At 46.9% G+C, this 101,724-nt stretch overlaps 5 protein-coding genes across 5 annotated transcripts; 3 read left to right on the forward strand and 2 right to left on the reverse strand.

The window, feature by feature from the left end:
• The first annotated feature begins 5,529 nt into the window (after window positions 1-5,529).
• Window positions 5,530-26,256, forward strand: SLC36A3 (solute carrier family 36 member 3). The gene is made up of 10 exons (XM_036423370.2): window positions 5,530-5,666; window positions 7,953-8,043; window positions 10,519-10,607; window positions 13,508-13,603; window positions 17,890-17,974; window positions 18,781-18,999; window positions 19,911-20,009; window positions 20,420-20,586; window positions 22,711-22,880; window positions 25,764-26,256. The coding sequence occupies exons 1-10, from the start codon at window positions 5,530-5,532 to the stop codon at window positions 26,051-26,053; spliced, it is 1,443 nt and encodes a 480-aa protein (XP_036279263.1). The 3' UTR covers window positions 26,054-26,256.
• A 1,484-nt stretch (window positions 26,257-27,740) lies between these two features.
• GM2A (GM2 ganglioside activator) lies at window positions 27,741-37,285 on the reverse strand. The gene is made up of 4 exons (XM_036423383.2): window positions 36,919-37,285; window positions 31,132-31,293; window positions 28,647-28,829; window positions 27,741-28,296 (listed from the first exon to the last, which is right to left on the reverse strand). The coding sequence occupies exons 1-4, from the start codon at window positions 37,003-37,005 to the stop codon at window positions 28,117-28,119; spliced, it is 612 nt and encodes a 203-aa protein (XP_036279276.1). The 5' UTR covers window positions 37,006-37,285; the 3' UTR covers window positions 27,741-28,116.
• On the forward strand, window positions 35,558-35,928 carry LOC118710735 (60S ribosomal protein L39-like). The gene has a single exon (XM_036423386.2). It carries the CDS (start codon window positions 35,595-35,597, stop codon window positions 35,748-35,750), a length of 156 nt encoding a protein of 51 aa, XP_036279279.1. The 5' UTR covers window positions 35,558-35,594; the 3' UTR covers window positions 35,751-35,928.
• Window positions 37,286-47,992: 10,707 nt separating the features above from the next.
• CCDC69 (coiled-coil domain containing 69) lies at window positions 47,993-86,048 on the forward strand. The gene is made up of 11 exons (XM_045576681.1): window positions 47,993-48,009; window positions 50,320-50,424; window positions 53,782-54,118; window positions 68,597-68,666; window positions 71,398-71,504; window positions 72,018-72,105; window positions 79,858-79,931; window positions 81,078-81,179; window positions 81,655-81,774; window positions 82,936-83,033; window positions 83,956-86,048. The coding sequence occupies exons 1-11, from the start codon at window positions 47,993-47,995 to the stop codon at window positions 84,131-84,133; spliced, it is 1,296 nt and encodes a 431-aa protein (XP_045432637.1). The 3' UTR covers window positions 84,134-86,048.
• Window positions 86,049-86,447: 399 nt separating this feature from the next.
• On the reverse strand, window positions 86,448-91,516 carry LOC118711247 (platelet-derived growth factor receptor-like protein). Its single transcript, XM_036424281.1, has 6 exons — window positions 91,480-91,516; window positions 90,932-91,259; window positions 89,868-90,019; window positions 88,124-88,417; window positions 87,498-87,637; window positions 86,448-86,663 (listed from the first exon to the last, which is right to left on the reverse strand). Exons 1-6 carry the CDS (start codon window positions 91,514-91,516, stop codon window positions 86,448-86,450), a joined length of 1,167 nt encoding a protein of 388 aa, XP_036280174.1.
• Between the last annotated feature and the right edge of the window lie 10,208 nt (window positions 91,517-101,724).

Raw genomic sequence — 101,724 nt, forward strand, 5'->3', positions numbered from 1 at the left:
ATACCTGAATTCAGATAGACAGACAGACAAAGCCAAATACCCACTCCTACCCCTTCATAATCCCTAGTAGAAAAATAGGCAAATGCACAAGCAGGGAATTCATAAGAGAACAAATACAAATGTCCAAATTATATAAGATGTTCACCTTCAATAGTAACCAAAGAAATAGAGATTACTGGTAAAGTAACAATGAGTCAGTTTTACTTATCACATTTCTAAACATTTTAAAGTTTAATGAAAAGTTGGCATTAGCAGAGTGTGGGAAAATTGGCACTCTTTTTTTTTTGTGGTAGTGCATTTGGCACAACTTTTCTGGCGGACAATATGAATCAAAATTGAAAATAAGAATATTATTTGTCCTCCTAGGGCAACAATCAAATGTTCAAAGGTATATTTATAAAGCTGCTCATCACTGAAAAATTGGGTATGTCCTATATATCAAATAGTAAGGGTTTTATTAATTAAAATAAGGCACAAGAAAAAAACTAGACAAGGAAGCAACTGGAACTCTCAAAAATTGCTGGTGGGAATGAAAACTGTTACAGCCACTTTGCAAAATCGTTTGCTGATTTCTTACAAACTTAAAAATACACAAGCAATCCTACTCCAAAATCTTCATCAGATTAATAAAAACACTTGACCACAAAGTCCTGTGCATGAATGTTTCTTCATTCAGCAGCTTTATTCATAATCACCAAAAATTACAAGTAATCCGGATGTCCATCACCAGGTGAATGAAGAAGCACATTTTAGTATGTCCATGCAGTGGAATACTACTCAACCATAAAAAGGATTAAACTGTTGCATTCAACCACATGGATGAACTTCAAAAGCATCCATGCTGAGTGAAAGATGCCAGATTTAAAAGCTTACATAATTCAGAGATGGAAGATGCTGACGACGCCTCAGCATACCAGCAGACAGCAGCTGCGGGTTGCTGAAGGATGCCCAGAACCAAACCAGAGATGGGCGGACCTGGATTACCACCATTTGTCCACCAACCAGATCTGAAATATCATGGCTGGCATGTACACATAAGAAACTATCTGGCATTAAAATTGGGACTCAAAAGAACTGTTGGCCCAGAAAGGAACTCACTATAGACTGATTCATTTGCCTCTCAGCATAACCATTATGGCTTGTTGCAGTTTAGGTTCTTACAGGGGTATTTCTTGGATCACATGATCTCACACATCTAGAGGAAATAATGAACAACATAAATAGACCCAGAGAAAGAGAAGCAGCGGCCAGACTCTCAAACCTCAGAGGGAAAGTAAGGGAGGATGGGGGTAAGGGGATGAGATCAACCAAAGGACTTGTGTGCATACATATGGGCCTAGCCAGTGGCTATTGTCAATGGGGGTTGGGGGTGTGTGTGTGGGGCATATCGAGGGAGGGGTTTGGGATGGGAATTGGGGAATAAGGACAATTATGTGAGACCATAATCAATAAAATAAAATTTTTTAAAAAGCTTACATATTATCTGATTGTATTTATATAACATTGTCTAAGATGCTCAACTGAATATATGGATATTGGAGGAGAAGATTCACTACAGAGGGGCCTGTGGGAACTTTTTGGCGTGATGGAAATGTTATATAGATTGGTGTTAGTTATGAGACTATGCATCTGTCAAAAATTGTTGAACTGTATACTTTATAAGGGTGACTTTTTCTGGATGTAAGTTATACCTCAATAAACCCTACTTTAAAAATCAAATGTTCTCCAATCGTTAAAATTTATTTCTTCATCTGTTTGGTGAAGTGAAAATATAGATAGCACATATTAAGTGAAAAAGTTGTATTAGCATTTCAAATAAGATAGTTGCATACCCATATTCAGAGCAGCATGATTCACAATAACCAAAAGGTGGAAGCAACCCAAATGTTCATTGACAGATGAATGGATAAACAAAATGTGGTCTATATATTACAATGGAATATTACTCAGCCTTAAAAAGGAAGGAAATTTGACACATGTCACAACACAGATACTGGTAAACCTCGAGGATATTATACTAAGTGAAATAAGCCAGTCAGAAAAAAAGACAATGCATCATTCCAGTTCTATGAGATACATACAGTAGTCAGAGTCATGAAAAAAAAAATAAAGTAGAATTGGGGGGCATATATTAGGGGAGAGGGAAAAGGAAGTTTAATTGGTATACAGGTTCAGATTTGTAAAATGAAGAGTTCTGAAAATTGGTTGTACACATTGTGTATGTATTTAACACTACTGAACTGCACACTTAAAAATGGCTAACATAGCTGCCCTGCCAGTGTGCTCAGTGGTTGAACATTGACCATGAACCAGACGTCACCAGTTTGATTCTCCATCAGGACACATACCCAGGTTTTGGGCTTGATCCCCAATACGGGTGTGCAGGAGACAGCCAATCAATGTTTCTATTGCTCTGCCCCTCTCTCTAAAATCAATTTTTAAAAAAATGGTTAAGATGATAAGTTTTTTTTTAAATATATTTTATTGATTTTGTACAGAGAGGAAGGGAGAGAGATAAAGAGTTAGAAACATCGATGAGAGAGAGTCATCGATCAGTTGCCTCTTGCACACCCCCTACTGGGGATATGCCCGCAACCAAGGTACATGCCCTTGACCGGAATCGAACCTGGGTCCCTTCAATCCCCAAGCCGATGCTCTATCCATTGAGCTAAACCGGTCCCGGCAAGATGATAAGTTTTATGTTACATGTATTTTATCACTATTTTTTATAAATCTGTATTACACATCAAGTTAGTGGTGGGACATGTGCATGAATGAAGCATATTAAATTGGTCACAGCTGTTCTCTCTGGATGAGGGTGACTCTCACTTCTTGTAGTTTTGCTTTGTTTTAAAATGAGTATGGCATTTCATATAATCTATCACTGTCTCGTTGTTTACTTGTTGGTCCTCTTCCTACTTCCCTCTAAAGTACAGACTCCTTAAAAGTGTTCATTGCTGAGTCTATGGCGCCTGCCTGATTCAGAGCAGGCATTCACTTGTGAGTATTAAAGCAAGGAATAAATATAATGAGGAGATGAAGTTATTCCCAACTTGGGAAATAGCCTTTCAGGCATCAGAGGAGGGAGAGATCTCACTTGATATTCAGGAGAGGGTAGAGGCTCATAGAATTGATTTCACAGCATTACTAAGAGTTGCCATGGGGAACACGTTGCCCTCCTCCACACCCTGCCCCCCCCCCCCAATAATCTTCATAAGTAACATCTCCAGACCATCCCAAATAGATATACAGTCAAAGTACAGTGAGCTAGGGTTTGCCCTGCAAAAGTATCTTCAAGATTAGACTTTGTTCATGCTGAGCCCATCCTTCCTGTTACCCCCAAAACAGTGAAGTCATCTTCGAGTCCTTTCTTTCCTTAACACCCCACAGTAAGTCCGCCAGCACGTCCTCTTGGCTTTCGCTTTAAAGATGTCCAGCCTTTGGTCACTTCTCACCATCTTTAGCTGCCACCTGGTCAAAACCCCTGTTGCCCGTGGGCCATTGCAGTAGCCTCTGAGTTTACTGCAACAGCCTCCTCGTCACATCTTTGCTTTTGCTCTCGCCCCCATTCAATCTGTTGCCAACAAAATGGCCAGAGAGATCCTATTCAAACCCAAGTCATGTCACTCCTCTGCTCAAAACCCTGAGTAAAATCCAAAGGCTTTCCAGTGGCCTGCAGGATCCTGCCCATCCCAAGCCACACATTTTTTCGTTACTTCCACTGACATTCACTGCATCTCAAGTGTGATCCTGTAATTTATCATTCGAGCCAGGACACTCTTGATAGTGAAAAGAGGCAATGTTGATAATTATTCATTGTGCCAGGGCAACAAGCACAAACCAGCACAGTCCTGGGCAAACCAGACATATGCCCCTCTACTCCTTTCCCCTCCGTTGTGCACTCTGAGTTAGCCACCTGGCCTTAGCATTGCAGTAATTCCCCAGGCATTCTCCTGCCTCTTGGCCTTTGCACTTATTCCTCCCTCTGCTTTACGTTTCTTACCCAATTTACACACAGTGCATGCTCCTTCACCTCATCAGCCCTTTCCCCAGTGTCACTTCCTCAGTGAGGCCCACTGTCACCTCCAGTCTAAAACTGCAATCCTGCCGAAACCGGTTTGGCTCAATGGATAGAGCGTCGGCTTGAGAACTGAAGGGTCCCAGGTTTGATTCCGGTCAGGGGCATGTACATTGGTTGCGGGCATATCCCCAGTGGGGGGTGTGCAAGAGGCAGCTGATAGATGGCTCTCATCCATGTTTCTGACTCTCTATCTCTCTCCCTTCCTCTCTCTAAAATAAATCAATAAAATATATATTTTTTTAAATAAAAAAATAAAATTGCAATCCTCCCTCCAGCCCCACCAGCACTACCTGTTCCCTTTTCTGCATTATTTTTCTTTCCAGTACTTAATATGAACATATACTCAACATTTTTTTTTATCAGTCTCTTTACTAGCTCATAAGTTCCACGAGGGCAGAAGTTGTACTACTTTTTTTTTTAATATATATTTTATTGATATTTTACAGAGAGGAAAGGAGAAGGATAGCTAGAAACATCAATGAGAGAGAAACACTGATCAGCTGCCTTCCACACACCCTGCACTGGGGATTTGCCCGCAACCAAGGTACATGCCCTTGACCAGAATTGAACCTGGGACCTTTCAGTCTGCAGGCCAACGCTCTATCCACTGAGCCAAACTGGTTTTGGCTATAGTACTTTTCTACCCTAATATTTTTCCCATGTGGAGAACAGTGCTTCGTATACAAGGGCAGGCAAAAGTAGGTTAATAATAACAAAAACTGCAATAATAAATAATTTGAGAATAAACTCTGTGTTTCATGTACTCATAATTGTAAGACTACTTTTGCTTACTTCTATATTAATGCTTGATAAATGTTTTTTGAATAATTTTTAAAGTTTACCCGAACTCCTTTTTAAATAGGTGGCAGGCCTCTTGTACAGAAATTCTGAGCAGGTGGCATTTGAACTGGGCCACAAAAGCCACACCTCACCCCTTAGCCAGATTACCCTCTGTTGGACCACACCTGCATCCTGGGATTCTGCAGCACTTTATTGGACGGGCAGCCTCCATTGTGAGGTAGTTCTGGTTTCCCCTTTGCCAGGGATAGTGAAGCACTGGGCCTGGCCCCACATCCAGGCACGGGACCTCCAGTCCAATGGTGCCTTCTTCCTCCCAGTCACACTGTTCCTTTTGGGGCTAAAGTGGGAGGGGCTGAATGTCCAGGCAAATCCTGGCGTGTGGCCAATCAAATGCAAGGGGCACTGAGGGTCGTCCTGAGATGAGACTCTCATAAGTTCCCCAAAAGTCAGGTGAGGCCTAATCAGCATCAGCTTCCCCTGCCACCGGTGCTTCACTGATTCACAAGCTCAGGCTTCACCCAGGGCAGGCACGCTCAAGAATTAGGAGCTAGCGTCTTAAGCCAGCAGCCCTGGTTTCTCTGGAGAAAAACCCATGGAAGGCTGGTTCGAGGCAGTTACAGGACTTCACCCTGAGCCACCTCCCCACCATGTCGAAGACTCCATTGCTTAGAAGGGATGGCCGTGAGTCCAACTTCCTGGATGACGGATCCAAGTCAGTCTCCGAGAGTAGCAGTAACACCAGTTCAGAGAGTGTTCGTCCTGCTGAGGAAGCCAATAGATTGTCGTAAGTGGCTGCTCTGCCCTTCCAGGTCTGAGGTCAAGCGCTGCTGCCTTCAGCTCTGGGCCACTCTTCCTACTTCTCTCTTCTTTACACACTATCCCCAGTGTACAGGGGACGAATGGATGAAAGACAGCACCTTCAGAATCTGAGAAGGTTGATTCGTGTGGCTCTGAGTATTATACCTGTCGCCCAGTTTTTGCAAAGAACCCAGATAGAGTAGCCATCCAGCATGAGTTTCTGGATTCTGTGTCTTAGGCAGCTACTCTTTCTGCCACAGTTTCAAGCTGCTCTCCTCTCTTGCAGCTACTAGTCTTCATTTTCTCTGTTTCTTCTTCTCTCTCCCCGCCTCCCTCCCAACAACAAACCCATCCAGGAAACAAAAGGTCACATCCTAGTCTTATGTCCCTATTTTAACTGCCATAGACTCAGATACATGGAAATTTTTCTTAGCATTTATTTTCCAAGCAGACTGTTACCTAATAATCAGATCACATAATTGCCGTGGTATAATGAGATTATAAATGACAATACCCAGTGTTAATAGGGTGTCAAGAAAGATCCTCCTCTCTCATGTCCTTTTGGTATCATTGTAGATGACACTGTTATAATGTATTAAAAATCCTATTGTATATTTATATAAAACACACAAATACTATTTTGCATATGCTTTCTTTGAAAATACACACATACACACAGAACTGGCAGTCGTGACTGCTCTGGGGAAATAAATGGGAGACAGAGAAGGGAGAGTTAGGTATGCATGATTATTTTATTGAAACACTGATTATAAGGTTGACAAAACAACAAGAGATCATTTAAATAAAGTATGTACACACATAATAGAGTAAATACAGCCATTACAAGTGATGAAGGAAATATATGGTTATGAAAAATGTATAGGACATACTATTCATAATGACAATTAATTTAATATATAGTATTATAATGCTTCTCCTTGTGTAAATGTTGTGTGTTTAAAAGCAAATAAGGATGCCCAGGAGAATGTCAATCAAAATATTAAGGGTGATTATTCCCATTTGGTGAAATATTGGCATTTTCTTTTATAACATCAATGTAATATTTTTCAAGAAAAAAAATAAAATTATATATATATAATTTTATATATATAATTCCCAGGAATTCCTTACATGTTTTATTCTCCAAGGCCCTGATCTATAATGCTGTTAGCTAACAGTTTCTCCAAAAACTTGTCTCACCTTTCCCAGGAGACCTGATTCAAGTAAGACTAGACACCACTCTAGAAAAGAAGTGAGGGAAGGAGGGAGAAAGAGCAAATCTTTTGGAAAAATTATTTACCAAAGAATTGACAAAACATTCTTTAATGTTTTTGCTTTGGCATATTTTTCAATAATTCCAGTTACTAAGAAATAAATGTCACCTCTTAGAAGTGAAGGGACAATGGGTGTCCCTATCCTTAGATATATAGACTTAACTAACCCCTGCCAGACATAGTAAGCATTCTACATGCACAGTGGCAATGTTATTAAATTTTACATAGCTTGGAATAAGTTCAAAATGTATACTGGTTGGGTAAATAAATAAAAGAGTGAATAAGAACCAGTAAATACTCCATATATTGGTGGGAGGTTATGTTTTTTCTAGGGAGCTAATTAATCAAAGACCTGGCACCAATAATTACTCCCCAAATTGAGAAAATTGTTAATTTTTTTTCACTGTCTACCTAAATGCTACATCTATCTAGTAGGTCTTCATAAATATTGAGTGAATAAATCATGAAAGAAAGCACTGGGTGAGTTAATGAATAAACTGGTACTAGGGAGTTATCCAGATGGTAGCAATTGTTAGAAACGTTTTCTTTAACGCTTAGTACATGCTAAATATTTGTTGAGCTCCCCTAGCCAGTGTGGCTCAGTTGGTTGGACATTGTCCCATGCATTGAAAGGACTGCCAATTTGATTCTTGGTCAGGGCACAGGCCTGGGTTGTGGGCTTGGTCAGAGGTAGGAGGCATGCAGGAGGTAGCCAGTCAATGTTTCACTTTCACATTGATGTTTCCATCTCTGTCTCCCCCTCTCTCTTCCTCTCTTTCGCTAAAAATAAATAAATTAATTAAAAAACATATTTGTTGAGCTATCTGAACTAGCCCACCAGGATAAGCTACTCCAGGACAGATCCTGGGACCTAAACCAGAGTCCACTTTATCGGGTTTTGTCCCTCTTCCCTACAGAGGGTGCTGGAAGGAGGCTGAGTTGGACCACCCTTCCCTTCCACTAACATGCCCTCTTGTCTCCCTGCTCTTCCCACACAGGATGATGCAAACCTTGATCCACTTATTGAAATGCAATATTGGCACTGGGCTCCTGGGACTTCCCGTGGCCATGAAAAATGCCGGCATCTTGGTAAGAGGAATCTGGTGATAAAAAACTAGGTTTACCCATTTCGGGGAATGGGGTGGTAGGTTCCTGAGGCCTTTGCTCTGTTTATCAATAGACAGTTTGGGGGTATCTGCTATAAGAGCAAATGTGAATGCAAGCATCAATCCACAGGAGCCAACCTGGAGCCCGGAGGTGACAGGACATTATTCTTTTCCCAGTTTTATTGAGGTGTAATTGACATGCAGCTCTGTATGAGTTTAATGTGTACCACATAATGACTTGATATAGAGATATTGCAAAATGGTTATTACAATAAGTTTAGCTAATATTCATCATCCTGTTACAAAAAAAAATGTTTTTCCCTTGAGGTGAGAACATTTAGGATCTACTCTCTTTGCAACTTTCAAATATACCCACAGCAGTGTTAACTACAGTCCTCATGGTGTACATACATCCCCAGTACCTATTTATCTCATAACCGGAAGTTTGACCATCTCCATTCCATTCCCCCACCGCCCTGCCCTTATTCTTCACAGACTGATACATAGTCAGCTTTGCCACAGTCCTCCCCATGCCCCAGGATCACCCACCCCATTTCACTCGTTCACAGTGGCAGCCCGGCCCCTGAAGTTAGTGTGAACATGTGGCTTGTTTTCAGCCCATTTGATCAACTTGGAGAGAGTGTCTTGAAACGTAAGGATAACATCTTCTCCAGTCCCCCACTCTCCCTGCCACCCACCTCTGTCTCTTCGTAGGCCATTCCCTTCTCCCTCCTCTGTAAAACTTGACTGATTGATTCCTTTTGACATTAATGTCACTGTCACCTTCAGGTTTTCTAGAATTCATACCTACCTCACCTGGAATTCTTACAGCACTTATAAAAGTAAGACACACTTCTTTTCTAATATTTCTGTCTTCCTCACTTACCTGAAAGTTCTGAGGGCAGGAACTTTGATTTATCTTAACACCTCTCCACCGTACCTACTGTAGTGACTGGCACACAGGAAGTCTCAATTCATGTGTACTGAATTAATGCCAAACAGACGATTTCCATTTAATCGAAGTCAATCTCTCCCCCACCCAGGCCTGGTAAGTGGCCCCGTGTCTAAAGAAGGCATATTGAGATGCTGGCTTCTGTTATAACTTCCAACCTGTGTCAGTTCTAACCCAGAAATGGGACTCTCCCCTTTGGAATTCTCAGGGTTCTAGAATTTCTGAGAGTATTATTACCCCATTGCCACTATCTTTGCCCATTGGGATTTTTCTGTTTAAGATAATTCTTTTGTACTTTGATTTTGCTTCCTAATCTCACACCAGAACCTTTGACCATAATTCACTTGAGAACTATGTATATTGAATAACCATTATGTGCATTTTTAGGGCCTGGGAATATAGAAGTAAATAAGGCAGAATCTCTGAGGAGGTTACATTCTAGTGGAATCTAGTGGTACTCTTGGTCTCTCATTTGTTTCTTTGTGAGAGATAATATTATCTCAGGTCACATCTCTAAAGTATGAGTGTCCAGAACAAAGGTGAGACAGACCCTCTTTATTCTATGCCAAGTGCACTGCATGGGAGATTATGTTTAATAATGAGCCCTGTTTTGTTTTGTTTTTTTAATATATTTTATTGATTTTTTTACAGAGAGGAAGGGAGAGGGATAGTTAGAAACATCGATGAGAAAGAAACATCAATCAGCTGCCTCCTGCACACTCCCTACTGGGGATGTGCCCGCAACCAACATATGTGCCCTTGACCGAAATCGAACCTGAGACTCTTGAGTCTGCAGGCCGACGCTCTCTCCACTGAGCCAAACCAGTTCCGGCGAGCCCTGATTTTTAATCTCTTCCCACATACAAAGAAAAAATGGAAACTATGTGAGAAGATATGTTCATTAGCTTGATTACAGTAATCATTGTACTATCTATATGTATATCAAATCATCATATTGTACACCTTAAATGTATACAATTCTTAGTTAAAAATGAAAGAAGTATTGACAAATTAGACACACTAAAGCAGTGACTCTCAACTGCGGACAATTTTTCACACGTGTCCCCAAAGATATTGACAATGTCTAGAGACATTCCTGGTTGTCACAACTTGTTTGGAAAGAGAGCATGCCACTGATACCTGGTGAGTAGAAGCCAAGGAATGCTGTTGAACATCCTAAAACACACAGGACAGCCCCCACAACCAAGAATCGTCAGGCCCAAAATGTCACCAGTGCCTGTGTTGACAATCTGTGCTAGAGGAAAAAGTCCCAAGTCTAGGAAAGTAGTGAGTGCTCTGTCACTGGAAGTGTCCTAGTGGAGGTTGGGCAGCCACTTTATAGTGACGCTAAGAAGAGCATGTAGACCAGAACATCTGGAGGGATCAGGACATTCAGGCAGCTGCTCTCATCCCAGAGGCAGCTTTATTGTCAGAGCCTGGGAGAGGCCCGGGTTGTGGGAGCGATCCGTGTGTGGCTAACCATCCCCACCTCTCTCTGCCCTCCAGGTCGGTCCCCTCAGCCTGCTGGTCATCGGGATCATCACAGTGCACTGCATGGTCATCCTGGTGAACTGCGCGAATCACCTCAGTCACAGGTGAGGGTCCTGCTTCTCTCTCAAACCGTGCCAGGCCCTGTCTGAGGGTGTGTTGAGTTTCCTTTGACATTAACCCAATTACCTGGTCATTTCTTCAAGCCACCACCGCCCCTGCTGTTCTAGATTCTACAGAGGCGGTGATAAAGAACCTCCACTGGAAACTCCTACGTTCAGGCCCAACTCAACTGCTAACTAGCTGGATGATACTAGTCAAGTTCCAGCTCCCCCTGAACCTAGAGAGATCACATTGATACAAGATGCAAACATGCTCTGTAAACCGCCATGTATATGTGAGATACTTAGAGATGTTTTTCTTCCTCTACTCTTCCCACCCTCAACCTCTCCCACCTCCCATATGTGCATTTTGTATGAGTAATTTGTTCCAGGTAAACTTTTTGGGAGACAATTTAGTAAAAGTAAAAAAGTTAGCAATGAAATGACTAATTTGCAGTTACATCAGTTATTAATAAAGCCCACATCTGATACTCAGTATTTATATTTTTTAAACTTTAATACAAAGAAAAGACAAATGCAGTGAAAACAAGTAATGCTGAGAATTTCCTATTTAAAAACTTACCTTTTGCCCTAGCTGGTTTGGCTCAGTGGACAAAGCATCAGCCTGTGGACTGAAGGGTCCTAGGTCCGATCAAGGGCACATGCCCGGGTTGTGGGCTCGATCTCCAGTAGGGGGCGTGCAGGAGGCAGCTGATCAATGATCCTCTTATCATTGATGTTTCTATCTCTCCCTCTCCCTTACTCTCTGAAATCAATAAAAAATAAATAAATAAAAATAAAAAACTACCATTCATGAATGATTGGTAATTCCTTAAATCCCACCACCTGGTGGCTCTCTATCCATAACTCTGAGCTGTTACGGAGGTGTGTAAGGCTAACCGCGTCATCAGACTCGTGCAGAAAGACTTCCAAAGTCAAAGTTGATGAAACTCCTCATAAAGCCAATTTATCAAACCCAAATAGGTGTATCTGGAAATTATATCAGTCACACCTAATTTGTAAGCACTTTCCAGCTCACAAAACACTGTTAAGAGAACTTACTCATTCTTCAATTATATTTATTGCCCAATTACACTGTGGCGGGTACACGGCAGGAGCTTTGCAAGACTTCTTCCATTTACTCCTCACAGTAAACTTTCATAGCACCATTATTCCCATTTTACAGATGAGCAAACTGAGAATTAGATCTGAGTTAGATGCCTTGCTCAGGGTCACAAAGCTAGGGAGTGGCAGACGTGGTACTCCAAGACCTTTCTGACTTCACTCTAACGCTTTGCAAATTTCCTTTTCCCTCAAGCCTACTGGGGCCATTATATCACCAAGTAGGCTTCTAATATCTATGCCATTCATGATAGCCTTCCCCTGAAGTTTGCTTGTTGTTGTTGTTTATGTGTTTTTTGTTGTTGTTGTTGTTTTTCTGATGTCCTTTCTTTCTTCCTTTTTTCTAATACAGAGCTGACTGGTGGCATAAGAGCTGACTAGGGCCTTTGGATATGTTTTGGGGGAATTCCATAGTTTTTGTTTTGTTTTGTTTTGTTTTATTTTATTTATTTTTAATATATTTTATTGATTTTTAACAGAGAAAGAGAGCTAGAAACGTCGATGAGAGAGAAACATCGACCAGCTGCCTCTTGCACACCCCCTACCAGGGATGTGCCTGCAACCAAGGTACACGCCCTTGACCGGAATCGAACCTGGGACCTTTCAGTCCGCAGACTGACGCTCTACCACTGAGCCAAACCGGCTTCGACTGTTTTGTTTTATTTTAGACTATGCTTAAAAATTCGAAGATTTCACATTTTAAAAAAAGATCTTCATCTTCTTCTTGCCCATTAGACATCTGGCACATCTGGGGCTTCCCTCCATTATCATTTAGCTGAAGCCAAGTCCCAGCCAACCCCTTTTAGGACGGGGTGTGAACCAGAGGGTTTGTCACAGTCTCCACTATTCCCCATTGTCTCATACCAGCCCCTCTCACCACATTACCGATATGGGTCTAGTCCCCAGAGCTTTTGAATTTGTAATCCCCAGATCAATGTTTGCCAGTCGTATGCATTGTGACCTCCTTTATATTTGAAATGCCAAGCACAGCAATAATAAAAATAGAAGATTCATGCTGCCTTCCCATCTCTGTATCCATCTTTCACTGTCTTCTCCCCCAAACCCAAACTGAGGCCCAGAACTCTAGAGAGACCTACTCAAGGTCTCCCAGCTATCAGAGAGGCCATATTGGGATCTAAACGCTGGCTTCCCGGCAAGTCTGGGGACCTTTTCCCCTCCCAGCTACTCCCCTCCGCCCTGCAATTGACATGGATCAGGGCCCTCAGCAAACTGCTGCTGCTCCCACTCAGGAAGGCCTTCCCCACCCAGTGGAAGGGCCGCCGAGGGAAGAGGGACAAAATAGACTGGAATGTGGGCAGGAGCCCGAGTATCATCTCTGCGTGTGATATGGTCCCAGATAGGCCTCCCAAATGTCCCAACACCCTCAGCAGTGGGAAGGAGGGAATGTAAGCCCAGAAACCCAACCCTGCTCTCCCTCTCCCCTCCTGGCCCTGACCGGGCTTGCACATGCCACACTTCCTTTCACGTCCCCTCTCCCCTGGTTTGCAAGCCTCATCAATTCACAGCTACTCTTTGTTTTTTAAAAATCCACTTAAATAGCAGTATTTAAAATAAAACTGCTACAAAAAAAGAAAAAAAGCTGACTCCTGAAAGTTGTTCAAGTATACTGTTATAGAATATTTCGGTAATAAGTGTTGCTAGAAAAATAACTAGAATGCTCCACGTGAGCACACAAGTATATGTATAATAATTACACTCTGTGGGAGTACATTGTACTTTTCACAAAAATGTTCTAAGTGATGCATTTCTTGTTCTTTCTCTAGACTGCAAAAGAGTTTTGTGAACTACGGGGAGGCCATGATGTACAGCCTTGAAACGTGCCCAAACGCCTGGCTCAGGACCCACTCGGTGTGGGGAAGGTAATAGTCATAGCAGTAATATTGTAATAACAACAACAGCAGCAGCAGCACTAATAACCCTCCCCTGGTCTTCCTTTATTTCTAGTTACACAGGTTTTAAATGAATATGTCCTTATTGCAAAGTGTCAATATAGAGCATCTCCTCCAACAGTTCCATTGTCACTCCCACTCTTTACACAAGAAGTAATCGCTGCTACCTAGTTAGGCAAGGGTCCTCTAGACTTGTTTTTCTTTGCATGTATGTGGATATCTGTGTGGGAATGGGAATATATATTTTTAAGATTTAAAAATATATATTTTTTTATTTTTTTAAAAAATTTTAGAGAGAGGAAGAAAGAGAGAGAAACATCGATCAGCTGCCTCCTGTATGTTCCCTACTGGGGATCCAGCCCCCAGCCCAGGCATGTGCCCTGATGGAGAATGGAACCAGCAACCTTTCGGTGCACAGGATGACACCCAACCAACCGAGCCACACCAGCCAGGGCTGAAAATATACACTTTGTTTTGTATAATCTTATATATTAATTAGAATATTTGTTTGGAAATTTGCTCTTTCATCTAACAATATGTTTCAAATTTTTTTTCCGCATTGGGACATAGAAATCTCTCTCATTTTTTAAAGCTCATGATGTTCCCGGTATGGATGTATACCATAGATTTATCTAGTCCTTTTCCTAATAGTGAACATTTAGGTTGTTCCCTTGCTGGATAAAAAGTTTGGCATTCAAAATGCTCTTCTATGTCTTGGCTCCTCTGATCTTCTCAATGACTTTGTGAGATAGGCTGATGGTTTTTTATCCTGGGAATATGAAGTAGCCAAGGCTCATAAAGAAAAAATAACACGTCCACGGATATAGAGATAGTGGTGGAGCAGAGATTCGATCAAGAACCTGACATTTCAGCCCCGGCCAGTGTGCATCTTTCCGTGCACCAAAGCATTACAGGTTTGATTCCCAGTCAGAGCACATGCCCAGATTTGCAGGTTTGATCCCCATAGTGGGTGTGCATGAGGCAGCCCATCCATGTTCTGCTCTCACATTGATGTTTCTCTCTCTCCCACTCCCTTCCTCTCTCTTTAAAAAACCATAAAAAAATCTTTAAAAGAACCTCACATTTCAGCCTTCCCAGCAGAGCCCCTCAGGAGGTAGTGAGTCAGCACTGTGGCTCCCAAGATTCCTGTGGCCACTCCTCACTTGAGACTCTCAGTAGGTCATTGATCTCCCCATATGAGTCACACTAATTATCAGGCAGTAATAATGGGTGACTCCTAATTGCCCCATCCTTTTTACCACGGTTTGTCAGTTTCTGATGGCACCATGGAAAAAACTATGGGGTGTGAAAGGTCCTTAGAGATCACCATAACCATGGCTATTCAAATGGAGGGGGAAATGAAGCCCAGATGGGACACTAAAGCTGCCCAAGTTTACACAGGAATGTAGTGGCAGAGCAACGACTGGAATCCCAAACATCTAGCTCCCACCATTCCATTTCTCTGGCAGTCAAGTACCTGAGAAGGAGTTGGGAAAACATTTATAACAACAATTTGTAATTTTTAGTGTGCCAGGGGATACCTGGGGAGCTTGATGAAAAACTGCTTCTTTCAGCCCTGGCTGATGTGGCTCAATTGGTTGAGTTGAGCCATGTCCTGTGCACTGAAAGGTTGCCAGTTTAATTCTTGGTCAGGGTACATGCCTGGGTTGCAGGCTCTGTCCCCAGGGGTGGTGTGCGGGAAGCGGCAGATCAATGTTTTGTTCCAGCGTCAGTGTTTTTCTCTCCCTTTCTCTTCCTCTCTTTAAAAAAAAAAAAAAAAAAAAAAAAAAAAATCAATGAAAGATTTAAGAAAAACACAAACTGCCCATTGCATGTAGGCAGCAATCATCAATGGATGTTCAAGCCATGAGGTGAAAGGTCATTGCGAAACTTCATGAAGGAAGAATACACTGACACCACCAGACCCCAGAAACTAATTTTAGCATCTCATGTTTGCACACAGGACAGCCAGACGTGAGGTATCTTATGAAGGGGTACAGTAGGGGGAGTATAGAGCACGCCTCTAAAATATCCTCACCAGGAAGATAAAAGATGAGCCTCAGTCTAATCAAGCTACTAGATCTAACATCAGTTTACAGGATAGAGAAACAAGAAACTGACATTATAAAGTCGTCCACTAAAATCTAGAAAGTGGGCCATACTATGGGACAAAGAATCTGATAGCTTCAATACGAACCAAAAAACTAAAAGTTGCAAAGAAAAACAAATAAAACAGGTCAAAGGGAACCTAGCAGTTCAAAAAATTTAAGAGACTTAATAACTAAATGCAATGTTTAAACTTTCTAGAATCTGTAACATAGACATTTTTTGAGCCAATTGGAGAAATATGAATATGGACTGAATATGAAATAATATAAAGGAATTACTGTTAGTAATTTTGTCAGGATTGATAATGGCATGATGGCTATTTGTTTAAGTCCTTGTCCATTAGGGTTGCATTCTGAGTTATTGACAGGTGAAGTGCCACGAGATCTTCAGTTTGTTACAAATATTCCAACAAAAGAAGCATGTGTGTGGTGTAGGCGTGAAGGGATAGATGGAACAGGAGTGGAAAAAACTTCAGTTGTTGAAGCTGGCATGGGCACACGAGAATTCACTGGATTATTGTCATTGCTTTTGTATATGTTTAAAAATGTGCCTAGTAAAGAGAGAAAAGATGTCTTCATTTTGAAATCCACATGACATCACTCTGCCTCTGACTCAAAAGCTGATTGAGAGCCAGGAATCTATATTTTTTGGCCTAAACCTCAGATGATTCTGATGCAATTGATACTACAACCCAATGTTGAAGTATCATTTAACTAATCTAAACTTTATCATCTAAAAATAGAGGAGCATATCTTTGTTCCCTAAAAATAAATAAATGCATCCTCAAATGGAGACAACTTAAAAATCTTAAAGAGCCCAGCCAGTGTTGCTCAGTGGTTGAGCATTGACCTATGAACCAGGAGGTCACTGTTTGATTCCCTGTCAGGGCACATGCCTTAGTTGTGGGCTCAATCCCCAGCCAGTCGATAATTCTCTCTCATCATTGATGTTTCTATTTCTCTCTCCCTCCCCCTTCCTCTCTTTAAAGTTAATAAAAACATATTTTAAAAATAAAAATAAAATCATAATGTTTATGATGGAGTATAATATATTAATTTTTAAAATAATGGATCTGAGGGAGCATTTGAAATCTTGCTTCCCAGCAATGTCATCAGTTTTTCTCAAAAGTTCAAAAAAATTAATGTGAGTCTATTGTAATTTTTAAAAAAGTGGAGAAGGAATAAATGATAGCTAATAAATTTAGAAGAAGTGACAGATGAAATTAAAAAACCACCACCTAGCAACCACTGATGAAATAATTGATCTAGGCAAAGGTCATTAATGAACGTTAAAACCCTTAGTTTGAGGGGAATCGGATTTTCATGCCATCTCAAAGTTTTACCATCAGATTACAAAGAAGGAAATGTACATTGGAAAAGTCTGGCAGTCACTTCGCAGTGTAACCACAGGACATCATGTGCCTCCCGATAGGATGAAAAAACGTACAAAATATCACTTACTTAGTACGCTTACCAACGTGCTTATCTGGACCTGATCACGAGGAAACAATTGTACAAGTCCACAATGGGGACATTCAGCGCGACAGTTGGCCTGGACTCTTCCCAGAACAACAAGGTCGTGGAAATCAAAAAGGATGGATTTGGGGCTGTTCCACGTGAAAAAAGACTAAAAAGACACAGCCTTCATACAATATACAAAGCTTGATTAGATTCTGAATTAAAAAAAAACACATACAGCTAATCAAGATATTTTGGAGAGAATTGGGTTATTTAAAAATATGGACTCTATATATATATTGAAGTTGATTTTCTGGGCATTATAATCTTAAGAGAGGTATGCCGAAGTATTTAGAGTTGAGGTGTTCTATCTACAATTGACTTTCAAATGGTTCTGAAAAAGTGTATGTGTGTGTGTGTGTGTGTGTGTGTGTGTGTGTGTGTGTGTGTGTATGAAATACCTACATGATGTAGTTAGGGCCAAAAGTTAACAATTGGTATATCTAGTTAAAGGATATATGGATGTTAGTTATACTAGTCTTTCACCTTTTTCTGTGGTCTTGAAATTTTTCAATATAGAAAAGTGGGGAAATATTTAAAATAACAGAAATTATTGTTTCAAAAAATAAAAATTAGTGCATTTAAAAAAAGTAATTTTCTCCCTCTGTTGCCTCTTCTTTTCCTTCCCAGGTACACTGTCAGCTTCTTAGTAATCGTTACTCAACTGGGCTTCTGCAGTGTGTATTTTATGTTTATGGCAGATAATTTACAACAGGTAAAGAGGCCTCTTCTAGATAGAATGGGAGGAAAGCAGACCTCCTACTGCTAGGACTGCGTGAACAAAAGTATAGAGTTCAGATCATGGGAGGAGATGGCTTCATTTCTAACCATGATGAGACTACTCTTAAAGAGTTCTCTCAATCCTGGGAATCGCTCTTTTAAAGGGTCATAGAGGGGTGTAACCAGGAGGGAGAGAGGCTTACAAGCATGTCCAATCAGAAATAATTGAGTTGTTTTTTGTGGGTTTTTTTAGCCTGAAGTATTAGTAAGGTTTACTTTAAGTACCTGAGGATTGTCATATAGAGATGACTAATTAAATGTAAGGCAAACAAGCTACAACCTTGCCCTCGTTACATCCCTAACAGGCATTACAAATCAATCTTAGTCTTCTCTCTTGACTTCATGGAGTGGAGAGAACACATTTGTGTTTGCGCTCTCAAACAGCCAGAACTATGACAAGTAATGTACCAATAGATGGAATATTCAAATAGATCGAGAGTGCCTAATATTGAGAGCTTTCTAAAGTAGAAGAAAATACCTTTGTGTCATCAGCTTCCGATGTTTGGGTGTAGGAAAGAAAACCATTTTGTAGGAAAGAAGAGGTTGGGCTAAATGACAAAATTGGAATTTCAGATAAGCAGCAAGTACCTTTTTTTAAAACTATGATTATGTCCTATGTGATATTCGGGACAAGTTGTACTAAAAAGTTACCTGTTCATCATCTGAAATAGAGACTTAAGTGGGTATCCTTTGTTTAATCTTTACCCATAACTGTACTCCCTTCTTTGTGCTCTATGTCAGATAGTGGAAGAAGCCCACGTGACCTCCAACGTCTGCCAACCCAGGAAGAAGCTGGTGCTGGCTCCCATCCTGGACATTCGCTTCTACATGCTGACGATCCTGCCCTTCCTGGTCCTGTTAGTGTTTATCCAGAACCTCAATGTGCTGTCCGTCTTCTCGACTCTGGCCAACATCACCACCCTGGGGAGCATGATTCTGATCTTTGAGTATATCTTGCAGGTCAGTGCCTGAAGCCAGAAGTGGGTCAGTGTCTGGGGGGTTCTGAGACACCCAGGAAAGTTATTACCTTTATGGGCAGATCAAGGTAAGAAAGGAGACCCCCCTGCTTTGAGCAGCCCCTGCTATGGTGATAGCTGTGAACATTTTTTTTTTTAAGATTTTTTTTTTTGGTAAGATTTTTTTATTCTTATTGACTTTGAGAAAGAGAGAGGAATCCTTATCTGGGCTGTGCCCCTAACTTGGAGAATAGCCTCAGGCAATTCCGCTCTCCTCCCTGGGTCTCATGTTTAAAGATGAGAGGGCTCCCAATAGCGAAAAGGTAGTAACAACCCAAAAGCCCACCACTGGACAAATGGATAAGCAAATACGCTAAGTACATGCAGTGAGATATTATTCAGCCTTAAAATGGAATGAAATTCTGATCTATGGTACAACATGGATCAACTATGGTACAACAGGATGCTAAGTGAAGTAAGCCATCGCAAAAAGACAAATATGGTATGATCTCACTTCCATGAGGTACCTAGGATAGTCAAATTCACAGAGATAGAAAGTAGACTAGGGTGACCAGGGGGCCAGATAATGGGAAGTTATCAATGGGTACAGAGTTTCAGTTTGGGATGTGAACAAGTTTTGCAGATGGCTAGTGGTGTTGGTTGCACGACAGTGTGAATGTACTTACTACCACTGAACTGTACACTTGAAAATGGTTAAAATTGTAAGTGTTATACTATGTGTATTTTACCACAATAAGAATAACTTCTTAAGAGATGAGAAGGCTGAGCAATTCTGGGTATCTCTTGGGTGCTCATAGCACTTTCTCTATGGATATGAGGGCTGGCCCAGCTTTCTGCCAGGCAATGATATCTGTGCCATGGCAGAGCCAATGCCCTTCTTCCCCTTCCTTTCAGGAGATTCCAGATCCCAGCAACCTGCCCTTGATGGCAAGCTGGGAGAACTTCCTGCTGTTCTTCGGTACAGCCGTCTTCGCATTTGAAGGCATCGGTATGGTAAGATGGATGTGGGCTCCGAGAGAAGCGTCCCATGTGCTCTCGAAGGAAGCCAGTCATTGTCCCAGCTGAGCAAATAATAGTATTTGTGAAAAGTGAGAATATGATCTACTCCTGGTGGAAGGGAATGGCAGGGCCCATTCTCAGGGCACCAAATGCCCCGTGCACCACACGAAGCTTTGAAGACTGAGTGAGAATTCACTGTTCAGCCCAGATGGAGGAGGAGAGCAGTCCTGACAATAGAGAGCATGGAGGGAAGTGCAAGGGGGCGGGGGGTGGCCATGTGGAGAGGCCCCTTCCTGGCCCCAAGGCCACGAGGAAAAAGATGTCTATGCTTATGGGAACCAGCTCCTTCACAAGGTGTCACATCTCCTTCTACCTTTCCCTTCACAACTTCCTTTCACCACCAGGTTCTGCCTCTCCAAAACCAGATGAAGCACCCACAGCAGTTTTCTTTTGTCCTGTACTTGGGGATGTCCCTTGTCATCATCCTCTTCATCTGCATGGGGTCGTTTGGCTACATGAAGTTCGGGTTGAACACCCAGGCCAGCATCACTCTCAACTTGCCCAATTGCTGGTATGTCCCTGACACCCAGGGTGGGCCCTGAGTCTTAGCAGCAACTGTGGCATTTCCTTGTATTGTTATTAGCGAGAAATGCTAACTGCTAATGTTTGCATTATAGTAACAGGTACATTTGACAATCCAGGCACTACGAGTTAGCATCCTTACTTTCAATTCCATTTAATAGGTGAAGGAATTGATATTTGGAGAGGTAAGTAACTCGCCTGGTGCATATTGTTTGGGAGAAGCTGAAGCTTGAAGCTGAATCTGAATGACTCTATTATTCCAAGGCCCTACAACAGGAAAGATCAGGAGTGTTTGGAAAAGAGAAAAAGCAGTGACAAAAAGTATAACTCCAGAGGGATAATTCAGGGTCCTGCAGGTGGACAGATGACTTCCACGCTCCTTTAGGATTCATTGGTTCCACACAAAGAGCTTAGAAAAGTGTCTGGCACTCATTGGATGTTGGCTATTGTCATGATTGTGTGTCCCCACACCCTGGGTCTTTTGGGGAAGGTAGGGTGGCAGGCCATTCATTTCCCTCAAGGCCACAACTGCAAAATGAGAAACATATTATCAGCCCCACCCTCCTCACTACGTTGTAGTAATGACTAGATGATACATGTGGCATTTCTTTGAAGTTGAGACTTATTTTACACAAGACATATAGCATCCTCATAGGCTGTACCTATTCTGGGCAATTTGGGTTGCCACTGGCCACCTGGGACAGGGCGTTTTCCTTCTAGAGGGGGCTTCCATTGGAAAACATGGACATCGGGTACCATGAGGACTTCACACCTACTCTAAGCCTGGCTGCTCATGACAGTCACCAGAGCAGCCTGCAAGAACGCATACACAAATAACCCTCCCTAATAATGAGACCAACAGCTAAGAAAAGATGGCCATGATGACACAGTTCCCAGACAAATCCCAGGAAATTGCATTTTATATATGTTTAAAATGCTGTGTCTCCCTCATAACAGAAATGCCAATGTTTTAAAAGCCCAAATGCAAAGAGCAGCAGGTGTTCACACACTGTCTGGGCAAGGATGTGGAAACCAGCCCTCCAATAGGCCAGGACCACCCACCCACACAGCCACTGTCAACAGCTATCGCAGTAGTAAATCTCATGTACTTCTTCCCATCATTGTTACTTCTGGGATTGCACACTATATGTGCAGAGATTTATGTACAAGGGTAGTCTTGCAGCACTGTTACTGGCAGAAAAACAACAACTAGGAATAATCTAAATATCCATTTATTGCGTACTGGTTAAAAAACTGTAGTATATTCGTGCAATTTGAATACCAACCAGCTGTTATAAAGAAAAGCCAGATCTATGTGTACTGATAGGGAACAATCTCCAAGACACAGTTAATGAACAAAGACAGAGTTCGGTGGTGTGTAGAGGATGCTGCCCTGTGAGTGTGTGTGTGTGTGTGTGTGTGTGTGTATGTGAATATCTAAATAAGCTTGCATATCTACTGATTTCTGGAATGGCTACAAGAAAACTGTTAGAGGGATTGCCTGTAGAGAGAGAACTGGTGACTGGGAATTAAGGGTGGGAGGGAGGTTTTTCACTATATGGCTTTAGAGCTATGAATTGTACTCTATGCTGATATACCTTTTTTATTTTTTTATTTTTTTATTTTTTTAGTTAATCCTCACCCGAGGATATTTTCCCATTGATTTTTAGAGAGAGTGGAGGGGAGGGGGAAGAGATAGAGAGAGAGAAATATCGATGTGAGAGGGACACATTGATTGGTTGCCCCCTGACAGCCTGACCAGGGGATCGTGCCTACAGTGGAGTATACACCCTTGACCAGAATTGAACCTGGAACCCTTCAGTTCACAGACCAACGCTCTATCCACTGAGGCAAACCAACTAGGATGATATACCTTTTTTAAAAACTAGAAGAAAAAAGGCACTGATTTCTGAGCCACAGACTTGCTGAATAAGAATCTCCAGGGATGTGTACGTTTAATAAGCTTCTAGGTGGCTCTGAGGGCAGGTCCAGCCTGAGTCACTGGAAGTTAGCCAGCTCTGTCACAGGTACCGGCTTCTGAGCAGTGAGCAGGTCCTGCATGGCCCTGCCCAGGAGCCACGTCGCATTTCCCATCCTGTCTGTCTATCTGCAGGCTGTACCAGTCAGTCAAGCTGATGTACTCTATTGGCATCTTCTTCACCTACGCCCTCCAGTTCCACGTCCCCGCCGGGATCATCATCCCCTTCGTCGTCTCCCAGGTGTCAGAGAGCTGGACACTGTTTGCAGACCTGTCTGTCCGCACAGCCTTGGTCGGTGTGACCTGTGAGTAGGATAAGGGCCTTCATTGACTAGAGCTGTGGCTGAGAGCCACATTGGCCTCTTCCTCACTATTACTGGCTCCGCCACTTGCCTTCATCGTGAGCTTATGCAAGATACTTTAGCTCTCTGAACCTCAATTTTCCACCTGAAAAATGGGCTTAACAGAACTACCACATAGTAAATATTATAATCTCTACCGCCTACACATAGAAGGTATACATTAGCTGGTTTATGGGAGGAAGAAGTATCATCCATTGGATCACACTCCTGTCTGCCTTCTGTATGCCAGGCGTGGTGCTGATAGTATCTAATGCTGATAGAAAGCCTAGCAGCGCAATAGTAACAATTGCGGAAACGGTGACTCACACAGTTTAAGTAACATGCTCAAATCATATAGCTGCTAAGTGACAGAGCTGGGATTTGAATGTGGGTTGTGTTATTCCAAAGTCTGTGTTTTCCATTGTGCCATATTCCTACCTATCATAAATCAGGGTCAACTCCCCAATCATAAAGTTGTGTTTAACTGTAGGGAATAACTCCAGGGGCTGATTTGTGAAGGATTTGGGGATCACTCTTTGGATGCACTTTTTTCTCTCCCTTCAACCCTCCCTCCCTTCCCTCATGCTTCTTTCCATTCACTTATTCACTCATTCATTCTACATTGGGTGCTCTAGTAGATGTCTGGGAAACATCATGAACATGGGAAGGCATCACTAGACAGCTGACCGAATACCATGGCCTGCTTCTCGCACAGACTGAATGAACAGGGATGCTGGGGGTTCTTTATGGAAGCATATCCAGAGATCAGAAAAGGTGCCCCAAGAAGAATGGAGGAAGGAACCAGGAGAAGTGAGGGTTTGGGTAACTTCTCTATCTGTCCTCAGCCACCTGTGGAATTATTGTGAAAGAGAGAGAGCACAAATCGAGTCTTAAAAGCTCCAATCGTCCAAGTTTAAAGTTAGGGGAAATCCTGTCTCGGTTGGGGGTCAGGAGAAACTGTGTAGTGCTTGGAGCAGCCCAGCAGAGATGCCATAGATGTTATACTTTCCTTAACTGGGGTTCTATCAACAGAAACAGCACCTGCTCGGTTTAAGGTGTTACTGAGTTCCCAGTCTGTTCCAAGACATCACGAACCTGACAATATGTTGTTTTGAGATCCTTCCTATGGAATAGTGTCAGTTGAAGAGAAAAATGGAGTGGTTCAAGCCACTCAGGTTCAGGGAAGGCATCGCTAGAGACAGCTGACCTAATACCACGTCTGCTTCTGATATAGGCTGAATGACCACTTCCTCTTCCTTTATTCATCTGTCAGTTGTTACTCTTTATCGGTTCAACAACTGCTTGTTGAGCACCCACCATATGCCTGACATGGTGCTAGGCACGAGGAACACAAATCATGAATAAGGAGGAAGAACGGGTCCCTGCCCTCCTGAGGCTTACAGCTGAGTGAAAAATATACGCAGGAAAATAACTACAGCAATAAAGAGTGCCATCTGACGGTTAGGGCCATAAGAACAGGACACCCTAAGAGCACATACCCTGAGCCTTGGTCAGTTCAGACCTGAAAGTTAAGTAGGTGGTAGATGGAGGAGTGAAGGGTGTACCACGTGTAGGGAGCAGGCTCTGCACAGATCTGAAGCAAGTATTGACATCTGGCCTTTTTGGAAAACTAAAAGCAGTGGGGAGTGATCAGATATGAAGCCAGAGGATTTGCAGGGCCCTAAGGAGAGCAGGCCAGAGAGAGCCATCTGAGCAATGGATTGACATGACCAGACCTGACCCTTAGAGAGCACTCTTCCAGTCTATCTTGCTTTAGAGCTTCCTTGAACGTATCTTCTCTGCCCTGTCACTGTGAGCTCTCTTGGAGAACAGACACTGACTTTTCTCTGTACCTCTTTAAGAAATTTATTAAAGATCTGATGAAGGAATACTGTGATAGGGACTATCTCATTTGAGGATTGATGGGTTCCCCACCACGAGAATCTGTCTCTCTCATTCTCTGATTAGATGTGTTGGAGCAATCTCATAAACATGTGATTATTTTCTTCAAGAGCCAGCAAACTATTGTAGTAAGGGTGCTTTCCAAACAGGTTTTCCCTAATTTGTTCATAGGACAATCATATGGTTGTATAAAGTTGAATCACATAGGTTGTATATTTATTCATTCCTTCTATAAACGTTATCAAAATTGGATTCCCCTAGAAAAATACATGACATATGTTTTATTACGGTATATGCATAAAATATGGAGATTTGAGTATTTATAGGAGAGATGGGGAGTAAGCAGCCTAATGCTGTCTTCTGTTTTATGTTCTCCTTCATTATCCAGATCCTTTTAAGAGTATGAAAACAAGTGGCTGAGATTCTGACAGCAACAAGCTATATTTCATTCTTTATATCCTTGCTTCTAGACAGTGGTTATATTATGTAGGTTAGTACAAATTTGCTGTAGATTCAGCATTTGTTGAACACCGATGATTCACCAAGTTCCTTCTTATAAATGGGAGGTTTCACAGGAGAGTGGAAAGGGCCTTTGATTGGGCATTTTAATGGATTCTCACCTCAGCCGTGTGGCCTCCAGAGCTCTAGATTTCCCCATCTCTACAATGAGTAGGTTATAATAAATAGGTGGTCGAGGGGCCTTTCCAAGAAATATTATATGTGAAAAACCCAGTAAGATAAAACATAAAAAGAAAGTGGTCAATACAGAGGTGGGGAGTCCAGAGCCGGGGTGCCTGACATACTCAAATCTACAATGGGCTCCTTCCCCACCTCTCCTGAATGACGTATCAGACAGGTGGCATTATAAGGCTCCCCGCAAAACGGTTTCTTTCTGAGCTCCCTTCTTGCAGGAACCTCAGTGACACCACTTCTTTCCGCCTGCAGGTGTCTCAGCCATCATCATCCCCCGCCTGGAGCTGATCATCTCCTTGATGAGCTCCGTGAGCAGCAGTGCCCTGGCCCTCATCATCCCGCCCCTCCTGGAGCTCATCACCTTTTACACGGAAGACATGAGCTGTGTCACCATCGCGAAGGACGTCATGATCAGCATTGTGGGCCTTTTGGGGTGTGTATTTGGGACATACCAAGCCCTCTATGAGTTGACCCAACCCTACAGCCATTCCGTAGACAACTCCACAGATGTCCATGCACGTCATTATCTATTTTTATTCTAATAGTTCTTCCTCCTCCCGTCCAGAGTTTGACTCCCACTGTGGACATTATATACATTCAGCAAACTCTACCATCTCTATATTAATTAGTCCCTTCTTTACCTTTCTAAGAGAAATGTAGATTACATAAATCTGTACAGAGACCTATCAGGCTGTGCTATTTTTATCTATCTATCTACTTATTTATCTATTTAGGTTTTGGATATTTTTTAAATATATATTTTTTATTGATTTTTTACAGAGAGAAAGGGAGAGAGAGATAGAGAGCTAGAAACGTAGATGGGAGAGAAACATTGACCAGCTGCCTCTTGTACACCCCCTACCGGGGATGTGCCCGCAACCAATGTACATGCCCTTGACTGGAATTGAACCTGGGACCTTTCAGTCCACAGACCGATGCTCTACCACTAAGCCAAACAGGTTTCGGCGGCTTTGGATATTTTTTAGAGGGTTTTTGTACCTCTTAATCAAAACTTCATTCAACCATTTGTATTATCAGCTTCATTTAATGGGACAAGGAGTGCCAACTGCCCATGATATCCTTGGAATCACAAACTACACATATTTGTAAATGCAAAAGCAATGGTTTCCTCTATTGGGCAGCTGCCCTTAAAGCATCGGCTTTAGAAAAGTATATGTTGGGGAAGAGGGTTTTCTATTTAGATATTCTTCTATGTGGAACAGTCCCAGACAGAACGAAATAGAACTTTGCAGTAATTTTATCCAGTCATTGGTTCTGCCACTTATTTCCTATGGATCTTAGGCCCAGAATTCAGGGCTGGTCTGTGGGTAAGTTGTCATGTAGGTCAGGATGACAGACAAACCCAGGGTCCACCTTTCTTTGTTGGATCCTTGCTCCAGAACAGCTGCTGGTGGGTCCAACTCTTCAGCATCTATTTGCCACATTCACTCTGACCACGCTCACAGCTCTAAGGGCTGCCTCTACCTCCCCTAGTACAGGAAGGGCCTACTTTGGGTCAGAAACTATGCATCTGGCCCTCTGGAGGGAAAACTGGGGCCAGAGGAATGGTCTCAAGGACAATTGGAGGTTGCAAATTGGCCAACCTGAGCCAAATTTTCCCACTGATAAGTCTGTTTGGCCTCTCTGGCCCCCACACAGTGTTTTAAAAAAAATAATTCCTTGCCAATATCTAAACATTCTAAGATTCCATATAAAAGTCTGGATTTCCAGCATCTCTAAGGAAAAAGAAATTGAAAATATCTGGCAAACTGGGCCCACAGCATTCTCATGTGGCTCTAACTGGCTATGTCTAGACAACAGTGGCCCCTACAAACAGCATGTGCCCTTTCCCACTCATCCAGTCCCCATCATTCCCTGATTATATCCCCAACTCCAGACTGGGCATCAGCCGCCTCACATCAATGCATATGGGCTGTTATAAAAAAGGAAAAAGGGAAGGCACGTGTCTTCCCTGTGGTCCTCGTCACTCATTTATGTCTTGTACTTGGCCCTGCAGGCACCTGAGGTTGTCAACTATCTTAAATACCTAGAAGAAGACCCTCACCCCACTCCCTGCCTCTCCAGAATACACTGTGCCCCAATCGCAGATGTTAATGGAGGAACAGACTGAGCTCTACTAGTTCAGGCCCTTCATTGTCCGAGGGGTTGGAGTAAAATGAAAACTGATAATATTCTCACTCTGCTTTTAAGTTAGTGATAAAAAAAAAATTTTAATGAGAAAAATCATTCAAGGTACTTCAGGAGAGCAAGACTGGGTTAGCCTGAACTTGGGGTAACAAAACATGTTCATTCTCTTCCTTGACTGCTTGGAAAACAAGTTAAGCTCTTAGAGAGAAAGCCAGAGGGGTGAAGAGGAGAATGAAGTGGCCAGCCCAGCAGATGTCCTGAGCCATCAAGAACTGCCAGGATTATCCCACCTTAGGTTAGGGCTGCTTGCCCACACCTAAAATGTCAGTGGCACAAAATGGCTTCCAGCGAGGGTAGTAGCATCACTGGGGAAAGGGGCTCAAAGGGGGACAGAAAATCAGAATTTGGCTTTGACAAATGCAGGACAGAGAACGAGGGACACCTTCCTCACAGGCCTTCATTCTGCTGCAGCTGGTGCCATATTAATGGCCTGTAGAGAGACATCGATCTTGAAACAGCCCAGATGTTTCTTGCCGCTGCTTAGGATATTCTGGATGCGGTAGTTTCCGGTACTGAGCCAGCTGGGCAGGTCCAGGTGGGGTATGTTGATAACACTCTTGGGCAGTGAGTATTTGCCCTGCAGAAATGCCAGTGGGTCACAGGTCAGTGGGAGCCTACTGATAAAACTCTCTCCTGGAGCCACCTCTAGGTTGCAACCAGGAACCATCCATCCTCCCATTCTCCTAAGAGCCACAGGAGACTGGAGACTGTCATAGCCCCGTAGAGCACTGAAGGTCACCCTAAACTTTCATATATAAGTAAAATGAGGTTCCCAAAAGATAAGCAGTTCAGAATAGGTCACACCAATTTACATCCCACCCATAGACATCCAGATCTGCCAGAGAAAGAAGGCAAGGGTCCTTCTCTCTAAACCCCATGTCTTTACGCCAGCCATGGGGATAATGCTCTCCCTTCCTGAGTACTCACTTCTTTGAAGGGACAGTGGCAGGGAAGCCCATAGGTGTGCAGGGGCTCTGGGCAGGGCTCTCCAGGGGGAAGGAACATGTCAAATACGTTACAGATGTCATCATAGGTACAGCTGCCGACTTGTTCTACACATGGGACTTTGACCCAAAAGCCAGCCATTTCCTTCTGCACAAGTAAGTCCACCTGGTGAAAAGATTTTGAAAAAGTGTCAGTTTCAAGGCAAACATACTATTTTCAATAGTTCCTCTGCCTCTTTAAAATGACAGCATTTCATTTCAATCACACGGTTTTTAATTGCTTTTGATCTTTGGAAACATTCCGATTCAGAAACGACAAATTGCCCCAATATTATTTTCCTGTGCCCATGACAGACATGAATAATCAAATGTGACTTTCCCCCTTCACTGAACCACACAGTCTTAGCATTCTTTAGGTAGTCACCACCCATACTCATTGGTAGAAGCTAATACTTGAGTTGAAATGCATTTGTCATCCAACTGCTAATTGGCTAACTGTAGCATTGCTTCAAAGGGAATAGACTTTCTCAAAGTAACTAAAAAAGGCAAATAAACTTATGAAAGGAACTTTAACCTCAGAGGGGATGACATACAGGACTGGAAAGGATTTTTACAAAATGCTGGGTGTCAACAAATGTGTGGGGAAAACCAAATCTGCTGTTGCCGTTAGAGGACAAACAGGTTGAAACACTTAGAGGCACATTGGCAATAGATATCAAGAGAAATAAAAAGTCTGTGTCTATATGATCAGAAAAGTAGGAAAAGGTGCATTTCAAGAATAAGGAAAAGGTGAATTTCAATTTCTGCAAAGCTCTTTATAATAGCAAAAACTAAAAAGAAAAATTACCCTGGAAACAAACTAAACATCCAACATTAGATTTAAGTAAACTATGACAGATCTACAACAGTATATTTCTGCCATTAAAAATGATTAGGTAGATCTATGCCAAATGCCACAGAAAGAAGTATGGAAGATAATAGTATGATGTGAAAAGTAATAACACATGTCATATAATCTCACAGTATAAAGATATATATATTTACAAATGCAGAAAAAAATTCTGACAGGATATGTAAGTAGCTAGCAATGCCTATCTTGTGAGGAGTTAGATTATAAGAGGACATTTATAAGGAGCACTGATTATTTTCATATATATCCACTAAAATTAATATGTATGTTATATGTGATTATATGGGGGAATATTCCAAAATGTTAAAAGTGTTTACCTCTTACCACAAGGTAGAGAAATTTCAGGTGATTTATTTTATCTCCCCCCCCCCCATTTTGACCATTTGTGTTTTCTAAAGTTGACTACATATCTCTTGCTAATTGATGTGTCTGTTTTATAGTTAACTAGAGGCCCAGTGCACAAATTCCTGCACAGGTAGGGTCCAGCTGGGCTGGCACTAATCAGGGCCTGATCAGGGCTGGGCTGGCTGAGGAGAGGGGCCATGGGTGATTTGTCATGGGCCCACTCACCATTGGGGGTGTGATCAATTGGGGGTGGGGCCAGCTGTGGGGAGGGGCTGTGGTCAGTGGGCCAGCTGGCCCCACCCCCAAATTGGTTGGGAGGAGCTGAACAGGGATCAGTAGCAGTGGGAGGGTCTGTGGGAAGTTGGCTGGCCAGTCACACCCCCAATTGGTGTGTGTGGGGGGGCCATCGGGGAGCAGAGCTGGCTGGGGGAGGAGCTGTGGGCTGATCAGGGTGGTGGGGGTCCATTGGGGGCAGAGCAAGCTGGGGAGAGAGGCCACAGGCAGTTGGCTGGCCGGCCCTGCTCCTGATTGGTGTGGGGGAGGGACAATTTGGAGTGGAGCCAGGTAAGGGAAGGGGCCATAGTAGATGGCTGGCCAGCTCCACCCCTTATTGGGGTAGTGGAGGCAATCAGGGGTAGGGCCAGCGGGGGGGAGGGGGGGGTTAGAAGGGGAGGTGGTGGCCCATCGGGGTTGGGACTGGGGGCGTTGGGGAGGGGAGGGACTGCAGGAGGTTGGCCTGCTGACCCTACTTTCAGATTGGACCAGTTCACTGGCCACAGTAGGCATCATCGCAATGGGTCCAGTTCCTGTCGTTATGGTGTTCTGGTTGCTAGCTTTTTATAATATATAGATAATGACACCATTACCAAAAACTAAATTGCCCAACCACAGTTGTTGGACAACAGTGCATACTATGCCATCCTGTCCGGGAGGCCGGAGCACTCTCTGCCAGGTGTGAGGAAATGAGCCATCTGTGCCCTCAGTGGGAAGCTGTTGGGGCTGACAGAGATTCCTTCCAATCTCAAACATCATGGTACTGAGCGTCAATGAACCTGAGCACGAGTCCACAAACCAATGCCTCCTTTGCTGCCCTGAGATGCCAGGCCTCTAGGTATTCGGGTCCCTGAGCATAAGTCCCCCAGTGCCCTGTCAGCTGGCCCAGGGCACCTTCCCTCCTTCTCCTGACTGATCCTCCCCTCCCACCACCACTCACCTTCAGAGGAGAATTGAGGGCGACACTTGTCTGGGTCTCGGCACTCACAGTCACATTCCCAGGCTCTACAATGGGGTTAGGTTCCACATTCAGGCTTTTGATCAGCACAGGGTCCTTCCCATCGTCACAGTTCTCCCAGGAAAAGCTACTGATCCGGAATGCCTACGGACAATAATGGCAGCAAGAAAAGAGAAAAGTTGACAAAAGGAACTCTCATAAGTCAGAAAAATCAACAAAATAGGCTACTTGAGGGTGTGACCCTACGAGAGGAAGGACTGAAATCAAAGACTCAAAAGACAGAATTTCCTGAAAGTGTGCTAAACTATAAAATGAAGCACAGTATACCTGACCTTGAACTGATGGTTAATGCTAGAGGAGGAACTGAAACTCAGTGTTACGGATGCTCAAACACTCAAAACAGGAGAACTAACTATATCTTTTTGTTTTGTTTGGAAGGTATGATTGGTCGGAATCTGATGTCAGCCCCAATAAATGATCTCCCTCCTCCCTGCCCCCGACTCCTCTCTAGCCCGTCTTGGTATTGGGTATTTCCTTGGAGGGAAGCTCCTGGAGGATTTCCCTTTGCAGCCAGAGCCCAGGACTTGATTCGCATTACACACCCAGCAGACACCCACCCCAATCAAGGGCCAAATACAAAACACAATGGGAAACAGAACATCCAATGCCCCACCCTCCAAGGGGTATGCAGTTAACCCAGAAAGGGAATAGGACACACAAGAAAAGATCCCCAGTGAGCCACTTGTTGATAATCCCATTGAATTAAGTTCCCCAGTCCTAACCAGTGCTTTCTTACTACTTTCTCATTGCTCATGCCCTGGCCCCATCTGAGTCACCTCCTCCCCTCTACAGAGCCACTTCTCTTCTTCCTTCACATCCCCCAGAGGTCTCCTGATTTCACTATTTTGTCCAACTATCCGGGACCACTGACTCCCTACTCCCAGGAACCCTGCTTGTCTGTGATCTTTCAAACTTGCTACACCATGCAGATTCTACCCACCCACTCACACCTTTCCCAGCCCCTCTGAGAAACATACAGTATGCCTGCCATGCACATCCCAACTTAAAAGGAAAACCTGCCGGTCCCAAGCTGGTCCCCATCATCCACACACCTACAGCTGACTGGGACAAAAGAGAACACTGAACCCAATCTGGTAACGGAATTTCTCTGCCTCTGGTTTGGGAATTGAGATGGAGGCAAAGTCACTCTGAGGACTTTGGGCTTTGCTTCGTTATTGATTCATAGCTTTGAGATGGGGCCAGAACTCTGACACCCATGACCCATGACTAAGACATAGGAACGAGAACTGAGGGTTTGAGGAAAAGGGAACAGATGGAGTCACCTACCCCCTTGCCACTCTTATCTAAACAGGCAGTGAAGAGCATGGCTTTAGAGTGAGATGTGGGGTAAATCAAGGCTTTAGTCAGCAGATGTGGGTGGAAATCCTAGCTCAGCCACCATATCATATGATTATATAAGCCAGTTTCCTCTTTGGAGCCCCAATTTCCACATCTTTTAAGTTGGGGCATTTATACTTTCCTCTCGGGGCTGTGGCAAGGGTGAGAGCATGTGTATAATGCTCATTACACAATGCCAAGCCCAAAGCATGAGCTGGCTCATTAAATGGCAGCCATTAGCCATCCCGGCCTCCACTTCTTGCCTCTAGTTCCATGAGATTCCTTAAATACCTGGAATAAACACCTGTCCTTGAGCTTCTCGAAACGAAACACTGTGCCATGACTACGAAAGGCAGGACAGAGTATGATTTATCCCTGTATTCCCCACAGCGCCTTACACAGTGTAGGAATCAATAAATGCTTCCTTCAGCATTCGTTCCACAAGTATGCATGGAGCAATGATCACCATGCGGTGTTAATAGTGGTAAACAATTAGAAATGTCCCTGCTTAGTCTAATGTACATATTACTCACTAATATTTCTGAGTGCCATAGGGAAACAAAAGGTAAGGTGGAGAGTAACCAAGGACTTACTCCTTAAGCTGGACTCCTGCAGGATGAGTCCACCGGGTAAGAAGAGAGGAAAAATGTCCAGGCAGAGGGCACATGTGCGAAGAAGACATGTGGTAGGAAGCATCTTAGCTGCTCTGGCACTACAAGAAAGACAGTGAGCCGAAAACCGGTTTTGGCTCAGTGGATAGAGCGTCGGCCTGCGGACTGAGTTCCCAGGTTCAATTCTGGTCAAGGGCATGTACCTTGGTTGCAGGCACATCCCCAAAAGGGAGTGTGTGCAAGAGGCAGCTAATCTATGATTCTCTCTCATCGATGTTTCTAACTATCTCTCTCTTCCTCTTTGTAAAAAAATTAATTTTAAAAAAATGAATATATATATATTGAGAAGAAGAAGAAAAAAAGCCAGTGAGCTAGATGTCATGGACAAGGACACAGAGGAGGTCGAAGGGGTGGCAGAGTTGTTTCACACAGGACCTCGCAGGTCATAATCAGGTGACCGGATTTCTGTAAGTGCAATGGACCCCATTGTAGGAGAATGCCAAGCTCTAGTGTATGGTTGAGGACAGCGTGGAGAGGAACAAGGTGGAAGGGGGAGACCAGTTAGGAGGCTACGGTCAAAAGAAAGGGAGCCTGGGATTAAGAGTTAAGCTGGAAGAGGACTAGCCGTTTTCCGGAACTACTTTCACAGTTTCATAGGCAGTCTGATTGACACTGAGGACTGCTCCCAGGCTGGAGGAAGTGGTCAGAGAAACCTGTGGGAGTTAAAAAAACAACAACTCTTCCCTCTCCTAAGTGACCCTTCCCCCAGGCCCTCAGAGAGACGGAACAAGATGGTTTCTAGATGCCTAACTAGCGGCTTCCATGACAATGAATTCTGCAGCTGAGGCCAGCCTCACCTGGGAAAGGAGGTAGGATAGATGACCACTAAGGGCCAGGCCGACACCAGATATTTGCCATTCCAACATGCGGGAAGAAGAGGCAACATGGGGCAACTCAGAGCGGAGGGGAAAGGCACAGCTCTGAAGGCGTAAATGTGGGTACAAATCAGAGATGGGTTCAAATCAGATCTGAGCCACTCTCACTAGCCAAGACCTTGGCTATTTCCTCACCCACCCAATGGGCATCGTTACATCTTCTCGCAGGGCTCCTGGGAGAGGAGACGTTTATATACTGAGAGTGTAGATCACCACTCTTCACATCTGTCAAGCCCATGAAAACACTAGTCAGAAAACGGACCACAGACCAGAGACCGGGGAGACGTGACAACAAATGCAAAGTGGCAACTGGACTGAATCCTGAAACACAAAGAGGCCCTTCATGGGAAAACTGGTGAAATCCAAACAAAAAGCCTAGTGTTTCGTCAAGTAACAATGTTGGCTTCTCAGCTTTGACAAGTGCACCGTGGCCAATAAGATGTTAACACTCAGGGAATCTGAGTGAGGAGCATGTGGTATCTCTGTTCTATCTGTGCATCTTCTCTGCAGCTCTGAAATTGCTTCCCCCAAAAAAAGGTTATTAGAGGGGAAGAGGCCCAAACACTACCCAACAGCCTTCATCTGGCCTGCGAGCTCGGGGTCAGGGCTTTGAATCACAGGAGCCAGAGAAGTGCTCGATGATGGCCTGTAAGGGACCAAAAGTGCCACTTGCTATGTCATTTTAGGTGAGTCCCTACCTTTCTCTATGGTCCTGAGTGAGGTAAGTGAACTTCATGATGTCTCAAGGCCTCTCCAAAATTATCAACCTAAAACTTCCTGAAATGGCATCCATAGCCAAGACATATACAATGGGGATGTAGGGCAAGCTCGCGCCTTAGCCAAACTCCATCTCATAGCGGTCAGACCTGGAGCCAAGAGAAACATTGTCAAGCTACCTTCGTGGACAAACTGGATCCTCTGGAAGATCCTAGCTCCTTCACTCAATAGGTGAAACAGACCCCTTGCCCCTGTGCCAGGGTGAGGCTGAGTCCAATGGCTTACATCCCTGTAAGATTTCAGAGCAGCAATTTTCAACCGGTGTGCCGCAAGAGGCAAACTGGTATGCCGCAATTTTTAAAACATGCAATACCTGACGGTTTAGTCAGGGGCACTGACCTCTTTTCCCTTTGATTGTCAAATTAAAAAAAATGACAACAGCACGGCTGGTATGGCTAAATGGTTGCCTGTTGACCTATAAACCAGATTCGATTCCCAGTCAGGGCATATGCCTGGGTTGTGGGCTCAATCCTCAATGGGGAACATGCAGGAGGCAGCCAATCAGTAGTGATTCTCTCTCATCATTGATGGTTCTATCTCTCTCCTCCCTTCCTCTCTGAAATCAATAAAAATATTTTTTTAAAAACAATGACAACAATCAATACAACATTAGCCATCTAGTATGAATGAATCAAGATTAAACTTATTTTTTTGTTGGATCAGCAAAAAATATATTTTTGGCTCTTTCTTCGCCATCGAGGTGTGTGCTCGCCTCTCCCTCACCATGTCTTCCCACAAGACTTTCAGGATCAAGAGGTTCCTGGCCAAGAAACAAAAGCAGAATCGGCCCATTCCCCAATGGATTCGGATCAAAACTGGTAATAAAATCAGGTACAACTCGAAGAGGAGACATTGGAGAAGAACCAAACTGGGTCTATGAGAACTCACTCATGACAGATGACTCACATATTTATGCTGTATCCAGGTTGCCTACACCTTTAAATGATTGAAAAGATGCTACCATCTGGACAGTTGGAGCATTTTAATTGGAGAATTAATGGCCTTGTGATTTTGCTCTATTGATTTTTTTTTCCCTTCTGCAATAGTAGGATGGTTCAGTAATAAATGTAACAGATGAAGAGACTAAAGCTCAAAGGCTATGCCCATGGAGTAGAGACAAAGATAAGACCAATAGCCAAGCCTCCCAGCTCTCAGTCCTATCCCACCTTCCCTATACCACATATAGAGGTTTCTCGCTCTCAGACAAGTATTTCCAAGGTGGTTTGAAGGAGGTGATCTAGGCTAGTCCTCTCTCTTGGCTGCCAGAGATAGTATCTTGCCCTGCAGCTATGCAGCAAAGAGGCCATGAAACTAGGCCTATGGTAGGTCTCAGAACGACAGAACTTCCCTTTCCCCAGGGCCTGGAGCTTAGGGTGAGTAAGAAGGAAAGAGCAAGCTTGGAGGTCAGAGCCTCTCCATCCATGGCTCACAACCAGAGCAGGGCTGGATCTTTGTCACCAGAGGAACAAGGCTGGACGTTCTGGCTTGGAGGGCCTCTCCACCCACCCAGCCAGCCAAAGGGGGGAAAGGTGGGCAGGTAAACAGGGCTGGGACTAAGGAAAAGTACCTTAGTCTTCCAGTTCTGCAAATGTTCTCTCAGACGGTTGGAAAGAGAGCAGGAGAGTACAGAAGTAAATAAGCCTAAACTTTACTTCAGAAGATGTCTGGAGCTGAGCAAGCCGGTACAGACCTCCCTCACTGGACAGGCGAGGACATGCTGCCCCAAGATGCACCACTGTAGCATGTTTCCCGCATACATAAGCATGTAACTAAATTTGGTTATTTTCTCTTGATCACCTGTCTCCTGTCGATTTGAGTATTAGACCAGCAGAAATGACCTAGAAGGGTAGAGGAGAGCTGTTTCGTCTCCCACATCAGGAAGCAAACCCTTGGCAAGAAAAGGACCCCCTCGGAGTTCCAGTTGGTGACTTTGGGCGGCTCTGCTGCAGAGAAGGAATTCCAGGGACGGAAACAGCTCACCCTATCTTCCATCCCAACCCCGTGGGGCCGGGAGAGTGGCAACAGCCCCCTAAAAGAGCGGCACTCACCTGCTTTGGAACCTTTGCAAGGGCCTCATGGCCAGCGAGAAGCAGGCCCAGGGAGATCAGCAGCGGAGCCCGAATCAGGGACATCATTGCAGACGGTGGGCTCGCGGGAAGGTAACTACCAGGTCTGGGGCCGCGGCGACGCCTTTAAAAGCCGGTCGCCGTTGGTTGTGCAAAGCTGGTATTGTTATGCAAAGCGGAGAGCGGCGATTTCCAGACGCGCCCCAACCCGTCGGGATCTGGGATTTCAAGGCCTTGGGGGGGAAGCAGATCTTTCCCCAACAAGCACCTCAGAGGTTCCTCCTTGCGCCTCTTTCAGCGGCGTGGGCGTCCAGCCCCGCGATCCGAGGGGCGAAGGCGCAGTCGGAAGAGGAAAGGGGCGGGGCTGAGGGCGGGAGGGGCGGGGCCTAGGCGCGAGGGCGGGGCGGGGCTGTGGTTTCTGAGCTGACGCTGTGCGGGTCTAAGCAGGAAGGACATTGGTTTTCCATCCATGATTTTGTTAAGCTACTACATTTTGTAGGTGAGGTTTGCTTTTAAAAGAATCAATAGGGGCCCTGGCCGGTTTGGCTCAGTGGATAGAAGCGTGGGCCTGTGGACTCAGGGAGTCCCAGGTTGGATTCCGGTCAAGGGCATGTACCTTGGTTGGGGTGTGCATGAGACAGCTGATTGAGTTTCTCTTTCATCGATGTTTCTAACTCTCTCTCCCTCTCCCTTCCTCTCTGTAAAAAAAAATAATAATAATAAAATATATTTTTTTAAAAAAGAAGAAGCAATAGGGGTGTTAACTATATAGTAAACCCCACAAGGGATGGGACTGTCTTTTAGTTACTGATGTGTGTACCCAGTGCCTGACACATAGTAGACAATCTTAGTTGAAAAAATAAATTATGAATAGAATTTGAAACTTGCCCAATCATCTTTTTAAACATTTTTTTTTAATTTTGGGATTAATTTTAGATTTACAGAAAAATCGCAAAAAAAATAGTTCAGAGCTATCTCTGTTTCCCTCATTGTTAACAAGATGGAGAATCTTATAAAGACTAAGAAACTGGCATTAGTACATTATTGTTAACTAAGATCCAGACTTTACCTGATCTTTTAATGTGCTTTTGTTTAAATATATTTTTATTGACTTTAGACAGAGAGGAAGGGAAATGAATAGAGAAAGAAACATCAATGAGAAAGAGAGACATCTCCTGCAAGCCCTGGAAGGGGGATCGAGCCAGCAACCAGGTCATGTGCCCCAACCGGGAACAGAACCAGGGACCTCTTAGTTCATGGGTTAACACTCGATCACTGAGCCACTAGGCCTTAAAATGCTTTTTAAATTGTACATCGTTCTCCCAATCTGAAAAATCCTTCATTCTCTCATCCAGCACAACCTCTTCATTATACACAAGTGCAATTTGAGGTCCCATGAAGAAGAGGACTTGCCCAAGTCATACAGCAGAAGTGAGATTAGGACTCACTTCTCCAGGGGCTGATCCCACAGGACTATGAGAGATGTCCATGTGGCTGTGCTCCTTGGTGGATGTGTGGGTGGTGGGTGGGGGAACTGGATGCCAACGCTGGTATCACTGGGGCCTCATTGGGAAATAGGAAGGGACTGCAGGCCTCCTTTCCAGCAGCATCCTTTCTCCATCTTTGCACCTGCCAAGGCCTCTCCACCCCATTCCCCACTTCCTCCTGACTCCTAAATACTCCACTCTCTCAGCCTCAGCCACACTCCTTCACACAAGAAGTCAATTATCTTGGGCAGTTAACACTTCTTTTACAGCCCAAGCAACTTTGGAGGATCTTTCAATGAGTGAGTACACTCCTTGGAGATTAGAGTATCTGACATGCCCATCTGAAGGGTTTGGGGGGAAATAGTGAGGCCACAGATAGTGACTGAAAACACCACCATAACTGCCATTTCCGTGGTGGAAGGGAGGGCGAACAGTGGCTTATTCAAAGATAATAATAATAATAATAACAAAAAAAAATAATAAGACTTTCAGTATTAAGCTCATTCAACAAATATTTATAGATCCAACAGTTGAACCAGATAAAGACCTTATTCCTACTCCCACTAGGGACCATTGAAGAAGAGCAATCAGCAAGTAAAGAAATAAACAAGATATTATCTAAGAGGAATAATACCAGAAGACAAGAAATCAGATTAAACTACTTCAAAGTGCAGTGGGTTGCCTTCTTGCGTCCCATAAGAATCCTCTGAGGAAGTGGATTTTGGCCTTCCGTGGGCGAAGTGAGAAACATTAGGGATTAGAGCCAATGTGAAATTTAAACATGGTCAAGCCCATCAAGCCCCAGTTCCTAGCAGTCCTCTGACAAGCTTTTAAAAATCCCAATGCTCAGTTTGCCCTTCAGACCAGTTACATCTAAATCTCTGGAGGTGGGACACAGCACTGGTTTGGTTTGGTTTGGTTTGGTTTGGTTTGATTTGATTTGGTTTGGTTTGGTTTGGTTCTTGATTCCAGGTGATTAAAACGTGCAGCCACGGTTAACATCCATCTGGCATACAATAGGTGCACAGATACTAAAAATGACAATTATTAGGCCCTGGTCTTTAAAGAATCCACATTCTAGGAGGGATGGGTTGGAAATGTGGAAACTGTTGTCACTCTAATGTTCGTCATCATGTGTTTCCTGGAGAACTAACTGGGTCTGGGTCCTGGAATGACATGGCCCAGAATGACCTGGCAGCCATGCTTGTGTGGGGTAGGGGTGAAAATTGTGGGGACATAGCATGTATCTAAAGGCTGGTGTGGTGTGTGCCTGTGGATGTAATGAGGAGTGATTAGCACCTCAAATGCATATGAATCAGACAATAGGTCTGATGTGGCAGTCATAGACAAACAACTGTGGAGAAGGAAGTTTCCTCTACTTCCTATGTTTCTCTTGGCTGGTCTAATGATCAAACACACATGAGATGGATTAGCAAGAGAAAATGAACGAATTTAATTACAAACCTATAAGTTTTTCTCTCTTGAGCTGTGACCAGCACTGCTAGAGAGCGGACAAGTCCTGAGTAGGGGTGATGGGGGATTGAGAAAAAGAAAGAGACAGACACAAAGACAGTAGGGACAGCTGAGACCAGGTGAGACACAGATGGAGAGACAGTGACCCAGGGCTGGTGCAGTGCATTTATTATATACAGCATGATACCAGGAAGTTTTACTAGAGTTTAAGACAAAGGAAATTATGTGACGTCATGGTTTAAAGATCAAGCTGCAATTCTCCATTCTTGTGGCTTCTTTGTAATTGTCATTCCTGGCTGAGCCTAGATAATTGTGCCAGTTCCTGGTACCTGGCTGAACTTAGATAATGCAACCCATCCCCTGGCACCTGAGCTAAAGGTCAGGCTGACAACATACCTGCCTCTGACAAGGTATGTTTCCAGGACGTGGGCTCTGCCAACACCACTGGACTCAGCTGACAATCAGCTCATGCGCCTTCCCAGGCACTCTCTACACAAACCTATATATGGGAACCCTCTCCCAATCTATGAGAGAGTTTGAGACCCCACATACATGAGAAGTTCTGAGACAGAAAAGGAATATGAGGAAAATATGACATCCTGAGCTAAGGATAGGTCAGGTACCTGGGTCTTCTGAAGGGAGGAAGGTCATTCACAGGAGGCGAAGAGCAGATATTCAGTAATTAGGTGTTTGTCCTGTCCTATAGATAGGTCATAAAAGGTTATTTCTGGCTATAATTCTTATTTTGGGCAAGGCCCCAAATTTAAATTCTTTAGGGGAAAGTGGAAGTTTCTCATGAGCCCTAGGGTTTTCATTGCTTCAGCTCAAAAGAATTCACATGCAAAGTGGCACATCTTGGGGAGCCCTGTTCTGAACCCCTTCAAAGCTGATGGTATAGACATGAGATCTGGTTACTAACTGAAATATGGTGGCAATCATACTTGGGTGGAAACTGCTGTTTGAGTTTTAACTCTGCTGTTCTGACTTTGACCTTCACTTACTTACTTTGTTCGAGCAATGGGCTTAGGGAGGATGAATTCAAATTCTAAGCAAGGTTACAGGCAGAGCTTCCTTTTTTTTTAATTAAAGAGCCAACCCTATGTACACTTAGTGTTATCTCGATGCTGGCCTTGAAAAACAATACAGTTCTATCCAATTAAAAAAAAAAAAAAAGTGCACCTGGCATGGTATTGAGATTGTGGGCATATCTGGTCTCTGGTCTACAAGGTCAGACAGCTAAGTTTATCTTCATCATTCTTCAAATGGGCTAAAGCAAACTAGAAAGCAACATTTTATCTAGGAAGAACAGCAAAAAATTCCAAACAACAGTTTGTTGCAAAAATAGGGGTTTTCCTTCTCAGAACCTTTAAAAATAACTACCTGCCCCTAAAGCAGTCGCAGTTGTGTAGAGTCCACCTGCGTGTGGTGCTCTTGTGGCTGTCCTGGCCAGATATTTCAATAAATATTTGCCTGATTTTTTAAATAAATCATCAGCCTCCAGTGGTCTTATAGAGCCCGTCACAGAATCCGAACTAGGCGTGTAGAAGAGTATGCTCTAGAAAATGAACAGTTTTCCATTGAAGGTGTTACAAAAAAAAAAGAAAAAAAGAAACAATGGCTAAATGGAGTCACTTTTGCTCAGCCACATCACCAAGCCAAAACTTAATAACTAACCTAATTGCTTTTTCATTCTCTCTCAGAAGTGAAATTTTAATGATCTGGGATTTCCTTCTCAATACTAGTGATGTAATCTGCCTGACAAGACCCCAGCCCCCTTTTCTCCTCTCCTCCCTCCCCCCTCCCCCCACTTCTCCAAAGGAAAGGTAGCCTTGCCTGCAATAATCTACTCGTTTAACTTCCTAGTCCCACTCACTTTCTGCCTATAAAAACTTCCATTCTGTACAACCCTTCAGAAGCACCCTTCTAGTTGCTAAATAGGATGCTGTCATATTCATGAATCACCTTATAAAGCCAATCAGATCTTCAAACTTACTCGGTTGAATTTTGTTCTTTGACAAAGCCCCATTTTTCCTTTAAATGGTAATGACATTTCTGATGTCAGACAATGCCTCTAACCTCTCTGGTCCTCAGTTTTCTCATTTGTGGGAAGATAAGGTCAAACTACAATAGATGATCCCTGAGGTCCCTTTCTTTTGTTTGCTTGTTTGTTTGTTTTTGTTTTTAATATTTATTGATTTTAGAGAGAGGAAGAGAGAGAGAGGAAAAAAACACACACTGATTTGTTGTTCCACTTATTTATGCATTCACGGTTTGCTTCCTGTAAGTTCCCTGACGGGGGATCAAACTCACAACCTGGGCATATCCGGAAGATACTCAAACCCACTGAGTATCAGGCCAGGCCTCTACGAAGTTCCTTTCAACTATGAGAGAGTGTGTGTATGTGTAAAGTGGGAGGAACACTAGACGTGATTTCAATCCCCTCTGATTGGCCCACATCAGAGAGCAAGACACTGGAGCCCAAAGCCATCCAGCGGAGGTAGGATGAGGACCAAGTTTCTGGGCTCCCTGCTCAGGGCCTCCTCCCAGGGCAAGTTTGCAGCGCTAACAGGAGCACCACTCCCTTCTCACCTTGCTCTTCTGAAACCCGAGAGCACCTGGAGTGGCCTGGAAATGCCCTGGGGAGCAGAGCTGTACTGGTCTGGCAAGACAGACAGGGCTGGGGAAGGTGCCTCCGGAGCAGCCTCCCCAACCAGCCTCCGTCTCGTCTGGGTGGGCCCTACACAAGTTTGCATCACTCTAACTCCCAAATGTTTTCATCTCATTACAGCCGTTGCCTAGAGCTTTGATTCTCGGTGCTGGCTACACACTGGAATCTCCTGGACGGCTTTAAACAAATAACCTGGGTGTCCAAGCCCAGGCTACACCCCTGTTTGGCACAGGGCATCAGCATTTTTTTTTTTTTAAGTCCCCCAGGGGGTTCCAAGGTGCAGCCAACAGGAGAATCGCTGATCTAAAGCAGTTTTTATCCAATGCATGCAAACACCTGGGATCCCCTTTTAAAAGGCAGATTATGACTCAGTAGGTGAGGCTGGAGCTCAATTACTTGTATTTTGTCACAAGCTCCCTATGAGGCCAATGCTGCAGGTCTGAGAGAAGCAAGGGCTGGAACTAGACCCACTTCCTTCACCTTTGAGTGGCTGGTGAGGGTCAGCTATGGAGTCACTGTTTTCTCCCAGGGAAGGTGTCGGGTTAAACAGCCGGAAGAACAAGGCCTCAGTTGTTCCCAGGTTCTCATGTCTACACCCCATCACCCTTCAAGGGGTTCAGAACACGCCTCCCCTACTTTGTGCTACTTTGGCATAAGGATTATGTTGAGCTGAAAGCAATTAAAACTCTGCAGGCTCACTTAGGTCTTCTACCTCTCCTTTAAATAATTTAAGTTAGGGGCCTTGGCCACCATAAGAGCTATCGCCGGAAATAACTGTTTATGGCCTACCTATAGGACAGGGCAAAAACCCAATCACTAAACATCTGTTCTCATCGTAGTGTGAATGACCTTCCTCCCTCCCCTCAGAAGACCCAGGTGCCTGACCTTTTCCTCAGCTCAGAATGTCATAGAGTCCTTATTTTCCCTTTCTGTCTCTGAACCTCTCCTGTATGTGGAATTCCCATTCATATGCATGCAATTAAGTTTGGTTATTTTTTTCCCCCTGTTAATCTGTCTCATGGCAACTTAATTATTAGGTCAGCGAGAAGAATCTAGAAGGGGAGTAAAATTTCTTCCTCCCCCACACCATATTGTTGAGGTGGGATGGATTCCATTGGTCTGAGGACCAGTCCAGGTGAAACCAGACAAATAATAGGTGGGGACTGCCTGTCACTACTTGAGCTAATTCAGCAGAGACAGGGTTGAATCATATACGAGCGTTTATTCCAATAATGCCAGCAGTATGGGAGAGCAGCAGGTCATCCACAACAATCTACCCCCACACACACACACACTAGCTGGCTGATCATACAGAGATAAGGAAGAGAGGCTGCATGCAAGGGTGTAGGGGGGACAGGGGAGGGAATGGCTGCAGGGTCTGTGGTTGGTGTGTCTCCTTCCAGGATCTTGAAGTCTAATAACAAGGTACCATAGTTAATTGTCAATGATGGTTAAACCCAGCTCTACCAGTTCCTAGGTCCTGAGAGTGGCCAGCATTCCTGCAGCAAACTCCCAGAGCGGGTTGGGGTCCAGGCACAGCAACCAATCAAAGCTCATGCTGTCCTTTGACCCTTCTCAAAACGCATCTTCTTTTCTGAGCCATGGACACATCCGGGCCCCAAGGTATATCTTATCATTTTGCAACTCTGTCTTCTGGGTCAAGCTGCAGCACATCCTCCAGTTCCCTGGGGTCTGTAAGAACACTTCTTATCTATAGTTAGGAAGGTGGCTAACTATGAAACAACGGTGGCTCTATTCTTATCGCACGCCCTTCCCTCCCCCCTCTAGCGCCCCCCGCCCCCCATCACAGATGCAACATCTTTGATTCTGCGGAGAGCCTGGCTCCGATGAGCTGCCCTAGAGGAGTTGGGTGACTCCTGGCAGGCTGACCAGAATCCTGTTCTTCCAATAGCTCTGCTCTCCTTTTCTTTCCCTTCCTTCCTCCCCGCTTCCTTCCCTGGCCCTCACCCCTCTGCTGGCCTCCAACGTGGCTCTTGGGGGTTATTTGAATTCAACAGACCTCGGGCGTGTCTGCTAATGTTTTTTCCAAACAAAGACAGTCCCATTGACGTCTTCGGAGGTCCAGGCCAGGCCCTAGAGCGCCTTTACAGTCTGAAGTCTCACAACCGGGTGGAGTTGAGAGAGAAGTTATAAGGATCTTGACCCTCAGGGAGGGCGGCAGCAGCATCCTGCCGACAGGGGGCGGCCGCTACCCGATTCAGACTCAAGTTGCCAGAAAACACTGGCCCCGTGTGGACAGATCGGATTTTTTTTTTTTTTTTTTTTTAAGAGGTGGGGAATCCAGACTTTTACGCGGATTCTTTAAATCGTTAAGAATGGGCAACTAGTTCAGATCACATTATAAAACACGGAGGGAGCTAAAAATAAGTCTGCGGGACAGATGTACCCAGGGGTAGAATCCCAGTGGGCAAATTCTGAGGTTCGATCCCAGAGTGTGTGGGGTTCTGACTTCATTCACAAATGCCAGAGCTTTAACATCATGATTCCAGCGTCCGCGTTTGACATGTGGGGAGACGGAGGCTCAGAGGGGGAAAGAAAGTACGTCTGCAGGTCTGTTAGGGCGAGGCTAAGAAGAGTGGGACGCAGGCGTCCTGATTTCTGTCCAGGTCTCGCAGGAGGCAGCACTCCCATCAGAGCCCGGCGCCCCCGGAGAGACTTGATTCTGCGTCCCTGGAGGCTGCCCCCGGAGAGCGGGTCCTGGCAGGGGGAGCCCTGGCGGGGCTGGGGAGGTCGCCAGAGCCCAAGGGCGGGGGTTGGGGGGGAGCCGGAGTTTATTTTTAGCCGCCCAGAATGTGCCTCTCAGCCTTATTTAGACATCAGGCGACAGGGCGAGCTTGAGGCAGCAGGGGCGGGAGAGGAGATAGCCCCCTCCCCCTCCCGGGGCTCCTGTTTCAATGGCTCTTCCCTGCCCGCCCGCCCCCTTGTCATCCTTTCCTAGGGGCTCGGGGGCGGCTCTAAATAGCAGCCCTCACTGGCGGGGGCGCTGTCCTGCTCTCTCTGGCTTTTCTTTTTCCTCCACCTCAGCCCCTTCTTCCCCCTCCCCCACAGTCCCGCAGAGAAATGGAACTCTAGAGCCATAGCACGTTCCTGTCTCCCTTCTGGGGTCACAGATCTCTTGGAGAAGCTGTAGGACTTCGTCAGGAGCTCAGGGTGTGGAGTCTGATGGACTTGGGTTTATATCCAGCATCTGGCCCTAAGCAGGTCCTTACGCTCCCCAACCTGAGTTTCCACTTTCATAGAGCGGAATTAGTATCCTATCCAATTCCCCCCTCGCAGTTCCTGAAGATTATGAATAATTCAGGATTATTCATGATTGTGAATAATTCAGGAATTTTTTGTAAACGATGAAGTTCACTGATCCCTACCCAACCTCAGCCCCAATCCAAATCATTCATTCATTCAACAAATCTTGGCTAGAGCTTACTCCATGCCAGACACTGTATAAAAGGAAGGATGAGGATGTGAGGCCAGAGAAATGAATGTATGTCAATTATCCAGGGTCAAGTGCAAATCAATAGTAAGCCAAGAATCAGAATGGAAAAAAAAAAAAAAAAAAGTTTAAATAACTTTCTTGCCCTGGCCAGTGTGGCTCAGTAGGTTGAGCATCATCCCATATACCAAAAGGTTGCCGGTTCAATTCTGGTCAGGACACATGCTCAGTTTGCAGGCTCAATCCCCAGTAGGCAGTGTGCAGGAAGCAGCCAATGGATGTTTCACTCTCACATTGATGTTTCTCTCTCTTTCTCCCTCTCATTTCCTCTCTCTCTCTTAAAAACAAGCAAACTTTCTTGATGGTATAATTGGTGTAAAAAAATTTGCACATATTTAACGTATACAATTCAGTGAGTAAGAACATATGCATACACCCCAGAAATCATCACCAAAAATCAATAGGCATACCTATGACTTCCAAAAATTACCGCCCCCTAGTTTTTTGTTTCTGTTCCTTTGTTTGTTTTTGTGGTCAGAACGCTGAGCATGAGATCCACCCTCTTAACAAATGTTTAAGTGCACAACAGTATTGTTAACTCTAGGTACTAAGTTGTGCCACAGATCTCCAAAAGCAGCTTTCTGTTCGCAGCTTCTACAAGTTGCCTATTTTAGAAATGTCATGCAAGTGGAATCACGCAGTGTCTGTTCTTCTGTGGCTGGTTTATTTCACTCAGCATACTGCCCTCCATTATCTGTCCGTGGAGAGGGGGCCCGTTTCCCTATGTTGGCTATTGTGAATCATGTTGCAGTGGACACAGGTACACAGAGATCTGTTATGATCCAGATCTCAGTTCTTGGGGATATATACCCAGAAGTGGGGTTGCTGGGTGCTTTGAATCCTTTGCGGAACCTCCATACTGTTTTCCTTAACGCCTGCACCATTTTACATTCCCAGCAACAGTACACCAGAACGAGAGTCTCCCGAATCCCTGTCGAGACTCCTTTGAGGATAAGCTTCTGTCTTGGAAAAGGGACCAAGATCCCTTCCAGGTGCAATCAAAGCGGCTCTGAGCATCCCTGCCCTCAGCAGACCCCTGTATGCCTTTTCCAATGGGCCCTCCCAATGTCAGTCTCTGCTTGCATGCCTCCCCAAATGAGGCGCTCACTCCTGTCAAGCTGGACCCCTGAATCTTGGACGGTTTGGGAGGCCTTTCTTCGGAAGGATGTGGACCTCTCCTTCCTAAGGGCATGTGCCCACTGCTTCTAGTTTTCCAAGGCAGCTTGGGAAACTGAGCATCTTCAAGTGTTCCAGGCCTGCAGGGCCTTGGAGGAGAAGGGCAATGAGGGGAGCTGGAGATTTGATCCACTTCCAGCCTTGCCCAGCTTCCAAGCCCTGCCTAACGCAGGCCACAGGCTGGCTCCGCAGCCCAGGTTCCCAGGACTCCCACCCCCTGCAGCTGCTTCTTGAAGAAGTGCCACGGGGACTGGTCCGGCTACTGTCCTTGGATCCTGTCCAGGGCCCTGATTTAAAAGGTATTGCAACGTTTCTTAAAAACAAACATGTGTTGTAACCCAAGGCCCCGGTAACCACAACACTGCCGGCTGCTAGCTGCCGCCTCCCAGGCTGAGAGGAGAGGAAACTGCTCTCCGCCCACCCCAACTACCCCAGCAGCTCCCCACACTCTGCCTTGCACATGCCACCGCCACCGCCACCGTAGTTACTATATTATACCAGGCTGGGAGCTCGGTGAGGGCAGGGCCTGAGCTGGACCTGGGGCTGCAGTCCTTCCAGCGCCCCTCCCCCACTCCCTGCATTCACCCAGCACTTCCAGCAACACGAAGCCCCTGAGCCCCCTGAAAAGCCACACCGCACTGGGCATGAGTGTTCTTCTCTCCCTGCTGTTTCTTTTCCTTTTCTTTTTCTTTCTTTCTTTATTTTTTTACATTTTAATTGTATACATGTTTACCTTGCGAAATGATCACTGCCGTAAGGTCAGTTGACACATCCGTGACTTCACATAGTTAAACTTCCCCACTTTCTTGGCAAGAGGAACCCATACGTAATCCACACAGCCCAGCGCAAACATCACCTGCTCAGTAAAGCCTGCTCTTCCCTCGCCTCCCCCAGATCGAATTAGAGATCCCTTTTGCTTTCATAGTATTTTCTCATAAGCCTTGTTACATCATTTGCCTACCTGGACCACAGGTGATATAACCTCCAGCAAATATTAAATATTTGGTTTGGCCTGCATAACTGTGTGTGTGTGTGTGTGAGAGAGAGAGAGAGAGAGAGAGAGAGAGAGAGAGAGAGAGAGAGAGAGAGAGAGAAATGTTACATTTAAGAAACCCCAATTTCCAGTTTCTCTTGACTGGAAGGTCAGGCCAGCCTGGGCCTTCATTTCCTTCTAACGCCCATCCGCTGCTGCACACCCTCCTGAGCTCCCTCTGCAGGGTGTGTGGTTGGTCCCCAGTGTGCACTCCAGCCCATCTCATGCTGGCCCTCTCCTCATGTATGTGCCTACCAGCCTGTAGGCATTTAAGTTTTAAGCCTTGGACCTCGATCCTATTTCTCATATGTTGTGGGCCCCTCCCATTGACAAATAGTATACCTCCTCATCCCGTAAACTATTGAGATGTCCCAGAATCCCAATATGTTTGTTGGCAAGGAATAAATGAATGAATCAAGTCAATAAAAAACATAAATGTCATCAATTCCTTTGCTAAATTACGTTTTCCAATTTTTGTCTTGGAAAACACAGCTCCTGTCCTTACATCCTCTGAGTCTTATTTTAATGAGTTTCATGTGGGTAAGGTCCTCCCATCAGAGTGAGCAAGGAAGGTGAGACCAGGGCCAGGAAACACTGGGTTTTCCTAAAGGAAAGGGTTAGGGCAGTCATCTGGTGAAAAGCAGTTGCTTAAACTGTGATTAAATAGCAGGTGACCTCGGTGGAAAACTAGTCATTTTTCAACTCAAGAATGAGGTGGGCTGCTGGAGAGTGTGGTTCCCACTGTGTCAGAATACACAGGAAATATGTTTGGAACTGAATGGAATTGACAACGTGATGTTGGGTAGGAAATGCAGAAGGTGCAAACACAGTCCTATGATAAGGGATATGTGGGGGGTTGTAGGAGGGGACAAATAGATGATTGATTTAGGTGCAACCAGACAAGTGAATACCCATCTCTGATCTGGGTCTCAAAAGCCCCCAGCTGGTGTTCATTCGATTACAAAAAAGTCACCAAGCTGCTCATCAGAGGCCCCCAAGCAGGAAGTGACTCTCAGTCCCTAGATGGGGATGGCGCAGAGGCCATGGAGCAGTCCCTTGTGCTTCACCTGGAGGGAGCAGGTGGGGGTGGCTCAGACACTAGTCACGCAGCCCAGCCAAGGATGCTCAAACATGGAAAATGGGGCTTACTTATATACTCCTGGACTCCATTCTACCTTCTGTGCCCATTAAAAAAAAAAAAAAAAAAAAAAAGTGGCTGTCAGACCTGCAGAGGACAGAAAGCTCAAAGCGTAAGTACACACCAGACTTCCCTGGGGACACGTGAAACGCTGATTCCTGGGCCCCTAAGCCAGCAATTTCTGACACAGCTGGCCTGGGGTGAGGCCCAAGAGATTACACTTCTAACAATTTCCCAAGAGATGCTGCTGATGGTCCCTGGGCCACGTTCTGAGACCACTGCTGTGAAGAAATGTCCACTCCTGCCCACTTCTAGTAGCCTCCAGGCCCCAGAACCCCACAAAGAGGTGGTGTGCAGTTCTCCCCAGAGAAAAGCCCTGGGACTTCACTGAATGTCACCAAACAGAGGAAGTGCTCACCAATCGTTATTGGCATGAATCGACACTTGGTAAAGGGACGTGGTAATGTGAATCTTGCCACCTCTCCCAAGGCAGTCCCGAATCCCAAACCACGGGCCTCCTGGGAAAAGAGGCAGGGATGGCTTCTTGGTCATTAGCATTACTCAGACTCAATCCTCCTTTCAGAGGACTTCCCCATTCATTCAGTTCGACACAGTTCAGTGTAATTAATGTAGCGATTTGATTCCCTGCTGAGATGACCCACCACAAACCGCTGGACCAATGAGGCTCAGATTTTAGTGTGAACATTCCGAGGACTCAGTCCTGCAGGCCCCAATTCAATGGAGGGGAAAGGAGAGAGGGCTCCAGGGAACCGGGGCTTTCACCAACAATGCCCAGATGACTTGAAGCAAATGGCCTGCCCATTCCTTCAGCGACACTGCAGTGGGAGCATAAGGATTCAGTAACTTTAACTTCCCTCTCATTTCCTTCTCTTATAGATGCATCTTTCAAGAGAAAGCCGTCAAAAGCATCTCCATCACGAGGCTGGCAGAGCTCAGCACAGCCTCACTTCCCACCTCCAGAACCGAAGCTGGGGAGCATCTGTAAGAGAAAACTATTCTTGCCCAATTCAACAGAACAAATCTAAATTAGTAGCTGTGAATTGGTTAGACTGGTTAGACGTTGCATTCACCAGACAGACTCTCCATGGCAGTGGGTTAAACAGATTTGTTATTTAGTCTATTGTGTAAAAAAAAAAAAAGTTAGGGAGTCGTTGATCAAGGCTGGCCCAGGGGTTCCTATAAATTCATCAGAGATAAAGGCACCTCCCATGTTTTGGCTCAGGGTAACAAAATGGCTGCTGGAATCCGGCCATCATGTCTGTGTTCCAGGCAGGAAAAAGGGGGGTGTGGAGCAAGGAAAGAGGGATCCCTGCTCCAAGCTGAGTCATTCCCCTATTAAAAGATTTCCTGGAAGCTCCAACCAGTCATTTCCCCCTCACATCTCACTGGTCGCCCCCAGATGCAAGGGGGCTGTCAGCTCAGCACACGGCCATCCCAAAAACATCAGGATCCGATAGCGAGGGAAGAGGTCAGAATGCAAGTTGAATAAGGTGACTGGAAATCTCTGCCACAATCAGTTATGTACGGGGTGGGGTGAGGAGGGAGGAGACGGAGCTGTGTAACCTTTAGTCCATTAGGGAGGCTACGCAGAGCACACAAACAAGTGTAACTCTGAGGAACCCTGCCAAGTGCGCGGAGAGAACCGCGGAACAGGTGCAGCAAGGCGTGCGGAGGGGTCGCTGGGCTGCTGCCTGATGCACAGGTAGATTATAACCTGCAGAGATGAGTGGTGAAGGAAGTCACTCTGGGAAGATGACATGTATCGGGAAAACAACTGGGCTCCATCAGAAGAATTGGAACAGAAAAAGCTTTGGGAGCTCGAAAGATGTTTAGCAAGTACTGCGTGGAGAGCTTCTTAACCTGGATCCAGACACAGCCCCATGGCACGGGCTGCAGGGGGCTCTGAGCTGCCTGGGGTTCTAGGCACCACGTTTTATGAATGGGCACATTGTGCTTTTCTAATGGAAGGGGGGGGGGCGTGTGTAAATCCTATTGTTCTTTCCAATGTGGTTCACAAGAGAGCCCACCCATCCTCCCCTTTAACCCTTTACACACAACCTAGCTACAAACACTAATTTTTCATTCCCTGACTCCCCATCCTCTACAACCTTGGAACTCTTAATAGAGTTCCAAGAACTCTACCCTGACTTGACTCACACTGTTCCTCCTTCTTGTAACGACTCCCCACTGCTCCTCCTCTTCCCCCTAGATATGGCGAGAGAGGGGATGGCTTCTCCTGCATTGGGAGTATTTGATCCTAGGCTCCACAGACACCGAGGAAGGAAATTGGTAAAGAGATTTGAGCTGCAAGCAGCAGAAGGAAAGCACCAGATACTATCCCAACCTGAGATTCTAGGATACCCTTCATCATACATACCCTTTGGTTTTAATATTCCTCCAGGGAGTCCTCCTTCCCCATCCCCATCCATCATGGTCTCTTCATCTCCTTTTAATACATGGAGAATACAACTCAACATTAGCCCAGGTATTGATTGCAATTGTTGACATGACAAGTCAAGAACAATTTAAAAAGTTCAACTCTTCAATGTTCATATGAGAAACTCTCCAAAGGGGGAAGTGTTTCGGGATGATCTCTCCAGGCATTTTTGCCATTTAAAAATATATATTTTTATTGATTTCAGAGAGGAAAGAAGAGATACAAACATCGATGATGAGAATCATTGATTGGCTGCCTCTTGCATGTCCCTAATGGGATCAAGCCTGAAACCCAGGTATGTGTACTGACCTGGAATCGAACCATGACACCTCCTGGTTCATAGGTTGATACTTAACCACTGCACCACACCAGCCAGCTGCATTTTTGCCATTTTTCTGTTGCTTTTCATAGTCATTATCTATTACTTTGGGATTTTCACATACTTGTTCACGACTTGATGGTGAAAAACTAGTTTCAGTCTCATGCATGGATTTAAAATTATTTATTTTTAAAGCCTTTTTTCTTATCACAGTACTAATTTTCTTATTACAATAGTAAGAAGTATATACTCATTTTTAACATAAGAAAATGACAAATAATTTTAAAAATCTAAAATCTCACCCACCCAGAAGTAGTCACCAATAACACTTTTAAAACTAAGAATGGATTGATTATATTTTATAATACTTAAAACATTCATCTTCATCAGCGTTTCTACTGATTGCATGACATTCTATTTTTATGGACGGAGCATAATTTGTTTAACCAGTATTCTTTTCTGGGATGTTTCGGTGGTTTTGGTTTGGGCCTTGTTGGTTTTGACTAAATTATGAGCCTTGTTTTGATTAATAGTAACTTAAGTAGACACTCTTTGCTCATTACCCAGTTAGCCCATCCTACCACAGTGGTTCTCAAGCTTCAGCATGGGCCGGAATGGCCAGGAGGGCTTGTGAAGCTAGAGATGCCGGAGACCCACCCCCAGAGTTTAGGGTCTGTAGGTCTGCGTGGGGCCTGAGACTCTGTAGTTCTGACAACGTTCTCTGGTGGTCCCAACGCTGCTGATGTGGGAACATACTTTGTGAACCACCATCCTATATTCTTATTATTATTCTTCCAAGAACCTAATGTCGCCCCTGTCCTTCGCTTCCTTTACTAGGACCTGTTACCCTTTGCCTTGTGCTCTGCGGAGGAGGAATTTCTTTTGTGGTCTCGTATTCTTTCCCCATTCATGACTATAAGCCCCTTCCATCCGCACCCTTTGCAAGTGCCTCTGGGCCTTGTGTAATTTCCTAACATACACACAGACACACCGGCACCCTGATTTTCAGAGTTGGGTGTCTTTTCCCTGCATCGCTACTCCTAGAGACCTCAGCTAGTCGCCAGGAGAGGGCAGACAAAAAGGTGTTTCCCCCAGGCATTCTGTGTTCCTTATTCCCACTGTGTCTGCTGTCTGCCTCACAAAGTTGTTTTGATGAATAACATCTATCTCAGATAGACAGAGTTGAATATCGTAGCCGGAAAGAAAGTTGAATATCGTAGCTCTCCGCCCAGAAGTGAGGAGGCATTGCAATTAAACTTAACATTGTTGTGTATTTGTAAGGAAGTGGTTTAAAGCTTGGGTTCTGGAGTTAAAACTGGATTCTACCTGGGCTCTGGTACTTGCTAGTTCTGTGAGCTTAGGCAAATCACATCTCTGAGCCTCACCTGTACAATGGAGGCGATAACACTTCTGTTGCAAAGAGGTGGCAAGAAATAGAAACAATATGTAAAAAGTTTTTTAAAAAAATATGTAAAAAGTTGCCGGGATAGAAACAGCCCTCAATAAGTGGCAGATGTTGTATTTAATTAAAGAAATAAAATTGTTTTGATTTCTTTTTTCCCCTGGCCTTTTCTCTGCTGAGTGCCCAGAAGGGATCTTTTCCGGGCCAGAGGCTAGAGGTTCCTATCGCTTCCAAAGATTCTGGTCACCTGCCGGCGAGCCCCAGGGATTTCGCCGAGGCCCTGCTCTTCGGGTATTTACGGCGCGCGGCCGCGCCGCTCGGGCTCAAGTCAGCGCTTCCAGGTTCAGTTTCAGGGTCTCGCCCGCAGCCCGGGCCGGCAGGCGCACAGCCGGCGGAGCGGGGCCCGGGCAGCGGGGGCCTCTGGGGGCCCCGGCATTGGGAGGCGGCGTCCGGGAGCCCCCGGAGGAGGATGGGCTGCGGACACAGCAGGCTGAGCTGCTGCAACCCCCCTAAAAAGGTAAGGCGGAGAAGTTTGCCTTCGGGAGGGAGGGGAAGGGAAGTGTGGACCGGCTCCGGGGCAGGGGACCCTCGGCGCCACGGGCTCCCCCAGCCCGAACCCCCGGGCAGCGCGGGGGTGTCCGGCGGAGATCGGCGACAGGCCGGCTCGGAGGGAGCGTGGAAGGGCGGCCGCCGGCCGGCGGCGCTCTGTCTCCCCGCCCGGGGCTGAGCCGCGCGGGGCAGCGGAGTTTGCAGACGCTACCGCCGGGCCTGGGAAGGGCAGATCGTTCCTCCGCCCGAGAGAGGACATCTCTACCGCCCGTGGCAGGTGCCCTTTCCCTTCTGCCTGAGGCCGGTCCGCTGTGTAGCCACGGATAAGTGGTTTAACCTCTCTGGCCCTCCGGCGTTCCCACCGGTCCGCTGCAGATCATCTCTGGGGCCGCTGCTCGCAGAGTGGTCCACGGCCTCACGGCATCCGCATCACGTGGGACCTGTTAGAAATGCAGACTCTCAGGCTCTGCCCCAGACTGCTCAAACAGAAGCCGGTTTTTGAACCAGATACTCCGGTGATGACAACAAGGTTTAAAGTTTGAGAATCGCTGGTCTAGAGCCTCTTTGGGACCCAAAGCGGGCGCTTGTGGGCTGTGCTGGATGGGGGTGCTGGGAGGGGGGGCGGGAGAGCTGGGAGGGGCTAACGAGGGTGGAGATCTACCGCCTGCTGCCCTTCCCTGCCTTCCTGTCCCTCCCCCAAGGGGCCTCAGAGCTGGGTTAGGGCCCAGGAGACAGTACTCAGGTTTCTTGCAGTGGGACCAGCTGCCCCTTGGGGTCTGACAAGCCCAGAAGGTTCACAGCCCGGAGCCTGAAGGACAAACCTCCTTGGAGACAACCTGAGGCGCAGAGAGGAAAGGGAGGACCCCTCAGGTCCTGGTCCTTTTCCCAGGACTGTCGGCCCTCCAGCCAGGTGGGAACACGTGGTCCCGTAAATGTGGTGATCAGTTCCCTGGAGACCCTGGCAGAGCCCAACCTGTGAGAATATTGAGTCATTTTTTCATTGAACTTGAGTCTCTCTCTCTGTACCTGCTTTGCTTGTGCTCAAGCATAAGCTGTACTGCCTATTAGCTGTTGCGTACTGGCCCCAGCCTGGGTGACCCTATTCTCTGCCCTGGGTCTAGTCCAAAACTAGAAGTTAAGTTTTGGTCCCAAGCTTTCCTTGCTCCTCCTTCACACCCAGTTCAGAAAAACCTCACCAAGCTCCGACCCAGAAACCCTGGTGTCTTCCCTGGCTCCAACTGGGAAACTGAGGCTTGCCTCCATCGGCGGAAGCACAGGGCTGGCTGACAAAGGTGATGGGCCCATCAGCCTGAGCCTGGTTTGAGACCTGTAATTGAGCTGGTGACATGCGTCCTGACTTTAGATCCTGGCTCTACCGTCAATATGATGTGGGACCCTTAGAAAGCCCTGGCCACTCTCTGGACCTCGGTTTCCCCTCGATAAGGAGAAGCAGGGGAATGTGCAGAATGATTTCCGACAGTGTGAGAGTCTGTGTACCTGTGCCAACCTCTCCGTCTGCAAAATGGGCCCGTGGTGAATTTCATCCACACGGCGTTGGGAGGGAGGAGGCTGGGGAGAAGCCCTGTGCTGGCCTGACCTTCTACAGGCTGGAAGAGGAGACCACCATGAGCGTGGATCCCCGTGGCTTCTGGCCCTGCTGAGAGCCTTCCCAGCTGTCCCTGTCTGTCCTGAGCACAGCCTGGGCTGGACCTCCCTCCCAAACCATGAAGGCAAGCACAGACTCTCCGGGTGAGCAGCGGCCTTGGATGCCATCTGGGCCGAAGCACCGAGTGTACGAATGGAGGCTGGGGTCTGGAGAAGGGAAGGGTCTGGACTGATGTCCCACAGAGCAACTTGAGAGCACCCTGGTCCCACACTACCCTGTGCTTCTGGTGCCTTCTTAATGATCCCAGAGCCCTTTGGCATAAAAACATTCTCTCTGTCGCCTCAGAGCAGCCTGGCCTGCCTGCCTTGCCCTAGCAATGCCAGGGCCCCTCCTCTATGAGGCAGCATTTGTAAATCGATTTTGTTGAAAGTTCATGCCTGTTTCGTGTCCATGCCCAGTTTCTCCTCCAGCTGCCAACCCCTGAGCTCCCAAGCCCATCCCACTGGCTCTCAGGCACCTGGGAGAGAGGGGGACTCTGAGGACGGGAGATACAGAAATGAGCTCAGGCGAGAGGAGGTCAGGTCACGACAACCATGACTCAACCTGCGTGGCAGTTGACAGAGTGCTTTCACATCCTGCTGAGCTCACAAGAGCCCTGGAAGCTAGGCAGAGCTGCAGCATCCTCCCCACTTTACAGCTGAGGAAACCAAGGTCACAGAGCCAGTTGGTGGCAAAGGCATCGAGCCAGTTGGTGGCAGAGCTGTGTGATGGAGCCTGGTTTTCTGCACGCTGCGTCCAGTGCTCATCGCTTGGTGTCGAGTGCAGAGCGCTCAGGTGCTACGTAAATATCTGAGTGCGTGAACGTGGGCCAAATAAGAGCCAGGCGAGGGCTTAGCCCAGGGTGCAGCAGGAGTAGCTCATCCAGCCTTGGGCGATATAGGACGGCCTTTTGGATTGGGTGAGGGGACTTGACTGAGTGCTGAAGGTTTGGTAGGAGTTACCCAGTTGAGGTGGACAGAGCAGTCTGAGCAAAAACTGAGCCAGAGAAAGCTCATGTGATGGGGCTCGTTGTGGAGAAGGGAGGTGGCAGGCAGCAAGGAAGGAGGCCAAAGCTTTCAGTGGGGCCCACCCTGGCAAGGGACAAGGGCTGGACCACTGGGCTTCTCAAAGTCTCTCCAGGGTCAAGGTTCTGAGAGTTTGCTGAGTTCTGTTATAGAGCCTGGTGGTCGTAGCTGACCAGCTGTTCTGGACTCCATTGAGAGGCTAAGTCATGGAGTCTTCCATCTACCCTGGCTGGCATGATGTCTGACCCCCCCCCCCAGTCTCCAAGACATCTGCTCTGGCCACAGCTCCACAGCCCTGAGAGGGTGCCAGGACCTGGTTCAGCACTGCTCCCAGAGCTGGGCCTCAGGGAGCAGGTTCGCAGGGGCTCAGTCATTCAGTAACTCCTTGTGATCATGTCTAGGTAACAGGCCAGGTAAGACCGAGGGAGAGAGGCAGAAGTGAGTTACATGGGAGAGCCTGCATGGGCATCTATATATATAAAAGCCCAATATGCAAAGTGTCCTCTCAGAAGTTCCACCGAGGGGGAGTTCGATCACTCACTATGACATGTGCTCACCACCAGGGGGGTCAGCGAGAAACGAAGCAAGGCCCCAGCTGGCAGCAGGCAGCCACTAGGGATGCTACCCCATGCATGCATTTCATGCACTGGGACTCTAGTAAACAATAACGAAACTCAACCAGAGACACTAGGGGCGGGGTTTTAGAACTAGATTCATGCATCCAGTCATTAACTTGGTGTATGCGGCCCTGGGCTAGGTGCTGCTTCAGTCCTGGCTCCATCCCAGACCCATTAAGTGGTCATGGAAGGGACTCGACTCCCTATGCCTCAGTTTGCTCATCTGTAAGATAGGTGTGATATTAGCTCCTGCATCATAGGGTTGTTCTACAGATTAGATGAAAGAATGTGTATAATACAATAGAATCTCTGATGCACTGACTGGCAAGTGGTACGCACTTGATAAGAGGCAAATGTGGGTAAGTTCATGAGGGAAACATAGTTATACTTTAAGCACATCACTGCCTAGCTTGTACCCAAGGAAAGCAAGTGGGATGTGGGAGCCAGGCGAACATTAACATCCTTGGGTGGCTGGTGGGGTTGGGAGCATGGAGCCTGGAGGCTGGCCTCGGCCTTGGAACCTCTGAAATAGAGGCAAGGAGTGTGAGGAGCAGCTTTGTTCTCTGTTGTTCCAGAAGGTAGAGCTGTGGCCAGTGAGGGGAAGCTAACGGAAGCCACATTCTGCTTCTCAGGAGGAGGAAGGGTGGTGAGTTCCCCATCTCGAGGGGAGTTCAAGTAGAGGTCAGATGATATTTTGGCAAGGATAGAAGAGGGGATACAAACCTAGGACCAGCAGATAGTTAGGATTCCACTGAAGAAATCTAATTATTCTGTTTATTACAGTGTTTGAGGAAGAATTTCAAAATTTGGAAAAGTATAAAGAAATGTAAAAGTCATTTCTAATCCCGTCATTAAGAGCTAGTCTCTGTGTACATTTCAGTGTCATTCTCTCTATTTTTCTTGCTATATACTATACATGATTGTGACTATTTTAAATGGTTGTATTCTAGTTGCTTAACATTTTCCTGGGGCTTTCTCCCGTAAATAGTTCATGGAGACATGATTTTTTTTTTTCCATCCCCACCCAAGGATATGTTTTTATTAATTAGAGAAAGAGAGGGATGAGAAACGGTCTATCGGCTGCCTCCTATATGCACCCCAATAAGGGATCAAACCCACAACCTGGGTGTGTTCCCTAATTAGGAATCATACCCACAATCTTTTGCTGCACTGGACAATGCCCAACCAACTGAGCCTCCCTGGCCAGGGCTGGAGACATGATTTTTTTTTTTAAATATATATTTTATTGATTTTTTTACAGAGAGGGAGAGGGATCGGGAGTTAGAAACATCGATGAGTGAGAAACATCAATCAGCTGCCTCCTGCACACCCCTACTGGGGATGTGCCCGCAACCAAGGTACATGCCCTTGACCAGAATTGAACCTGGGACCCCTCAGTTCACAGGCGGATGCTCTACCCACTGAGCAAACCAGTTTTGGCAAGAAGACATGATTTTTAATGGCCACCTAATAATCTGTGCATGTCCCGAGACGTTTTTAACCAGTGGGCACCTGGGTGTTCACATTACTCATGAGCATCCTTGCGTTTCATCCTAACCCCAGGCTACTGTGGCTCTGTGTTCAGCGGGGAGTGGAGGGGACAGAGGAAGGCTCCTGAGGGCGGTGGCATCTTGGCTGGGTTTTGAGGTGGGTGGACTAGCCTGTGTGCTAGGTTGGGTGGGGTACATGAGAGGCAGGGCCCTGCTGAGTAGGGGCAGGGCAAATCTGACCTGTTAACGCAGTGTACCAAGGTGGGACACTGAGGGGCTATGAAAGAAGGCTGCCTTTCCCGGGCACCGAGCCTTCTGCCCCAAACATCGCGGGACAATGGTGTATATGTGGCCTCTGAGTGGCTTTTGCCCAACCTGGAGACCACCATCCCCACACATCATCCCAGCTCAACCCAGCACAGGCTTCCACACACACGCCCTGAGCCCTGTGAGGTCAGCCCAGATCTCTGTACTGTGCGGCCTGAAACCCTTCAGGAAACATTTTACTCATCCTGGCCGTGGAGGCGCTCTCTTTGGTATCCCCTTTGCTGCACATATACACGCTTTTAAATCTGTTCGTTTCCTTTGTAGTTGGATTTCCAGGCAGTTAGCTTAGGTCCCCTGATCACCTGATGTGCCCCAGCCAACTAAGGACTTCATCTTCGCCTCAGCTGGGTCTTGCTTTTGGGGCCCAGGCTTCACTTCAGCACTTGTGTTGTAAAAAGGGCAGAAACGATAAAACTTCAAATCTGTTGCTAAGAAGCAGACAAGTCGAGATGGTGATACCCTGGTAGCGGGGAGATGGGGGAGGGCTGCCACCTGTTATCGCATGTTCCCAGGGCAGCTACTGAACAAAAGTCTGGGATCTGCCTGGAAAAAGGAGCCCCAAGGGGTCGGTATAACATTCATAAATGGTCATGTTCAAAAAAATAACTTGGAAAAAGTAGGAGACCCTCCCCCTCCCCATAAAAAAAGAGTCTAGCTGATGACCTGAGTCCTGGCTCTGACATCTTAGGTTTCCACCCTCCTCTTAGTGTCCTCCACCCTCAGAGCACTGGGAGCCTTGGGGAAGGGGGGAAGCAGGACAGGCAGAGGAGAGGAGAGGAGCTCCTGAGCACTGGGAGCCTTGCAGGTGGAGAGCAGGACTGGCAGAGGAGGGGAGGGGAGCTCCTGTGAGCTCACGCACGTAAAGGAGCAAAGAAGAGAAGGAGCGAGAGAAACCCCATCCATCTTCACCGGAGATAGATCTAAATCTGTCCATTACCTGAAGACAACCCATCCTACTTCTCTTGGCAAGTGAATGTTAATCCCTAAAAATCATTTATCTGTGTCACTTTATTGTCAAACCTGAGTCTTCCAGAACATTTAGGGCAAATGCTACACAATACATAAAACATCTGTCCCCATCCACAGTCCCCCCACCCCCATAGGGATGTACAGACTGACCTACTTTCAGTACTTTTTCTCCCGAGAGGGGGAGTTCACTTTCATTGAGTGCCTATGAACCTCCTGACCGTTTCTCCACTGCCCATGCAGCCCAGCCCCCGGCTCCTCCTTAAGGACACAGCCCCGGCATCAGAAACGTTATCCGTGCTGGGCTGAAGAGTGTCCCTGCAAAACTCATGTACATCCAGAACCTATAAATAGGACCTTATTTGAAATAGTGTTTTGTGGACATAATCCAGTTAAGATGAGGTCATACTGGATTACTGTGGGCCCCGGTCCAATGCCTGGTGTCCTTATAAGAACAGGGGAATTTGGACACGGACACTCAGGGGGAGAAGGCCGTGTGATGATAGAAACAGAGATCGGAGAGATGCACCTACAAGCCAGGGAACGCCAGGATAGCTGGCAGCCACCAGACGCTCCTGCAGAAACTCCAGGAGGACCTTCCCAACAGACACCTTGCTTTTGGACTTCTAGCCTCCAGAACTGTGAGAGAACACGTTTCTGTTGTTTTAAGTTACCAGCTTGGTGGTGATTTGTACATAAGTTATTTACCTTAAGGTTCATCACTCCCCATCCTCCCACACTCCACCCCCACCTTGCCACCAGTCAAAACGGGCACCAGAACCATGGTTTTGGCAAAAGAGGAGGGAGCAGTGCAGACAAGGAGGTGCCTGGACGATGCTCAAATGCTTTGGGGCACCAGCTGCAGCATCTGCAGAGGAAAGCTCTGGTCTGGGAGTCAAGAGTGGGTCCTACTTCTGCGTCTTTCACTAAGTTGGGTGTGAACAAGTCACATTTCTCAACCGCCCTTAACACTCAGGCCCTGCCTTTCCTCCACCCGAGGCCCTGGAGGGGGCCCCCCGGGGCCTCCGCCCCCACCTCCTTCCTGCTTCCACCCTCAGCCAATGCGCTCTGACTGCTCTGACTGTGGTTGTTCAGATCCTGAAACGAAAGGGACTGGGGGCCCCACCCACGCTGCGTCCAGACACCGGAAAGGCAGCTCTGATACTGCAGAGGGGTGTGATCTGAGCCCCTGGAGGCTCAGAAGCACCGTCCCCTAAACACTGAGCTACTTGGTTCCGTCTGTGTGAGCACTGAGGAAGCGGAAGGGACTCCAGGCCCCGCCTGGAATCTGGATTCTCATTAGGCTCAGCTCCTCTGCTTTGTGGCCTCTGGCTAGTTATTACCCATCCCACCTCTGGGCCTCAGTTTTTCCACCTGGAAATAGGAAGGGGAATTGGAGTAAACGGTCTCCAGGGGCCCCTCCAACCCTGTCCTCTGGGTGTGATAGAACCATGTGGCCAAGGGAAGCCAGGGCTGTGGTTTAGGGGGAAAGAGGCGCCAGTTGAATTCCTAAGGTGCCTTTGATTACTCAATTCTCTAAGCTAAGCAGAACTACTGAGGGCGTAAATCAAAGCACTCGATCAGAAATACACAAAGCCTTGGAGGTCCACAAAAAGGATGGAGTGAGGGTCCCTGAAGTCAGGTTAGACTAATCAGTCTCTTCAGCAGAGGCCAAGCCATCCTCAGAATACTCTGGGCTTCCATCCTGGCAGGATTCCCATGGTAAGGAAGAGCCAGGCAGCTTCTATCCCAGTGGCTTCTGCCTTAGTCATTCTTTAAAAAAAAAAATTTTTTTTTAAATGCAATTTTATTGATTTTTAGAGAGAGAGGAAAGGAGGGATAGAGAGATAGAAACATTGATCAAAGAGGAGCATCATCAATCGACTGCCTCCCACATGCCCTCCTCTGGGGATCAAGCCCACAACCTGGGCATGTGCCCTGACCGGGAATGGAACCGGCGATCTCTTGGTTCCTGAGTCAGTGACCAACCACTGAGCCACACCGGCCTTCCTCATTCTTGCCGGTGAGGCCCAGAATTTAAGGGAAGTGGAGGAGTCTACTCCTGAGGGCTTTAGTACACCCCAAGTACTGCAGGCTGAATGCTACTGGACAGAGCCCTCTGAGGCTCTGTGGAGGCTGGTGGTTTTACGCACCATCCACACTAGCCGAACACTTGGTGCTTACCAGAGATCTTTAGTTGCTGAACATCAGGGCTACCTTATGGAGTCATAGACTGTTGGAGCTGCGGGTTCTCAAGGGAGACTGCCTCTTCTTTGATGCTGCCAGTGATGGAGAGCTCACTACCACCTCCACCCCCTTCCCCCCCCCCTCCAGTAAGACAGCCTGCTCTGTTTGGGATAGTTCTGAAATCCTTCTCCAGGTTGAACTGAAACTTCTTGGAAAGCCTAGTCCTTGGCCACAGCCCTGTCGTCCGAGGCTGTGGACCACATGCTAGCAGTTCCTGCGTCCTGCAGATCTGAAGAGAGTGGCCGGTTTTTCTGACTGCTCAGGAGGCTGGCCACTGTTGTTCTGTAACAGTCCCTCCTGTCATTTGGTTTGGGGTCTCCTTCCACATCCTGTCAGTTCCTTTTGGACACATTCATTTCTCGATTTACCCTCCAAAATGCAAACATATTCTAGCGGGGGAGGGGGTTCACCAACTGAATTTGACTGGCTCCTGCTCGGGGCACTGTCCTCCCATTGCACCCTGACTCTGTCTGCTCTGGGCAGCCACGTCCTACTCGGACCAGGTTTGCCTGAGGTCGAACCCAGAGCAGGGCTCTAATCTGCTTGACAACCAGGGCCTGGATCCAGAACTGTGTGTGTTACCAAGAGACAGGCGTCCTGTTTCCAGCCTTCTGAGCAGAAGGGCTGCCTGGGAGTTCAGAAGGACTGAGAACCTCTGTTCCAACTCTGACCCATCACAGATGGAGAAACGAAGATCCAGAGAAGGAAAGGGACTTCTTTAAAGCTACACAGCAAAGCTGGAACCCAGGTCTCCCAGCCTCTCCCCTAGTCCTGGGTTCTCTCCTCCCCTCCCCCGAGTTTCCATTGACTCGGGAAGCTGCCATCCCTGTTCCAGAGCTCAACCCAGATGTCCCACCCCTTCCCCACCCACCCCTGGACCCCAGCTGTGCTTTTGGATGGGAAATAGTCATGTCTCCCTCCCTGCTCCGGTCCTCTGACACTGCAGGGTGAACTCTGCTCCATGACCTCCAAGGAGGAAGCGGCCAGGATCCAACCTGGGGATTTTCCATGAGTGGCTGCTTATCAATTCCTACTCAGCACTGGGCAACGTGTCCTCAGGTGTTTATGAGTGTCAGAATCACCCAGAGATTGTAGATTGGAGCCTCCCGGCACACACACCACTCTTAGGGTCTGCAGGTCTAACACTGGGCCTGGGGAGTATGTTAAGCCAGCACTCCATGTGATCCTAATGCAGCAGGCCCATAGGCCACATTCCTACAAATACCGCCCTGGGCATCATAAGGGGGCAAATCCGAAGTAGATTTCACAAATGGACCCTGTCCTCAAAGAGCCCCTTGACCTAGCAGGAGGAACATAAGTAGTCAGGTAGGACCCCACATGTCTGACTGGGCCCTGGAGATTAGAGCTGATAGGAACTGACTCAGGCCTGGGGAGAGATGACGGAGAAGTGATAGATGAGCTGGGCCTGGAGTTCTGAGAAATTGTTGGCTGTGCAGGCATGCCTCATTTTATTGTGCTGCACTCTATGATGCTTCCTAGATGTTGCATTTTTTTACAAATTGAAGGCAAGACCCTTCCCCAGCAAAAATATTAAAACTCACCTGATTGCGGTGGTCTGGGACCAGACCGTCAGTATTTCCGAGGTATGACATGCTGAGGTCATCTTGAGCACCTTGGGATGTACATGGTGGGTACAATAGGTAGTTTGGGTTTGGGTTTGGCCTAGAAGATTTGCCAACATTAAAAAAAAAAAGTGATACTATTCCATGTTGGCAAGGTGGCCGAGAAGCTGGCCTTGGGTGCTATTGGTGGGCGAACTGATTGGTAGAACCGTTCTGGAGGGCAGAGCCAGTACTTTTAGGTAAAAAAATCTTACACATCCGTATGTTAACTGAAGCAGAATTTGGAAATTAGAAAATAGAAATAATCTAAATACTCAACAGTAGATTATTAATTAAATTATTAAATCCATCCATAGAGATGTAATACCTTGGTCATTAACACTAATGTTTTTTACAGAGTACTTAATGCCATGTAGTAAATGCTCATAACCTATTTGAAAATTTAATATGTAAGGAAATAATGTAATATTCTAATAACAAATAAATGTGTGTATGTTGCTATTACTATAATTTTTACAAATATTTAAATATTAAGAAAATGGGCTCCAAAATATATAAACGATTCATATAACTCAACAACAAAAATAAACAATTAAAGAACAGGCAGAGGATCTAAATAGACAGTTTTCCAAAGAAGACATACAGATGGCCAACAAGCGCATGAAAAGATGGTTGGCACCACTAATTATCAGGGAATGCAAATCAAAACCACAATGAGATATCGCCTTACACCTGTTAGAATGGCGATGACCGAAAGAAAAGACATGACAAGTGCTGGAGAGGCTGTGGAGAAACGAGAACTCTTCTCTGCTGTTGGTGGAACTGTAAACTGATGCAGCTACTCTGGAAAACAGTCTGGAGAGGCCTCAAAAATTGAAGACAGAACTACGAAATGATCCAGCTTTTCCACTTCTGGGTGCTCATCCAAAACTCTAATTCAGAAAGGTATCTGCTCCCTTATGTTCATTGCAGCATTATTTAAAACTGCCAAGATCTGGAAACAACCTAAGTTCCCATTGATGGATGAATGGATAAAAAAAAAAAAAAGTTGGGGCACACCCTGGCTGGTTTGGCTCAGTGGATAGAGCGTTGGCCTGTGGACTGAAGGGTTCCCGGTTTAATGCCAGGAACATGCTTGGGTTGTGGGCTCAGTCCCCAGTGGGGGGTGTGCAGGAGGCTGCCGATCAATGATTCTTTCTCATCATTGATATTTCTCTCTCTCTCTCTCCCTCTCCCTTCCTCTCTGAAATTAATAAAAATATTTTTATAAATGGGGGGGGGAGCACATATATAGAATGGAATACTACCTGGCCACTAAAAAAAAAAGGGGGGGGAGAGGAAATCTTGCCATTTGCAACAATATGGATGGACCTTGAGGGTATTATGCTAAGTGGAATAAGTCAGAGAAAGATACATACTGTATCATTTTACTTAGATGTGGAAACTATACAACAAGTCAAATGAATAAGTAGAACAAAACAAAAACCTCAGAGATAAAGAGGATCGATTGGTGGTGACCTGAGGAAAAGGGGGTGGAAAAGGGCACATGGGGAAGGGGGTCAGTTGTGTGGCGATGGATGGGAACTAGATCTATGGTAGTGATCGCTTTTTGTGTATGCAAATACCAAGTTTTAATGTGTACCCCTGAAACTTACATAATGTTCTATACCAACTTGACCTCAACTAAAGAAACAGGGTGGAGGAGAAGGATGGCAGACGGAGGGCAGACCGTGACAGGCTTTGAGAGTCATTCTGAAGGAATGATCCTGGGGTGGTTTTGTCGGGATCTGGGGACTCCGGTGCAGGCCACATCCCACCTCTGGTCTGGAAGCCATTCGTGAAGGAGAGTGGTGCCCCTTCCTCTGGTTGTTCTTTGGGGGAAGAGCATTTTTCGTGAGCTTTATGATCTTATTTCAGGCAACCTGAGGCCCCTGGCCGCCTCAGCAGGCTACCAAACCCTGTGGAGTCTCTGTTCCTGCCATCCTTTCAAACATATGCAGTGTGTGAGCTCTTAGAACGTGCCAGGTATTAGAGGTGCTTTATCTCCTCTAACCCTGAAAACCACCTCAGGAGGGAACCAGGGTTTGGGGAGGTCAGACATCACTCAAGGTTCGATTTAGGATTTGAATCCAGATCTGGGCCGCCCGGAGCTGGTGATCACACTGCTCCAGTCTCTAGCGTTCTGAGTGCCCTGGGGGAAAGGAAGACCTCCTCCCCTCCCCTCACAAAGGAGGAAAGGGATTGTCCAAGTGCGTGGAAGAGCCGGGACAGGAGCTCAGGAATTCCCACTCCCATAAAAACGTTGCTTCAATTAATGGAACCAGTGGTGGCAAGAGGGATGAGACAACCATCTGTGCTTATCTCCCTCCTTCCTCCAGCCCAGGGGGAGAGGCTGGCTCCTGTCACTTTCCCAGAATCCCGTGTTGACAGCCTCCCTGGCTTGTGCCTGGCCCAGCCATCTCCCTCTCCCCTGGGAAGGGAGGGCCGAGTCTTCGCTGGGTGGGTGGAGGACTCCGTGGTCAGGCACGCCCAGCCGCTGCGCAGATTTGGGGCACCAGGGCTTGGGGGAGGCACCCTGCCTCCCTCAGTGTGCTAGGGGCTCACACCGTGCCAGGAGCAGAATGTTCTAGAATCTAGGAGCCTTCCCTTCGCTTATCTTCCCTCCCCAAGCAGAAGTATGCTTTCTAACAGCATTCAGTGGTTCTTGAGTTCATGAAATTGTTAATAATTTTTATTCTGATAATTACATGTAAAAATCTGTTGCAGTTTTTCTTTTATAATGATAATTCACAATTGAACATCTTCATAGCCTTTTCATGGGCCAACTTATTATTATTTTTTAATGTTTCTCAAAATGGGGTCTAGAATATCTTTTCTTTCTTTCTTTCTTTCTTTTAAAGAATATCTTGAGAAGTGTACAAAAAGGATTTACATTATTTTGCTTTGGTTCTGGACCAGTGGTCAGTGCCAGATATTGACCAAATAGTCACCTATCTGAGGTGAAATGAGAAAAATGAAAGGTGTGAGAGTTTGTGTAACCTTGGATAACAATGTCATTCCCTTTTCCTGGAAGAACTGGTTTTGAGTTTTTCTTACTATATTATGCAAGGTTAAAATGTCCTCTATTTTATGAAGTGAGTGGTAGTCTGCAAATAATTTTTCATCCCTTTTGCTTAAGAACTCTCCAGTAAACATATTACTCATTTGCCCTGGCTGGTGTGGCACAATTGGTTAGATGCTGCCCCATGCACCAAAAGGTCACTGGTTCTTCGATTCCCAGTCAGGGCACATGGCTGTGTTGTGGGTTCAATCCGCAGTTGGGGTGCATACGGGAGGCAGCCAATCAATATTTTGCTCTCATGTCCATGCTTCTCTCTCTCTCTCTTTCCCCGTTCTTCTTTCTCTAAAAATATATATATATATATATATATATATATATATATATATATATATATTTAAATTATTCATTTGCCCTGGCTAGGTAGCTCAGTTGGTTGGAGCATCATCTGGTAAACCAAAAGTTTGCAGGATTGATTCCTGGTCAGGGCACACACCTAGGTTGCAAATTCAATCCCCTGTTGGGGTACATACAGGAGGCAACTGATGGATGTTTCGCTCTCACATTGATGTTCCTCTCCCCCTACTCCCCCAATTTCCCTCCTTTCCTCCCTTCCTCTGTCCCTTCATCTCTAAACATATCCTCAGGTGAGAATTTTTTAAAATTTATGAAAACTGAAAATCTGGAAGCCACTTACACTGTGATCTAGAAAGCCCTTTGCATCCATCTGTCTCATTTGATCAGATTCTGCCAATGCTGGCCAAGGCTGGTTAAATCGCCCATTAAATCTGGCTCAAATACTTAACTGCCAATTATGCCCTAACCTACCTTGATGGAGGCCTGACCTCCCTTCTCCTCTTTAAACTGGGGACATTCCTATTTCCCACGGTTGCTCTGAAGATTAAGCTAAATAGTGTAGACAGCATAGTGTCCACCCAGTACATCCCAATGCAGTGTCTTACCCCGTCTGGCAAGGTAAGTACTTCTGCCTCCTTAGGGCTGGGAAGCAGGCCCTTCCAGCGGAGATAAACACGGTAAAACCATGGCCTGGACTGCTGATGCTCTGCCCCCAACATCACAGAACTTGAAGGACAACTTGGCTGGACGCTGTGCTAGCCATGGGCCCCGGGAAGAAGGGGGAATTGTCCCTGAACTGGAAGTTGGGAAGTTTTAGGGCACCTGAAGGTCATAGCTGGGGTGAGGGTAAAAGCAGAGTCTGGCCAATCCCGGGAGAAGGAGGAAAAGGCCTTGGTTTGGGGCAGGAGGACTCAAACCACACAGAGGCTTTTCCTGGCCATGGTGAAAAACCCGCGTGGGATCTCCTTCCCCGCGGAGGGCGTGCTGCCTCCAGATGGCGAGGCGGGGGGCCTACATGGTCCCGCACAACGGAAGTCCTGTCTTGCTTTGGAAGAAGGACACTGTGGCAGCCATCCTCACACTGACCTCCCACCCTCCGCCTCCACCTCATTGCTGTGCCGTTTCTTCCAGAGACGCCGGGAACCAGATCAGCCACCCAGACCGGAGCCCCAGGAACTAGGTCCCCTCAATGGGGACACAGGTGAGTAGCCTGCTCCACAAACGCCTTCCCTGACATCCACGAGGTTTCCTGCTTTATAATTAACAAAGGTGACATCGCCACTTAATTGTCTCATGAGATTTTTTAGATAGGTGACGTTCATAGGAGTATCGTGTCTAAAATCAGGGAGGTGATCGTCCTGACCTGTGCTTTCCTGTTCTGGGCTGTGGATACCACACCTGAGTTTATTTCCGCAAAGTGCATTTTCAGAGGGATCCAGGAAAACTGGAAGGATTTCAATGAAGGGAGAATGGCTTATAAGGAATCTGGAAATCGGGCCCTGGAAGGAGCAGTGAAAGGAACAGAGGATGTTTTACCGAGTGTTTGAAGTGCCCTCAATGGAGAAGAAACATAAGCCTTGTACAGCGTGACCCAGAGGTCAGAACTAGGGCCTCTAGGTAACAGGAACGGGCAGGCAGGATTCAGTTCAGCCTCAAAGGATGGTTTTGTGTGGGGATTGGCGTAAAATCCTCAGAGCTGCCTGGTAATAGAATGAGTTCTCCATCGCTGAAAGTGTTTAATTACAGCCTGGAGGCTGTCCGCGATATTGTAGATGAGGCTCAAGTACCAGATAAACAATTGAACCAGAAATCAGTTTCTCTCGCCTGGCTGTACATGAGAATTGCCTGGGGAAACTTCAAAGATACAGGTCCTGGGGCCCCGTCCCCGACCAATGAAATAAGAATCTCTGGGAGTGGACTGGAGAGCCTGCACTGTTAGGGATGATATGCTTGTGAGTAGTGAGCTTCTCGGTAGCTGGGGCCAGTCGGTCCTGGTCTTATGAACTAACATTTGGAACCCTGAGCTGAGTGATCTGTGAGCTTGTGTGGGGCTCTCTGAGCTTGTGGGGGGCTCTCTGACCTTGACCACTGTGACTGCCAGGACCAAGGGTGCTGACTCGCTTCCTCTGCCCCATGGACTGACCTCAGTGTTGGCTTTTCACTTAGCAACCCCAATCCCCATATTTCTCATCATACCCTACCCGGGCCCAGCCTATGAAGGTCTGTGATCATAATAGGAACGTGCAAACAACACTGGTATTTGCCTCTAATGCTTGCCATGAGTCCCGAGGAACAGTTGGAGGCCATTTAGTGAACACTGAGCACTTCCAAATGCTCAGCACCACACTTACTGCTTTTCTTTATTTAACCATTTTTTCTATTTGATTTGAGGGAGAGAGAGAGAGAAACATTGACTTGTTGTTCCACGTATTTATGCACTCATTGGTTGATTCTCATATGTACCCTGACTGAGAATTGAATCTACAACCTTGGTGTATCCAGTGATGTTCTAACCCAATGGTCAGCAAACTGCGACTCGCAAGTTTGACTAATGAGTTTGCCAACTACTGTCATATACTACCCTTTACCTCTTTGCACACAATATGCCACAATTGCCTAATCCTCACAGCTTCCAACTACACGATAACATTTAGTCTAGCAGTGGTCAGCAAACTCATTAGTCAACAGAGTGGCAAACTGTGGCTCACGAACCGCAGTTTGCCTAACACTGCTCTAACCAACCAAGCTATCTGGCCATGGCACACACTCACTGCTTTTCGTGCATAATCAAATGAATGAAATGGTAGTGGAATCGGATTGCGTTGGTTCCCAGCCCTTCTCCCTGATTGTGAAGTGGGAGATCTCAGGCCAATTGCCTAACTCCTCTGTCCCTCAGTCTCCTCACCTGTGAAGTGGGTATCATCATGGTGTCCACCACTGGGTGGTTGTGCAGACTAAGTAACACCTGTGAGGCATTTGGAGCAGAACTGGGCGTGAGCCCCGGCATGCTGAGCTCTGGGTGTTCCTTACCTGCTCTTATTATTTCTATTGCCATTGTTTTCTACTTGAATCATTTCGATAGCCCCGTGAAGAACGTGTTGTTATTGTCCTGATTTCACATGTTGAGTAACTGAGCCACAGAGGGGATGGGCCTCAGATCCTACCCAGAGCTTGTTAAGACTGTTTGGAGTTTCCCTAAGCAAGAGCTAGACTTCCTGTTTGCGGCTCCTTCCTGCTCAGGCAGCTCCTCGCCATCCAGCTGGGGAAATGCTAAAGGCCAGAGTCAGACACTCACAGGCCCCAGCAGGTGAAGCTCATAGGAAGAGGTGAGGGCTGTGGGGACAGCAGAGCCCCCTCCTGGACAAGGGTGGCAGCTGCTCCTCGCCCCAGCTCCCACTTTACAAAGGCACACAACGCCAATTCTTTAGTTTCTGCAGAAAAGCTGAAAATCTGTAGTAACAGCTGCCCAATCATTAAATATCAGCAACTACCCGTGTTTCCCCGAAAATAAGACATCCTCCGAAAATAAGACCACGCATGGAAAGATAAGACATCCCCTGAAAATAAGACCTAGTGCAACTTTGGGAGAAAAAAATTAATATAAGACACTGTCTTATTTTCGGGGAAACAGGGTACTTTCTTTTTATTAATAATTTGGATATTGGGTAGGGTAGTTGGGTTGACCCTGTCCTGTGAGTTAGCAACTGTTCTGTAGATCCCAGGGACCAACACGACACCACTGGCCCTGCACCGAGGAGCCTGCAAAGCCCCAGAGGCTGGGGCTGCCTCTGGAGGTTGATCCCCAGCTGAGACCATTCCTGCAAGGGATCAGGGTTCTCACCCCTCAGCTCCGGCCTCCCACGCGCTCTGTCGCTGTGATTACCCCACTTCCTCCCAGTGGGATTTTACTTATTTTGCTTTTTCACCTGTAGCCACGACTGTCCAGCTCTGTGCATCTGAGGAGGCTGAGCAGCACCAGAAGGAAATTGCCAGGCTTCTCCAGCAGCACGAAGAGGACAAGAAGAAATGGGCACAGCAGGTACGTCCCAGCCACTCTCCTTTCCTCCTGTTCTGTGAGCCTTGCAAAATCCAAGAGTGAGGACCGACTTTTGGCTTTATTGTTGAGGTAAGTACCTCCTATTCCTTTGTCCAAGAAGGGAGTCCTTTATCAGTTGAACAAATATCTCTAACTGCTTGTTTCGTTATATTCATTTTATGTTTCATTATATTTATTATTTGCAAAGGAAGGTGCAGAAACACTAACACAGTTGAAGGGCTTCCTATCTTGAGTGGGCATCAGAATTAGAAGACTCCTAAGTCCCTTTCCTAGGTAATTCTCAGGGATCCCCCTCTAAGCCCTAAAGAAGGCAGTCAGTCACTCCTGCTATATCTGGGGGGTCTTGTGCCTTCTCTGAGCACTCTGATGAGGGGGTGGGATTCTGATCACCTAGCTCCAGGAAGCACCCAAGGGACAGTGAGTGGGTAAGTAGGCTCTGCTGAACCTGCACCTGAACCTGCTCAGTCTCATCCCACTTGGCACTCCTGCCCCCAGGTGGAGAAGGAGAGGGAGCTAGAGCTTCAAGAGAAACTGGATGAGCAGAGGAGAGTCCTGGAAGGCGAGCATGAGGCAGCCTTGCAAGGTAAGGATGGAGCCGTGCTTAGGGAGGGTGTGGGCGGGCCTCCTTCTGGCCCATCTGCCACGTCCACAGGGGGGATTCCCGCCATCCCTCCTCCTGCCTCTGCTTCACCAGCAGTTGGCAGCCGCAGGACTGCAGTCTGTAGGCTCCGTGGCTGGCCCTGTGGGGCATAGCTTTAAAAGTCTGACATCATTCTTGGTGTCACCTTAGTTGGAAGGTGGTTTGTTTGTTTTTTTTCTTTTCCATTTTAAAAGCTGTTTATATTCCTTAAAGGACATTTGGAAAATCTAGACATATAGGAGGATGTTTCATATTTCTTCCCCACAATAATGACAGGGCTTACAGTTTCCGGTTAGATTGATCATTTCTTTCAAATAGCTTCCTTTCCTCTTATGTCACCAAATGTGGACCTCTTAGAAAATGCATAATCTATAGATTAAACAGAAAGAGCCTATTGTGTAGTGGTTAGGATCTCGGACTCCACAGCCATCAGCCTCGGGTTTGAATTCTAGCTCTGCCACTTAGCAGCTGTGTAACCTTGAAGAAGTTAGTTAGCTTTGTTCGTAGAGTGTTTAACTTAATTTTTAGGTAAATAGATAGAATTTTGCACGATATTGAGCAAATAATTATTATCATTATTATTTTATTATTGAGAAGATTAAAATTGTGTGCAGTTCCACCCAGAACTGGTCAGTTCCCCCTTCGATATAGATCCCCTTCATTTGGGGGGTATATACGTAGACTATACATCTTTATACACACACATACTTTGGGGGGAGGAGATAAATTATTGTTTTACTTTGAATTGCATTAACAACTTATTAAACTTCTGCAGCACCAGTTTTAGTAACAACATAGCATTCCAGTGTGCACCCTTGTTCATTTAACCAGGCCCCTTTGGACAGGCATTTAGATCATTCCAAACGTTTGCCAATTTTTACAATAGTGGTGACACTTACAGGTGTGAATCCCATTTTGTAAAAAAAAATGTGGCCACATTCCACACCACTGTCCATCTCCATCACCACCATCCAGTTCCAGAACACTCTCATCACCCAACAGTCACTCCACAAGCCCCCTCCCAACGCCCAGCCCCTGGCAAACACCCACCCGCTGCCTGCTGCCACGTCTATTCTGGACACCCATATAAATGGAAGCGTGCAACCTGCGGCTTCCCTCACCCAGCACATTCCAAGCCTCATTCAGACTGCAGCATGCATTTGCGCTCCATTCCTCTGTTGCTGTTGTTTTGCCCGTTTTACAAAGCACTCCGTTCGTTTTATTGGCTGAGTAATATTTCATTACTATTGGCCTGAATGCACCACGCGTTGTTGCCATTCACTGGTTGGTGAACACACGGGCTACCTCCTCTCTTTGGCTGCTGTGAATGGAGACACTAAGACCCGCACCTGCTTGAGCACCTGCTTTCGGTTCCCCTGGGTGTGCACCCAGGAGTACAATTGCTGGGTCACGTGGTAATTTTATGCTTAAATTTTTAAGAAACCACCAGGTGTTTCCCACTGTGGCTGCCCCATTTGACGTTCCCACCAGCAATGCGAAGGGTCCCAGTTGCACCACAGTGTTTTCTCATTGTGGTTTTGATTTGCATTTCTCTCATGACTAATTTTGCTGAGCGTCATTTCATGCCCTTGTTGACCATTTGTACATTGTCTTTGAAAATTTATATATATTTTTTAACATATTTTTGTTGATTTCAGAGAAGAAGGAGATGGGGACAAATATAGAAATATCAGCGATGAGGAAGAATTATTATTTTTAAAATATGTTTTATTGGGTTTTTTTACAGAGAGGAAAAGAGAGGGATAGAGAGCTAGAAACATCAATGAAAGAGAAACATCCATCAGCTGCCTCCTGCACACTCCCTACCGGGGATGTGCCCTTGACCGGAATCAAACCTGGGACCCTTCAGTTAGCAGGCTGATGCTCTCTCCATTGAGCCAAACTGATCAGGGCTACATATATTTTTGATGCTATTGAAATTGACCTAGAAAATGTTATGCCAGTTTTCCCTTTTTTTTTTTTTTTTTTTTTTTTTTAAATATATTTTATTGATTTTGTACAGAGAGGAAGGGAGAGAGATAGAGAGTTAGAAACATCGATGAGAGAGAGTCATCGATCAGTTGCCTCTTGCACACCCCCTACTGGGGATATGCCCGCAACCAAGGTACATGCCCTTGACCGGAATCGAACCCGGGTCCCTTCAGTCCCCAAGCCGACGCTCTATCCATTGAGCTAAACCGGTCCCGGCCCAGTTTTCCCTTTAATCATCAGTATTTGCATGACCTTTTCCCAGAATTATTTATCTTTCAAAAACACGTGATGATTAGTTGTAGGTAAAATTTTGTACCCTGTTCTTTTTACTTTAACATTCTATAAAACATGTGTCCATATAATTATGCTGCCACTAACATGTTTATGAAAGCTAAACAATTGCATACATGGTTTTTCTTAAGTTACCAGGAGTCTAGCTAGACATCTAGGTTTTAACTATTATAAATAACACTGCACTGAACGTCTTTTGCATAAAGATTTGCACACATTTCACATGATGTCCTCAGATTCCCAGAAATGAAATAACTAGAACAGAGGTCTGAACAATTTTAAGAATCTTGAAATATATTGCAACATTAGCACAAAATGTTTTGAAATGGAATTGAGGTCCTCACCCTGGGAATTTGAAGAGTTGTGTTTTAATATTAATATACCTCATGAAACTGGGCCTGTCTCTTGACCTCAGTGTACTTTTTGTGAGTCTAAAATCTGCCTTCCCTGCCTCATAAGGCTATTGTGGGAAAATAACCCACAATACCTTGCTTTGATAGGATTTTTAGCATTATAAATATATTGATTTAAAAAAATGCCCTATTATAAAACTCTAGAGGAGAAGGGACTGTCTATCTTAAGTTCTTCTCATCAGAATTCTTTCCTGCTTATTATTAAATTTCTTGGCACATATTAAGTGCTACATAAACATGTATTAAATGAATGTACAGCATGGGGAAAATATATGGGCTTTGTTTGGGAGAAGGTGTACAGGTAACTGGGTGAGGATAATGTTGGTTTTCCACATTCGATGACCTTTATTTTTTTCTTTTATTTTCTACTAGAGGCTTTTGTTTTTATGTTTAAAAACAAAATTGACTCTTTGGGGTATACGATTCCATAAATTCTAGCACATGCATAGATTCATGTAACCATCACCATAATCTGGTATAAAACAGTTCTATCACCCCCAAAAATATTCTCTCAGGCTGCCCTTTTGAGCTCATATCCTCCTCTACCCCCCTCCCCAACTGATCTCTTCTTCAGTTATAGTTATGTCTTTTTGAAGCTGTTATATAAACAAAATAATACAATACCATTCATCCTGATGCCTTTGAGATTCATCCAAGTTGTTGCATGCATCATTAGTGTATTCATTTTCATCTCAGAGTTGTATTGCATTGTTCACTCATTCACTTGTGGGACATTTGGGTTGTTTCCAATTTGAGGCGATTATGAATACATCTCTTCTGAACATGTGGGTACAGGTTTTTGTGTACCCATTTCTCTTGGGTAGGAGTTGGATTGATAGGTTACATAATAAATGTAGGTGTAACTTTATGAGAAAAGGCTAAACTGTGGTCCCAAGTGACCATCATTTCATTCCATCAGCAATGCATGAGTCCTACTATTCTTTCTTGCCAATACTTGTCAATATTTTTCATTGTAGTTGTTCTAATAGGTGTGCAGTAATCTTTCTTTGTGGGTTAAATTGACTAATGATATGGGATACCTTTTCTTCTGTTGCTTGCTATCTATATATCATCTGGTCAAATGTCTTTTCAAATATTTTGCCCACTTTAATTAGCTTGCTTGTTCTTACTGTTGAGTTTTGAGAGGTCTTTATATTTTTGGATATGAGTCCTTTGTATTTGCAAATATATTCTTCTAGACTGTGTATTTATTTGTTTGTTTCATTCTCTTAACAGCAAAACTTTTAGTTTTTATAAATTCCAATGTATTATTTTCTATTTTATTCATTACTAGAGGCCTGGTGCACAGATTCATGCCTGGTGGGGTCCCTCGGCCTAGCCTGTGGGGATCAGGCCAAAATGGGCTCTCCAATATCCCCTAAGAGGTCCCAGATTGTGAGAGGGAGCAGGCCAGGCCAAAGGACCCCACAATTGGGGCCAGGGAGGAACCACAGGAGGGCTCTAGGGTATGTCTGGCCTATCTCACCCAGTCTGATCGCCAGACTCCAGCTAACTTACTGGTCAGAGTGTTTGTCCCCTGATGGTCAGTGTGTATCATAGTGACTGGTTGAATGATCAGAGGGACAATTAGTGTATATATATATATATATATATATATATATATATACACACACAATATATATATATATATATATGCTTTTGGTATCATTTTAAAAACTCTTTGCTGAACCCTAAGTAACAAAGGTCTTCTATGTTGTCTTCCAGAAGTTTTATGGATTTAAATTTTGCATTTAGATCTATGTTACCTATTGTCTCCTTTACTATATATCTTTTTCTCTCTCTGTGTGTGTGTGTGTGTGTGTGTGTGTGTGTGTGTAATCATTGCTCTAAGAATTACAGTGTATATAACAGTCTACTTAAATTAATATTTTACCACTTCAAGCGGAATATAGAAATCTTGCCATCATGTATGTCCCTTTAATCTCTCCCCTTTTACTTGTACTTGTCTGATGTCTTACATCGACATACATTGAATAGCCCATCAGGCAATGTTATAATTTTTGCTTTTAACCATCTATCATGTTTTCTTTAATATATTTTATTGATTATTTTAGAGAGAGGAAGGGAGAGGGATAGAGAGTTAGAAACATCGATGAGAGAAAAACATCAACCAGCTGTCTCCTGCACACCCTCTACTGGGGATGTGCCTGCAACCAAGGTACATGCCCTTGAAATCGAACCTGGGACTCTTGAGTCTGTAGGCAGATACTCTATCCACTGAGCCAAACTGGCTAAGGCCATCAATCATGTTTTAAAGAGCTCAGGGAAGAAGAATAGCCTGTTATATTTACCCAGGTATTTACCAGTTCTGTTGCTCTTTCTATATTCTTGAAGTTCCAGGTTTCTCTCCTGGTGTTATTTGTCTCTGTCTGAATAATTTTCTTGAGCAATTCTTTTAACACAAGTCTGTTGGTGATGAATTTCTTTTTTAGTATGCCTTCATCTGAGAATGTCTTTATTTTACCTTTTTTCCTGAAGAATATTTCTACTGGATTTAAGATTCTAGATTTATAGGGGGGGGGGGGGGGGGGTGTTTTTTTTTATTTCAGCAGTTTTTAAACGTGCTTATTCCTTCTAGTCACTAAGGTTTCTAATGAGAAATCCACAGTTGTTCAAACTGTTGTTTTCTCTAAATAAGACACTATTTTTCTGAATTTCTATTTTCCATTCTTTCTAAGAGTACTCACTCTGACTTCATGGAGCTTTTATAATGTCTGTCTTAAGTCTCTGGTAACGATTCTGTGGTGTCTCGGTATTGGCATCTGTTGGATTTCTTTTCGGGCAAATTAAGATTTTCTTTTCCTTTTTAAAAAATATTTTTTTATTGACTTCAGAGAGGAAGGGAGAAGGAGAGAGAGATAGAAACATCAATGATGAGAGGTAATCATTGATTGGCTGCCTCCTGCATGCCCCTTACTGGGAATTGAGCCTGAAACCCAGGCATGTATCCTTGACCAAATTCGAATCCGGGACCCTCAGTCTGCAGGCCAACACTCTATTCACTGAGACAAACCAGCTAGGGTGAGATTTTATTGCTACTTTGTATGCTAAGTATTTGGGATTGTATGCTGAGCCATTTTTGGATTCATATGCTGAGCAATTTTGTATTGTCTCTTTTTGCATATTTGAGTACATGAGATTCTGTATCTTGTTTAAATCTACTGATTCAGTGGTACTTCAAATTCTGGTCTTCTTGCCCAGTCGGCCTGCCATCATTTACTTTTTGGGGTCTAGAAACAGCAGCTTCGTTTATTCTGTTCAGGTTTTATAGCCACATTTAGTCAGAGACTGGATGGAGTGTGCTTCCCTCTTCTTACCTGGAACCAGAATCTGTACTAATGGGCAAATTAATTAGGCAAATTAGACTCATAATTTTTTTTTTAATAAGCCTATACTTTTTATATAGCTGTGACAGGCCCACATTTTTTTTTTTTAATCAATCTTTATTGTTCATATTATTACACAGGTTCCTCGTTTCTTCCCCCCTCCACCAGGTTCCCACCCCACCCTCTGCCCCCTCATCCTCATCCATTGGTGCTCAGTTTATGTTCAGTCTCTTCCTCCCTCCCTTTCCCCGATAGTAAATCCCTTTTCAGATAGCAAATCTGTTACTTAGCATTTTCTCATATCAATAATACCTCCACATGCAAAATGATACACTTCACACAAAAGACATTTCCAAATAGGACAACCAGCCTCATCCAGGCCCCACCCAAGGCACTCACAGGTCAACACCCCAGCACTATACTAACTCAACACATCCAGATCTAAGCCTTCATCACTTGATTCAGCAGACCCTCAAGTTCCCGCAAAAGTTTCCAGCCATGTCTGAGAGGCAGCCATGGGGCAGGGGCAGGTGAGGAGCGAGCTGTTTTGGGCCAGGCTGCTCTGGGCCTGGCCTCTGTTGCTCTGGTTCGTTCCACAACCAGCTGCTCCGTGTCTGGTCACTGCCGCTCCCGACCCAGTTGCTCTGGACTTGGCTGTTGCTGCTACAGGCCTGGCCACACCCGACTTGGCTGCTCTGGGCCCAATTGCTCCAGGCCCGGCCGCTCCGGGCCTGGCTGCTCCCAGCCTGACAGCCGCTGCTCCGGGCCTGGCCGCACCAGACCCGGCTGCTCCGGGGACAGGCCCACATTTTTGACAGCCCACATTTCTATTACTGAACATTCCTTTCTCTGTGTCACTGCCCACTCGGACAGACCCCTTCTGCACCTGGGCCTTTGGCTGTATTAAACGTTCCTATCCTCTGTCCTCTTTCCCATCCCACTATTGATTGGTCATTTCTGTGTTGTCTTCTTTCGGTTAAGACATAGTTGGAATTTTCCAGAAGGTACTTTGTTGAGGAGGTGGGAGGAAAAATATAACCGTATTGATTTGGGGAATGGATAAATCCAGCTCCGCATAGCACTACCCAGCCTGGAACGTCCTCGCATGTCCTTTTCTTGCCCCTTAGAGACATGAGGCCAGGCTTATTGACCCATTTCACCGTCGAGGTAAAAGCACTTCTAGGGATTTTAAGTAAAATATCAAGGCTCCTCCATTTTGAAGAAGCAGGATCTGGACCAGGTAGACTTCCGGGCCCCCAATCTAAGGTGCTTACCATGGTTTGATGAGTCATAACTCAATGATTCATGACTTGGTTAACCCAGCTTACAAGACACTGGCCCTATGCGTTTTCCACAGCATGCTGTGGACTGAGATGGACAGTTTGACGTAAGGCCTTTGGATCTTAGCTCCAGTGGCGTGTGGATGGCACTCACAATCTGCTAGGGTTCATGGTTCCTCGCTGGACATAATTTGTTCCCATTTCCATGAGCTTTTATTAGATATCTACTTTATTTTCGACACGGCTCCAAGCCTATGAGATAGGAGGATGGATAAGCGCATTCCCACACTCTTGGCCTCCGGGGGCCTGCCAGAAGGCTTTAGGGTGGAGTGTCTGGGTGTCTAAGCTCACGGAGGTCTCCTTTCCCTACAGTCCTCCGGGCCTCACAGGAGCAAGAGAAGGAAGCCCTTACCCACTCCTTCCAGGAGGCCAAGGTGGCCCTGCAGGTAAGAGGCAGGGCCATGCCAGTCTCCATGAGAGGAAGGCAGCACGGAGCCCTTAACAGCCGAAGCTGGTGGCCTCTACCTGGGCCTGAGGGACAGGCTGGATTGCCTTCATGTATCCAAACCCCTTGGTATGACAGCCAAGCTTGAGATTAGGGCTGGCCTGTTTTTCTAAGGATTGTTGGGAGGATCTTGGAGACATCATGGGCTGCTGCCACCATGGGATGAGACTGGTGAGCAGATGGATGACTGCGACCTGTGGAAGCATGAAAGAAGGCATCCAACCCAACCTGGCTGGTCAGGGATTTCCTAAAGGGAGTGAGATCGATTCCAGAGCCTAAAGGATAGGTTGGAATTCTTCAGAAGAAGGATAGGAAAGGTGCCTTATGCAGAAAACAAAAACAAACCAGTGTGTACTTCCTAGTATTGGGGGTATAAAATAAAGGCACTGGGAGGGGCCGTCATCATCTTCTTCCTGCCTCTTCAGCAGAGAGGATGGCGGCCCACCCAGTCCCCAGCTTAAAATCTAAAAACAAAACAAAACAAAACCAGTGTGTTTCAAGGCATGAAGGAGAGGGGCAATATGGAATCCCTGTGGTACTAGAAGAAGCTCAAGATGCCTGGAGTGTAGCGTAGAGTGGGAGAGAGAACTGGGGCTGGAGAGGTAGGCACAGGGCAAACGCAGGGGAGCCTGGGCATCCTATTAAAGGGTTGCGTCCTGCACTAAGGGTAACAGGCAAGGTGTGGGTGGAGGAAATTCCTGGCAGGGGAAAGCTGTGGAGGCCAGAATGCACCTTGCAGGTGGAGGAGGGATGTGATCTTTGGCTGCAGGAGGTGGCGTGTAGCGGGAGCTGTGGAGATAAACCTGGGTGAGTGTATTGAGCCCGGTTTGGAGGTGCTGTGAATGCCAAGCTAACACCAGCCTTGAATCCCAGGACATTGTTCCCACGACTATGGAGGGGCCGTAAAGGCTTTAGGACAAGAGGCGGGGCTGGTGTGTGTCAAGCAGTGGCTGGAGTGGTTTGAGCCTGCTTCGTTGGGTGTGGTAGAGCAGGCAGGCTGAGGAACCCGAACGGGTCCCTCTCGGGGAAGTGGAGAGGTCACCCACTGCCTCTGTGAGCCAAGCGTTGATCATCGCTCCTGCTCCAGGAGACCATCGATGGACTGAGCTCCCAGCTGGAGGCCTTCCAGGCCAAGATGAAGAGAGTGGAGGAGTCCATCCTGAGCCGAGACTATAAGAAGCACATCCAGGTGGGTGGCCCTACACCTGGGCCCTTTCCTTCTGGAAACTCCAGGGAGGCCAAAGTCAGGGCCACAGGGAAGGCCAGGCCCTCTTCAAGGACCGGATCAGGCCTGACATTCTTCTCTTCACAAGGGACCAGAAGAAACAGGGTCACGTGTCACTGGGGCAGGGGAAGCAGGGCTCAGAGGGACGCATGTGGGTTATAAAATGCTCAGGCTCTGGATTCAGGGAGAATTAGGTGCAAACAGCAAACTGACCACTCAACACGGCAACTTAACCTGTCTGAGCCACGGTTTCCTCATCTGTGATGTCTCAGGGGATTATTGGGATAGAATGAGCATGTTAAGCACTTACCACGGGCCAAGAAAAGGAGGGGACTTCTGTAAATCAAACCATGAGTTGTTGGAGGCAGAATGGGGAGGAGGGAGACAGTGTGTGCCCTCTACCTGCTGGTCTGACGAAGCCACTCATGTCCCTGTCTAGGATTACGGGAGCCCCAGTCAGTTCTGGGAGCAGGAGCTGGAGAGCTTACACTTTGTCATTGAGATGAAGAATGAGCGTATTCATGAGCTAGACAAGCGGCTGATCCTCATGGAAACAGTGGTACGTGGAGGAAGCGATCAGGGGGTGGGGTCAAGGGGGATGCAACCTCAGGCCTCTGCTCTCTAAGCATTTCCTCAGGGGAGTGTGCAGAGGGTAGAACCCCCTCAGGGGAGTGTGCAGAGGGTAGAACCCCCTCAGTGGATGTGCAGAGGGTGGGACCCCCTCAGTGGAGTATTCAGAGGGTAGGACCCTCTCAGTGGAGTGTGCAGAGGGTAGAACCCTCCTCAGGGGAGTGTGCAGAGGGTAGAACCCCCTCAGGGGAGTGTGCAGAGGGTAGAACCCCCTCAGGGGAGTGTGCAGAGGGTGGGACCCCCTCAGGGGAGTGTGCAGAGGGTAGGACCCCCCTCAGGGGAGTGTGCAGAGGGTAGGACCCCCTCAGGGGAGTGTGCAGAGGGTAGGACCCGGATGAGGCCCACACCAGCTTTAACCTGCCACCCATGCTGAGACTGCTCTGTGGCCAGTCTGGGTGAAGTGGTAGCTCCTTGTCACCTGGGTCCTGCACTTTTCTTTAGCTACTCGTGTCTCTGTCACATGGGTGACGCCAGGGCGTAGCCTGGCTAACCAGGAGGGCCTGGCAGATGTCACGTGTCAGGCTGGAAACCAGACAGACATGGGAGACCAGAGTGAGCGGGACAGGCCTGGGAGCCGCAGGCATTGGGGACCCCGTGGCTGTGTCTGCAGGAGAAGGGGGGCCTTGGAAACCTGGGTTGGACCTGCACAGAGATTCCGTGGCTCTGGAAGACGTGTCTCTGGCCTGTGTGTGCACAACCTGTATTTTAATCAGACATTTAACTTCAAATGTCCCCTCTAAATTTTGTCCAATCATTTTTATGGCTCTCTGAGCATAACAGGCACCCTTCATTTTATTTCTGTATAGTCGATCCCCTGATTTTTGGAGAACCAAGAATATCCCTTCTTTTCTGAAATGATGGCGATACTAGGTGGTTGTGGCTGTATCCTTTTTGTAACGTTCTCACGTGGCCCAATGAAGAACGGCCAGCCCCCTGTGCACTCCTTCGCTTTATATTTTTTAAGTCATTTTGCTCCCTGAATTGTAACATTGGGTCTAGAATGAGTCGGCGTTTTCAGGGCCCACGGATAAGAGGGAGGTGGCGGCACACGTTGTTTGGTGGCCGCCAGAGCCCGTTCTGTTCGTTACAGAAAGAAAAGAACCTGATGCTGGAGGAGAAGATCACCACCCTCCAGCAGGAGAACGAGGACCTCCACGTCCGAGCCCGCAACCAGGCGGTGGCGTCCAGGTAGCTGTTCCCCGGCCTCCGCGCCTCCACCCTTGTGGCCAGAACCTCCCGCTGAGGGTCTCAGAGCAGCCCAGGGGACGGGTTGACCGGCGGGCCCAGGCCTGTCTGGGGAATGTGGCTCCTCCTCCCTTGGGAGTCAGTATCCCTAGGGGCCAACCCTGACTGGAAACCTAAATCAGAGGTCCTGATTAGTATCCGCTTGTCCCCATCCTGGCTGAGTGGGCATCATGGGAAAGCCCAGCCTGAGACCAGCTCAGGGGGCCCCGTGAATGAATGAATGTACGTGAATGCGTCAGATCAAAGGGCTTAGTAAATTAGAGCTGATATCGTATCAGACATAATCTGATGGACACCTATCATCTATCCTCCTTATTACTCTAAGTCTTAGAGTCTAAGAGCTGGCTCCCATCATTCTCATTCCCACGTTACAAACGAGGGGAATGACATTTGAAAAGAGTAAATAACTCGTCCAGGGAAACACAGCTCAGTGATGCGGCAGATTTGAACCCAGAGCTGTCTGCCCGTGAGGACTATGCTCCTTGGTCAGCAGATCAGGTCACCTCTTGCCTGCAAGGGGGCCTGATGGGGCGGCGGGGACCCTGGGGCAAGCAGGTGACCCATCTATGGATGGTGTGCTAGAGCAGTGTTTCCCAAAGTGTGGTACTCGTACCCCCAGGGGTACGGGAAGAGTTTGGTGGGGGTACTCGTTGCACCGGAGTTTGGTGGGGATATGCACTGCACCGTGCTTAGCTGTGCCTAATTCTACGTTCTCATGAGTATGAGGGGTACTCAGCATTACGAAAATTATAGAAGGGGTACACACATGTCAAAAGTTTGGGAAACACTGTCCTAGAGGAACGTGTAGTCTCTGTAGCCGCTGGAGTCCCTGAGGGGCAACTGTGGCCTCTCTCCGCCCCCACAGGCAGCTCTCGGAGGACCTGCTGCTCGCCCACGAGGCCCTGGAGAAGGAGTCGCAGCTGAGGCGGCAGCTGCAGCAGGAGAAGGAGGAGCTGCTGTACCGGGTCCTTGGGGCCGACGCCTCCCCCGCCTTCCCCCTGCCCTCCGTCACGCCCACCGAGGTCTCCTTCCTGGCCACCTAGGCCCAGGGCCTGGGCCACCGTGCCACCCGTGTCACCGCTCCCTCTCCGGACCTTCGGAGGAGACGGCAGGAGCCTCTCATTCTGTCCCCAGGAGGGACGAGGGCGGGAGAGCGATGGGAGCGGGGCGTGTGCCCAGGGAGCCGCAGGGCTTGGGCCACGTAGAATCGCCCTTGGGGCGTCAGAGGCCCCCCGGAAGCCTTCTCTCAAGTTGGCCCAGGGAACAAGCAAGAGGAGCCCTTCTGCCCGTCCCCCCATCTCTGTTCAAATAGGGGAGCTTTGAGGCTTTTCCCAGGGGGAGCCTGGGCCGCTTTGAGCATCGGACTAAGAGGACACAACCTCCTGGTCTTAACCAGTCAGCTTTGCTGCCAGCCATCAACCTACCCCTAGAGGTCCCCACTTCTGCCCTGGCCTTCTCTCAGCCTCTACAGAGGATGGGGGAACTGAACAAATGGCTCCTATGTCATGGCAGTGTCCCGTTGTGGGATTGTCTGAAGGTCAGACTAGGGGCTTCGGGACAGGGGAGGAAGTGGGCCAAACCTTACGATTCACCTGAGAAAGGTGAGCATCTGGGAGGGAGTCAGTGGAGGCCCTTGGGGCTGGCAGTGCCAGGGGCCACCCAGCCAAGGCAGGGTCTGAGCTGGGCATCGGACATGCCACTGCTCCTGCTCCCAGAGTCTGGTGAAGCTAGAGCCCCTCCTTGACCAGGCAAAGCCTGCTCCTCGGCCCTCCAGGTCCTCCGTCTCAGTGCCACGTGGGCACGGGGCCCGTCTGGTGCATCTGAATCACTCCACAGCCAACGCTGGAACCTCCTCTCTGTCCAGATGAGGAAACCTAGTGGGGAGCGGGACTCACGGAGCCAGGACAGGGGCCTCAGCTGTCATTCAGGTCTCATCTTGTGCTTTTTCTTTCTCCCCAGGCTCTGGGAAGATCAAGTCTGGGACAGTCTTTCTCCTCCTTCTTCTCTCTGGCCCCTATCCACTCGGTCTCTCTTTTACTCCTGCTCGCACCTTAACTCCTTCTACCACCCCTGACCCCAGGCCCTAGCACTGGGCCCTCCGCCTCCCCGGCAACGGGGTGGCTGGAGCAACCCACCTGGGCAGGCCAGTCCGGCCCTCAGCCCTCATATCTGTGGATTTAAGATTCTTCTCAGGAAGCTTCCAGTCAGCAGGAGGCTATAATAACAATCTTTCTTGCAGAGAGCATTTTTAATGAAATGCTTTCTGATACACCTCCCCCTCCAGTCTGCATAAAACATTGAAGCAGGTCCTTACCTCTCTTCAACATCAAAGCAGACTGAGATCACCGGAGCCCGAGGGCCTTGCCTGAGGCCCCCAGTGTCAGCCCCCAGCAGGGCCCGCTTGTAGGAAAAGTTAGTCCAGTAGAACTAAGGTTTCCCTCCCTCGCCCCAGACTGCCTTCTCCATTCATTTCTAGTTCTGGGGGTTCCGCAGGGCTAGGGGAGTCCCGCGGTGGGCAGACGGGTTATCCAGGAGCCTTGGAGGGAGCTCTCCATGGACTATTTCACGTAACTTTCCCTAAAGCCTGTTGGGGATACACTAGTTCATTGGACACACACAACCAAGAAAAGAATTAGTGGCCAAGCAATTTGAGCAGCTCCAGATTCAATCCCATGAAGCAGATCTGCCAGCTGCAGGACTTCTCAGAACCTTTAATATGCTAACGTACATTTCAGAGTTCTGGGGAAGAAGCAAAGTCTTCAGCGTTTCCTAGCCTCTGACTGCGCTGCCGGCTGCAGAACGCCCTTTGGAAAGCCTGATTCTGTGGTCGGGGCGGGGCTGGAAAGGGGGAAGGCTGTGGGGAGGAGGGTTTCCCTGTGGTGCCTGGAGGGGACACACTGTGGTTGTAGCCTCACCCTGGGGCAGACAAGCTGTGGAAGCCAAATAGAAACACAATAGCATTCTCCTGGCCTCTGTGTTTTCCTGGGAGAGGGAAGAGGGGGGTCCTGGTGATGACCTCTGCCAGACCATGCATCTGTGAGGAATAATCCCGGGGCCTGGGTGGCCCAGCAGGGTCTAGGCTTCCTCCCGGGGTGCTGGTGCCCCCCTGGCCCTGGCTTTGCCCAGCCCTGTTGGAATGGAGGCTGGCTTTCAGAGCAGGGCAGGGCAGGGCGTGAGGCAGTGAGCATGAAGTGAGGGGTGAAAGTAGAGATGGGACAGTGTAAGGGGTGAAGGCTAAGGTTCTTTCTCTCCAGTGGGAGCACCTCCTTGGCATCAAAAACACCGAAGTTCGCCCAGTTACCTACCCCTGCTTCTGCCCACCGCTCCGTACGCAGATGCCTGCAGTCAGGGAGGGAGCTAGGAAGGCGCAGGGGAGACTCGAGGCCTCCGGGTCACATAGACGCGGGTGGTGGCCGTCCCAGTGCCCTGAAGGTTGGTGGCCCGGCAGGTGTAGATGCCAGCGTCCCCAGCCCGGGCCTCTTCCACGTACAGGGTGCTCCCCGCCTCCTGCTGGGCCTGGCCCTCCCTGCGGACCACGTCGGCCCACTCGCTGACGTAGGGGGGTCGGCCCATCTGTAGGAAAAAGATAACCGTCTGCCAACTTCGCCCAGGGCCATCGCTCCCTCAGGCCCCAGCAGGTAAGAGGTACCACGTGTCCTTCCGGAGAAGGGGAAGTGACTTGCCCAAGACCACAGCTCAGTGTCAGAGCCCCTGAAAGGCCAGACTCTTTGTGGGAAATGCAAAGCTTCTCAGGTCCCTGGAGAGCAGCCAGGGTCTCCTCCCCACTCACAGACATGCAGGAGGTAATGGTGAGTGGGTAGCACTCTGGTTCTGTGGGGATGACAATAGGCACTCCCTCCCCAAAGCAGGGGAGTGGGTGACTCATTATCAAAATTGTCTGGGAAACACTGAGTGAAGCAAAGTTAAATTGGGGAGACACAGACTATAGCGTCTGTCACGTGGGATGCCAGAGCCAGCAGCCAGGGGAAGGAAGGCCTACTCTTGCATGAATTTTGTGCATCGGGCCTCTAGTAAGACTGTAACCTACAATGGAAACCCCATTAGATTATCATCCAATTTTGTCAAGAGAAGCATTACAAGACAGGAGGGAATGGAAGGAAATATTGAAAGATGGGAACCATCAGCTAAGGATTTTATCTGTTAGATATGAAGAAATTAAAGCTTTCCCAAGCAAAGAAATGTTGAAAGGAGCCCCTCTATCCAAGGTCACTCAAAGAAGAAATGTCAGAGTTGGGACTAGAATCCCTGATCATCAGATTCCTAGTCAAGCAGGGGTTCCACTCTGTTGTGATTGTTCTTGGCCCTCATCCTAATCCTTCACTCCCACACTCCTGCCCCAACACACCACCACCACCACATACACACATATCTTCATCCTCAGCTTACCTTCTGCCCTGGATATTCCCACTGGAAGTCCACAGCAATCGCTGGCTCACTCAGAACCGTGCAGGTCACATTGAAGTTCTCTCCCAGTAGGACCGATGCTGTTGAAGCTTGGATGGTGGGTTTGGGGGATGATGATGGGTCTGCCATGGAGAAGATGGGAGAAATAGGGACAAACATGTTAAATTGATTATTATAATGATTGAATGGATGGTTGAAATGATTAAATTGATAAAGGATGAATGGTTGAGGTGGTTGAATTGATAGAGGATGTGCGAATGGTTGTAATGAATTAATAGAGGACGGATAGATGATGGGACAGTTAATCTGATGGACGATGGGTGAATGGAATGGTTGGTTGAAGGGAGGATGGATGCATAATGTGATTTGATTAAGAATTAAGTGGATGGACAGAAAGGCTGAACTGATACACACTAGTTCAGTAGCTGATTGCCTGGCTATTTCTGAACAAGATGGTTGGATACACGGAGTGTTGTGAAAAGGTGGTTGGTGGTTTAGAGCTAATGCACTAATTCCAAATCTGAGGTTCCCAAAGGAGGGATCCCTCCGATATCCTCCCCTGCCCTGCCTGCCCTGCCCTGCCCACCCAGAGACCTAGACTCACGCACAGTTGATGTAGATCAGCATGTACTTGGTAGAGATTTGCCTCACGCCTCCTAGGCTGGCCAAGCAGAAAAGGGAGCCAGCCAAGGAAGCTCGGGGCCGGTGGATGGTGAAGCCCTTCTTCACATCAAAGGAGATGTCCGTCCCATCCACTGGGACCTCCTCTGGGGGGAACTCTCGATGCAGCGTCACCTGGGCCAGGGGGTTGGTCACCTGGCAGGGAAGCAGGACTGGTTGATGACTGCGTAACTGTACCACCTCATAATAATTCTCTGTGGGGACAAAGAGTTCTTCTGGGTCTGGGAAGGAAGGAGGGAGAGAGAAAAATGAGTTTAGGACAGATGTACTGTATTGTTTCCTGATGCTCTGCCATCACTCATGAGCATAAGTCCCTTGAGAGGATTTGAAATTCCCCTTTCCCTGCCCTTCTCTATTCTCCATGTTCTTTCCTCGCCGGAAAGGGGCTCTGGACTGGGAGCTGAAGACCAGCCTGCTAGTTCAAGCTTTTGTCATCAGCTGGTTGTGCATCTTAAGCAAATCCCTCTCTGGTCTTTAGTGTCTTTATTTGTATAATGTGGGGTTCAGATGGCTTGGTCTCTAAAGGTCCTTCTATGTGAAAAGTATTACAGGAAGTACTGAACTTGACGTTGAGGTTTCTGTTTGGATTCCCAATCCTGCCACCCTCTCACTGTGGGATCTTAAGCAAATCACTTTCTTCCTCTGAGCCTTGGTTCTTCTTACATGACAAGTAGGAGCGATTATGGCCTACTGTGCAGAGCTGATAAGAAGCAAATGGGATACTGGATATGAGGCACCAGGCCTGTGAGAGGCACACATTCATGAAACTCTTTCAAGGCACCTGAGCAACATAGTCTCAGGCCAGATTCCTGGGTGCACCATGGTGCAGTGAGTAGGAGCTGCCTGGGGACCAGCTTTCTAGAGCAGTGCCGACCCTAATAGAACTTTTTGTCAGGATAGAATAGTGCTGTCATATGTCACCACTAGCCAAAGGCATTTCAAGTGTAGCTCGTGCAACTGAGGAACTAGACTTTAAACTTTATTTTATGTTCATTAATTTAGATTTAAATAGCCACATCGATTTAGTGGCATCTGTATTAGATGAAACCGCTCTAGGGTGAGACAAATAAATGCAATGGTTAACTTTGGCTGAACATCAGAATCACCTGAAGTGATTTTAAAATAACCAAGTCCTGGGCACCACCCCCTGGACCAAGTAAATCAGAACCTTGCTGGGGGCGGGAGAGAGAATCAGTTGGTTTAAAGTCCCACAGGGGGCCCTAGTGGGCAGCCAGACTTGGGAAGCACTGACTGCTGGCTGCCAAGTCTTCTCAATGTTGGCATTCTGCCCTGGCTCCAGACTTCATCCAACTTGAATGGGCTGGCGCCCAGAAACTTGTTGTTGTTTTTAAGGTGTTTCCAGGTGACACCGAGTCAGGTCAAGGACCTCTCTCTAGGTTGGGTAATCATTCCTGTTATGGTTGGATTTGAGTAAGGGAGACTCCGCGGATTCTAGGGGCATTGTCTGTTCCCTTGGTGGGACAAAGTAGGGCTCCTCAGCTCTCTGTGGAATTAGCCTTGGAACCCCAGAATGTCACAGGTAGGATCTCGGAGACCACTCTGCAATTCCCTCCTTGCACAGGTGGGACGAAGGGGAAAGGCTTAAGACAGTTATGTCTGGAGGGTTTTTCTTGGAAAACCGCGGTTCTTGGGGACCCGGCCCCAGGGCACCTGTGAAGAAGATGAAGGTCCTCCCCTGGCGGTCCTCGCCCTCCGTGCAGGCGGCATCCCGGCAGCCTCGGGCCCAGCAGCTGTATTCCCCGGTGTCCGCGCCCGTGGAGTTCACCAGCTGTAACCGGCTGTGCTGGCTGAAGTGCCTGATTCTGAAAGGCCGTCGGTGGGTTCAGGAGACGGGGTGGGGGGTGAGGATAGGAGGTGGAGGTGGGGGAGGTGGCTTGGGACACTTAGTGGCAGCATTTGGTTGGTTGACAGTCCTCCCTCCCCAACTTCCATCACTCAACTACCCCAGCTCTGCTCCCCCGAAGGAGCCGGCAGGGTTTGTATTGGCCTCACCCACAGTTTGTGGTTGGCTCGCCTATCCCAGACCCAACTTCTAATAATTGGGAAATCTGTTCTCCACTGACTACGCCCACACCGGGTGAGCTGGATCCCCCAAACACCTTTGCGCTCCTGACTTTGCTGTGGCCCTTGGTTCATTCAGGGCAGCAATGGCCCGCTAAGCGCCTGTGCACCTGCTAAAAAAGGCAGAGTCCCCGGAGAGCTCGTTGTAAGAAGCTAAACTGAGAAACAGCAGGCAAACCTTCTGAGCCCAGTTCCACAGCCCAGCCTCTGCCCGGTTTTCTTCTGGACTTGAGTGGGCAGTGCTGGTGGGGCCGACTCGGTCTTTCTTCCTGGCTTCCCGAGGCGGGGCCCCTGGCAGAAGGGTGCCGCCTGCTGGACTGCCGGCCTCTTTGGCTTTGCCTCTGCCACCTTTCCCCCCACGGGCACCATTTGCTGCCCCCAGAACTGTTTGCTGCCCCCAGAACTGACTTCCCAGAATCACGGGAAGCCACGTGTCCATTCTGTGAAGCCTCTCTGCAGCTGGTGGGTCTTGCGAGCCCACCCTACTGCTTCTGTTAGGTGCCTGCAGTTGTACGTCATGGGATGCCCAGGGTGGGTCCCGGGCCACCTCAGTCCCTATGAAAACGGTCTCAGTGCCTATAAACCGCTGCCCAGCATCCTCGGAGCCACCCCGCACCCACCCAGGCTGTGGCAGGAGCACCTCCTCCCCATACCTGAGGCGGCCCTCACCCTCCTCTTCCAGGTACACGGGCACCCGCCAGTGGACCACCTTTCCCCGGCAGCGCAGCTCCAGGGGCTCCCCGGCCCGCAGGCTCAGAGAGTCCCCCACCTTCTGGAAGTGGCCCCTCCCTAATACTTGGGTCAGGATGGAGGGGGCAGGGGCACTGGGAGATGCAGCCTCCATGGGAGTCTTCTTCTGCAGGGGCTGCTGTCTCCGCTCTGGCTTGGGTTTTCTCCTGCCAGAGGCTCCTGAGGGCGTGGCTGCATGGCCATCCTTCTTTTTCTGAGCCTTGGGCGCTCTGCCACGCTCCTGGGTTTCAGCTGCAGGGAGACGGGAGTCTGGGGTCACCAGCCTTCACCATTCGCCTCCACTTCTGTCCTTTCCTCACCCCAGGAGCTGACTGGTCTCAGAGTCCTGTGAGGACCTCGTACACTTATTACTGTTACACAAGTCATTGTCCCTCTTTAGGGAAAAAAACACACACAAACACATAAAATACAAACAAACCAAGAAAAATATTAAATTTGACCCAAAACTTACCATCCACAGATAAGCACCATGAATGTTTGAAGCACATTTCCCCAACGCTATTTTAATGCAAGTATTTTAAATAACTGTTTTGTTAAAAAAAAAAAAAATGGAATAATATAATACATATCTTTAACCTGAATTTTCACTTAGTGATACATTTGGATTACTATTCCATGGCAAACATGTGTACACCAACATTTTTAAAAAAAAAATTTTTTTTATTGATTTTTAAGAGTGAAAAAGAAACATCCATGTGAGAGCAACATCTATTGGCTGCCTCCTGCACACCCCTCTACCAGAGATGGAGCCTGAAACCTGGGCATGTGCCTGACTGGGAATTGAACCAGCAACCTTCAGTGCATGGGATGGTGCCCAAACCACTGTACCACACCATCCAGAGCTGTACACCAACTTTTTTTTTTTTTTTGTTTTTTTTTTTTTTACAGAGAGGAAGAGAGATTTAGAAACATCGATGAGAGAGAATCATCAATCAGCTGCCTCTTGCACACTCCCTACTGGGGATGTTCCCACAACCAAGGTACATGCCCTTGACCGGAATCGAACCTGGGAACTTTCAGTCCACAGGCCGACGCTCTATCCACTGAGCCAAACCGGTTTCAGCAATACACCAACATTTTTAATGACTTGTATATGATTTCATGATTTATTTTTTTTCATTGTTGGGTATTGTTGTTTTTTTAAACATATATTTTATTGATTTTTTTACAGAGAGAAAGGGAGAGGGATAGAGAGTTAGAAACATCAATGAGAGAGAAACAGTGATTAGCTGCCTCTGCACACACCCCACTGAGGATGTGCCCGCAACCAAGGTACATGCCCTTGACTGGAATCGAACCCGGAACCCTTCAGTCCGCAGGCCGACGCTTCATCCACTGAGCCAAACCAGTTTTGGCTTCTTACTCCTTTTTACAGGCTGAGAAACGAAGCCTCAGGGAGAACAGCTGGGCTCAACATATGAACGCGGTGACCTAGAACACTGAAGTCTGGCATCCAAACAGGAAGATTCTCGGGGGGCACTTATCTAGGCCGCTCCAGAGAAGGGATGGTGAGCCGGGACCGGCTGATGGAACACGGACTTTGGAGCCAGTGGTCTGGGCTCTCCATCTTTGTTCTGCTACAAATTAGCTGTGTGGCCTTGGCCAAGTCACTTGATTTCCCTGAGCCACACTTTCTTCATTTAGAAAATGAGAACAAGAACGCCTGCCTTGCAGGACTAGAATGCACCTCGTTTTATGGCACTTCACTCTATTGTGCTGCCCAGATGTTATGTGTTATGTTTGTTTGTTTGTTTGTTTGTTTGTTTGTTTTTACAACCGGAAGGCAAAACCCTCCCCAGCAAGAAGATTACCACTCACTGTATTGCTATACTCGCTTCATTTATGGTGGTCTGAATGGAATGTGCAGTAACTCTAAGGTATGCCTGTATTACATATATTAAACCTGAATATATCTGGCTGAGGTGGCTCCCAGAGCTGGGGCTGTCCTGGCAGACCCGGCAGGGCCCACCACAAGCCCTGATGACAGGGGCCTGCAAACACATCCCAGGACTGAGGACTGTGGGACCCCGTTGGGAGGGGCCCTCAGGGAGCCGTCACACGATGTCTACAGCTTTGGAGCTTCGGGACTGGCCAAGGCAACAGGTCACTTGGGCAAACTGCAGGAAGATGGCAAGTTTTATTTCAGCATCTGATGATGATGATAATGGTCATAACTAAAAATTGTTGGGCCCCTAGGCACTGTGCGAAGTGCTCTCTGTGCGTTATCTTATCTAACACCCACAAAGCCTGCCGATGAGGAAACGAGGATCTCGTGGCTTGCCCACGGATTCTATCGGATGCTACCACGTTATATTATCCATCTTCCTGTGTCTAGTCTCCGTTTTTGCATTTATAAAACAAAGAGGTTCAGTTAAACAAGAGCTTTTCAAGTTTAAAAACAAACCAATCAATAGGTAAAGTCTAGATAGCAGAACCCTCTCTTGAAATATTGAAGGGCCAATGAAAGACCTAGCTGGTTTGGCTCAGTGCATAGAACATCGGCCTGTGGATTTGATTCCAGTCAAGGGCACATGCCTGGGTTGTGGGCTCCACCTCCAGAAAGGAGCGTGCAAGAGGCAGCAGATAAATGATTCTCTCTCATCGTTGATGTATCTATCTCGCCCTCTCCTTTCCTCTCTAAAATCAATATGTATGTGTTTTTTTTTTTAAAAAGAAAGGCCAATGATAAAGCATAATAATAGGATTGTTCTGATAGAAGGGGGTGGAGTTTGGAAACCCACCCATCCAGCTTTTCAACCACTATTTCCCCCCTCTCTCTCCCACCCGAAGGCAGGCAATAGACAACAGGATTATTTCCTTAGAGCTCAGCTTTATGAAACCTCGTCTAGAAGACTCTCAAGGAGCCTTCTCAGTGCCCTAGTTCTAAATGTCTGAGATCACATCACCTCCAGAATTCGCCTTCCCACCCCCATCCCCAACTCCTCCTCCTTCAAATAACCCTCCAATGTCGCCCATCAACCCTTTGCTAAACTCCTTTGTTGCCAGGAAGATGCCTGCCCTTCCCTCCCATCTGAAGCTCCCTAAGTAACATCTGAGAGCACCACGTGGGGATACTGCCAGGGGCCAGGCAGCATCTGGAAGAGGAAGTCTGGGATGACAGCATCTCTCCAAATCCTGTGCCAAACCCAGCTCTTCTCTCGCAGAGATTATTCCAGTCCCAACTCTTCCGGGGACGGCTGGAAGTGGAGAGATGGAGGAAGTCTCCCTGGGCCCGCCGCCTCCCCTAAGATCTGTCTTCCATTAGGTTCTGGACTAGAATCTTGCAGGCTGTGCCCCTGATGGAGCCTTCCAACTGCTGCTCTTTGTGAGCAAAATATAGACTCCTAGAGTCAAAGAACCTAGAAATGATCACTCCCGACTTTTAGAATTATATAATCTTGGATTGGCCAGCTTTAGTCAGGGGTCTTTCAAGTTAAAATAACATTGCTACCACTTGTTGAGTATTTACATGCAAGACTCCAGGCCAAACGTTTATATACATTATGTCATTTAATCCTCAAAACCACTCTATAACTTTAAGATTATTGTTATCCCTACTTTACTCCTGAATAGACTGAGTTTAGAGACTGTTTTATGAAATCTTGCCAGTGAGCGAGCAGAGGAGCCAGGGTTTGTACCTGTCAGATTTCAGAGTTCCACACAGAACCGCCCAGGAATCTAAGTCAGGAATAGACTTAAAGGAATAGCCCCTGACTTTTAGATCAGAGAGGCTTATTGGCTCTGGAGGGTCCCACAGCCCATCCTTGTCGTTGCTCAGATGAAGAAGCTGAGCTCCCAGAGGTGGCAGGACCCAATTCAGGAGGAGCTGAGCCTAGATCTCAGCCTCCTGACACCAGGGTTCCAGCCTCACTCCCCGGCCCCATGCTGTGAACGGGCACTCCCTGGACGGAAGAGGCAGGAAGGGGGTTCTCTGGACATCCTGGGGGAGTCAAACTTACTTGCCAAGAAGGAAGGAGAGGCCCGTACCTGAGAGGACACAGATGACCAGGCAACAGGACAGGAAGCAGAGGGTTCTGAGGTCCATGGTGAGAGACCTGGAGCTGATGTGGCCGCAGGAGCTGCAGGGAACAGACTGTTGGGGCTGGCAAGGTGTGAGCAGGGGAAGTAGTAGCAAGGGACCCCTGGGAGTGGGAGGGGAAGGGACCTGATTTCAAAGGCAAATCAAAGGCTTGAGTCCTGGCTTCTCCAGGACTCCAAACAAAATTCCTTCCTCTGGGCCCCCCCTTGCCAAGGTGAATGGAGCTATTCAGAGCCCTGCTCAGGAAAAAACAGTCCTGCTGCCAGGAGATGAGGGTCCTCAAGGCCAGACAGGCAGAGCTGGGAGGCAGCTGGAGGGGCCATGAAGGTCACAGAGGGCCACAGAGGAAGAAGACAGGAAGACGTGAGGACGAAATATGGATAGAAGGGGGGTGGAGCTTGAACTGGACTTAAAGCAGGGCTTAGCTACTGCCCCAGGGCCACATCTGTTGGCCACGGTGTGAGCTAAGAATGGTTTGAATGTTTTTAAATGGTTAAAGAAAAATTGGTGACACATGAAAATTATAGGAATTTCAAATCTCAGTGTCCAAAAATAAAGTTGTGTTGGAAAAGGGCCATGCTCACACTCCTGTGGACTGTCTGGGCTGCTTTTGCACCACGACGACGACGACGGCAGAATGGAGCAACTGTGACAGCGACATGTGGCCCACAGAGCCCAAAATCTCTACGGCCGGTGCCTCTGCCAAAAGGTTTGTTAACCTGGCTCTAAAGACTGGCATTTCTAAAGAATAATTCGACTTAAGTAAATAATCTATACTAATAAAAGGGTACTATGCTAATTAGACCGGACGTCTTCCAGATGTCCTTCCTGACAAAGCCACAGTGTATGCGAGGACACTCAGCAGGAGAGGGGGCAGCAAGGTCCCGGTCCCAGTGTTGCCCTTTCCGGAGAAGCAGCCACAGAGGCATTGGTGCGGGCCCCGGTGCCATGCCTCCACAGAGGCTGGACAGGGTGCCATATGCTGTCCCTCAACCTCCCACAGCCCCTCCTCTAAGCCAGCCTGGCCCAGATCGCCCACCACCCACCAGTGGGTGGGGGCAGGGCCAGCATTAAGAAGCAAGACCTAGGGCAAACAACAGCAGCAGCGGGGTGATGGGGGCGGCGCCTTCCCCTCATCTACCCGGACACCTCCTGCAGAGGGAGGTCAGATTTCGGCTTACACCTTTTCCCCACATAAAGGTCAGACACCATTTTGTAGATCTGAGCCCCTGATGGTGGTATAGGTCTAGGGAGGGAGGTCCTGGCACTGGAGGGCAGTCTGGGACAGGAGGAGGTCTGGGTCAGGGGGGTTGGACCTCTGGATCATGGAATGGTAGTCTGGTCTACTGTGGATATCTGGACCCAGATAAAGGAATAGATACTGGGTTCGAGGTCCAGTCCCCAGGATGGACTTCTGGGCTGCGGCATGATGATCTGGAACCCGGATGTAGGTCTGAGCCCTGGATAGTTCAAATTCCTGGAGGGTTGTTTGGGCCCCAAAGAGAGGTTGGGTCCCTGGAGGAGTTCTGGGTCAAAGGCTGGACCTCTGGGTTATGGACTGGTGGTCTGGACTATGGATGAAGATCTGACCCCCTGATAAAAAGATGGATTCCATATTTGGGGTCTGAGCACTGGGATGGTCTTCTGGGTCCTCACATGAAGGTCAGGGATCTGCGTGTAGGTCTGATGCCCGGATGTAGGATTGGGTCCTGGGCCCCTAGTGGAGCTGGACCTCTGGGTCATAGAATAGTGGTCTGGAATACTGTGGGTGTCTGGACCCAGATAAAGGACTAGATACTGTGTTCGAGGTCTGGGCCCTAGGATTGCCTTCTGATGCCCGGATGTAGGTCTTGGTTCTGGTAGGACCTCCTCGGAGGGTTCCTGGACTGTGAAGAGGGCAGGTTGGGCTGAGGAATGCCCCCATGCACGAAAATTTGTGCACCTGCCCTTTAGTTCTATATAATAAAAGGCTAATATGCTAAGTGTCCGGTCATCCTGTCAGCTGTTCAACCAATCAAAGCATAACATGCTAATGATATGCTAAGGCCACTCAACCACTCTCTTTGATGTGTAGTGGTCACCAGGGGGCAGACAGTCAACCGACTGACCAGTCGCTATGATGCACTATGGTGTGCTCTGACCACCAGGGACAGACTCTCTGACTGGTAGGTTAGCTTGCTGCTGGAGTCTGGCTGTTTGCCACTGAGAAGACAGGCTGGACATGCCCTGGAGCCCTCCCACGGTCCCTCCCCATCTGAGGATCTCCCACATCCCTCCCCAGCTCTGATCGTGCACCAATGGGATCCCTCAGCCTGGCCTGTGCTCTCTCTCAATCCGAGACCCCTCAGGGGATGTCAGAGAGTTGTTTTTGGCCTGATCCCACAGTCCAGGCTGAGGGACCCCACTGGTGCACAGGGCTTCTAGTATATAAATAAAATTCATTCTCGGGGAAAAAAAAAAATACAGATGAAGTTTAATATGGTTTGACACTGTACATGTTTTCCTTAAATTTGCCTCTCCTTAAAACTCAACAATGTGCCTGGTCCCTTATGAAGATCTACCTTTATACTTTTTAAAGTGCTGCACAGTATTCTATGGCTGGGCTCTACCACAGTTTATCCATTCCCTTGCCAAAGGACTTTTAGGTTGTTTCCATTTAGGTGGGTTGTCTCCGGTGTTTTGCTATGGAGACAAACTGCAATCAGCAAGAACTAGCATTCCCAGGCTCATATAGCTATATTTCCTTGAAGAAGATGTTTGTCAAGTAAAAGTGTGGCATTAAATACAGACACATCACCGGATGCATTTTCCCTCATGTAAATTTGTGACCTAAGGAAATCCCTCCAAATGTAGCCATAAACCTCTTCCTGTCCTGCAGAGCCTTGTCTACATGCTAACTTTTGCTTGTAGCAGGTGGAACCCCTCTTGGCTTCAGGCTAAAAAAAGGATTCCCTCTGTATGCACATACTCAGTGGTCACTCTTGGCAGAAGGGGGGTAGAGGGTGTGGGAGGAGGGGAGACAATGGGGAGCTTGTATTTGTTTTTGTTTTGTTTTTCTCCTTTCACCACTTGATTGTGTGATCTTGAGCGGCTTTGCCTCTTTGGGCCTTGGTTTCCCCACCTGTTCAAGGTGGATGTAGGGCACCTAGAGCTCTGGCCTTCTAGGACATTCATGTTTCTTTTTCAGTGATCGAGTCCTGTGAGGAGAGGAAGGGCTCTGAGAGGTGAGGGTTTAGCTTCCAGCTGGCTGGGGGCAGTACTTCCTTTTTTCTTTTTTTAAAATATATTTTATTGGTGTGGTTTTTTTAGAGAGGAAGGGGGAGGGATAGAGAGTTAGAAACATCGATGAGAAAAACATCAATCAGCTGCCTCCTGCACCTCCCCTACTGGGATTGTGCCTGCAACCGAGGTACATGCCCTTGATCGGAATCGAACCTGGGACCTTTCAATCCGCCGACGGATGCTCTATCCATTGAGCCAAACTGGTTAGAGCTGGGCATAATACTTTCAAGGGTACTGGGAGCTCAGCCTATCACCACTTTGAACCGAAGTTCCTGCTGATTGTTTCCCAGGGAGAGGTTTCACAAGCAGAGTGAACAGATAATGGACATGGAGACCAGTTCAAGGCCCTGGAGGACACTGCGTGGTGACCTGGGTCTAGGCCGTGTGCTGTTGTAAGCTCTCAGGGCACCCTGTTATTCTCCCTCCCACCACAGGTTCATGGTTTAAGTTTGTGATTGTGTCATGAATGCGATATCTGGCTCCCTAGGGTGTGAGCTCTATGAAAATTGGAACTAGGTCTGCTTTGTTCACCCTTTGACCCAGTCCCTTGCACAAGGCCTGGCACTTTGTGGGCACTAGCCAAGCATTTGCTGAATAAATGAATGAATGAATGAACAAACAACAAACAAACAAATTGGTGTCCAGGCTGGATTCAACAGCAGAGACACATCCCAACCTTTTCTGTAATTTAAGAGCAAGAGCTCCCAAACAGGCAAATAATGAAGGTGTGGGGAGAGTATGGAGGGGGAAACACAAGCAGGCCAGACAACATCATGGACTTGGAAAGGTCACAGGTCACTCCCTTCCCAAGTGTCAGGTCCTCAGGTGGTGGGGGGTGGGGAATGCCTGGAATAGTAGACTTTGGGAATAAACACTCATGGAATTTTTGACTCGTAGCATTCATGCATTCATTTATGTATCATTCATCAAATATTCATTGAGAGTCTACTTCACCAAGCAACGGAGACACAAAGACAGGCATTAACCAAATCACACAAATCTCTGGTTACCAGTAAGGACTGTGCCAGGATGGGAAAGAGCAGAATTCTAGCAGAGACAAGGGAAGGGGTGGATAAAGAGCACTGGAGGAAGAATTAGGAAGGAATTTCTGAAGAAGTGCTATTTAAGGAGAGACCTACAGGAATAGTAAGCGCTCCTCAGGCAAGCTTCTGCCGGGCTTAGAAGATTTCATTCCATGCAAATGAAATATTTCAATGGAATTCTGAGTGAGTCAAGGGATCTTGGGATCGCAGAAAAAGTATCTCAAAACTATAGAATCTTAACCTCACAGAATCTTTTTTTTAAAATATATTTTATTGATTTTTTTACAGAGAGGAATTGAGAGAGATAGAGAGTTAGAAACATCGACGGGAGAGAAACATTGATTAGCTGCCTCCTGCACACCTCCCACTGGGGATGTGTGCACAACCAAGGTACGTGCCCTTGACCAGAATTGAATCTGGGACCTTTTAGTCCACAGGCCGACGCTCTATCCACTGAGCCAAACCGGTCCCGGCACCTCACAGAATCTTGAGACAAGTGTTTACCGACTATTGAACAGTAAATGGAATCTTAGAATGTGAGAGACTCAAGAGTTTCCTCACATAAGAATAAAGGGAATCTGAAGAGATCATGTGTTCCCATCCTTTCTCTCTACCGTTGTACAGACAGAACAAAGCAAAATTGCAAGGGCATGTATCGCCCAGCCAGCATGAGCCCTCACCTGTTATTATTAATAAAGCAGGGCTCTATCCATTTACTTAATAATAGTAGCAATGCTTACATTCATTGTCTCATCACTACGTGTTAATGTTTGCTACGTGATTTATATCACTATATCGGTGGATTCCAACAACAAACGTGTGAGGAAGATACTTTTATACTAGCCATGTATTATGACCAAGAAAACAGACTCTCAAGGGAAAAGAAAAAAAAAGGTTAATGGTTATTCAGCTAGAATGTGATGGAGCCAGACCCTAGGGCTGTTTTTACTCATTCGCTTTTTAATTTAAAGACCATGCTCTAAAGCACTGAACTATGCAGTTGCTTTTCTAATCAGAGCGGCTTACAGGTCTACCCTCTCCACAGTGACCCAGCCTTCCGTAACTTCCCCTTCATGGGTCAAGGTAATCTCTTGGCTTGACTAGACTGTGGGGTGATGAGCTGCCTGCCTGGAAGGTCCGCCGTACACTCCCAGGTCCAAGAAGCAAAGCATTCTGAAGGCCCAAGCGTGCTATTAAACCTAAAGGAAGTGTTTGTTTGTGGAATCCCAGAGACCGCATGGAGTCAGGAACCGTGAGTACCAGCCTGAACCCAGGCACAAAATAGCTGTTTTGCATGCTAAGTCACGGAGCCCCCCTGGACCCAGTGAGTCCCCTCAACCAGTGAGTCCATGCATTTCAAATGGGATTACAGTACCTGCTCTGTCTACCTCCTTTGTGAAGGGATAACCGACACAAACATGCTTCGTGACCTAAGGTTCAATGGTTTTCCTTCTACCTTGTGAGTGAGGTTTCCTCTCCACAGAAAGCAAGTCAGCAATTTGTATCAGACGCCTCAAAAGCTATTCATCACTCCTTTATCCGGAACTCAAGGTTTAGGAAACCATCTCAAAGCCATGTGGAAAAGTTAGTCAACGTAAATGTCCAACAATAGGCAATTCGATCAATTATACTGTTACCATATAATGGAATTTTATAGCCTTTTAAAATGTTTTGAAGAAGAAAATTTAATCACATAAAAAGTTGTTCACAGCCCTGGCTGGGTGGCTCAGGTGACTGGAGCGTCGTCCCATATCCCAGAAGGCTGTGGGTTCTTCGAGTCCTGGTCAGGGGAGATACCTAGGTTGGGGGGTTCAATCCATGGTTGGGGCATGTGCAGAAGGCAACCCATTGATGTTTCTTTCTAGTGTTTCTTAAGGACGACAGACCTTACGGGGAGTTGTGGCGAAAGGGGGGCTACCTGGTGGTCATTAGAAGGGTTCCTTCAAGATTTTTCAACCTTTTTCATCTTGTGGCACACAGAAACCAATTACTGAAGTTCTGCAGTATACCAAAAATACATATTTTTTTTTCTGATCTGACCAAAAAAAAAGTATAATTTTGATTTATTCACACCAGACAGCAATTGTGTTGGCTGTTGTTGTTTTCTTAGTTGACAATCTAAGGAAAAGAGGTCAGTATCTCTAACTAAATAGTCAGGTATCGCATGTCTTTAAAAATCTTGCAGCACACGGTTGAAAATCTGAACATCGCTGCTCTAGAGAACTTAAGGTGAGAGCCATCACTAGAATGCCCAACCCTGGGCACCTTCTCCTGATGGAGGCCGACATAACTGGGGCCTGCCAGCAGGTGGCAGTATCGGACTATTTCCAGC

Source organism: Pipistrellus kuhlii, unplaced genomic scaffold (assembly GCF_014108245.1).
Source record: "Pipistrellus kuhlii isolate mPipKuh1 unplaced genomic scaffold, mPipKuh1.p scaffold_m20_p_8, whole genome shotgun sequence".
In the NCBI taxonomy this organism is placed as follows: Eukaryota; Metazoa; Chordata; class Mammalia; order Chiroptera; family Vespertilionidae; genus Pipistrellus; species Pipistrellus kuhlii.

Bases quoted from the DNA above. Each gene is read 5' to 3' on its own strand.
- SLC36A3 (XM_036423370.2), top strand. From the start codon at position 5,530: ATGTCGAAGACTCCATTGCTTAGAAGGGATGGCCGTGAGTCCAACTTC. The intron at 17,975-18,780 runs GTAAAGAGGCCT...GCTCTATGTCAG, and splicing joins TGGCAGATAATTTACAACAG to ATAGTGGAAGAAGCCCACGT. The intron at 20,587-22,710 runs GTATGTCCCTGA...GTCTATCTGCAG, and splicing joins CTCAACTTGCCCAATTGCTG to GCTGTACCAGTCAGTCAAGC.
- LOC118710735 (XM_036423386.2), top strand. From the start codon at position 35,595: ATGTCTTCCCACAAGACTTTCAGGATCAAGAGGTTCCTGGCCAAGAAA.
- GM2A (XM_036423383.2), bottom strand. From the start codon at position 37,005: ATGATGTCCCTGATTCGGGCTCCGCTGCTGATCTCCCTGGGCCTGCTT. The intron at 28,830-31,131 runs GTGAGTGGTGGT...TCTTTTCACCAG, and splicing joins CCCTCAATTCTCCTCTGAAG to GTGGACTTACTTGTGCAGAA. The intron at 28,297-28,646 runs GTGAGTACTCAG...GCATTTCTGCAG, and splicing joins GCCACTGTCCCTTCAAAGAA to GGCAAATACTCACTGCCCAA.
- CCDC69 (XM_045576681.1), top strand. The intron at 68,667-71,397 runs GTGAGTAGCCTG...TTTCACCTGTAG, and splicing joins TCCCCTCAATGGGGACACAG to CCACGACTGTCCAGCTCTGT. The intron at 79,932-81,077 runs GTAAGAGGCAGG...CTCCTGCTCCAG, and splicing joins AGGCCAAGGTGGCCCTGCAG to GAGACCATCGATGGACTGAG.
- LOC118711247 (XM_036424281.1), bottom strand. From the start codon at position 91,516: ATGTGCTTCAAACATTCATGGTGCTTATCTGTGGATG. The intron at 91,260-91,479 runs GTAAGTTTTGGG...GTCTCCCTGCAG, and splicing joins ATGGTGCTTATCTGTGGATG to CTGAAACCCAGGAGCGTGGC. The intron at 90,020-90,931 runs GTATGGGGAGGA...ACGGCCTTTCAG, and splicing joins GAGGGTGAGGGCCGCCTCAG to AATCAGGCACTTCAGCCAGC.